Here is a 144,179-nt window from a genome sequence, read left to right as displayed (position 1 = left end):
TTTTTCTATACCATTCATTGTTTAGATCCCTCTACCAAGTTTCCTCTTTAAAATAACCTTTCTCTATCTTTTCAGGCTCTCTTCATATGGAAGCTTTTCCATACCCCTAATCATTTTTGTCACCTCTCTTTGAGCTCTTTCTATTTCTGCTATAGCTGTTTTGGGAATAAGATAAGCAGAACTGAATGCATATGACACTCCAGGTCAGGGTGTCCCATATATGTCAATGGTAGCATTGTAACATTTTCAGTATTATTTTCTATTACAGTTGCATCCTAACATTTTGTTTGTTGTTGGTTGCCACTGCACAATGATCAGAGGTTTTCACTGTTTTGTCAGCTGTGATGTCCATTTTTCCCTCAGTCATTACAGTTCCTTTAGAGCTCAAGTAAATTGTATGAATAGTTCAAATGATTCCTTCCAGTATTCATTACCTTACATTTGTCGACACTGAATTTTATCTACCATTGTGCTGCCCATTCATATTTTTTTGTTAGATCCCTCTGAAGTTCCTCAGAGTTTTTATTAGTCTTAACTAATCTAATCTCAATTCTGGAAGTCATGAGTGCTTGAATTCCTATGGCTAAAGGAAATCTGAGAAGGAAGTCGTGGAGGGTGTGTATTTTGCTTCAGTCGTCATTAAAATGGTTCATAGTAACCAGATAGTCAATACAATTAACATTAACAACAAGGGGGAAGGAACATAAGCCAAAACAGGGAAAGACCAGGGTAAAGAATATTTAGGCAAATTATATGTATTCAAGTCAGCAGGGCCTCAAGAAATTCATCTTAGGATATTTGAGGAACCAGCTGAAGCAACCTCGGAACGATTAGAAATTATCTTGGAGAATTCATGGAGGATGGCTGAGGTCCCAGAGCACCAGAGAAGGGTAAACAGAGTACCTGTATTTAAAAAGGGGAACAGAGAGGACCCAGAGAATTATAAACCTGTGAGCCTAACTTCAACACCTGGAAAGATACTGGAACAAAATTATTAAACAATCTGTAAGCACCTAGAGGATATCAGGGTTATAAGGAATAACTAGTGTGGATTTGTCAAGAACAAATCATGCCAACCCAATCTAATTTCCTTCTTTGACAGGGTTACTGGCCTAGTGGATGGGGGAAAGAGTAGACGTGCTATATATTGATTTTAGAAATGCTTGTGACACAATCCCACATGACAGTCTCATAAGCAAATGAGGGAAATGCCGTCTAGATTGAATGCCTATAAAATGGGTACCCAACTGCTTGGAAGACTGTACTTTAAGAGTAGTTATCAGTGGTTTACTGTTGAACTGAGGGGGGAATGTATCTAATGGGGTTCTGCAGGGGTCAGTCCTGGGTCTGGTACTGTTCAATATTTCATTAATGACTTAGATAATGGAATGGAGAGTGTGCTTAGAAAATTTGTGGATGACACCAAGTTGGGAGAGGTTGCATGCATGTTGGAGGACAGGATTAGAATTCAAAACAACCTTGACAAATTACAAGATTAGTCTGAAATTAACAAGATGAAATTCAATTTAGGAAGGAAAAATCAAATGCACAACAAAATAGGAAACAACTGGCTGAAACTGGGAATAATGGAGGTAAACTGCTGTAAAGGATCTGGGGTTTATAGTTGATCACAAATTGAATATGAGTCAATATATGATGAAGTAAAAAGAAAGGCTAATACCATTCTGGGGTGTATTAACAGGAGTGTCATAAGTAAGCACAGGAGGAAATTGTTTCACTCTGCTTGACACTGATGAAGCCTCAGCTGGAGTTCTGTGTCCAATTCTGAGCAGCATACTTAGGAAAGATGTAGACAAACTGGAGAGTCCAGAGGAGAGCAACAACAAAAAATACGATAAAAGGTTTCAAAAAGCTGACCTATGAGGAAAGAATAAGACTGAGCACTTTTAGTCTTGAGAAAAGAAGACTGAAGGGGGACCTGATAATAGTCTTTAAATATGTTAAGGGCTATTATAAAGAGGATGGTGATCAGTTGTTTCTCCATGTCCAATCTGCAGCAAGGGAGATTTAGGTTAGATATTAGGAAAAACTTTCTAACTATAGGGATAGTTAAGTTCTGGAATCCCCATCATTGGAGGTTTTTAAGAATAGGTTAGACAAAGACCTGCCAGGGATGGTCTAGTTTTACATGGTCCTGCCTCAGTGCAGGGGACTGGACTTGATTACTTTCTGAGGTCCCTTCCAGCCCTACATTTCTACAATTCAGTGATTCAGTAATTCAATGCTTCAGTAATTGCCAGGATTGCCTCTGGAGCCTTTTCAAAAAATCAGTGTTACATTAGCTATCCTCCAGTCATCTAGTACAGAGGCTGAATTAAGCAATAGGTTACATGCCGCAGTTAGTAGTTCCACAATTTCATATTTGAGTTCCTTCAGAACTCTTGGGTGAATACCATCTGGTTCTGGTGACTTATTACTTTTTAATTTATCAATTTGTTCCAAAATCTTCTCTATTGACAACTGAATCTGGGACTCTTCCTCAGTTTTGTCACCTAAAAAGAATAGCTTAGGTGTTGGAATTTCCCTCACATCCTCTGCAGTGAAGACGGATGCAAAGAATTCATTTAGCTTCTCTGCAACAATCTTATCTTCCTCAAATGCTCCTTTAACATCTCCGCCATCCAGTGGCCCCACTTATTTGTTGTCAGGCTTCCTGCTTCTGATGTACTTTTAAAAATTGCTATTAGTTTCTGTCTTTTGCTAATTACTGTTCAAATTCTTTTTTGGGCTGCCTAATTATACTTTTACACTTGACTTGCCAGACTTGTTTGGACTTGTTTTCCATTTTCCTCAGTAGGATTTGACTTCTAAATTTAAAAAGATGACTTTTTGTCTCTAACCACCACTTTTATTTGGTTGTTTAGCCATCATGGCACTTTTTAGTCCTTTTATAGTTTTTTTTTAAATTTGGAATATACATATAGTTTGAGCCTCTATTATGGTGTTTTCAAAAAGTTTCCATGCAGCTTGCAGGCATTTCACTTGCAGGCATTTGTGACTGTTCCTTTTAATTTTCATTTCCGTCCTTGTTTTCTTTCCTGAGACTCCCAACAAGCATTTTATTTTGTCAGTTGTGATGGTTTTAATGATACTTGCCTTTCAGGATCTCAGCTGAGATCACTGTGCATTTTAAAAAGAGTACCAAATAAATATTAAATGATGTGATGAACAGATCTGTCTGAACATATGTTATTTTCTACATATTTTTATCCATATGAAATTTGCTATATCACTTTAGGGATTAGCTACAACTTTTTGGTACATGACATCTTTCCAAGAAAGCTGGAAAGTTCTGACATGCTCCAGTAGATATGAAGGAACACAGTTAGACACAAACATAGGATAGGAGTTTTAGAAAGAATGAAGAGAAAGGCTTCACTATATAAGAGTAACTTCTTGGAATGAGAGATGATTGCACAGGTTATGGAGAGAACAAAGAGACTAGTTCTATTCTTGGCAGCTTGCCATGATCTGGAGGAGCCGAGAAAGGGAAGAAAAAGGAAAGGACTAGACATGGACTCTGATACATAACTTTAACCAATGTCTTGCTGTTGGAACATAAATAATTTCTCCAGGCCTCTTTAGTCCTTACCTATTCAAATGAAGTAAATGTGTTTATTATATTTCTTGCTTCTATGTTTCTTAACTAAACTGTATTTTGTTAAATGTAACTATAGCTTAATTTGGCTGTCAATACTGATACAATACAAAATAAAGTCCCACACTAAGTCCCAGGACATAAGACAAGCTGTGCTCTTGGGGGATCTAAATGGCTGTTTGCAGGTGCCTAGCATTATATATATACATATAAAACGAAGAAGACTTTTACTCAAAGAAGAGCCATATATGGTGGAAAAGGTTCTGCATTGATTTTAGAGGTACTTTTGGCATATGATCTACTATTGTGAATCTTCTTGCATAAAATACCCATTTGAAGGCTTTCTGTTTCAATCCTGCCCTTTCCATTCGTAAAATAGTATGCTGAATCTCCTATGATGCCAGGAGCTAGGCTGATGGACAGTTTTGGGGTTTTGCAGGGATTTTTCAATATGATGAAATTGGCAAATGGCTGTATGAGTTTTTCCCCTTCTCCTTGACATCCAAGAGTTCTAGTTTTGTGGGGTTTAAATTACAATTCATAGAATCACAGAATATCAGGGTTGGAAGGGACCTCAGGAGGTCATCTAGTCCAACCCCCTACTCAAAGGGGGACCAATCCCCAATTTTTGCCCCAGATCCCTAAATGGCCCCCTCAGGGATTGAACTCACAACCCTGGGGTTTAGCAGGCCAATGCTCAAACCACTGAGCTATCCCTCCCCCCAGTTATCACAATCTTGGCAGGTTCCAGTGCAGTTTGTAGGTTTGAAAGGTCCAGTTGAGGACTGTAAAATCCAGTGAGCTGCTTGGGTACTGGTCATGGGCAGTATATGGCATGGTGAATGCATGTGGCTTTGTGTCTGTCATAGCTAGTGGCTCTGCTCATCTGCCCTATTTCCAGTATGGAGGAGTGGAGTGAGCTGAGGGTGTGGTGGGGCATGTCCTTTGCACTCAACCTCAGGTGTAAAGTACATCTGGGGCCATTGGTGTCAGTCAAGAGCTGCTATGGAATAACCCTGCCAGGTAGTTTGGGGGTGGTTTATCCTGATTCAAGTATTAGTTGTTTATAAAGTTGTGTCCTCTATATTTAACTATATTATGGTGTCTGTGTCTCTTTGTTTTCTGTGTACACATCAAAGATGGGTTTTCTACTTTGAGATCACATCTGCTGAGGCCTGCAGTACGTTCATTCAGCTGTTAAGGAAAGGGCCATATCCTCTCTTAAAAAACCTTGAACTTCTGGAGAATAAACAAAAATAAGTATGATAGTCTGCTTTTTAATACTAAGATAGCAAAAAGATACTATCACCAGTTGTATAGTTCTGGCTACTAAAAGTGCTGTCTTTCTGCTGCATATAATGTCCATTGTGAAAGTTTTCTGGTCCTTCACTCTCACTCCACAAGATGAACCACTAGCAGGCTTAGGAAGTAGTTACATAGAACACTTCTTGCTTAATAGGAAATAAAAACAAATGTTTACAGCATGTACTAACATGTGGAAAGTGAACTCTACAATTAAAATCTGCAAGCAATTACATTTTTATCATTAACACAAAGTAAGCTAAGAGGGTTGCATACAAATCAAAACAAACCTAGAACAGAGATTTCTTATATTGCAACCATGTTTTAGTTAAAGGATAACCACATAATGTTTTTCACACAAAAAAAATGTTTTCAAACAGGAACATATTACTGTTATTCATGGCATTGTTCAGAAGCCAAATTAAATTATTAAAGCCCAACTGTGCCTTACTGCACACTGTACTGCTTTGTTTGTTAGCTAAGTCTTATATTCAGTTTGCAGTGACACAGTAAAGGCAATGCTTTATATGTATGGACATTCTATCATAAAGCATGAATGTTTCATATAGAAAACAATATGTTCATTGAGTGAGGTGTTCAGAGAAATTTCTAGAAGAAAAGGCTTTTAAAATAATTACATGTATTGTGTCTGTCTGTCTATCTGTCTGTCTTGTTTGCCTAGAGGACTCAATCAAGGTCCAATTGTTCTAGATGTAATAATATAATATCATTAATTATAATTAATTAATATTGCACCTAGCATAATATGGTCCTGATCCTTGATTAGGGCCTCTAGGCACCACTGTAATATAAATAAAAAAAATTATAAAATCATATTAATTGAGTTATCTTGTAAATGTGTATTTATACATGAGTTTATTGTATTTATTATCTCTTGTAAGATTTTCTTTTGTATTCCACAGTGGTTTTCCCTTAATTTAAAAAGAGTTTCTTCTCATCACATTGCTGAATCAGTAGGTTACAATTTGAACGTGTAAGTATTATTATTATAATAATTCTTTTATCATTTATTATTTGTATTACTTTAGCACCTAAGAGTCCTGGTCATAGACCAGAACCCCATTGTGCTAGGTTCTGTACATAAAGAGAATAAAAAGATGGTCAGAACAGGTCAGATTTCTTGTTTTCTATACTGCATGTCGTTAGACGCTAACAAAGTAATACACTTGTCTTTTGATTGCTAAGATCTATGTTATAGAGTCTTTGTTTAGGGATACCAGTGAGGGAATTCTTTGGAATGTATTCTTAGCATTGCATTACAGTAGTGAGGTAAGTAATAGGGTTAGGGATAGAGATCACTTCACTGAACACTGAAATGCATCTGCCTCCTGAAGTAGAATAAAGAAGCTCTTCAATAGTTGAAAGCCAAGGGTAGGAAGGGATGAAGAACACTGTGACCAGTTAAAACTGAAGGGGAACCTAGGTAAGTAAAGCATAATTAATGGAGTAGGAATTTTGCTGAGAATCCAAGATTAACACCCCTGTGCCTTCACAATGTATCCTAGGATATTTAATTACCACATTTGCTCAGGACCTTGGATTTATATCTCATCCAAAAGATGCAATATATAAAAATATAAATAGGATACCATAATTAGCAGGAGTTCAAGCACAGAGAAGGGCTTTTGATATGTCCTAACTTCTGAAATTTAAATTGTTACGTGTCCTATAAAGTTAAAAGGTTCAGTCGCATTGGCTTTAGAGGGACTAATTGTGTAAATAAGGATGCATCATGTAACTAAGACCATGTCTACACTACCACTTATGTCAGCAAAACTTATGTCACTCAGGGGTGTGAAAAAATACCACCCTGAACAGCATACATTTCACTGGCATAAGTGGTAGTGTGAACAGCTCTAGGTCACTGGGAGAGCTTCTCCAGGCAACACAGCTACCACCGCTCATTGGAGGTGGTTTAATTATGTTGATGGGAAGGCTCTCTCCTTTTGGCATAGAGTGGCTAGTGATCTTACCGTGGCATAGCTGCATCGGTACAGCTGTGCTGCTGTAAGGTCTCTAGTGTAGACAGAGCCTAAGATTTACAGGATTGGGTTCAAAGTTCCCAATAGCTTCCTTCTACACAATTCTTCATACTGTAGTATAGGAAGCTGTCAAAAGTAACACTTTATGATGGAAAGATTTATCATATAATATTCAAAATACAGTCTGAAATAACTAAATTTAGAAATTGTTTAAAGGAATATTTAGGTAATTTTTGTACTGGATACAATTATTATTGGGTGCACTCCTTATAATTGTACAGAACTGTTTAGCTGTGGTGTGTTTATATTTATTATGACTATTAGTATCATTATTTTTAATTTGCATCTTGCTGCTTGAAGACTCTATTTGATTGGTACAGTCTGACAGTTAATGGATAAAATAGCAATAAAACAGTCATCACCACTGCTGGGATTAGAAACCCCCCTCTTTGCTTTTTTTAGCTTTCCTCAGCTGGAAAGTTTTGACATCTGCTGGTTTGGGACATGGCTGAACAGCTGTCAGCAGTGGGGTAGCTGCTTTCAGCAGCAGTTGGCGGGATGGCAGGGTGCCAGCTTGTACCATCTGTGCGCCTGACATTTCATTCTAATTAACAGTAGGGTTAATTGTTCTGGCAGGCTCAAATGTAGTGTCTAACATTACCCAAGGGAAACATGTACAAGTGCAAGAATGGCAGGGAGCTGGGAACAGCATTGCTAACAAACCTATTGAGGGAGAATGGTTAACAACTACTGATGATTTTACTAGCTGGCCACATGCAATAAGGCTGAGGAATTTTTTTTTTATCCTGATGAATTATGCCAAGCCTGTAATGATGTAGAAGAAATCAAGCTTCGAAAGGCTCAGACTGCTGCCTTGGGGCAATTGTGAGCGAACAATTTGCATGTTATTACTGCATATTCATACCTAATTGTGTTAGGCTTTGCTAATAGAGCAGAATGACAGTATGAAAAATCAAGCAACTGCTTTATAGCCAACAAACCTAGTGTTTTTTCCCAACACCATGAGTGCTGAATGATCATTTAGACATTTAGTTGCTCAATATGACAAGTCTACCATTTGTTAGCTTGACATATAGTAATTTATAAAGAACTATTCTAATTTTAATTTTAGTTTATTCTCATTTTATACAATATTCATGATAGCAATTTGAATGGGGATATTTATAGCTATTGTGAGTAGTTGTGATTCAAATAAAACTAGTTTGTGTGAAACATTACTGTTGTTTTATGATGTATTAATTTTAATGCTTAAATAGCTTTTTCAAATGTTAATATAACATAAACTAGGAGTACATGAGAAATCCTTATTACGGTGATGCTGATACATACACCTTTAGTTAATGTCATCACATTTCCATTATGAACCCCCTATTTTTAGAATGTGGGAATTGTTGGTTAGACAAAGAAGTTGTTGGATAGTAGGCAGAAGTTTTTTAAGCCAAATCTATGTTTTTTCAGTGCCTAAATGCTGATATACCCAATTAAAGATGTGTTACTGCCTAACTTTATGTGGCCTGCTGCATAGTGTGATCCACAGCGCTGAGTTAGTAACCCAGTTACTCCAGATGGAGTTAAGTATTGCAGAATGGGATCCATGAAAGCCCAAGCTACACAATGGGTGCCTGAGTCTGGGTCAGAGAGAGACACATATCATATTCGTTGGCTATATAGTCATTCTCAGTCTTTCTTTGGCCCAATGACTATTTAATTATTTATATAAAGTAGAACAACTTCAGCAGGAGAGAATGAGGGAGACTCACATCAGAATATCCCGGAGCTCAGTGTTTAAGGCACACTTTTGAGATAGGGGAGGCGTGGGTTCAAATCCCTTCTCCAGGTCAGGTAGAGGAGTGATTTGATCCACAGTCTTCCATATCATGGGTGAGTGCTCTAACTACGGGGCTAAAAGTTATAAGGAGGTGGCTTCTGCCACCTCCTCCTCTGTTCTGTGCAGGATCCGATCTGTTGGGGGGCCTATGAGAACACCTGCCAAATTGATTCCTGCAGGCAAGATAGGTGAGGGAATGCCTAGTATGAAGTTCCTTCTGGGACTTGGGCACCTGGATGACAGGACTGAGGTAGATGTGCACATGCAGATTTTTAGGTGTCTAAGTGACTTTATCAGTGGAAAGTTAGGAGCTGAGTCGGGGACTTTGAGGACCTAAATTTTGGTCTAGGCACTCAAAGTGACAGGGCTAGATCCACAAATGGATTTAGGCGAATAAGGCCTGGATCCTCAAAGGGACTTGCATTGCAGTGCCTAACTTTTAGGGGCTTGGAAAATCACTGGAACAATGGCATCCATAAAGCCTGAGCTAGGCACCTAGGATTTCTAAATAATGAATGTGGTGAGAAAGGCTCCTAAGAATGTTATTCACAAAAGCCAGCTAATGGGAGATGAGGATGACAGAGCAGAGACCTGTCCTAAGCCCCACCCCTCTCACAGAGTTAGGCACTTAAGTCCAGTCTGCAGCGAGATCACATCTCTGCTGTGATCCATATCTGAGAACTTTCTCCTGGAGTCAGGCAGCTTAGGTGCCTAAGCTGTGTCTTGAGAGAAGAAATAATGTGCCTGTCTAATTGCACACAAAATATCTCCCACTGAAAGTCAGTGAGGCTTAGGCATTTTAGTGCCTAAGTCACTTTTGAAAATAGAATTTAGAAGCCTCAGTTTCTTATATGTTTGTGAAAATTTACCCCAAGGCTCTTTCTTGGATGCATTTTGCTGTGTCTGTATATTGGTGAATCTTCCAAACAGTGGATAAGGTTATCGTAGTTGGGCACAGCATAGGCACTTGTGGTACAGGTACTGAGTTTCAGTACTTCTTGTAGTTTGGTTTAAAAAAAAAAAGAAGACATTTTAGATATGATAACTGAGATATGAGAATCTTGGTGCCCCTTCATCTTACTTGTATGTTCCTTGATTGATATATAGATCAGTTTATCCAAACAGTGTGTTTCGTTTATGGGGATATATTGTAGTATAGCAAGTTTATAATTATTTCTATGTGGAGTCAATGGAAAAAGTTTTTTCCCTTCATTTACTTTGTTTATATGCAAATTATTTCCAAAATAAAAATATGGTTAGTTAAATAATATGTATTTTAAATAGCTTATTCTAACTAGTACTTAGATGCTATATCCATGATATTATTTAAATGCTACAATTTGTGCAACTTAATTATGTAGTAAAGTATTGGAAGATTATATTCAAAGTGCATCTGATATGGCTACACTGCTCAGTTAATTTATGAGTGTTCTAAAATTGTGGTTATTTGTTGGTAATTTTATGACTTCAGACATGTACTTCAGTGCCAAACACAAATTTCGTTCTTTTGTGGGTAGTCAGAAATGAGATGAAATAAGGAAGACTTGTGTTGGGCTTCTGAAGTCACAACTCGCAGCCAAGGATAATATGATTCACTGCATTCAGGATGACCTTAAAAAAGTCTTATGTGAAAGAGACATTTTAGTGGGTCATGTATATAATTTTTTCTTTTTAGTAATGAACCAGCTGAAATAGCAGTAGCCTTTTCTTTCAAAAGTACATAAATAAGCAAAACATAACCTAAGCCATTTACCTGAATACTACAAGGAATGTCACTGAACATATGAACATCTTTAATAAATCAACATTATAAAAGTGCCTAGAGCTAATGTAATTTATTATGCATGGAAGAAGATGCTAAGTATATTGGCCTTCAGCAGAAAATAATAAAATGGTTTGATTAGGTTTAATTTAATTATTGTTGTAAGTGAAATTCTCGATTCCCCCATCCTTCAATAGGATTTCTTACAGAAATCAGACTAGACCCATTTACCAGGCTGTAAAGAGGATGTCAGTTAAGGCCAGTATAAGCTCCTGTCCATTCACTTCCTTCTGTCTTTTTTTCTTCTTTTGAACTGGAAGCATAGACTCTATGCTGTAATTCTCTTTATCTAACTTGTCCCTTTGCTCTCCAGGCCTTCTGGAGGGGATGGAGAGCAAGAAGTGGGATTAGAAAGATTAAAACAAGAAATGTAGAGAGATGATTAAGGAATCCCTGGCTCTTGTGGTTGTCCCTGCCAAAGAGATGGGCTACCAGAGGACATTTTCTAGTGTGGCCTCTCTGGTTTCAGAGTCTAGATATATTTCAGATTCATTCCCATCCCTTGGCCCAGATAAAACCTTGGATTTATTCCCTTATGGCTTAAAGTAGTTTTTTTTCTCTCTTTCGTCTTCCATTGGCTTATTTTTGCTGCCTCAATTGAAAAATAAGTGAGCTCCCCTCTGAGTAGGCTCTTTCTTCTCCTAATGCCAAACCAGGGTTCATGATTTCTTATAATCCAAGGTATCTTTTGTCTGCATCTTTCCTCTAGAGGAGCTATATTTCCCTCCAGCAAGAACTATTCCTGCTTTTCTCTCAGCATCTTTCTTCATTTCTGCAGAAAACAGTGTGGTACAGTGGAAAAAAAAATTCTGCTAAGGAGTACTAGACATGTTCTCTCCATCTCCAAGCAGATGCTTGCCTGAGTATATTTCCTTCTGGGGGTTGCTCTCATGACTGAGCAACCTATTTACTTCAGAGAGGGTGCCTTTCACAACCAATCCACCATTTTATCAATTTCTTTTCTGACCACTCTCTTTAGTGTTCAAAAGAGATTTCAGCCCAGGATGTGAAGCAAGGCCTTAGTTCAGAGATGAGCCATATAAACCCTTTTAGAAAGACCAAATCCTTGTTTGTTTCTTTCCATGGCCACTGAAAAATGGTTTGAGGCCTCAATCCCTAAATTTTCCTGCTGGATGTATGTAGATGATTAGTCAAAGTCTGTCTGAATGGTAGAGAGAAATACAGTTGGTATCTTAGGTCAGGACATCTGAAAAGTTTGTATTTTTGCTACACAGTTTCACATTATCAGCTATTGGTTGAATCTTGAGTTCTCCTGGAAAACTGCCTTTCAGAAAGAGATTGCTTCAAGTTACTTTGTAAAGTATATCCCCCACTGTGTATAATTCTCCATGCTACATCTGCTTATGTAAGGGATTCTTTTGTATGATGAGCAAGCAGGGAAGGGAAATGTACATAGAGGAAACATTGCATACAAATAATATTTATTTGTCATAGTCCCTTTCTTTCCTCATTTTTCTTGCTCTCTTCCCACAGAGGAGGTTGATTAGTGTAAATATGTTGTTAGGTTTTCTTAAATTCCTATATCTGTGTTTTGTTTTATTCTGAAAGTTTCTGGACTGTGAGAGTAGTGGGCAAGCTGCTGCCTTAATACTTGCCATGATTGGCAAGTTTTGTTTTTTTCTCCCTTTTTGCTTCCTGGTAGCAGCAATCACACTGTAAAGAGATTCTGTTGTAGGTTGGTGGAGGAGGAGGAATACAACAAATACAATTACTGATAATTTTCCTATCTGAAAAATTTCGTCATGCAAAGAGGCAGATAAAACTTTTCACACTGCCACGTCAACAATGTCTAAGTAGAAGACTCCCCACCCCCCCCCCCCGCCCCCAACCCTCTACTTTGTGGGTGAGGCTGATATGGTTTTGACAGATGTGAATGCTTGGCATACTCATCTTTAATTATTATGTAGAATTCTTTCAAACTTTTTCTTAAAGCAAGAAACAGTAAAAAGAAGCCTCAAAACCAGTAAAAATTGGGTTTGGATGAAGTTTACTGAAAAAGAAAATTAAGTTGATTTTGGCCATTTCTGTTTCATTCATTTGGTCCATCTGAACATAATCTTTGTACTTAATATCAATAATTGTCCTCTATTATAGTTGGATGAAATCTTTAAAATTAACATTTCTTATCCCAGTAAATCTGTGGTTTTTTAGTACAAATTGAAAAAGTATCAACATGTATTTTTGTTAATATTCATGTTTAGTAGGTTCAGTATTAACATACTATGACTGATTTGATACTAAGCTGTGAATTTAAATCTGATTGCTAACTTTCAGTATTTTTTATTTTACTATCCATCTGTTAAATAATTTGGAGAAGATTTCTATCACTTCTGCCTTAAAAAAACCCAACTTCGTGGTACTCAGGAATCTGAATTCAAAAAGGTCAAATTGCTGGCAAAGTCATCTTCATAATGATACTTCATGCAAATATACAATTAGCAGACAGCGTACAAATAATTTGCAGTCTTAGGTATAGTGAATTCTGAAAAATCTCATTTTGACATTTGATGTATGAGAATTACATTGAGACAGTCGTGGTCAGCATGATAGGTACTGGTCTCAGCAAGGAAGAGTTTTAAGAAGGGATTTGAAGGAGGATAGTGAGATACCTTTGTGGACATTTATGGAGAGGTCCTCCCATGTGTGAGGGGTGGTATGGGAGAAAGTAAGAAGATGATTGTTTGTTTGAAAATTGAACAAGTGGGTGATGAAGGCTGCCAGAGCAGAGGTAAGAGTAGAGATCTTGACAGCATATGAGATATATATGGCAGGTAGGCAATGAAGAGCCATGAATGCGATTCCACAAGCCTTCCAAATCCCGTCACTCAGCTCTTACCAGTTTTGTGTAATTCCAGGTGTAACATTTTATGCAAATTATATAACAAACAATAATAATATTTACTAATAATAAATAAAGACACCTGGTCTAGTGCCAGGTGTTTGGGTCTCTCTCTCTCTCTCCTTTACAAAGAGGAGATAAAGTATGCTATCTGATTATCCACTCTGCTCCACTTATTCTCTACAAAAGAGACAATAGGAGCAACTGTAGAAGAGAAAGCCTTATAAATCTAAGGCAAAGCAAAGGTCTTCTGCTGCCTGCTGTTCTGATCCATCACCCTTAAGGTCCCAAATTTGATGTGGCGCCTGAAAACCTAGAACCTGTTTTAACCACATTTTATGTTTCCTTCTGTTTGGAGACTGTTTAGCATTTTTTCACACAACACAGACCAAAATCACCACATATTGTTAGAGTTTGAAAATTGTACAATTGGATTATGCAACCCAATTTCACTCCACTTCACCTCCCAACACCCTACAACCCCTCCTCCCAATCCTTTTCAGAGATTCTTCTCATTAAATGGAAGTGGACACCTCTTGATGCCTTCAAAAGATACCTTTCTGGAAGATATGCTTCAGTGAAACAAATTATTGGACTTAATACTAGGGCAACTTGGTGGAACTTAATGGTCTGTGATATACAGGGGTTTAGACTAGATGAGCTAATGGATCCTTCTCGCCTTAAAATCTATGAATAAATCCTTTTAAGTATGGATATGCTGTTCCTCCTGGAGTTGGGAGGGATAGAATATCTCCGCACAGAGTTTCAAGGAAAGGGCTTTAATATCTCCAACTCTGAAAGAAAGAAAGAAAGAAAGAAAGAAAGAAAGAAAGAAAGAAAGAAAGAAAGAAAGAGGGTTTTCATTTTTTTCTGGCTCTCAGGAAGTTAAACTCATTCATCTGAATATTCAAATTCTGTATGGTTTCCCTGGACTCCATTATCCCTTCAAGGTTTGGGGCATTTGATCTTGAGGATGCCTACTTTCTCCCTGAAAGCACTTGCCTTTTACTGTGGGACTAACAATACAAGTTCATCCCTTTCAGCCTCTCTACAGAGCCTCAAATCTTCACTAGATGCCTCACAGCTGTGGCAGTCCATCTGTTGGTACAGTGTTTTCACATCTACTCTTTTCTTAATGACTGGTTGATCAGGTAGCCATCCCAGGGGAACTCTAGGAGTGGCTATACAAAATATCTGCAATCTATTTCAGGAACTGGACCTCATCCTTAATTGGAAGAAGTCTCATACTACCCAACAAATTTTCTTCATTTTGGCAGTGCTGGATTTTGGTGCATGGGAAGGTCTTCCAGCCAGAGGACAGACATATCAAAGTTTACAAGGCCATTGAGATCTTGAAAGAGAACTCTTGTCAGCCAGTGATGTTCTTCTCCTGGCTGAGGGGCTTAATAGCAACTTATATGACTCCAGGAAAGGATAATGTCCTTGCAGATCAACTCAGCTGAAATCTGCAAGTCTAGTACAAGTGATCTCTGAAAGAGTCAATGAAAGAATAGATTCAATGGGGTTTTCCAGAAAAAGATTTGTCAGTCACGAGGGCACAAAAGCAAATATCAGAGGCTCTGTTTCAAGGCAAGCATGGACACTTAGTTTGTAAGGGGGACAGGTGGTCTACTTGCCTTCTTTTCTTTTGTAATATCAAGAGTGCTACCTATCTGGCAGGAAGGACAAGGCCAGGATCATTCTGATTTGCCTCTCCTTGGTCCAGACAGAAGTGGCATTCAGGTCTCCTGAAAATGTCACAAGCAATTTACCTGTTGGTAGTAGTCTCAGCAGTTCTTCTAGAGGGTGGATCCAGCATCTAGATCCAGGTTCATTCCAGCTGGTAGCATAGGCTGTGGGACTCCAACTATTCCAGAACTTTGCCATTCCACCAGAGTATAAGAAGTGCTTTGGGACTCCTGAAAGGTTCAGCTATTTCCTGCTGTGTCCAGGGGTGGAAAAGATTCTCTCTGTGGGTGGTCAGAAATGATGTAACTCAATCCACTGCTCCTATTCTTTCTATCCCTGAATCCTTGCTCCACATCAAGTTCCTGGGCCTGTCATTTTCTTCTATCAAAGTACATCTGGCATCCAAATTTACTTATCCTCTGAAAGTGGAAAATATGTGTATGTTCAGTTATTCTGTTACTGAAAGATCGAATAAATGTCTTCCATCTAAAGTTGCTGATCTTACCCAGAACTGAATGAGGCTAGTTTAATGCTCACAAGGCAAATGAAGCTTCTTATGGAACCCATGGGAGAATATTCACTGTTCTGTCTTTCCATGACAGTGCTTTTGTGATAACCAGAACATAAGCTAGGAGAATTAGAGAGCTGCAGACTCTGATAGCTAACCCTTCCTTGATTGTTTTCCATAAGGATAAAATGGTCCTTCACCCTCATCCAAAATTTCTTATCAAAATGGTAACTAATTTCCATCTCAATCAGACTTTGAATCTGCCCGTGTCTATTTGTTATATATATTTTTAAAATTTTATAACTGCCTGTGATAGGGCATCTGCCCCCACATTGGCATGTAAGGGGTTAATAGAACCCTAGGGAGGCTGCATAGGGAAGCAGCCAATAGGAGAGAGGCTGTGAAGAGCAGCCAATCTTGACCCAGCAGGCCCATATAAAAAGAGCTGCAGGGCAGAGCAGAGTCAGTGGCTGCTGGGTGCTTGAGGACAGAAGACTGTCTCCTTGTAGGCTACAACCTTGTAGCACCTTGGACAGAGTACTGCAGACAGGGACCTGGGGAATAAAGAAGCAGCTCCAGATGGGCTGCTGGGACTGAGTAGGGTGCTGTGGCTTCAGGGAAGTGGCCCAGGGAAATAGTTGAGGTAAAGGAATGCAGTAAGTGACTGTGGTTCAGAGGGTGCCTGGGTTGGAACCTGGAGTAGTGGGCTGGCCTGGGTCCCCCTCCCACCTCCCGCCACACACCACTGGGTAAGTAGCTGGACAGTTGGACTGCTGCATTAAATCCGGGGGTGGGGGAGCCCAGGTGGTGACACAGCTGGTGGTCTGTGTCATGAAGAGGATGTTGTGGTCCCTGGAGTGACGTGGGTCAGAAAGCAGACATGATGGTGGGTGAGGCACCATCAGGAGAGGTCATACCGACCTGTGGAGCTAATCTCCAAGATGGCCAGCAGGAGGCACCACCGTGGTGAGTGGAGCCCCATCATACTGCCATCATTTATTTTATGCAGTATTGTAGGTGTTGGTTCCAGGATATTAGAGAGACAAGGTGGGTGCGGTAATATAAAAGATATTACCTCACCCACCTTGTCTCTTCATTTCTTTGGTAATTCAGGTTGTTTTTATTTTTAAACAGTCCTGCTTTCTTTCTTGATTATGGGATTTTGGCTTTTTGGGTGTCTAGTAAAATGTCAGTAAACAGTTCTCAATTATTGTACATAGTTTTTGGTTTAAATTCTTTCTCTGAACAGATTGGGCTCATAGTTATTTTCAGTTTTGTGAAACTGGTCCTTTTAAAACACCAGAATTTAGGTCTGAAATTTGTTTCTTGTCCACTGTGCTGTGTGGAATTGGCCATGTTGGCAAAGAAACAGTCTCAACTCTGAAGGGAGAGAGGGAAAGAATCCTGTATGTAACGATAGCAGGTTCTGTTGGAGCTTAATGAAGCTCTTCAATGGAGAGGAGTTCACAGCATTCCAGAAGAAACATTTTATTGTCCTGGCCAGAGCCTGGTGCTGGAATGCTAGCTTGCTTATAGTACGCTGAAGTATTGGAAATCTGTACTATTTTAGTAAAATCCTCGTAGCACAGAAGATAATAAATCTGATTTCAGGATAAGATTTGATATTGTTGAATATTGTCCATTTTATTGTTGAACTAAAACATGAGGGTTCAGAGTTTGAGACTTGAGCTGAGTCCCTAACTGTAAGGTTAGCAGGGCTGGGAGTATTGCATAATTAGAATGTTAAGCCTCTATAAGGAAGGGACCCTGTACATTGCTGTATATTCACCTTTCTGGCCAGAAGAATCTGCATCTCTGTCTGTTTATTGTGGGCCAGAAGTTCAGATGAGAACAATGTAGAATCTTCGGTGAAGTGAATAAAGGGGAGGTTGTACCTTGGAGACTCTTGTAGGAAAACAGTCTCAAATATTGTTTAAATTTAAGTTGTAATGTTATTGACTTGGTGACTTCTAGATTGGGGGGGGGGGGGGGGGGAAGAAAAGAAAAAATCCTGACTTTTTCAAATTAATTTTTAAATTATTCTTGCCCTGTGCTGTAAACCATTAATTAATTCATTTCCAGGCACATTCATCAAAATGGATTATAACATGCTTCCCATTGTTTCAATATTAATTATGTAGTCTTTATCATTTTTAATAGTTATTTAGTTATAAATTTAAAAAGGGGCAAGTGAGATCCAGACAAATAAGTTAGCTTAATAAAGCCAAAAATGACTAATATTTCTTTTTTCCCATTAAACAATATATGAGTAGTTAACTAGCAGAATCAAAGAACTACAAGAAAAAATAAAACAGCTTCTGATAAACATGGGAGAAAAGGAGGAAGAACATAACAGGTTTTTGCAGAAAAAGAATGACCTGGAAGAAACTGCTAAAACTGCTACCTCTGGAGTAAAGAAATTGCATTATATTCATTTGTTTAATTATGACTACATTTGCTGCTTATATATGTTTCCAGTTTACCTGGCAGCATAAAGTTGTTCCAGTTTAAGAAATCTTTTTTAGATTGAGATAATCCTGAATTTTCAAGAACAGCATATTAGACATTGTGGGGAAACATTTAATAGCAGATTTACACATTGGTAGCAAATAGGAAAAGTAAAAGTTTAAAAAGTTAACAAAGATAAAAGTGAAGAATAAATTTTTGCATTGCACTTTATATAGCTCATTTGATATCAGAATTAAAAGTGTTTCAGGAATAGTATTTGGTAAAATAAGTAGCACCATATTATTTCTGTGTGTTATTAGTAAAAGGGTTGTTTTGTTGTTCCATTTCCAGGCAATGTGAATCATAAGAATTTTCATGAATGAAGTCTCTTGTAGTTATTTTTCATTGCAGTAGCATTGAGAGGGCCTATAATGCTAGGCACTGTAGAGACAGAGTAGAAGACAAGACCTGCCGTGATGGGGTTAAAATCTGAATAGTCAAGACAGACAGAGCGTAGGGAAAACGGATATAACACAAAAGAAGAGTGAAGAGAATGATGGTTACCAGCTGCATATTAGTTCCACAGTTTGTCCAACGTACTTGAGTTTACTTACACTGTTATGTATATTACTTCCATTTTCTTCTGTTTTTACCTTATCCTCGCATCTGTCATGTGCTGATTTTACCCAGGAGCTTTGTTTCTGGCTTGGTAGTGAGATATGCAACTTTTTCCAAAATTCCCATAAATAACAGTACACACTTGTCACCAAAAAATACTCTTAGGCTATGTCTACAATACATGCAACTGGCGGCAGTGTGTATTGTATATGTAGCCATACACCAGTGAAAAGCACACCATGTCCATACTGTGGTATTTAGCTACACATGTCAGTGAAAGGCCCTGGCCGATGGGAGGCAGCAGGGAAAGGCTTCAGCTGCTCCCCGCTGCTGGAGCCTTTCACTGTGGCAAGGAAAGGCCTGCTGCTTTCCCCCTATCAGAGCCCTTCCCCACTGCTGCATTGTTTCCCTTCTGTGGTGAAAGGCTCCAGCAATGGGAAGCTGGCAGAGGCAGCAGCAGGAAACTACACTGCTAAAAACAGCAGTGTAGATGGGAGGATTGGCTTGGGCAAATAGAGAGCTGTACTCGAGTACATACCCACACCCTTCAGGTGTGTCTTTACTCACATAAGCTATGCTCCACAATCTACACTGCTGTTTATACCTGGGGGGGTTACATGGATTATATACGCTACACACCACCGAAAGAAGCATGCAGTGTAGATGCATCCTTACTAATGCAAAATGTTTGGCCTATTTCTGATCACAAATGCCCACATCCTGGAATAAGTCTAATTTAACCTAAGAATTAAGAGCTGAATCTGGGTTTCCCACATAGCTTTGCAGCTTGCCGTAGCCACTGTTTTGACCATGGTCCATTGTCTACTTTTCATCTAGTAAGCATCTAGGAAAATCATCTGTTTGTATTGACACAAATACAGACTATTTTCCAACAGAAACTGAACAAAATTTTCAATTTCTCTTTGAACCAAGGAGACTTGGAGTTTGATAAGGCATAGTAATTTACAGGAACTTTAATAAGCTGCTTTACTCACATGTTGAGTATAGAATTGTAGCGGATATTTTTTGTTTCTCATGGACAGCGTACATATGCTCATGGATTCACTAACAGCAGTAGTCAGGACATTTGCACTGCTGATACCATTATGCAAATTAAAGCTGTTTAAAGAGACTTTGGCTAGGATAGGCTTAATATTAAAAGGATATAGATGTCATCTCTTTTTAATTTTTCTTAATTTCTTTATCTTTTTGTAATTGATTATTTGTTATAGTAAGGATGAATAATTTATCATTGATACACCTCCTGGCTTATTCAATGTTTGATTTCAGAGAAAGTAACGGAGTGCTAAGGAACTGCAAGTTGTCATTCAGAGTGACACATTACATTTAAATACTCCATTGATGCATAGAGTAGAGATGGTCAAAGTACATCAGCTGTGTTCCTTATATCTTATACTATACTTGTAAAGGAGCATAATGATAATGAAGATTAAAGAGTATTTTTTTAAGTAGAAGAGGCTTTTGATAGCATCTGATTTGGCATATTTGATGACTCTGCTGTGTTTTTTCCTTTTACACATCTTTTTTTGCTCACTGGTTTACATTACAGTAGGCCAAACAGAAAGAGGAGCAAATTGAATAAACAATATTTACTCTTAATAATAAACATAATTAAATATGTAAATAAATGATATCATTAACCTTAAAATGCAGATAAGCCTCTTAAAAGCCTTTGGAATTGGATTTAGTCTTGCAATCTGTTAAGATCAAAGGGACAGAATTTGTGTCTGTGTTGCTCTTTTGATGAGAATATGAAGTGGTTCTGCATCGCTGGAGAGTCTGTGGCATTAAAGAAACCGGTTCAATGCCTGGAAAAAGAGTTGATTTTTAGTGAGCTTGCTATCCTTTTCCAAATCCATTTTAGGTAAGTCAAGAGATGGTTTTCTGTTCCTTATGTAAAAATAACTATTATTATCAATACTTTTTAAAAAATGGTTATAATACTTTGGAGTTAATATGCTGACTCTGGTTGAGATACAGATATGAAGTTTTTCAAGAAGAGTGCACATATATGTTATTGGAATCAGTAATGGTAACAAATTGCTAGTATTTAAACTCTAGCTTATGTAAAGAGGAGGTATTTAACTTCGCCTTGTACTTGTTACAGGTATGATACTTATAGTGGGATAGTTAATGGAAGAACAAGTGCTTCTGTATATCTTGCTTCACAGTATTTTATTATAGTTTGTTGTCCTCTGAATTACCTGGATTATCTATTTTGAAATATCCAGGGTGAAAGTAAGTTAGAGGACTTAGCAGTATGCCGGAGTCCTGTGCAGGGGGGCGTGGCCTCAACCAGAAGAGGCATGGCCTTAACTGGAAGAGGCAGGGCCTTAAATCCCCAGGCCCTGATTTAAAGGGCCAAGGCTCCAGCTGCGGTAGTGGCGGCTAGGAGCCCGGGGCCCTTTAAATCACCCCCGAGCTACTAGCTACAGAGGTGGCTGGGAACCCCGGAGTTCGGGGGTGATTTAAAGGGTTTAAAGCTACCGCAGCAGAGCCCTGGGTCCTTTAAATCACTGCCACTGCCACCCCTGGGCTCTGGCAGAGCTTTAAAGGGCTTGGGGGCTCCGCTGTGATAGCGGCTGCCGGAGCCCTGAGCCCTTTAAATCCCTGCCTGAGCCCTGCTGCCCGAACCCTGGGGTAGCGGCGGCTGGCCTCAGTTGGGAATTTAAAGGGCCCCGGGGCTCCAGCCGTCGCTACCGCCCCGTCCCTTTAAATCCACTCCAGAGCCCCCCCGCTGCTACCCCAGGGCTCGGGCAGCAGGGCTCAGGCGGAGATTTAAAGGGCTTGGGGCTCCAGCAGCCGCTACTGCCTCGGCCCTTTAAATCCCCGCTGCAGCCCCGCCGCCGCTACCCCAGGGCTTTAAATTGCCGTCTGGGAAAGCCGGTCCCGTTACGGCGCACCGGTTCTTACATAGAGTTAGTGTATGACAGAACACAGACAGTTCAAAAAGAAATAAACATTGCTTATAACATGTACAGTCCCATGTCTCTCTTCTACTTAGAATGGATGACATTTTCTGTCAGAAGACAAAATGAGTTCCAAAGATAGTTTGTGTTGCTGCTTGTATTTACCACATTCACAAATATCCTGGACCCTGATTCACTGGGTACAGCTGCACTCTGTACATTCAAGAAAGGCACATGTATGTCCAGAAAAGTCTCTGGGAAATGCATATTCTACTCTGCTACAATATTGGTGGAAGACAAACAGTACTTTAGAGATCTGCTGTCTTCAAATTTCTCCTATTCTTGTTAGCACTGCAGGAATCCCTTTTTTAGAGCAAAGAAAATGGATTGAAAAGGCAAATACCTTGATGTTAGTTATGCTCTTGAACAGCAGGGTAGCTCTATAATCCTTTTCCTGAAGGATCAGCAAGTTCTGAGTCTATTACTAGAGCTGTCCAACTTCTTTTCCAAGAAACGTTAGGTGTACACAATGGTTAGAATAGCAGACAATTTGGTTCTCTGCAATTGTCTTCCATTGCTCTGGCTATGAAGGACACACACCATTTCTCAATACATTCTGGCAGACAAATGTTCTGATAGGCCTCAGCAGTATCTCCACAGTAAGAACTATGGGGTTGCTGGCTCATTGCCATATGATATAATATCAACAGGCTGAGAACTCCTCTGAAACCTTGACACTTTTGTGTACTAAATTATTCTCCAGTTGTAAAGCGTTTTATAGAACACATAATTGCACCAAACACACTTCTTGCTAATGCTGCAGTCCAAATGTTGCATTCTTTAACCCTTCCATTTACAAGAAGAAGGGGGTGTTTCATTGAGAGCTACTTACAGTATATAATAGGTCTTTCTCAAACTGAAGACTGTCAATTGACTGAAATCTCAGCTTTTGCAATTTCTGGGCCTAATGAGGCTCTGCAGACTATAACTCCTCTTAGGTTTCCTGGTGTGGGCTGGAGTCAAAGTCAAGAAATCTCTTCAGTTTTTTCAAGAAAAGGACAGAAAGTTACATAAAATAAAAAAGGAATTAGGTGAATTTCAAAAGTATATCCTTGGTAAATTTTATATCACCTACATAACTTGATACCTTAGCTAATGTTAAACAGTCTCAAGCTGAAAAATGCCAAGAACCAAGTGTGGGAGAGCCCCCTTCAGGGCCACATGTGGTACTGCAGGCATTAGTCTGCAAGGTTTGGCCTTGCGTGGGGCGGGGCAGGGCAGTCCATGCTATAAGATTGCTATAAGTCTCTAAAGGGTCAAGTAACACAATATCAGCTCAGGATTCAACTGACTGTTCCTTTAAACAAAGAGGAAAAAAAACGCTTCAAATGCAAGTGCCTGGTTACAGAGCTTAGGGCAAGGCCTTTGCTTGGGTTATGGGTTAGCCTTGAAGAGCTCCTCCTTTGTCCAAGTGTCATCCAGCTCTGTCCCTAAGCAAAAGCAGGCAAGCCTTCTTAACTGGACTGCTGGTTCTTGATTGGTCAATATTTCCTCCTGGCCATTCTAGGTTTCTGGAGGACTCTCTTGTTGGTCACCCAGTGTGAGTGGATTTTCCTTGGGAAGTGAGTGTGTCAGGGTGCTGATACAGCCAGCAGGGAGCAGAGAAGGCATGATAGACCCATCACACCAGTTTATAGCTACATTTAATTCAGAAAATATAGAGGAGGAGAAGATACCTCAAAAATAGCAAGAATTTGTAAATGCAAATTAGGGATTAAATCTCTGAGTTGAGAATGAAGGGGCACGTTCTGCATGTTTATTTTTAGCCCTTTCAAGTCACTTTAACCTTTAACTAAAGCATTTTGTTTCTTCCTCAAGAATCTTCACCACATTCTACTTATGTAGAGAGCCATTAGCAAGTATGGCACTTTAGCATTTTCACCAGGCTTTCTCAATTACATTTTATAAATTTATCCTTGAGATACTAGATAATATATAATATATTATTCTTCATACAGTATATCTCAGAGAAGTTTATGGAGAGAGCTGTGAAAAGCTAGAGAAAATGATGGCTTTAAGTAATCTTTCAAAAAGAAGAAATGGCTTTAAAAGTGTTTCATAAAGACTGAGCTGTTCATTGAAAGAGTACCCTACTTATGAGCTCACCCCATACCCCCACCAAAGGGGGAAAAAAAGCTGTGGAAGTAAGAGAAAGGTTTGGCAGCCAAGACTGGAAGAGAAGAATAAATAGGCAGGGTAGCAGAGGAAAATTATTCATAGATATATGGCTGAATAAGCCCAAAGAGTTTTGAGAGCCAGGTAGGTAGGTAGGTTTTGTATTAAATTTACAAATATCTAGGAAGAAAAAAGTTGCTGAAGATGGTGTGTGAATGCTGTAGTCCTATTTCTTAAAGTGTACAGAGAGTATTTTGGTCACAGCATTCTGCATCACAAGAAGTTCAGAGAGTAGGATTTCTAGATAGGATACTATTTAGACAACAACAGTATTTTTTTGAGAGCAAAGATATGTAACCGTCTATCTATTAATGTTACTGTAAGTATTGTGGAAGCAAGGTACCTTTAAAAAAAAACAAACATTCTTTACATAGTCTGTTCCAGACCTTTTCCTTCTGAGAAACCTATAACTTGAGATAACCTAGTCAGCATACCAAATAATTAGGATACTAAGGAGAAATTTTGAGGTGGTTTTAACAATCTATAAAAATAATGGATTTAACAGCTCTTAAACTAACGATGTCAATGTTATTTGCAAATAACACCCAGAATTTATATAGCAGTTTATTGTCTTTAAACTGCTTTGCAACTAGTAACTGCTTAAGGGAAGGAAACAGGCAAATGGCTAAAAATTGGTTGAGACACGCAAAGCACGTCTTTGCTTATGTTATCAACAAACAATGCTGGATGGGAACATCCAGACTGCCCTTTGATTTTCTGGGTTAACTAATCAACTTGTGGTAGACAGGCATCCTACTTTTTCCAGAATAATTGGTCAACCTTCTCGGATCCCATATGGACGGCAGGCTCCCTTGGAAATCCAGCTCTGACTATGTGACATTAGACAACATTTCAACAGATAGAAAAGTGAGGCATTTTCTTATACAAGTGGGTCCTAAATGTGTAATCTCCAGGACTTTTTGTTGTCTTTGCATTTCTATCCTGCCATGACAGAAATAAAAATTCTCCTCAGGAAACAAAATATAATCAGACCTTGGGAATTGAAGTCAGGAATTGCAAGCCAAAATGTTATACAGACTCTATGAAAATGTAGAGGGCCTATTCCACCAAGGTGTGGGATGGTGAAAAGGTTTAATATGGCACTTTACAGAAAAATAAAAAGAGATAGGTCAGAATCCTCAGCTGATGGACAATATACTCAATGGGAGTACTGCTTAAAGTTAAGCATGTGTAGAAATTAGGGCTGTCAAGCAATTTAAAAAAATCGCGATTAATCACATGATTTAAAAAAATAATTGTGATTAATCGCGTGATTAAAAAAATTAATCATGATTAATCACGTGATTAATCAAACTGTTAAACAATAATAGAATACCATTTATTTAAATATTTTTTTGATTAAGAAAAAGCAGAAAGCCGACAAGGAGTGGAAGATGGGAGGAATCAGCAAGGAAAGCTACCTTACTGAGGTCAGAACATGTAGGGATAAAGTGAGGAAAGCCAAAAGCCATGTAGAGTTGGACCTTGGAAAAGGAATTAAAAGCAATAGTAAAAGGTTCTATAGCCATATAAATAAGAAGAAAACAAAGAAAGAAGAAGTGGAACTGCTAAACACTGAGGATGGAGTGGAGGTTAAGGTTAATCTAAGCATGGCCCAATATCTAAACAAATATTTTGCCTCAGTCTTTAATGAGGCTCATGAGGAGCTTAGGGATAATGGCAGGATGACAAATGGGAATGAGGATATGGAGGTAGATATTACCACATCTGAGTAGAAGCCAAACTCGAACAGTGGACTAAATGGGACTAAATTGGGGGGCCCAGATAATCTTCATCCAAGAATATTAAAGGAACTGGCACATGAAATTGCAAGCCCTTTAGCAAGAATTTTTAATGAATCTGTAAACTCAGGGGTTGTACTGTATGACTGGAGAATTGCTAACATAGTTTCTATTTTTAAGAAACGAAAAAAAAGCGATCCGGGTAACTACAGGCCTGTTAGTTTGACATCTGTAGTATGCAAGGTCTTGGAAAAAATTTTGAAGGAGAAAGTAGTTAAGGACATTGAGGTCAATGGTAATTGGGACAAAATACAACATGGCTTTACAAAAGGTAGATCATGCCAAACCAACCTGATCTCCTTCTTTGAGAAGGTAACAGATTTTTTAGACAAAGGAAATGCAGTGGATCTAATTTACCTCGATTTCAGTAAGGCATTTGATACGGTTCCACATGGAGAATTATTAGTTAAATTGGAAAAGATGGGGATCAATATGAAAATTGAAAGGTGGATAAGGAACTAGTTAAAGGGGAGACTACAGTGGGTCACACTGAAAGGTGAACTGTCAGGCTGGAAGGAAGTTATTAGTAGAGTTCCTCAGGGATCAGTTTGGGGACCAATCTTATTTAATCTTTTTATTACTGACCTTGGCACAAAAAGCAGGAATGTGCTAATAAAGTTTGCAGATGACACAAAGCTGGGAGGTATTGCCAATACAGAGAAGGACCGGGATATCATACAGGAAGATCTGGATGACCTTGTAAACTGGAGTAATAGTAATAGGATGAAATCTAATAGTGAAAAGTGCAAGGTCATGCATTTAGGGATTAATAACAAGAATTTTTGTTATAAACTGGGGACTCATCAGCTGGAAGTAACAGAGGAAGAGAAGGACCTCGGAGTATTGGTTGATCACAGGATGACTATGAGCCGCCAATGTGATATGGCCGTGAATGCGGTCTTTGGATGCATCAGGCGAGGTATTTGCAGTAGAGATAAGGAGGTGTTAGTACGATTATACAAGGCACTGGTGGGACATCCTCTGGAATACTGTGTGCAGTTCTGGTCTCCCAGGTTTAAGAAGGATGAATTCAAACTGGAGCAGGTACAGAGAAGGGCTACTAGGATGATCCGAGGAATGGAAAACCTGTCTTAAGAAAGGAGACTCAAAGAGCTTGGCTTGTTTAGCCTATCCAAAAGAAGGCTGAGGGAAGATACGATTGCTCTCTATAAATATATCAGAGGGATAAATACCAGGGAGGGAGAGGAATTATTTAAGCTCAGTACCAATGTGGACACAAAAACAAATGGATATAAACTGGCCATCAGGAAGTTTAGACTTGAAATTAGACAAAGGTTTCTAACATTCAGAGGAGTGAAGTTCTGGAACAGCCTTCCAAGGGGAGCAGTGGGGCAAAAGACATATATGGCTTCAAGACTAAGCTTGATAAGTTCATGGAGGGGATGGTATGATGCGATAGCCTAATTTTGGCAATTAGTTGATCTTTGACTAAATATGCCCAATGGCCTATGATGGGATGTTAGATGGGGTGGGATCTGAGTTACTACAGAGAATTCTTTCCTGGGTGTCTGGCTGGTGAGTCTTGCCCACATGCTCAAGGTTTAGCTGATTGCCATATTTGGGGTTGGGAAGGAATTTTCCTCCAGAGCAGATTGTCAGAGGCCCTGGGTTTTTTTTGCCTTCTTCTGCAGCGTGGGGCCTGGGTTACTTGCTGGAGGATTCTCTGCACCTTGAAGTCTTTAAACCATCATTTGATGACTTCAATAGCTCAGACATCGGTTAGGTGTTTATTACTGGAGTAGGTGTGTGAGATTCTTTGGCCTGCGTTGTGCAGGAAGTCAGACTAGACAATCATAATGGTCCCTTCTTATCTTAAAGTCTGAGTCTTCTCCATTTTCAAATATATTGATTTCAATTACAACAGAATACAAAGTATATAGTACTCACTTTATATTTATTTTTGATTACAAATATTTGCACTGTAAAGAACAAAAGATATAGTATTTTTCAATTCACCTCATACAGATAATGTAGCGCAATCTCTTTATCATGAAAGCACAACTTACAAATGTAGATTTTTTGTTGTTGCATAACTGCACTCAAAAACAAAACAGTGTAAAATTTTAGAGCCTACAAGTCCACTGAGTCCTACTACTTCTTCAGCCAATCCCTGAGACAAACAATTTTGTTTACATTTATGAGAAATAATGCTGTCTGCTTCTTATTTACAATGTCACCAGAAAGTGAGAACAGACGTTCGCATGGCACTGTTTTAGCTGGTATTGTAAGATATTTACGTGCCAGATGCACTAAAGATTCATATGTCCCTTCATGCTTCAACCACCATTCCAGAGGAAATGTGTCCATGTTGATGATGGATTCTGCTTGATAACAATCCAAAGCAGTGCGGACCGATGCAGTTTTCACATTGGAGTGTTGCTCTTTTAAGACCTCTGAAAGCATGCTCCACACCCCATGCCTCTCAGATTTTGGGAGGCACTTCAGATTCTTAAATCTTGGGTCAAGTGCTGTAGCTAGCTTTAGAAATCTCACCTTGGTACCTTCTTTGTGTTTTGTCAAATCTGCAGTGAAAGCGTTCTTCGAACGAACAACATGTTCTGGGTCATCATCCGAGCCTGCTATAACGTGAAATATATGGCAAAATGCGGGTAAAACAAAGCAGGAGACATACAACTCTTTCCAAAGGAATTGAGTCACAAATTTAATTAAAGCATTTTTTTAAAATGAGCGTCATCAGCATGGATGGGCACTACTGCTCATTCCACAAGATCACAGGCTTCCTTGGCTGCTTTCGTAGTTCAAGTCCCTATTCAGGACATCTGCAGAGCAGCAACCTGGTCATTGGCACACTATTCCATCACCCAGCAGGCTAGAGATGATGCCAACTTCAGCTGTGCAGTCTTGCAGTCAGCCTGTCCTTGAACACTGAGCCCACCTACTGTACAACTGCTTGTGAGCCACTTACATTGATATGGACATGCACAAACATTCAAAGAAGAAAAATGGTTACTAACCTTTCTGTAACTGTTGTTCTTCAGGATGTGTTGCACTTGTCCATTCCAAAACCCACCTGCGTCCCCTCTTATAGGAGTCAGCTGGTAAGAAGAAACTAAGGGGGAATGGGGTGGCAGGGCCCTTTATACTGGCGCTATGAGCGCTTGGGACCAGAGGGCACTAGAGCTGACTGAATGAATACCACTAGGGAAAAAATTCCAGCAACTGTGCTCAGGGCGAGCACACACCTACATTGGACTGGACATGTGCAACACCTCTCAAAGAACAGCAGCTACAGAAAGGTTAGTAACTGTTTTATCTTTCGTATACTTGTGTCCTTGAAAGAGCAGTGGCTTGTGTTTACTATAAGTGGGTGCCCTGTAATTTCGCACTATCTGCAGTGCAGGAAATGGCAGCCATCTTCCTATTCATTTTAGTAAGAATATTTCATTAAGAATCAAAGCATGTGCACTAATCTGCCCGTTTCAAGTAGGTCACAATGTCCAAGCCTCTCAGTTTCTCAGATGAGATTAAAAATTCATGGAATCCCCAGTTGTCTTAGTATCTCATTCCATATTGTTCATATAACCAGTGCAATGTTTCCTGCAATGACTTACTGTAGGGTATCAAAGACTGCTCTCCTTGTATGCCACATAAAATGTCTAATTACCTTAGCTATAGCAATGTCAACATCCTAACGAAAAAGTGTTCAGCTTTCTGTACCATATTCTGGTCTCAGTTACACTGATAGAAATCTGGCACAACATCATTCAAATAAGTGGAGTTACTCTGGATTTACGTCAATATAACTGAGATCAGAAACTCTCACTGTCAACAGTAAAGAAATGTTTGTCTAAACTATATAAATTATGGTTAACAGCAGATCTCTGGCATAACTGCCCTTCCTCTTAAATAGACTATGTGATCTTTGCTATCTTTAAGAGACAGTGTGCTTATTCTGTCTAAGGACTATCATGGAAACAGAAGGCTTTGTGGGTGAACAAGTGCAGAGTGACCCCCCTGCAACTAATGGGAAGAGGAAGGATCTCAACCACTCCCTCTACAATACCTCCTTGTCACCATCTTGATAGTCCAGGCTGAATTATTCCAGTTAGTGCTGAAACTCATCCCTGTCATTCTAGGACTTCACCAACACTCCACAATGGAGCAGAAGAGGGACAAGCAGAATGCAAATGGCAGTCTATTAAAATATTTTCTGGCTAAATCAGAGGAGGAGACAACCCTTATCCTACATTCATCCTTTGAAAAGATTAACTGATCAGAGTGAGAGGGAGCTAGCCCAGGACAAAAGGTCTCAGCAAACTTGTATCAACATTTTCTCTCTTTCCAAAAGAAAATAGTACCTTGGTCAGTTCTTAAAAGTTGACACCTTGGTCACTTCTTAAAAGCTGTGGCATCCCTCATGAAGACTCCTGAAGGAGAAGTTTCTTCTACTGCTGCCCTTCACAAGGATAATGCTCACTTGGATTTAAAACTGCAAGTCAGTAAAGTCAGGTGTTGAATAAGATCTCCTTGTACCTGCTATGCTACTGAAGGTTCCATGGAGCCTAGATTTTCTACCAGATCAGTGGGCTCCAGCATCATACCATAAAGTTAATGTGTAGTGATGTCGGATAGGCGATATTGTTCCTGTCTCTGCATGTGGACATCTTTCTTTACAGTGATACCTTCACCAGAAGAAGGCATTGAGCATGTTGGGTAGAGAAAACAAAATGAAAAATTCAGGACTTTAACCTTTTGCCAGGACCCCATTCATACATATGACTACCATCCACTAGGTCAGTCATCCTGCCTTGAATGGGGTGTCAGGCTATCTTTACCATTTTTATATTGTTCCCAGTAGACCACCTCACAGCATATCTGTGCTTTGGGGATAATCAGGGACAGATGTATAAACACACCAAAAGGAGATTTTCTACCTTCTTCTAAGTCTTTCACCCTCTTTTTTGTTCTTCATCCTCCTCCCTGTATACTTTGTTTACTAATTAGAAGTTAAGAACCTGATGGAGTCTAACTGTCAAATCCATTTTATTTTTATGGCTGTATTTTTGTGGTTGGCTGTGGTGTAATTGCAATTTTGGAAACACCATGGTGTCTCATTTTATTTTTCCTTATGTGTAGGAAAATGGCAAAATCCTGGGAAAACTGAAACAAAAATTAAGTTCATAATAAATATTTGTTAATATCTGAAAACCCCCCTCAAAACTAGTTCAAGTATACAGTACTTTTTAAAAAGGAGCTATATGAAATCAGTGGTATAAATACCCCCTTGTAAATATTTTGAAAGATATATTCATAGATACGTGTGTGTATACACATGCATGCATACACATATACGTGCACACAAATACACACACACACACATCTGACTGTCGATCATTCAAACTCATACATATATTGATCTGAGAGAGTGAGAGATATGCAGATAACACAAAAAGAAAAAAAGTACTGCTGGCTGAATCTGAAGTGGATGTTTAAAACAAATATTTTATATTACAGACACATAAGAAAACTCACCTGTTATTTAGTATCAAGTCCTATAAAGGAAAACACAGTAAATCACAAATTCCTCTATTTGTCCTTTCTTACATAGAATCATAGAATCATAGAATATCAGGGTTGGAAGGGACCCCAGAAGGTCATCTAGTCCAACCCCCTGCTCGAAGCAGGACCAATTCCCAGTTAAATCATCCCAGCCAGGGCTTTGTCAAGCCTGACCTTAAAAACCTCTAAGGAAGGAGATTCTACCACCTCCCTAGGTAACGCATTCCAGTGTTTCACCACCCTCTTAGTGAAAAAGTTTTTCCTAATATCCAATCTAAACCTCCCCCATTGCAACTTGAGACCATTACTCCTCGTTCTGTCATCTGCTACCATTGAGAACAGTCTAGAGCCATCCTCTTTGGAACCCCCTTTCAGGTAGTTGAAAGCAGCTATCAAATCCCCCCTCATTCTTCTCTTCTGCAGACTAAACAATCCCAGCTCCCTCAGCCTCTCTTCATAAGTCATGTGCTCTAGACCCCTAATCATTTTTGTTGCCCTTCGCTGGACTCTCTCCAATTTATCCACATCCTTCTTGTAGTGTGGGGCCCAAAACTGGACACAGTACTCCAGATGAGGCCTCACCAGTGTCGAATAGATAAAAAGACATAAATAAAAAGACTGGTTTACTGAAGGGAGATTACAGATTGAACATCTAGGACTAATTCTCTGAAGCAAGAAGATTTATTCAACTCTTCTTCTTTCTTGCCACTTCCCTTTTGGGGTTATTGAATTTTATAGCCCTCTTCCAAAACTCATGCTTGTACACCTGGCTGTCAGGCAAATTGGTCTCTCTAAGGTCCATTGATATCTTGGTCATCTTCCATCCATGATCACTGTAAGGGCCCTCCTACCAGTATAAGTCTCAGGTCTTCACTGGACATGTCCAAACTAACATAGCCAAGCTTCCCTCATCTTGTCTTCAATTGGGTTACCCCAGATTAGGCCCCTCACAACCACATTTTGTTTCTATCACAGAATGTCCAGCTATTTGACCATCTCAGCAGCTTCATTTCCATGATGGAAAGCATACTGATTTCTTTTCTTATGACTGGCCAAGTCTCTATCCCATACTTTAAGATGGACCAAATTACAGTGTTATATACTCAAAAAGAAAAGGAGTACTTGTGGCACCTTAGAGACTAACAAATTTATTTGAGCATAAGCTTTCGTGAGCTACAGCTCACTTCATCGGATGCATTCAGTGATGATTCATCTGTTGATTCAACCGATGAAGTGAGCTGTAGCTCACGAAAGCTTATGCTCAAATAAATTTGTTAGTTTCTAAGGTGCCACAAGTACTCCTTTTCTTTTTGCGAATACAGACTAACATGGCTGCTACTCTGAAAAGAGTTATATACTCTAACTTTTAACTTTATTGGCATCTTTTTATCACAGAGAACTGGTGTCAGCTCCCACCATTTGCACCAAACAGCTTTGGTATGATGTCAGGCATCATTCATGAAGGTACCATTGTCAGCAACCACTGATCCTAGGTATTTAAATTCTCTCACTCTTTTAAGCTGTCTGCCTGTAACAGCTTTTAGGGTGGGCCCTCCTCCCTCAGTTATCATAGCCTTAGTCTTACCAATGTGCACTCTAAGCCCCTCCTGTTCAGAACTGTGTTGCCACTATTAAAAGTTGGTTTGTGGAGTTTGTCTTACACACGTCACGAGCAAACAACATATTCCAAGGCAGTTCTCTTCATATAGTCTCACTTATCACACCCACTACTACTGCAAACAAAATAGAGCTCCATGCTGCCCCTTGGTCCAGGCCAGTGTTTACTGGCAATTCACTGCTGTAGCACCATTTTTGGTTCTGACTACAGTAGTCACTCCATCATACATATCCTGCATAAGACGGGCATATCCTTCTGTCACACCTTCCTTTTGCAAACTCCATCAAACTAATTCTCTTGTACGTGATTATATGCCTTCTCCAAGTCCATGAAGACCATGCCCAGCTGTGGTCTCTTTTCTCCGAACTTCTTCATGAGGATTCATAGAGCAAATATGGCATCAAGTGTACTCCTTCCTGCCATAAATCCATACTAAACCTTCCAAATTTCAGCTGTTTCATACAGATGCTTTTCAATAATCTTCTCCCATAGTTTCATAGCATAGACTTATTCAACTCTATAGCATTTTTATTATTGAATTCAAATACTAAAATGAGGTAACAGCAAAAACAATTGATTCATCTCCCATTTTCCCCCAAATACACTTTCTGATTATTTTCTGCAAAATCTTACCTTTAGATATTAATATAATAAAGTAAGAATGTCAATTCCTGCTTTGGGCCTAAACTGGCCTTTTAAAATTTGCTTGACTCTCAGAATTTCTCAGTAGGATCAAAAGTTAGCTATTAATTTTAAAAAACAATGTTACATATTTATTTGCTCCAGGTAGCCAGATCATTTTGATTGTTACTGATGAAGTGGACTTGAAAAAGAACAATATTTGATATTTTTGAGGAGGCACCTGTGGAAAAAAATCTGTATTCTCCCATAAACTTGTCTCTGAACGTCTTAAGACTATTACATACAGTTCCATCCATGCTCATACATTACAGAGGTGGTTTAATCACCCATAAGAAATTACTAGCTTTTCTGTTCGTGAAGCATGACATTTCAATTGCACAGCCAATAAAAGAATTACATGAAGAGGGCTGAAATGATTTACTGTATGGAAAGCCACAAGACCAAGGTTACCATGGTGAACTACCTTTCTGTGCATACAAGGTCAAGTGAGAGTGACCTGTCAGTGGACAATCTTCAGTTCGAACATTAGTAATATATTGCTCCAACAGCGGCTTGTTGGTTTCCTTCTTAAATAATACTAAACATTTTATCATTGTATGTTATCATTTGTGCTGGATTTTTAAAGTGTGGATGATAGTGAATACAAAATCTTCATTTTATGCATCCGTAATCATTTTAACAGCATTAGATGAACATCTGTGTTTAGAAGATTCATATGAATTATAATTGTGTACTTCACTGTTTCCTAGGGTATGTTCATAGGTTAAAAAAACACCAGGAAAGGTTTACAGATATTTAATCTAGTGTGTAGGAGATTCTAGTTGTTGCTTCTCATATCTTCTGACTCTCCTTTACTGTAAATTGCCTAATTCCTCTTTTAGTTCCAGTGGGGGAAGAGGTGGGGACATAGGGAGCACTGAAAATGGTTTATATACAAATATTGTCAAAGAAAACATACAATTAAAACCTTTTGATAAAACAGTCTGAAAAACTGGGGAGTTCCAGCTAATGCTTTTCTGAAAAATATGTTGTTGATGCATAAAATGAGGACTATACTAATAAATGTCTCTTGAATTACATATGCTGTAAGAAAATGAAACCCTTTGGGTTATGAATCTTGGATTTAAAGAGGCAGTCATCAAATATTTAAGATGAAAATGCAGTAACACATGCTAGCTGTCATGTGTGAGTTTGGTGAATGTTATGACAAGGTTTTTAAAACATTCATAGTCAGAGTATTTTTATGAAAATATTCATTAATTCAAACAGACATTCATATCTGGCAACCTGCATTACAATTAAGATTTCTGGATGCATGAGAAATCATTGTAAAGCCACAAAAATATGGGTGAAATATATAGCAATCATATTTAAATTATACATTACAAGGCATACCTATCGGTATGTTGTCATATTATGCATTAAATTTAGTGCATAAATCAGGCTGTTATAATTCTAATGTTGCCAAAAGGCACAAAATATGACAAACAGGACTAGGCATGTAGATATTATCATACTCAATAATTCAATGAGCATTTGTTATATGTAAATTAACTTCTGTTAATAAAAATTACACTCATTTATTACATCACTTCCATATGATAATTAAAAAAGTCCTTTTTCTAGAAAATCATTACAAAATGTGAATAATGCATTTGTTTAATAACTTTATAAATAAGATTTTACCATCAGATTAGTTCTGGAAACGAAAGCATTATTGATTTCTGTAATAATTTGGTAATATTGCTACATTGCAGTGCTGAAACTGCTAATCTCATTTTTGTGGAGAACTCTATGCATTTAAAGCAGTGCTTGAATGCTCACATATGGCACATAAACAATTTTAATTTGATACAAACTGTTAATGTTGAATCTGCAGGAAATGTACCTTTCAAAATATAGGGAATAAAAAGAAGAGGTACTTTTAAACAGTAGCTTTTAACATAATGAATACAACTAGCTATTAAAATAACATTGGAGTATATTATATTCTCTTTTGATGCATTAAAGCTAACTGGGTCAGAATGAACCCCAAACTGGGTGAGACTGGACCGCAACAGTTTGATTTTAAACTTGCAAAATAAAAAAGTTCTGAGACAAATTAGTGTTTTATTCTCACCACTCCCTCCTTTTGTCTAGCACAACAAGCACAATATAACATGTAAGCCATGTGTCTGTTCTCCCAATTTATGTATGGATTGGAGGCTTACTATTACTACTGGAGGCAACAGAAAGAGTTCGCGCCTCCTCATAACTTAGTTGGAGTGTGCTTCCTATGACATCAGTCCACCATCAGTCTGGGAGTTGCCATTGGAAAAACAGAGAGGAAGATGGACAGTTGTAACCCCTCCTAGTCTCTAAAATGGCTGAGCAGTCTTGGAAGAGGTAATGCACTCCCAGCTTTATCCCCAGTAGCTTTCCTCAGAAAACACCACTGGTCATCTTCCCAAACTACAGATAGCATTGAAGGGAGAAGTGATGAATACTCTTTAGAGTTTGGGGTATAGTCAGATGAAGAAGCTGACTCCACAGGCTCAGAGCATTTCCAGTTAAATGATTGAAAAAATGAGGAGGAGAATTTCTGGGAAATCCAGAGGTTCCTCATAAACCTCTGTGTGACACAGATCATACTAGGATGAAACAGGGCTTGCCTGTTCAATCCAGATAATATCCAGAACCCACAAACCACTGACTGCATTCCTAACATAGAGGGAGACATGATTACCAGAATCCAGAGATAAATGATTAGGAGAAAAGAAAGGGCAGAATACCCATGGCCTAGCACTTGGCTGTAACATTGCTTTCCTCCTAGAATTTGACCCATATATACATTCATATAAGGGGGAGTTGTGGGAAAAAACAGTAGGTAGGGATCTGGTTGGACAAAAAGTTCATGCCAAGACCAATGGATCCTACAACCAATTCAAGAATTCTACTAAGAATTTATTGGTGCCTGTCAATGCAACCACCACTACCCAGCCAGGCTTCCAAATCAGAAAATCTTATCATAAAAGGAGAGAGAACCTCTGGAGGGAAAAAAACTTCCAGAAAGTACAAGTCCTCTTATTAAGACAGGTGTTCCTGAGCAATGTATTTATGGTCCACAAGGAGGATGGAGGTTATCATCTGGTGATAACCTACATACAGCCTCAATTTACATATAAGCATTTCATGATGGAGGGAATTAATCTCTTGAGGGACAGAGATTTTTTTGGTTAGCAAGAGTGGTGCCCATCTACTCAGAACACCAGAAATCCCTATAGTTTCTAAGGGAGGACAGTCTGTGGTAGTTCACAAGCTTACCTAATGGCCTACTCTCTGACTGTTGATGAAACTAGTGATAGCATCTTTCAGCATAGTAATGGAGGCATAGTAATGAGGCCAGAGGACATAACTCTAAAGCCACAGAACAAATGCTTATTAATGCATGAGGTGGGGAAGGCTTGGGTTATAGCACAGAGTTGACACCTGCAGTTCATCCAAGAATGAGAGTTTTTGAATTTGTAATATCTTTTTTGGAGAGAATGTTAAAACTTCCCCCAAAGAAAATAAACACAATTAAACTGGTGATAAAGTGAACCCTCAAAAAAGGAACCCTTTCCTTCTGGAACATAGCCAACATACTGAGATTATTTTACATCTCAGTTTAGGCTCCTTTGATTATTGGAGACTCCAGAGCATGAAAGCCGAGGAACAAAGATGGAGACTAGGTTACCACCCGACAGCACTGGAGCAAGAAACAACAGAGAAGCTCTCCTCACCTTGAAGTCTGGAATGAGAAAACAGTATTTGGATCCTACCTGGGTATGATTCAGATGTCCGCCTGTGAGACTGGGAAGCCAAGTGTGGGGAAATATGTCCCTGTGTCAGACAGTTTCATAGTAGAAGAACAACTGCAAGGGCCTTTATGACGAGACTCTGAATCAATGTACAGTGTACTTAAAGCCACTAGAGGAGACAGTGAGATCATATTGACTATATTGGTGCATGGAGACTATTCAGTGCTTTTTTTTTTTATCTTTCTCATTGAAACCTCATTCTACAATCCAATTCCTTACCTAACCAAGTTAAATATCTGGATGAAACAGAACGGGCAGTACATAAGATGGAAGTGATTTTTTTGGCATAAGGGAAGTATTTAGAGGAATATGTGGAGATGAAGTCTGCCTCTTCTTTTAACAGTGTATGATCACATTACACCAAAAATGATTGGCAGCCTGTTTCCCATGAGGACTGCACAGAAATTCAGCACTCCCTTTTTGCATCTGGATGCAACTCAAGATATTGGTGATATTCTTTAAACCTTGAATCACTCTTAATCTGCTTTTCTGAGAGTATAGTACACTCCAGGACTACAATCAAGGATTTATCAGAATAGGGCCCAGTTTTTGGAACTTGCTCTCTTTGGCAGTCCACCAGTGCTTGGGTTTGGTGGCTTTCAGAGGATTATGAAAGGCATACTTCTCTGATTTAGCTTTTATAATTTTTTTGTTTATTTCACAGCTTGACTGCCAATATGTTCCTTGTGGCAGCTGTTATCATTTTAGCTAACAAAATATCCTTTGGGGATTGTTTATCCAATTAATATTTTGAAATTGTAAATAACACCTGCTTTCTATGGCTATATGCATAGACATTACTAAATAAATTTGATGGGATTTTGCTCAGTAGGACTCTTCTTGACAATGTAATTTCATTTACTGCTGAAATGCATGTAACTGGTGGGATGATGGAACAGAAGCAAAACACAGCAACAAGCAGTAACATCTGTTCAGCAGGAGACAGTATAAACACAAATTAAAGCAAGGTAACATAAGAAGGAATTGTAATGAACAAACAATTGTCCACATTAAGGTTCACCCAGCCCACAGAGCCTAGATAGAGAGCCCGGCCTTTCTACTGGAATTCTCCTACTTCTATTCCTCTAGCAGCCTTACTCATGAACATCTATGTGAATAGAAAGGAAAGGGAAGCTGGAGTTAATATCTTGTTTATTGGAAACCAGGGATGCAACTTGTGTCTAAAAGCATGATACACATCTGCTATCCCTTGAGAAAAAAAAATCAACATTCAAGTGAAAGAATAGGGCTGCAAAATCAGGTACCAGTTGGTTGATCCTGGCTTTTGTACATTATGCAGCCTGCAGCCATATGACAGTGATATGACCAGGGTAGAGAGGGGTAATAGCAGAGGGGACTCTTATTACGTGTTTCACAGCTGTTTGGTGCACAGGACCAAAGATGGATTCGTTGGTAAGCAGAGAGGTTTCCTCACTTTCAGAACCAGTTTACTCTGTAGAAGTATTGTGTATCTGTGTTATCCCTATTTTTATGCATCTTTTTATTTTACAAATCCTGGAATGAGATAAGATTAGGCCCTTAATAGATGTTAAGTGTTTGCTTGTTTGGGGAGGTAGAGAATGCATAATTGGTATATAATAATCTCCCACTAACATTGAACATGCTGTCTTCCCATCTCCAACTTCAAGAAACTACTAAGTAAACCTCACTGTCTGCAATGTTTAAGCTCTAATGGCTACTCCCTCCTTTGTTCCCTGACTTGTTTTGTTCTCTTCTTTCCCCCTTGTGATGTTTTCTAAAACTTTTCATGAAAGAACCTTTTTGCCACTGAACTACAAATATACAGTGCCATGTACGCTGATATTGGTGGAGAAATGATTAATCAATTCAACTTCTAAAAGTTTAACCAAGACTTATTGCTGAATAAGTGTAAGGTATCATTAACTCAAATATACACAGATGGACACATCTTAACACATGCATATATTAGCATTCATAGACTCATAGACTTTAAGGTCAGAAGAGACCATCATGATTGTCTTGTCTGACCTCCTGCACACTGCAGGCCACAGAACCTTACCCACCCATTGCTGTTATAGACCCTAACTTCAGGCTGAGTTACTGAAGTCCTCAAATCATGATTTAAAGACTTAAAGTTACAGAGAATCCACTTTTACACTAGTTTAATTCTGCAAGTTACCCAGGCCCCATGCTGCAGAGGAAGGTGAAAAGCCCCTAGGGTCTCTGCCAATCTGACCCGGGAGAAAATTCCTTCCCAACTCAAATATGGTGAACAGTTAGACCCAGAGCATGTGGGCAAGACTCACCATGTGGGAAAGAATTCTCTGTACTATTTCAGAGCCCTCTGCATCTAGTGTCCCATCACTGGCCCTTGGAGATATTTGCTACTAGCAATCACAGACCGGCTACATGCCATTGTATGCTGTTTCATCATACCATCCCCTTTATAAACTTATCATGCTCAGTCTTGAAACCAGTTAGGTTTATTGCCTCACTGATCCCCTTGGAAGGTTGTTCCAGAACTTCACTCCACTGTTGGTTAGAAACCTTCATCTAATTTTAAGCCTAAACTTGTTGATGGACAGTTTATATCCATTTGTTCTTGTGTCCACATTGACGCTCAACTTAAGTAACTCATCTCCCTCCTTGGTATTTATTCCTCTGCTGCATTTATAGAGAGCAATCATATCTCCCCTCAGCCTTCATTTGGTTACGCTAAACAAGCCAAGCTCTTTGAGCCTTTTCTGATAAGGCAGGTTTTCCATTCTTTGGATCATTCTAGTAGCTCTTCTCTTTGCCTGTTCCCATTTCAATTAATCTTTCTTAAACATGGGAGACTAGAATTGCACACACAATTCCAGATGAGGTCTCACCAGTGCCTGTCTAATGGTACTAATGTGTTACTGTCTTTACTGTAAATACCTCGCCTGATACATCCTAGGGCTTCATTGACCTTTTTTCACATTGTATCACATTGGCAGCTCATAGTCATCCTAGGATCAAACAGTAGACTCATGTCTATCTCCTCCTTCTCTAACACTTCCAACTGATAAAGGCCCCATCTTAATAGGAAAAATTGTTGTTAGTCCCTCAGTGCATTTTGTCCCTCAGTGCACTTTGCACTACTAAATTTCATCCCATTTTTATTACTCCAGTTTGGCAATAGTAGGCAAGTGTTGAGTTCGCTTAATTGTGAATGTTTATTTTGGTTAGTTTGAGTCAAGCCTGTAACATACAATAACTTTTTGTATTTTAAGAATGATCCAAATGGAGTTTCTCATTCTGAATACAATCTATTTCCTTATAAGCCCTATTCCCTTAGAAGGCTGAAGGTGCATGTCCATCAGTAAGCACTGCTTCACTGGGTGTTAACCAGCAATGGCTGTTGTACGGCAGCCATGTCACGCCCCTCCCTGAAGTCCAAGCATATAATCTGTGTGACACTGGTGCTGAAACCAACCAAGTTTTTGAAATAATTGTGTTTTAGAATATGAAAAGACATCTACACTGAACATTTAATGCTGCAAAAAGTAATTTGATAAATATCAGATGTGTTTTGAAGTACCTAAGGCTATTAAACAATGAGAAAACAGCACTGATTTGATATTTTTTGCCTTTATAAAAAGATTAATAATATTTCAGAATTAATAATAAGATAAATATGTGCTGATGACTTGTAGGTGACGTTTTATCATGATGCAATTTTAAATGACAGAGACTAAACCTCTAAAATCAGTTTTTATAATGGAAACCTTCATAGATTCTTCACCATGACTAAAATAAAACTAATCTATACCCTTCCTTGTTTTGAATCCAGAAATCAGTTATCTTCAGTAAAAAATTGCTTACTCAGCTTAAAAAGACAAAATTATAGTGAAGTGTTTAAATAATAATGTCAACTCAAAGTACATATAAACAGCCTTTGCATTTTCAAAGATGACTATAATATATAAGAAATAGAATAGTACAAGCTATAATATTTAAGAAGTAAAATAAAAATATATATCCTTAGTACTAACTTCATTGTGAGAATGCTCTAGCTATTTAGTATGTCTGCTTCTCTCACTGCCTGGAAGGGGTATCCTGACTAGTCACAAACAAGCTTCATTTAGGGGATAAATAGGTTTGGAAGGAATAGATCTTTATCAATAAATGTAGGTAATCCTCAGTTTCACTGTACATACACAAATCAATGAAAAAATATTTCCATCAATAATAATAAAAACTTACAGATAGAGCAAGAAAAATGTTGCTTGAGAGTTTATTAGTGTTCGATTTAAAGATATTTACTTTGTATATTTTTGACATGTGATGTTGACAATTTGTGTTTTAACGGTTATAAAGCTTTAACTTTCTGAATTGCAACGTCTACTGTAATTAAATAATTATTGTCTGACTGCCCGATTGTCTGAAATTTAAAATAGATAAAAAAAGCAAAAAGCTTAAACTCCATAACTTTGCACAATTATGAAAATTTAAATGATAAAAATAAAAAAGTCTTCAAAATAGGCATCGATATTATCTGTTGAAATTATATGTATATTAGGGCTGTCGATTAATCTCAGTTAACTCACTTGATTAACTCAAAAATTAATTGTGATTAATTGCAGTTTTAATCACACTGTTAAAAAATAGAATACCAATAGAAATTTATTGAAAATTTTGGATGTTTTTCTACATTTTCATATATATTGTATTCTGGGTTGTAATTGAAATCAAAGTGTATATTATTTTTTATTACAAATATTTGCACTGTAAAAATGATAAAGAAAAGAAATTGTATTTTTCAATTCACCTCATACAAGTACTGTAGTGCAATCTCTTTGTGGTGAAAGTGCAACTTACAAATGTAGATTTTTTTGTTACATAACTGCACTCAAAAACAAAACAATGTAAAACTTCAGAGCCTACAAGTCCTTTCAGTCCTACTTCTTGTTCAGCCAATCTCTAGACAAACAAGTTTGTTTACATTTACAGGAGATAATGCTCCCCGCTTCTTATTACAATGTCACCAGAAAGTGAGAACAGGCATTGCAAGGTATTTACATGCCAGATATGCTAAACATTCATATGCCTCTTCATGCTTTGGCCACCATTCCAGAGGATATGCTTCCCTGCTGATGACAATCATTAAAAAAATAATGTGTTAATTAAATTTGTGACTGAACTCCTTGGGGGAGAATTGTATATCCCCTGCTCTGTTTTATCTGCATTCTGCCATATATTTCATGTTATAGCAGTCTCAGATGATGACCCAGCACATGCTGTTCATTTTAAGAACACTTTCACTGCAGATTTGACAAAACACAAAGATGGTATCAATGTGAGATTTCTAAGGATAGCTACAACACTTGACCTAAGGTTTAAGAATCTGAAGTGCCTTCCAAAATCTGAGAGGGACAAGGTGTAGATCATGCTTTCAGAAGTCTTAAAAGAGCAACACTCCAATGCGGAAACTACAGAACCTGAACCACCAAAAAAGAAAATCAACCTTCTGCTGGTGGCATCTGACTCAGATAACGGAAATGAACATGCGTCTGTTTGCACTGTTTTGGATCATTATCGAGCAGAACCTGTCATCAGCATGGATGCATGTCCCCTGGAATGGTGGTTGAAGGGACATATGAATCTTTAGCACATCTGGGAAGTAAATATCATGGGATGCCGGCTACAACAGTGCCATAAGAATACCTGTTCTCACTTTCAGGTGACATTGTAAACAAGAAGGAGGCAGCATTATCTCCTGCAAATGTAAACAAACTTGTTTGTCTGAGCGATTGGCTGAACAAGAAGTAGGACTGAGTGGACTTGCAGGCTCTAAAATTTCACATTATTTCCAATACAGTTTTTTTGTACATAATTCTGCATTTGTAAGTTCAACTTTCATGATAAAGAGATTGCACTACAGTACTTGTATTAGGTGAACTGAAAAAATACTATTTCTTTTGTTTTTTACAGTGCAAATACTGAATATTCTGTGTTGTAATTGAAATCAATGTTTGAAAATGTAATAAACATCCAAAAAGTGTTAAATAAATGGTATTCTATTATTAACAGTGCGATTAATTGTGATTCATTTTTTTATCATGCAATTAATCACGATCATTTTTTAAACTATAATATAATAAAATGAAATTCCCCCAAATCTAGTGATACTCTTTAGTCTAGAGAAAAAGGAGCTTCCCAGGCAGCCTTCTCTGAAAAGTGCAAGTTCTGCACTGCAGAGTTGCTTCCTTCCTCTCTCAGAGATTCTAGTATCTCTTCTGATCAGCTCTACCCACACACCTGAGAGTGCCCCCTCACACTGTTACTTCCACCTACTGCTCTTCATCTGGCTTCACTGTGCTTCCCCTTCTCTGTACTACTTTTTCATACTCCCCCCCCAAATGCCAGACCCCTTCCTACTCCTTTACAGTTATATCTTTCACCTGCTTACCCCCTCCTAAATTTCTGGCTACTGTCTGCTTACCCCAGTTCTTTCTTTTTGTCCACGAGTGACCAGTTCCCTTCTCACTCCCATAAGTGTTGCCTTCCCTCCAGCTCCCATTCCATGAATGCCCGTCACCTCTTTGATGTCACCTGAATGAGGGAGGCAACCTAGTGACAGAGGATGTGGAAAAAGCTAATGTGCTCAATGCTTTTTTTGCCTCTGTCTTCACTAACAAGGACAGCTCCCAGACTGCTGCGCTGGGCATCGCAACATGGGGAGTAGATGGCCAGCCCTCTGTGGAGAAAGAGGTGGTTAGGGACTATTTAGAAAAGCTGGACGTGCACAAGTCCATGGGGCCAGACGAGTTGCATCCGAGAGTGCTAAAGGAATTGGCGGATGTGATTGCAGAGCCATTGGCCATTATCTTTGAAAACTCGTGGCGAACGGGGGAAGTCCCAGATGACTGGAAAAAGGCTAATGTAGTGCCAATCTTTAAAAAAGGGAAGAAGGAGGATCCTGGGAACTACAGGCCAGTCAGCCTCACCTCAGTCCCCGGAAAAATCATGGAGCAGGTCCTCAAGGAATCAATCCTGAAGCACTTACACGAGAGGAAAGTGATCAGGAACAGTCAGCATGGATTCACCAAGGGAAGGTCATGCCTGACTAATCTAATCGCCTTCTATGATGAGATTACTGATTCTGTGGATGAAGGGAAAGCAGTGGATGTATTGTTTCTTGACTTTAGCAAAGCTTTTGACACGGTCTCCCACAGTATTCTTGTCAGCAAGTTAAAGAAGTATGGGCTGGATGAATGCACTATAAGGTGGGTAGAAAGTTGGCTAGATTGTCGGGCTCAACGGGTAGTGATCAATGGCTCCATGTCTAGTTGGCAGTCGGTGTCAAGTGGAGTGCCCCAGGGGTCGGTCCTGGGGCCGGTTTTGTTGAATATCTTCATAAATGATCTGGAGGATGGTGTGGATTGCACTCTCAGCAAATTTGCGGATGATACTAAACTGGGAGGAGTGGTAGATACGCTGGAGGGCAGAGATAGGATACAGAGGGACCTAGACAAATTGGAGGATTGGGCCAAAAGAAACCTGATGAGGTTCAATAAGGATAAGTGCAGGGTCCTGCATTTAGGACGGAAGAACCCAATGCACAGCTACAGACTAGGGACCGAATGGCTAGGCAGCAGTTCTGCGGAAAAGAACCTAGGGGTTACAGTGGACGAGAAGCTGGATATGAGTCAGCAGCGTGCCCTTGTTGCCAAGAAGGCCAATGGCATTTTGGGATGTATAAGTAGGGGCATAGCGAGCAGATCGAGGGACGTGATTGTCCCCCTCTATTCGACATTGGTGAGGCCTCATCTGGAGTACTGTGTCCAGTTTTGGGCCCCACACTACAAGAAGGATGTGGATAAATTGGAGAGAGGCCAGCGAAGGGCAACAAAAGTGATTAGGGGTCTGGAACACATGACTTATGAGGAGAGGCTGAGGGAACTGGGATTGTTTAGTCTGCGGAAGAGAAGAATGAGGGGGGATTTGATAGCTGCTTTCAACTACCTGAGAGGTGGTTCCAGAGAGGATGGTTCTAGACTATTCTCAGTGGTAGAAGAGGACAGGACAAGGAGTAATGGTCTCAAGTTGCAGTGGGGGAGGTTTAGGTTGGATATTAGGAAAAACTTTTTCACTAGGAGGGTGGTGAAACACTGGAATGCGTTACGTAGGGAGGTGGTAGAATCTCCTTCCTTGGAAGTTTTTAAGGTCAGGCTTGACAAAGCCTTGGCTGGGATGATTTGATTGGGGATTGGTCCTGCTTTGAGCAGGGGGTTGGACTAGATGACCTCCTGAGGTCCCTTCCAACCCTGATATTCTATGATTCTATGATTCTTTCTCTCTCTTGCATGTCCCCCCCGCCCATTCTGCCTTTTCCTTCCACCTGCTTCTTTTCACACTAAATGTCTGCTTTCCTTTCCCACCCACTCCCCATCTTGGGTGCCCAGCTTCTTCCCACTTGCACTCACTTGTGGAAACAGGAAGAAACCAGTCAGTGAAAAGTTGACTAGAAGCCATGATCAGGAGCCCAGCAGGTATGAGAATTGTACTGTTTATGTTGTTTGTTTTAGTGTTTACCGTGTTCATTTTGGAGTTTTAAGTCTATGAAGCTAAGGTTGCTAAAGCCTTTACTGGTTGGTGTTATTTTCTTTGCACTGGAAAAATCACATCTAAATAAACCTGAATTTTGAAAGAGTGTTATCTTTGCTTAACTTGGCCCTCCTTATGTGTTTCTGTTGAGGATTGTGGTCTCTGGCCCTGCCTTCTGCAGAAAAATCTCATTTGTCGTGTGTTTTTACTCACATTTAGGGAATGTTTTGCCCACAAGCTTCTTCCATTTTATCAGCCTTATGCATCTATCTTTTGATCTCACATCTCTAGATTTTATACTTTGTTCATCACTTCTATCTTTTCCCCAGCTTATTATTTATTATTTGTATTGTGGTAGTGGCTGGAAGGCCAATGGACCAAGATCCCATTGTTCTAGGTGCTGTGTAAATAGAGAACCAAAAAACCATAAAGCAACTTCTAGTTCAGCCTCCCATTGCATAAATAAGTCCAGTCTGGTTTTCTGTGCCTCACCGCTATAGGTGATTGTCAATTCAGTGCTTTGTGTGTTTTCAGACAGGTATTACTCCATGTTTTCATTGATCCCTGGAAGTCTCATATACTTGTGCTTGTCTCCTTTTGCCATCAAGAGTCAGATTAGTTTGTTTTATGTTTATTTGATATTTAACTCAATTAAAATGCTATTCTTTAACTTGCACTATCTGAAAATATAGTTTTATGAGCTTCAGCACAATTAACTGTTTCTTTTAAATCTAGAAGACCCAAGTTCCTCTCATGTAAAACTTTTCTTTGAGTCAGGTGTTCTGCATAAAGTACTGAATGCCATAAACAGTTCAAATATGATCAGCTTGACTGATTTGTGTACTAGATTCCCTGGAAGGCATGCCTTTCTGCCCATCTCAGATTTGTAAATGTGGTTCCTTTTGATTTGCCTATCATCTATCTGCTTTATGTTCTACAAAAGCCAACATGACCAGCCTTTCCTTCTGGTCCAGTTTTCAACATTTCTTTCTTCAAGTTTATTGGAGGAATACTTCTTAAATTGCCAGCAGTTGCCATTTCAGTTTACTTCTGACATGACACCATGTCTCCAGATAATGTTATAAAATGAATTGCAGTCAGGCAGAGGCTTCTCAAACACAACTGTTTTATTTAACTGCAGCATACAACTACTCAGCCCCCAGTCCCTTGAGTTCTCTTTTTGCTACCAGTTCCAGTGTCAGACTTAAAGTGGCAAGGTTTTTTTTTTTTTTGAAAATGCAGTTTGCTGAGCTTATTAACTTGTATTGTGAAAAATACAATACTACAGTTTGTTCTGTTTTTAAGAGGGAAGTATAGAATGCTGGGGAAATATCAGAAGTGATCCTGCCTCTTCTTTTTTCCTCAAGCCTTGAGGTGGGAATAGAAAACTAATGCAGGGGTTTATTGAGTGTGAGTCTGAACCTTGTGATTGTTCTCCTGTATACCAAGTGGCGCAGGAGTCCCCTTCGTCATCTGTTTGTTTTTGGGAAGACCTTCAACAAGTAGAAGTCAGAACAGTTTCAAGCCTAATGTAGCAGGCTTCAAGCAACTCCTCAACATTTATACATCATAATAGGGGAGAGGAGATTCTGTACTGACACAGACTTCTCTACCATTTCACCATTCTAGAAGATGACAAAGTGTGAGTCCCTAAGACACAACACCAAACTAAATTTTCAAAGAGGGAAGTGTGGGAAACCAGATGACTACAATTTAGCTGTACAGAAATCTATCACATCCATATATATCTAGGAACTTGTATGGCGCCCATCACTGTTGTATCCGAGTGCTTTCCAAGTATTTATGGATTTATCCTTACAACACTCCTGTGAGCTAGAGAAATATTATCATCCCCCATTTTACAGATAGGAAAGAGAGGCACAAATAAATTTACTGACTTGCTCAAACTAACAAAGAAGTCTTGACAGAACTGGGAACAGAATCCAGATCTCCTGGGCTCCTTAACGAGAAAGCCATCCTTCCTTTCCAAGAACTGGACATTGAACTAAAAAAGGAACCTCAGCAAAGTCAAAAGACCAGAAATAAGTACTGACCTCCTTGGACCTAAAAAGACTAATAACAGTACCTTCCATAAAATAGAAAACTAGACTAAAAAACATGACTGCACTTCAAATGGCCAAAAAGAAGAAAGATGTTTCTTGGGTGTAATTGTCAACATTCTCTTACTGAAAATTTTGTTTGTAATGATCCCATTGGATTAACTAATAATGAGCTACATGTAGGTGACATCACTGAGTCCTATTATTAACTTGTAGTATATGCTGAGAAGACTCAGGAAGCATTGGAGCAGAGAATATTGACTGTAGTAGTTTGTTACACCAGTGAAAGAGCAAAGACTTGTTCTCTCAGAGTATTTTTGCTATAGATGGTGGCAGGTATCAGGCAAAGAAGAGAAGACAGATCAAGTAAATTATATAAACTGGAGCAAGAAAACAGCTTTCTTGAAAGATGGAAAGTGTGCTGACAATCCTTAAATACATTGTGGTCCACCTTTGCTCAATTTTTTTAATATCACTTGACATCAGTTTCCTTGCTCACCACTTTCTGGTTTCCACACAGTATTTCCCTTCCCTAGCAAAGGCTGTTGAGAAGGCCAGCAGCACATGATTTCCTCAAATATTGCAGACCCTTGTAGTCAGGCTTTAGAGCTGGCTACATCATGGAAATAGTGATGAATGCACTTATGGATGATTTCCTTCTGGTTATCTATATCTTAATGTGAGAAATATCAGTGTTCATGAATTTAGTTCTGCTAGTTTACATGTAGGACCTGGCAGGTGTAGAAGTTAGTCTTGCTGAGTTTATCAACTATTTTTTTTCTCTGAGAATTCCCATAAAATGATGATGGAAAGTTTGCCAACATCCCTTGTGTGGAATCTTTTAGGGCTCTCTTCACCAATTATGTGAGGCTGCTGGGGACATTATAAAATGTATGGATTACAAAGCCATCAGTATGACAATGGCATGCAAGTCTATGCCATCTCCTTGTTGATTGTTGACAGCGTAGTATGCCTGTTGCCTAAGTGTCTGCTGGAATAGGGACCTGGATGAAGCACAGAAAACTCATGCTCACTACTGGCAAAACAGAAATGTAGGGATTAGCAAGAGAAACATGTTGAAGAACTAGCAGAGACTATGTCCTTGTCCTGATTTGTGGGCCTTGGCCTTCAGATAGTTAAAGTGGTCTGACGTCTTCCAATGTTGCTGGACTCTTCTCTGCTTTTGGACTCAGAGACAGCAGCAGTGACCAAAAATGCCTTTTTCAATCTGCAGCTGCTAAATGCTTTGCAGATGGATGAAAAGCTCACCACAGTGATCCAAGTTTCTCACCTATTTAAACCTGACAGTTTTAATATACTGTACACAGAACATAGTTGAGCAAAATGAGGAAAGAGTCAGACGTAATTGTTTGGTCTCTTAGAATACAGCACAGGTATACTTGAACACAGGGGTTTTAGAGGTATTTGGACATTTGAGAAGTGGGTTGAGCTATCCATGGGAAAAGTCACTTCTGTTGAAAAGCCAGGGATAATAAGAAAAGCTCCACAGTCAGGCAAGAATTCTACCATCTGTGTTAGGATATCAAGACATTTACTGAATGCATATAGGCCCAATTGTTATGGCTCTGCAGGATGGGGCAAACACACAAAAAGAATCCCTCAGTCACCACTCTTGGAGATTGTGTAAAGGGTCAAACTTCTCAAGTGTAACACATTGTGGGGTATACTCACCAGTACAGCAGATTCTCCATTCCTGACAAAATGTACCGCAAACTAAGGCGGTGTTCAGGGGACCAGGAGGAGGCTAACTTTACTGCATGAGTGGGTGGCTTAAATTAAATGTATTTAGGGTTGGGAGCTGACTTAATTGACTGAATAGCAGTAGGGATGGGTGTGGGTTTAGATGGGGGAGGCCCTAACTTACTTATTGATACTAAAGGGTGGAGGCACCCAAATTCATTGTATAAGGGAGGAGAGAGTTGTACTGTATGGGGAGTGACAGCTTTAATTATATTGGAGGAAGCTTGGACAGGGGCCACCCTTCCCTCCCCAAAACTCAAATCCTGTTGGCCCCTTGTGCCCTAAGAGAAGCCAGGGAAGGGACCCTCTCCATAAACTACTCCAGTTTCAAGCAACCTGGGTAGGGACCCCTCTCTCCCCCTGTCCCCCATCAGCATCTGTAGCACATTACAAAACTTTATTCACAGAGTGTGAAGGGATTCTTAAACAGGAGAATTAATTAAAAAGCTATTATAATCAGTCAGATAGTTAATATAGATATTTCATATTTTGGCTATTTGTTCCACATTTAAGTGTCTTGTGTGACACAGAATAATAGAAATGTAGGGCCGGAAGGGACCTCAAGAGGTCATTAAGTTCAATCCCCTGCTCTGAGACAGGACCAAGTAAACCTAGACTGTCAAGTTTCCTTCCCCTCTCTGAACTCTAGGGTACAGATGTGGGGACCTGCTTGAAAACCCCCTAAGCTTATTTTTACCAGTTTAGGTTAAAACTTCCCCAAGGTACAAACTATTTTACCTTTTGCCCTTGGACTTTATTGCTGCCACCACCAAGCGTCTAACAAATATATAACAGGAAAAGAGCCCGCTTGGAAACATCTTTCCCCCCAAAATCCTCCCCAAACCCTACACCCCTTTCCTGGGGAAGGCTTGATAAAAATCCTCACCAATTTGCATATGTGAACACAGACCCAAGCCCTTGGATCTTAAGAACAATGAAAAAGCAATGAGGTTCTTAAAAGAAGAATTTTAATTGAAGAAAAAAAGTAAAAGAATCACCTCTGTAAAATCAGGATGGTAAATACCTTACAGGGTAATCAGATTCAAAACATAGAGAATCCCTTTAGGCAAAACCTTAAGTTACAAAAACACACAAAAACAGGAATATATGTTCCATTCAGCACAGTTTATTTTATCAGCCATTTAAACAAACCAGAATCTAACGCATATCTAACTAGATTACTTACTAAGTTCTAAGACTCCATTCCTTTTCTGTTCCTGGCAAAAGCATCACCCAGACAGAGAGAGCCTTTGTGTCGTGCCCTCCTCATTGGTCATTTTGGTCAGGTGCCAGCGAGGTTATCCTAGCTTCTTAACCCTTTACAGGTGAAAGGGTTTTTCCTCTGGCCAGGAGGGATTTTAAAGGTGTTTACCCTTCCCTTTATTTTTATGACATAGATCATCTCTGACAGATATGTGTCCAGCCTGTTCTTAAAAACCTCCAGTAATGGAGATTCTGCAACCTCCCTTAGAAGCCTATTTCAGAGCTTAATTATCCTTCTAGTTAGTACATTTTTCCTAATATCTAATCTAAATCTTCCTTGTTGCAGATTAAGCCCATTACGTATTCTCCCACCTTCAGTGGACATGGAGAACAATTGATCACTGTCCTCGCTATAACAATACTTAACGTCTTACCCGTTATCTGGTCTCCTCTCAGTCTTCTTTTCTCAAGGCTAAACATACCCAGTTTCTTTAACCTTTCCTCATAGGTCAAGTTTTCTAAACCTTTTATCATTTTTGTTGCTCTCCTCTGAACTCTGCAGTTTGTCTACAACTTTCTGAAAAATTGGTGCCCAGAATTGGACACTGAGGCCTCACCAATGCTGAGTAGAGCAGAACAATTACCTCCCATGTCTTATATACAATACCCCAGAATGATATTAGCCCTTTTTGCAACTGAATCACATTAACTCATATTCAATTTGTGATACATTATAACCCCCAGATCCTTTTCAGCAGTGCTACCACCTAGCTAGTTATTCTCCATTTTGTAGTTGTGCATTTGATTTTTCCTTCCTAAGTATAGTACCTTGCATTTGTCTTTATTGAATTTCATCTTGTTGATTTCAGACCAATTCTCCAATTTGCCAAGGTAATTTTCAATTCTAATCCAGTCCTCCACAGTGCTTGCAACTCCTCCCAGCTTGGTGTCATCCACCAATTTTATAAACATCATCTCCACTCTACTATCCAAGTCATTAATGGAAATATTGAATAGTTGCAGGCCCCTACTAGATATGCCCTCCGAGTGTGACAGTGGCCCACAGATAACTGCTTATTGAGTACGGACTTTCAAACAGTTGTGCACCCATTTTTATAGTAATTTCATCTAGACCACATTTCCCTAGATTGCTTATGAGAATGGCATGTAGGACTGTTTCAAAAACCCTGCTAAAATCAAGATACATCACATCTCCTGCTTCCCTCTTATCCACTAGGCCAATAACCTAGTCAAAGAAGGAAATTAGGCTGGATTGCTGGCTATTCCTCATAACCCTGTTATCCTCTAGGTGCTTACAAATAGATTGTTTAACAGTTTGTTCCACTATCTTTCCAGGTATCAAAGTTAGGCTGACTGCTCTGTAATTCTCATAGTCCTCCTTATTCCTCTTTTTAAAGATAGGTACTATGTTAGCCCTTCTCTAGTCCTCTGGGACCTCATCCATCCTCCCTGAGTTCTCCAAGATCACTGTTCTGACATTAACAAATTTATCTGAGCATAAGCTTTCGTGGGCTAAAACCCACTTCATTGGATGCATGCAGTGGAAAATACAGTAGGAAGATATATATACACAGAGAACATGAAAAAATGGGTGTTGCCATACCAACTATAACAAGATTAATCAATTAACCCACATTAATTGATTAGTCTCATTATAGTTGGTATGGCAACATCAATTTTTCATGTTCTCTGTGTATATATATCTTCCTACTGTATTTTCCAAGGCATGCATCCGATGAAGTGGGGTTTAGCCCATGAAAGCTTATGCCCAAATAAATTTGTTAGTCTCTAAGGTGCCACAAGTAGTACTCATTCTTTTTGCTGATACAGACTAACACGGCTACCACTCTGAAACCTGTTCTGAGATTGCTTCCGTACTCTAGGATGAATTGCATCAGGCCCTGCCATCTTGAATAAATCTAATTTATTTAAATATTGTGACAGACCCAGACCAGTGGGATACAGGAGTCTGGTAGAAGGCTGCCCATCAGGAGGCTACCCATGTTCAGGCAGCCGCCCAACAGGAGGCAGTGCAGCTGCAGCAGGAGACCAATCGCTTGTTAATGGACCAGGCCGCTCAAGACCGTGCTATGTTGTGGGAACTGGTAAACCAGGTGAAAGCTCTTACAGAGCTGAACCACAGCCATGATGGGATGCGGGTCACATGGGCCAGCAGTTGGCTGCAGAAAATGACGCAGGAGGATGACATAGAGGCATATATCCTGGCCTTTGAGAGGACAGCCATACGGGAGTCTTGGCCCTGAGAACAGTGGTCTGGCATCCTCACCGCATTCCTCCATGGGGAGGCCCAGAAGGCCTATTATGATATGTCTGAAGAGGCTGCGGCAGACTACCCCAAGCTGAAAGCAGAGATCCTGGCCAGATCTGGGGTAACGACTGCAGTGCGGGCCCAACAGTATCATGAGTGGAGGTACTAGGACAATAGAACCCCGGGGTCCCAATTATATGACCTCATCCATCTCGCACGAAAGTGGTTACGCACCGAGTCTCGGAGTCCAAAAGAGATACTAGAGATTCTGGTCACTGACCGGTACGTGCGAGGGCTACCGCCAGACCTTTGCACCTGGATAAGCCAGAATGACCCCCTCCACCTATGACGAGGTTGTTGCACTGGTAGAGAGGCAAAGGATGGCAAGGGAACTGACCCGAACAGTTAAGGAAGAGGTTCCCTGGGTTAAACTAGTGGCACCGACCCCCAGATCTCAGGCAACTGAGCTCCCAGGAAGGCCCAAGTGGAAAAAGAGAGGGACTGAAGGCCCATCAGAGGCCACCAAAAGTCAAAGCACTGAGGGTGAAGAGGATCGTGACGTTAGACTGCCCAAACCAAGAAACTGGGGAATGCCTAGGGCCCCATATAGATGTTACGCTTGCAGGGAGTGGGGACACATAGCTGCACAGTGCCCCAATGCTGAGGAGTCTATGCAATGTAACCTAGGCAACCAGGAAAACCCATGCTCCCTAATTCACATTGTGGGGGTTGCACTAACCCCACACAAATATATCAGGCCATTGAGGTTAAATGGAGTAGAGACCACAGCACTGATAGTTTCGGGGAGCGCCATCAAGCTTGTGAAACGTAGTCAGTTACGACAGACAAAATGCACAGGGGTGACGTGCATCCATGGGACAGTTAGTTACTACCCCACCATCCCGGTAAAAATTGAAATCCAAGGGAATACTACAGAGGTAGCAGCAGGTGTAGTGCCTAAACTCCCGTACACAGTGCTCATAGGGAGGGACTTCCCAGGATTTGATGACTTACTCCCAGTAGGGGGATTGGAGAAAGGGGGGACCCTGAAGCTAGTGAGGCATCCACAATAGACTGTCAACTCCCAATTTTCTCCAAAATTTCCCCAGACATTTTCTCCACTCCCAGGCGGGGCAGAAAGACAAAAAAAGAAAGAAGGGCAACTAAAGCCTTGGGAACCCGAATACTGACCCAAAGCCAGAGGGTCGCTCTCGTAGGTAGGCGGACCCGGGCAGCTGAAAAGGAAGCCATCCAGGAGGGAGAAGCACCTGAGCCAGACCCCAACCCTAATGCCTCCGAACTGGCAGAAGCAATAGAGACCCATCCCCTAGAACTCGGGCAAACCAGCCCCCGGAGGGAACATTTCGGACTGGACCAAGCTGATGATCCAAGGTACGACAACATTAGGAAGGAGGTAACAGAGATCGATAGGGTCCCTGTGGAAGGGAAAACCCAGGGACCCAGCCCCTACTTCATTATAAAAAAGGATCTCCTATACCGGGTTGCACCAGTACAAGGACAGGAGATAGAGCAGCTCCTAGTGCCTCACAAACACCAGAAGGCTGTATTAAGCCTAGCACATAGCCATCTTTTGTGGGGGCATTTAGGGGTAGAGAAGACCCTGGCAAGGGTCCTACGAAGATTTTTCTGGCCCGGAGTACACGAAGAAGTGCGGAGATACTGCACCTCCTGCCCAGAGTGTCAGCTGCACAGTCCACGTCCCCTCTTGAGGGCACTTTTGGTACCCCTATCCATCATAGAGGTCCCGTTTGAGCAAATAGCCATGGACCTAGTGGGACCCCTAGAAAAGACTACCCAGGGCCACCAATATATACTTGTCATTCTGGACTATGCTACATGGTATCCAGAAGCTGTCCCCTTGCGGAACACAGCCTCTAAAACAATAGCCAAAGAGCTAGTGGGGATCTTTGCCCGAGTGGGGCTACCAAAGGAAATACTGATGGACCAAGGAACCCCATTTATGTCAAAACTAATGAGGGACCTATGTGACCTACTCCACATACATACCTTGAGGACTTCGGTCTATCATGCACAGACCAATGGGCTGGTAGAAATGTTCAACCGAACCCTGAAGGCTATGATAAGGAAGGTGGTAAGTCGAGACGGGAAGGATTGGGACACCCTACTACCATACCTTATGTTTGCCATCCGGGAGGTACCTCAGGCCTCAACTGGGTTTTCTCCCTTTGAGCTATTATATGGGCGCCACCCTCGCGGCATCTTGGACATAGCCAAGGAAATTTGGGAGGCGGAGCCCAATGAGGGGAAGAACGTAATTGAGCATGTGTTACAAATGAGGGACCGGATAGTGCGGGTCACTCCCATTGTGTGGGAACACCTAGAGAAGGCGCAAGAGGCCCAACGACCTCAGTACAATCGCCAAGCCAAAGTTCGGCAGTTCCAGCCCGAAGACCGAGTAATGGTGTTGGTACTCACAATAGAGAGTAAACTTTTGGCCCAGTGGCAAGGACCCTATGAAATAGTTGAATCCGTAGGGGAAGTAAATTACAAGGTGCGACAACCGGGACGTCGGAAACAATGGCAAATATATCATGTCAACCTTCTGAAACCCTGGCATACACAAGAGGCATGCACAGCTGTCTGAAAAGACCTACCCCAGGAAAAGAAACCCTCCGAACAGGTGAGGGTGATTCCCAATTTAACGCCAGACCAGAAGAATGAGGTGTCTGAGATGATCTTCCAGAACCAAGATGTGTTCTCAACAAAACTGGGTCGAACAACCGAGACATATCATCACATCATCATGAACCCTGGGGCCAGAGTAACAATGAGGCCCTACTGGGTGCCAGCAGCCAAAAGGGAGGAAATAAAAGCAGAAGTAAAAAAAATGCTGGAGTTAGGGATTATTGAAGAATCCCACAGTCAGTGGTCCAGCCCAATCGTGTTAGTGCCCAAACCCGATGGCACCACAAAGTTTTGTAATGACTTCCGGAGACTAAACAAGGTATCCCAGTTCGACGCGTACCCCATACCTCGTATAGATGAACTAGTGGACCGTCTGGGCAATGCCCGATACTTGACTACCCTAGACTTGACAAAGTCTAGTCTGGCAGATTCCCCTTGCTGAAGATGCAAAGGAAAAGACTGCGTTCTCTACACCAGAGGGTCTTTTCCAATACACTGTCCTCCCTTTTGGACTACATGGGGCCCCAGCTACCTTCCAGTGCCTCATGGACAAGCTATTACGCCCCCATAATCATTATGCTGCTGCCTACCTAGACGATGTAGTCATTCATACCCCAGACTGGGAAACCCACTTAGAGAAGGTGGAGGCAGTCCTCGATACCTTCAGGCAAGCTGGCCTTAAAGCAAATCCTGCCAAGTGCACAATAGGATTTACAGAGGCCAAATATCTTGGCTACATTGTGGGGAAAGGTCTGGTAAAACCCCAACTGAATAAGTTAGAGGCCATCCAAAATTGGCCTCGTCCAAGTCGCAAGAAACAAGTCCGGGCATTCCTAGGTGTGGTGGGGTATTACTGATGATTTATCCCCCATTTTGCCACAACAACAAGCCCTCTGACAGACCTAGTGAAGGCCCATGGACCTGATCTGGTGAGATGGTCTGATGCAGCAGAGAGAGCATTCACAGACCTTCGGACTGCCCTCTGCAGTAACCCCATACTGATAGCCCCAGATTTCACCAAGGAATTTATTCTGCAGATGGATGCATCGGAAGTAGGGTTGCGGGCCGTCCTATCACAGATGGTCGGGGAGGAGGAACACCCAATTCTCTACCTCAGTAGGAAACTCCTTCCGAGGGAATAAAAATATGCAGTGGTGGAGAGAGAGTGCCTCGCTGTAAAATGGGCCATGGAAACATTGCGCTACTACCTGCTTGGGCGCAGATTTGTCCTCGTGACCGACCATGCCCCTCTTCAATGGATGCAGTGGAACAAAGAGAAGAATGCAAGGGTGACCAGGTGGTTCTTATCCCTCCAATCTTTCCAGTTCTGGGTGCAACACAGAGCAGGGAGCTGTCATGGCAATGCCGATGGCTTGTCACGTGTGCACTGTCTGGCGTCCCAAGCTGCCCAACTCCTTCATGTTGAGCGGGGGGAGGGATATATGACAGACCCAGACCAGTGGAATACAGGAGTTTGGTAGAATGCAAATATATTGGCCACTGGATGAACAGTTTTCTGTTCCCTGAGTGACCAGAGCAGGGGCTGCCCTAGAGCAATCAGGAACCTGCCAGAACCAATTAAGACAAGCAAGCTAATCAAGACACCTGGAGCCAATTAAGAACTTTCTAGATTCAATTATGGCAGGCAGGCTAATCAGGACACCTGGTTTAAAAAGGACCTCTCATCAGTTAGTAGGGGGGTGCGCCAGGAGCAGGGAGTGAGAAGGTGTGCTGCTGGAGGGGTGAAGAGTTCAAGCGTGATCAGGCTTCAGGAGGAAGATCCTGCAGTGAGGATAAAGAAGGTGCTGGGGGGAAGGCAATGGGGAACTAGCCCAGGGAGTTGTAGCTGTCACGCAGCTGATACAGGGAACATTGTGGACAGCTGCTATCCACAGGGCTAGAACCCAGTGTAGAGGGTGGGCCCGGGTTCCTCCCCGTCCCCCCAACTCCTGATCGGTCGGACACAGAAGGAGTTGAACCTGGTCTGTGAGAAACACCAGAAGGGAAGTCTAAATTGGAAAGGGATCTGCCCTGTCCCCGACCCACTAGGTGGGACACAGAGACTGAGGGGATTGTCCTCCGTTTCCCCCATGCTGGCCAGTGAAGTTAGCTGAGTGGATGGCAGGTTTGAGCCACTAGCAAGAGTGGCTAAACTGAGGGCTGCCGTGAATCTCTGAGGCGAGCAAATCCGCCAATAAGTGCAGGACCCACCGAGGCAGAGGAGGAACTTTGTCACAATATTCTTTAACCTGTTCTTTCCCTATCTGGGTTATGTTCCTTCTCCCTTGTTGTTAATATTAGTTGTTTTGAGTATGTGGTCACCATTAACTTTTTAGTGACGACTGAAGCAAAGTAAGCATTAAACACATCAGCCTTCTTGATACCATCAGTTATTAGCTCTCCTATTCTGCTAAGTAGAGGATGCATGCTTTACTTCATTTTCCTCTTGCTTCTAATGTATTTGAAAAATATCTTCTTATTGCCTTGTATGTCTCTTGCTAGGTATAACTAATTTTGTGCCTTAGCCTTTCTGTTTTTATACCTATATGCTTGTGCTATTCTTTTGTACTCCTCCTTAGTAATTTGTCCATGTTTTTTTACCTTTTGTAGGATTCCCTCTTGCTTTTTCAGGTCTTTAAAGTGCTCCCGATGCAGTCATATTGACCTCTTCCTATTCTTCCTATTTTCCCTTTGCATCAGGATAGTTTGCTGTTGTGCCTTTAATATTGTGTCCTTGACAAAGTACTAGCTCTCATGAACTCCTTTATCCCTTTGATTTTCTTCCAATGGGACCTTTACTATCAGTTCTCTAAGTTTATTGAAGTCTTCTTTTTTGAAGTCCATTATCTTTATTCTGCTGCTCTCACTTCTTCCTTTCCTTAGAATCATGATATATATCATTTCATAATCACTTTCTCCCAAATTGCTTTCCACTATCAGATTTGCTACCAATTGCTCCCTGATTCTCAGAATCAACTCTAAAATTACTGTTGCTCTGGTTACTTCCTCCACTTTCTGAAATAAAAAGTTTTCCCCAATACATTCGAAGAACTTACTGGATATTTTGTATTTGGTGTAATACTTTTTCAACAGATGTCTGCGTAGTTAAAGTCCCCCCACAAGTCTTGTGTTCTGGATATTTTTATTACTTAGAAAATGCTTTATCCGCCTCTTCTTCCTGATTTGGTGGTCTATAGCAGAGTCCAATCATGCGGTCACCCTATTTTTTACCTGTTTTATCTTTAACCAGAGACTTTCAGCTGGTCTGACTATCATCTGCTTCTGGATCTCAGAACACGTGTTTATATTCCTGATGCATAATGCAACATCTTCTCCCTTTTAATCCTGCGTGTCCTTCATGAACAAGCTACCCTTCTATACCAATATTGCAGTCATGAGACTTATCCCATCATGTCTCTGTGATGCCAATTAAGTCATAAATTAGCTTCTGTACAAATACCTCCAGTTCTTCCTGTTTATTCCCTGTGCTATATTGAGCAGATTGCCACACTGATTTCCCTTTTTGTTGCTCCTATGACACTAGTGTAATTTTCCATGTCCCTCCCCCCCTCAATATCTTATCCTCTGTTAAAGTCACCTTTTTATGCTTAAGTATGGCCTTTTGTTACCTGCCCACTTTGAACCTAGTTTAAAGTCCTCCTCACTAGGTTGGTGACTTGGTACACAAAGGTTTAAGAAGTATGCAGAGGCCTTCCCACAATAGCACTCTCTGCACTCTTCTGACCACTCTTTTTTTTTTCTTTCTTGCTCCCTGTGATAAGATCTGCTTGTTCATATAAGGCCCATATAGAGACTTCCATACTGCCGTCTGCACTCTTTGTTACAAGCAAGCCCATTCATGTGTTTCATTCTTTTGTGGTCATCAGGTTTACTAATTATTCTTTCTTCTCTTTTGGTGAAGCAAAATGGTTGATAAAGTATGTTTAGGACATGTTGACCTGTGTTGAACATAATTGTGGTTCTAGATCTGATGAAGCACATCTTGCACTGCATGCAATGAAAGGAGTGAACTGTAGCATTGTCTTTTATCCATTTATTTCTGGAGATTCAAAATGAGTTTCATTCATGACACCATATCATCTAGTAATGATAAAAAATCAGAGAAAGAGTCGCTTTTCTGTAAAACTAAACTGAGAACATTATTTGAATAAGGAAAACAGTATTATCCTTACAGCTACTTGGCCTCTCTCTGTGCTTTTGTGTAGAGCTTCTTCCTGAACCTTTCTGGGACCCTCCATCAGACTTCCTGATACAATTCTAAAGAAACATTACACATATCTTCACAAGTACAGTACCCATTGTTACATACTGGCTTCAGCTTTTTTATATATAATAGGAACATTCAAATAATAATTAGAAAGATATTGTGGGAGGGGTGGAGGGAGGAGATGTGCGTGTTTCCACACATGTGCATATATATATCCACCTAATGGGCGTAAGCCAAGCTGAAAAACTATATCACACACACACACACACACACACACACACACACAGTACTGTAACTTAGAGGGATTCACTTCCCCGGTAAAGAAGGGAATGTTTGGATCATTTGCATTCTCCAGAAGGCTTTTTTGGGCAAGGGCATTTTTAAAGTGTGGCCCATGGCTCCACTGAAGTTCCACTGGAGAAGTCCACCTAGGTTCACACTGAATTAGTAGTTTCCTGATGTGCCCTGGCCATTCCTTCTTCCTGAACAGCATATTCAACTTTACTAATTACGCTGGGATTTTGAAGGTAGAACAGGGCTGCAAGAGTTGTGCACTAGTGAGTGGATTGTATACCACTAGTGGTCCTGCAGCTTGGGTTGTGGTGGTAGAATATAACCTGGATCTGATTATGGCCTATTGCATACCTTGTACTTATACATAAGATAATATAGGAATTTGATAACCAATTAATTATTTTTCTTTTTTCTAATGAAAGTATAGGAAGAGTTACATATAGACAAGAAAAGCTTTATTGTAATAATATTTTAACAGTAGCAGGAAGCATGTTTAGTTCTCTCCATTTCTTAGGATTTACTTCCCAGTATAATATTTGAACAAATTAAAAACTGTTAATAGCAAAACATTGTAATTGATTAGCCTCTGTATGTTTACAGCTCACTTTAATTGCTTAAAAATGCCATTTGTCTGCTTCATGTTCTATTGACAATGTTATCGATTTATCCGATTTGGGCTTTGTCTTATCTCTCGTACATAAAACTCACATATGCAGTTCAAATGGGAAATGACTCTATTGATTTCCTTAACTTGAGCCCAAATGCTAAAGATTTTTGGATAAGCTTTCTCATTACTTAAGCCAAAATCAATAAGAGAGAGCATCTTTTAATGAAAGAGCAGTTTGAGCAACGTACTTCAGAAATGGGGTCCTGTTCATCCTTTACTTTACATATCGATCTCCTAGGTTCCTTAAGTGAGGTCCAATTGGTTGACATTGTGGTTTGTCTTTGTGTGTAAACTTGCAGCTTCAGAAAAGAGAAGATGAGTTACAGAGACAGCAGAAGGAAATGTTTTCTCTGCAACTGAAAAAAAGGTCTCCTTATGCAGGTACCTAGTTTGTAACGGTATCTTACAAAATCTTTACTATTTTGTGGCCACATTTCAGTATTCTAATTGGAGACTAATGTCCTTTTCTGTCCTATTTATGTGTCACTTGTTATATCGCTCTGTGTTGTACTACATTGTTTAAATACTGATATAGTAGTTAATTTGGGAAACTGTGATAATAAGCTATCAGCTTGTTTTATGTTTTTTTTAATACTGCATTCAATAATATAATATAAATGGAAAGCTGAGTTCATATTGTTTTGATAACCTGTTAATTTAATTGTGCTTTCTTTCAGCTTCAAGCTCAAGAACATCTGATTTATCAGCTTCAGACCGAACAGTGTAAATGAAATCTAAGATAGAAAAATTAAGAGCTAAAGTTGAACAGCTGCAGAATGAACTGGGCACATACAGCAAGTTATATGGGCAGGCCAAACGTCAGGTACTGTTCTAAGATATCATTAACTGCCCAGAACTACATAAATTAAGCTGATTATGCCTTTGCTTAATTAACTGAGAATGACCTATTGATGTATAAGCAGAGTAAGATAGAGACTACATGCAGCACTGTACTAAATTTATAGGTTTTCAATTAGTTCTGCTATTGACTGTGACTATTTTAAAAAAGAGTTTATTTTTATGTTTTGTAGCATGCTTTTTAATTTAGCAGTCTGTTTGTGCTATATTGTATATTTTCTTTTCACTTATCTGAAGATTGATCTAGTAAGGATTGTTTATGCCAAAGTTAAATCTGTTCATTTTTGCCTCATTTGCTGATGAACCTGTATGAAGTAATTGTCTTTCAAGACATATTAAGTTGTTGTCATAACCTTTGATTAGACATATTCAATAATATAGTCAAAGTAATTTTGGAAATATTATTTAAGCAAATATATTTGTAAAAAAGGATAACTTTTTGTGGAACTCAAGACAAATCCCTGCAAAAAATGTTTTGATAAGTTAATTTTTTACGTGGGTTGAATTAGATATTTTTCTCCCAAAAGATTCTTATATTATCTGTGATTCTAGTTTTAGTTAGATTTGAAAAAGGAAGGCTTTGCCCTCTTTGTTCCTCTGTATATTGAGGAACAAGGAACTCCTTTAGTTCATATGAATTCTTGTCAAATATTTATAGATTTTTTAATCAAAGGGTAACACAGATGTTTATGCTAACATTCTAACTTTCTATACTTTGGAATCTTTATTTCATGGGATGTGGCAGCTAGTCAATTAGCATGCCATAATAAAGATTCTCCTGTAATAGAAGTGCTTAGCAAAACAATCACTTAGTTGGAAAAGTGGAGATTAGGAACCTTATATCTGTATTAAATTATCTGTATAATACTATTGTAAATTTAAAGCCAAGTAATTCACTTAACATTCTTTGTTTATTAAAAGTAGGAATATTACACCATGAAGCTGTAGCTTCGGCCGTATTTCTTAGTGAGGCTTATATCTTTACTAAAGCAGAGATTTGTTTATTTCAAACATGAATTATGGGAAGTTTGCTTAAAGGTAACATCATCTATAAAGATAAGCGTGATTGTACATTAGTTGTACTTTCTGAATTCCAACATTATAGTATGATCTAAAATGGTGTTTAGATACTATGGCTACTGCTGCATTGTAAATGCATATGCGGCAGGTAGATAAATAGAATTACCATGGTTGCCATCAAAGTGGCAGCATTTATCAGCAGTTACCACACTGTGACATTTGAGAGGGCTTGACTTCACTACTGGGGTAAGTCAATATAGCTTAGTTCTACTTACCCCGGTGTCTTCACTGCGCTGCATTAATGGGAGACACACTCCAGTTGACTTATCTTACTCTTCTCAGAGAGGTGGAGTATCGGGGTTGACCAGAGAACCTTCTGCCTTCGATTTAGTGGATCTTCACTAGACCCGCTAAATCAACATCCGTTGCATCGATTTCAGCAGCGTCTATCTCCTCGGTAGTGAAGACAAGCCCAGAAAGTGCACTTATTTCTAATTGTCAATTTAGAGAAAAACAATTTGTGGCATGTTTGTGGATAGGAGTGTGGTAAAACATCCTAGAGAGCAGATGTTCAGCTCACAATCAAAGATTGTTTATTGGGGTACCAAGGAAAGTAAAATAATACATACACAAAACACAACAATCCCAGAATACTCAGCTTTGAGTCCCTAACCAAAGTTTCTTTCAGCAGGATCTCAGGCATAGATTTCCTTGTTGTTGGATTCCTACCTATATAGACTCCATGTATCCTAGATACATTTACAAGATATCCATTTATGTGACAAATAGTATAGTAAGATCTGAACTTTTTAAAACTGGTACTCTACACATTCTTAACTGTAGCACATAAAAAGCCTTATAACACTCTGGGGACCAGATTGCAGTATCTCTTTAGATCTTGCTTATGTGCCGTGTACGAGAGGCCACTCTTGCAAAATTTGGTGCACCCAAATGACAGTAGTCTCTTGTGTCTGTTTCTTTCTTAGTCTTAGACATTAGGAGCTTCCTATCTCTTTCAGCCTATAATTTCTTTGGTTTGATCTTACGTTTTCTCAATACTTATATCAGATATCTGGTTTGTTTATGTCATAGCTTATCTCTGGTGATTTATAGTTAAACCTGCACTTTGTAATTCAGTGATCGCCTTATCAAAATATTACCTGTGGCTTTCCTAGTCTAGACAGAAGATGACTACATTGTCTACATATGCAGCACTCTATGCTTCTTTGGGATTTTGGTCCTTAAACCTTTGATGGATCAACCTGAAAGAATTGATGGTAAATTGATGTATGCCCATGACAACATCACCACAGTTAGAGCAAGTCTACATTACAAAATTAAGTTGATCTAAGTTAGGTCAATGTAAAGTCACCATAGTAATTACTGCAGTGGTTCATGACCACACTACACCCCCTCTGTCAGTGGTACATGTCCTCACCAGAAGTGCTTTCACAGGCTTAACTGTATGGGGCATTGTGGGGCCCTGACAGCTGGATCCCCCCACCACCATGAGGCTGAAAGCTTGAGCTGTCAGCCACTCACTCATTAATGTACCACTCATTACTCTTGTATGATTATCTGCACAACTACTTTACTGCCTTGTTTACTGATTGAGTTATTGTATTATTGATCATTAGTTTATCGGTTCTACAGCTAGCCCAACTCTCATTTTGCTTCTGGCATTTTAGCTAGCTATTGATACTGTCCAGCCATTAGTTTTGCACCATGATTACCATCCCCTTTCTCTGTCCCATTGTCTCCTGTCTCATCCTTCCTATTTCCTTTCCCATTGTGTTCATATCATTGTCCTTTTTTACCTTCTATTCTACTTCTCTCCCTAGCTCTACTTCCTCCTCTTATCATTCAGTTCCAATTCCCTCACTCTTTTATTCCCATGGATTCTTATTTCACATCCTCATCCTCCTCTTTACCTCTGCAAATATTTATCCTGGCTATCATTCCAACTTTATCTTTTTCCACCACCACTGCTTCTCTGGCCCCCCTCCCTCAACCCTCATCCCCATCATTTCCACCTGTTTCCCACCCAACACTTTTGAAATCTTCAGTCTGTCAGCACCATGACATTTTTGCCACTCTAATCCTTATCTCTGCATTATCTTCTTTAGTTAATTAGTTAATTCACTCAACTCCATTCTCTTCACTGTCCTTGTTTCCTTTTTCAGCCATTGCAAAATCCAGCCTTCTACCAACCTTCAACCTGAACTCACTTCCAACATTTGCTCCTCCATAACTTTTCCCATGCTGATGAGCTCCTCCTCAAAATTTCTGTGACTATGTGAACTATCAGTTTGTTCTCTCCCCCCACCCCCTTAGTTCTTCCATCTTTGTGGACAAACATCTCAAAATAAAGTACTGAGATCATAATCCTGACCTATCATTCTGACCATGTAACTCATCTTTAATGCTTCCCCTACTACCCATTCACTACCACATCAAATTCAAGCTTCTTGCCCTCGCCTTGAAGAACCTTACAAAATTCTCCCCTTCCTAGTTATCCTCTTTTGTCTATTACCACTTCACACACTGCAGCCACCTTCCTTCTGCTGGTGATACCAGATTGGAATCAAGCTTATTTATCTGCTTCTTTCACACTTCTCCTTACATGTTATGTCCTCACTGAATTAATCTGTTAAGGCCAACACTCTCTTCTCCTTAAAATTTTGCCTCCCAAAGCATCTTGCCATGACACCTTTAGGAAACTGGCTACTCTATGATAGTAAATATTGCAGCAGTTAGGAAAAGCTGATTTTATGTTTTTATTTAAAAAACACCTTTGCAATGTCTTGGAACCATCAAGCTGTGCAACTTGTATAACTGTGTGACTATATTTTAGTTACAATTATTCTTCTTCATCTGTTCTTCCTATTTGTCACTCTTAAATGTTGTATCTTATTTCAAATCAGATTGGAAACTATTCAGGTCAGGTATCATGCATGCTTGTGTATTTGGCACAGTGCTAGGCACAAAGGGGTCTTGCTCCTGACTTGGGCTTTTGGGAACAACCATAATGTAAATGTTGTCGAAGAACTGTGGCAAAGAAAATGTTAGGGTGAGATATCATCAAGGGGAATTTTCAATATCCTTTTGATAAATCAAGAGTGGGTGTGAATTTAGTCCTTCCTATTAACAAGTTCCTTTTGTGTGGCATAAGATATATTGTGTATTTTCAAAAGTAGATGATATGTTGGCGAAATTAATTCTATCCAATTAGTTGTATATTTTGATGACTATCATAAATGGAAGGCTACTACTTGTACTAGTTCATTTTGTTGGCATATGACCAAGCTGGTACACAGTTCAGGATCCTGTAGTCATACTCCTCTGCAGCTATTTTTACACCACAGGCAGAAATGACTGAGGCATCCATACCAGATGACAATCTGGCCATCCCTTCACAATGTAATAAGGCACTGCCAGTTGGCTCTGTCTGCATCCCAGACAGAGCTTCTTAGCTGTAAACTCCTATAAAGGCTCACTATGATAAGCCCAGCTCCTCAGGATACTGCTCATTACATCCATTGACTGTTCTTGACTATTTCTATGGGTTGGGCAGGAGAATAGGGAAATATGACAAAGAAATATTCACTAGGAAATGTGACAAAGAAAACTATTCATTCCTTTCATCCTCTCTTTTACCAACCTATACCCCACACTCCTCCTCACTGAGAGATGTGTTGTTATGTATTCCCTCCATTTTACCACATTATTCCTCTCTTTAAGAAAGCCGCTCTCTTTGGCTTTTGGGTATTGCTTTTCAGCCAAAAGTCTGCCTCAGCAACAAAGTATTGTCGACATATTCAAAGTTTTGTGATCATCTTCCTGTGCTCCCTTTGTAACAGTTGCTTGATCTCCAAGACTCAATGCCCAAGGTATCAGTTTATGCACTTCTGCACATGAAACTCATTGTTGTTTATTGCTGTTTTCTCTAGGTTTTGTTCTCTCCCTTGTTATTTAGTATGGAGCATTTCCCAAGCATTTTTTAAATGCTTCAGGTGCAGTTGGGCTCTGTCCCTAGTGTATATGTAGAACTTATATGTGATATACCTCAAAAAAGATCATTATTTGGCTCTGAGATTTGCTCACACGCTTATTGAAAAGGCTTTTCTCTAAAAAATTCCTGAAAATCCAGCATGAAGCCGTTCTGGAAGAAATAGAAGACTTCAGTTTCGAAGAAAACAGAACCAAGACCCTATATTGCCATTGAAACTCCGTATTTGCACTTCATTGAATGAGTCCCTGCTTGTGCTGAACCACTAAATTCTGTCTGGGTAAAAGGCCTTTTATTCCAGGTATTTTCTGCTATGCAGACATTTAAGAAGATGAAGGGTTATTCTGTATTTCAGAGATATCATTTTACCAAGTCAAGGGAAAAAAACCCCAAAAAACAGTGTTTCTAGGAATAATCAAATACGCAGGATGACAATGCAAATGTTTCTGTCTCTGGATGATCTTCTACTCAGACAGTGCCCTGGATGTGATTCACAGATCACTTTGTGAAATCATCAAAGTACTGTTCAAGATACTCAAAACTCCACATTGGTCTGCAGAGAAAATTGGAGTACGTAGGAACCCTGCTAGATGTGGCTTCCCACCTTCCTCCCACACAGAAGGTCGAGGACATTTTGAATCTTGTGCAAAAGATTTGCCACAATCATCAGGTATCAGTATGCTCCATGCTATGAATGTTGTACTTGCTCAGCAGAATTCATAGTAACCATGATATACCCCTACATTACACAGGGTTAAAGATGTTAAGTACTCACAGGCCACAGCGACACTTGTATCTGATTATCTCTTTGATTCTCCCTGGGTTGCTGGTAGTCCAGGGGTAACCTGCAATAAACTATGGACTTCCAAACTCAAACTACAATAACCTTGGATGTGTTTTGCATAAGTTAGATAGCTCATTCAGGAGGAATACATATCCATGCCACCTGGTATTGACTGAATCAACAGCTATGCATATTTCTTTTAGAGATGAGGTTGGTGCAAGTGCTCCCTATATCTTCAGAGACCAAGTATCCTTAAATATGCCTGTTTGAATCAGGGTCACATAAACAATTAAGAAGGAACCGGCTAATGGTTCTTGTGTAAGGAATTGGACAGTATCTCACAAGACATTTCTACATGCATACAACCTCACTGGCTGGAAAGCAAAGCATTATTTCAGACAGGCTAAGCCAATTAATAATGGATACATGTGAGTGGTCACTGGATCACAGGATACTGAATTGGAGCCATTTCCAGATAGATATGTTTTAAACTTATACAAACAGCAAGCTATTAGTGTTCATTTATAAACAGTTTCTTATTGGTGGTGTACTGTGAGGTTTCTGTGATTCATAGACTCATAGAAGATTAGAGTTGGAAGAGACTTCAGGAGGTCATATAGTCCAACTCCCTACTCAAAGCAGGACCAACCCCAACAAAATCATACCAGCCAGGGCTTTGTCAAGCTGGGCCTTAAAAACCTCTAAGGATGGAGATTCCATCACCTCCCTAGGTAACCCATTCCAGTGCTTCACCACCCTCCTAGTGAAATAGTTTTTCCAAATATCCAATCTAGACCTCGCCCACTGCAACTTGAGACCATTGCTCCTTGTTCTGTCATCTGCCACCACTTTGAACAGCCTAGCTCCATCCTCTCTGGAACCCCTCTTCAGGTAGTTGAAGGCTTCTATCAAATCCCCCTTCACTCTTCTTCTTCTACGGACCCTGGACTTCAGGAAAGCAGACTTCGACTCCCTCAGGGAGCGGATGGGTAGGATCCCCTGGGAGACTAACATGAAGGGGAAAGGAGTCCAGGAGAGCTGGCTGTATTTCAAGGAATCCCTGTTGAGGTTACAGGGACAAACCATCCCGATGAGTCGAAAGAATAGTAAATATGGCAGGCGACCAGCTTGGCTTAATGGTGAAATCCTAGCGGATCTTAAACATAAAAAAGAAGCTTACAAGAAGTGAAAGGTTGGACATATGACCAGGGAAGAGTATAAAAATATTGCTCGGGCATGTAGGAATGAAATCAGGAGGGCCAAATCGCACCTGGAGCTGCAGCTAGCAAGAAATGTCAAGAGTAACAAGAAGGGTTTCTTCAGGTATGTGGGCAACAAGAAGAAAGCCAAGGAAAGTGTGGGCCCCTTACTGAATGAGGGAGGCAACCTAGTGACAGAGGATGTGGAAAAAGCTAATGTGCTCAATGCATTTTTTGCCTCTGTCTTCACTACAAGGACAGCTCCCAGACTGCTGCGCTGGGCATCACAACATGGGGAGTAGATGGCCAGCCCTCTGTGGAGAAAGAGGTGGTTAGGGACTATTTAGAAAAGCTGGACGTGCACAAGTCCATGGGGCCGGACGAGTTGCATCTGAGAGTGCTAAAGGAATTGGCGGATGTGATTGCAGAGCCATTGGCCATTATCTTTGAAAACTCGTGGCGAACGGGGGAAGTCCCAGATGACTGGAAAAAGGCTAATGTAGTGCCAATCTTTAAAAAAGGGAAGAAGGAGGATCCTGGGAACTACAGGCCAGTCAGCCTCACCTCAGTCCCCGGAAAAATCATGGAGCAGGTCCTCAAGGAATCAATCCTGAAGCACTTACACGAGAGGAAAGTGATCAGGAACAGTCAGCATGGATTCACCAAGGGAAGGTCATGCCTGACTAATCTAATCGCCTTCTATGATGAGATTACTGATTCTGTGGATGAAGGGAAAGCAGTGGATGTATTGTTTCTTGACTTTAGCAAAGCTTTTGACATGGTCTCCCACAGTATTCTTGTCAGCAAGTTAAAGAAGTATGGGCTGGATGAATGCACTATAAGGTGGGTAGAAAGTTGGCTAGATTGTCGGGCTCAACGGGTAGTGATCAATGGCTCCATGTCTAGTTGGCAGCTGGTGTCAAGTGGAGTGCCCCAGGGGTCGGTCCTGGGGCCGGTTTTGTTCAATATCTTCATAAATGATTTGGAGGATTGTGTGGATTGCACTCTCAGCAAATTTGCGGATGATACTAAACTGGGAGGAGTGGTAGATACGCTGGAGGGCAGAGATAGGATACAGAGGGACCTAGACAAATTGGAGGATTGGGCCAAAAGAAACCTGATGAGGTTCAATAAGGATAAGTGCAGGGTCCTGCACTTAGGACGGAAGAACCCAATGCACAGCTACAGACTAGGGACCGAATGGCTCGGCAGCAGTTCTGCGGAAAAGGACCTAGAGGTTACAGTGGACGAGAAGCTGGATATGAGTCAGCAGTGTGCCCTTGTTGCCAAGAAGGCCAATGGCATTTTGGGATGTATAAGTAGGGGCATAGCGAGCAGATCGAGGGACGTGATTGTCCCCCTCTATTCGACATTGGTGAGGCCTCATCTGGAGTACTGTGTCCAGTTTTGGGCCCCACACTACAAGAAGGATGTGGATAAATTGGAGAGAGTCCAGCGAAGGGCAACAAAAATGATTAGGGGTCTGGAACACATGACTTATGAGGAGAGGCTGAGGGAACTGGGATTGTTTAGTCTGCGGAAGAGAAGAATGAGGGGGGATTTGATAGCTGCTTTCAACTACCTGAGAGGTGGTTCCAGAGAGGATGGTTCTAGACTATTCTCAGTGGTAGAAGAGGACAGGACAAGGAGTAATGGTCTTAAGTTGCAGTGGGGGAGGTTTTAGGTTGGATATTAGGAAAAACTTTTTCACTAGGAGGGTGGTGAAACACTGGAATGCGTTACCTAGGGAGGTGGTAGAATCTCCTTCCTTGGAAGTTTTTAAGGTCAGGCTTGACAAAGCCTTGGCTGGGATGATTTGATTGGGGATTGGTCCTGCTTTGAGCAGGGGGTTGGACTAGATGACCTCCTGAGGTCCCTTCCAACCCTGATATTCTATGATTCTATGATTCTGCAGATTAAATAACCCCAGTTTCCTCAGCCTCTCCTCATAAGTCCTGTTCCCCAGCCCCCTAATCATTTTCATTGCCCTCCACTGGACTCTCTCCAATTTGTCCACATCCTTTCTGTAGTGGGGGGGCCCAAAACTGGACACAAATACTCCAGATGTAGCTTCACCAGTGCCGAATGGATGTAGCTTCACCAGTGCCGAATAATCACTTCCCTCGATCTGCTGGCAATGCTCCTACTAATGCAGCCCAAAATGCTGTTTGCCTTCCTGGCAACAAGGGCACACTGCTGACTCATATCCAGCTTCTCATCCACTGTAATCCCCAGGTCCTTTTCTGCAGAACTGCTGCTTAGCCAGGTGGTCCCAAGCCTGTAGCAGTGCATGGGATTCTTCCGTCCTAAGTGCAGGACTCTGCACTTGTCCTTGTTGTACCCTGCGAGGGGGAGTCCAGAAGTAGCCTGGGGCAGCTGACCCTAGTCTGGCTGCAGCACTGCCAGAACCAATATCAGTGTGTTGTGGCCAGGATCCCCACAGCAGCGGGTCTTCTGCCGCTGCTCGGGCCCCGGGCTGGGACGCAGTGGAGTGGGTGGGCCTGCGTCCCCCATGTCACCCAATTTGCGGGTGGCAGTCTCCCCCTCTCCCCGGTTGCTCAGAGCCAGGAGCCTGGAGTTTGCTGTTCAACTGCTTGCTCAACTCCTGCCTGAGGGCCTGAGCCACTGACTATTTGTTTGCTGCCCCGCCCTGACCCAGGGCCCAGGCTTGTATTGAACTATTTGCTCAGTCCCTGTCTGAGGGCCTGAGCCTGTGACTATTTGTTGCTGCCCGCCCTGACCCAGGGCCTGGGCTTATATTGTACTGCTTGCGGGGGCCTGCCTGAAGGTCTGGGCCACAGACTGAGTATTCCCCAACCCCACAGAGAGGGTGTAGTGAGGCAGGGTGGTGCCCCACCACTCTGCAGAGGGCCGAGTCCCCGTACAGGAACCTAAATTCTTCTGTTCACTCATAAAACATACACTAGTTTTTCAGAGTGATGGTGTTTGAGGGAGTAGCATGGCAATTATATTTTTTGCAATCTTTACTAAATATATATACTGTAGAACTACCAAAGATTCTCAAAATTTGTGTAAAAATAGATCTTATAGGAATGGTGTAATTACTGGACCATATACGATGCTAGTGATGTTACAGTTATGAAGTAACATTCACAAAGTATTTTCAAATGAAAATTTTACAATATTTTATATGATCATAAGGAACAAAACTATGATTCCTGGTCAATTGACCATGAATATCTTCACTTCTAATTTCTTTTGGTTTTGTTTTCTTTATGTTTCCATAGCAATAAACAGAGAAAGATGCAAGAGAGAAGAAACTATATATTTTAATAAACAATGGTTTTTCTTGTAATATATTTAATTTTCAACATTTTAATATGCAAAATGGGAAGGTTTATTGGCAGGTTGTAGATATGTCAAATTTTACTCTTGTTATTACAGTGATGTCATCAAAATCCTTCGATGAATATGTGCCGGAGAGCATGCTTATTGCCCTGTCGCTCAGTGTTTGCATACTACTGTCCATTTGTCTCTTTTTTTATAAATGTTCAAAGGTATCTGATAAAAGCCATATATTTGAATATGCCATGCCACGTCATGTCCTGCAGTGATAAAATATCATCTTGCACGCCATGCTACAATTATAACTCTGATTAGATAAGGTTCAGCTACTGTACTGCAGAAAAATATCCCCTAAAATATCCTAACTGGGTATGTGTAAATGCATTATACCTGATGGGCAGGATCCCCTGGAAGAATAACATGAGGGGGAAAGGAGTCCAGGAGAGCTGACTGTATTTTAAAGAATCCTTATTGAGGTTACAGGAACAAACTATCCCCATGTGTAGAAAGAATAGTAAATATGGCAGGCAACCAACTTGGCTTAACAGTGAAATCCTTGCTGATCTTAAACACAAAAAAGAAGCTGACAAGAAGTGGAAGATTGGACAAATGACCAGGGAGGAGTATACAAATATTGCTCAGGCATGCAGGAGTGAAATCAGGAAGGCCAAATAACACTTGGAGTTGCAGCTAGCAAGAGATGTTAAGAGTAACAACAAGGGTTTCTTCAGGTATGTTAGCAACAAGAAGAAAGTCAAGGAAAGTGTGGGCCCCTTACTGAATGAGGGAGGCAACCTAGTGACAGAGGATGTGGAAAAAGCTAATGTACTCCTGTCATAAATATAAAGGGAAGGGTAAACCACTTTAAAATCCCTCCTGGCCAGAGGAAAACTCCTCTCACCTGTAAAGGGTTAAGAAGCTAAAGGTAACCTCGCTGGCACCTGACCAAAATGACCAATGAGGAGACAAGATACTTTCAAAAGCTGGGAGGAGGGAGAGAAACAAAGGGTCTCTGTCTGTCTATATGCTGCTTTTGTCGGGGATAGACCAGGAATGGAGTCTTAGAACTTTTAGTAGGTAATCTAGCTAGGTATGTGTTAGATTATGATTTCTTTAAATGGCTGAGAAAAGAATTGTGCTGAATAGAATGACTATTTCTGTCTGTGTGTCTTTTTTGTAACTTAAGGTTTTGCCTAGAGGGATTCTCTATGTTTTGAATCTAATTACCCTGTAAGGTATCTACCATCCTGATTTTACAGAGGGGATTTCTTTACTTCTATTTACTCCTATTTCTATTAAAAGTCTTCTTGTAAGAAAACTGAATGCTTTTTCATTGTTCTCAGATCCAAGGGTTTGGGTCTGTGGTCACCTATGCAAATTGATGAGGTTTTTTATCCAACATTTCCCAGGAAAGGGGGGTGCAAGTATTGGGAGGATTGTTCATTGTTCTTAAGATCCAAGGGTCTGGGCCTGTAGTCACCTAGGCAAATTGGTGAGGCTTTTTACCAAACCTTGTCCAGGAAGTGGGGTGCAAGGTTTTGGGAAGTATTTGGGGGGAAAGACGTTTCCAAACAGCTCTTCCCCAGTAACCAGTATTTGTTTGGTGGTGGTAGCGGCCAATCCAAGGAAAAAGGGTGGAATATTTTGTACCTTGGGGAAGTTTTGACCTAAGCTGGTAAAGATAAGCTTAGGAGGTTTTCATGAAGGTCCCCACATCTGTACCCTAGCGTTCAGAGTGGGGGAGGAACCTTGACAACTCCATGCTTTTTTGCCTCTGTCTTCACGAACAAGGTCAGCTCCCAGACTACTGCATTGGGCAGCACAGCATGGGGAGGAGGTGACCAGCCCTCTGTGGAGAAAGAAGTGGTTCGGGACTATTTAGAAAAGCTGGACGAGCACAAGTCCATGGGGCCGGATGCGCTGCACCCAAGAGTGCTAAAGGAGTTGGCGGATGTGATTGCAGAGCCATTGGCCATTATCTTTGAAAACTCATGGCGATCGGGGGAGGTCCCGGACAACTGGAAAAAGGCTAATGTAGTGCCCATCTTTAAAAAGGGGAAGAAGGGGGTCCGGGGAATTACAGGCCAGTCAGCCTCACCTCAGTCCCTGGAAAAATCATGGAGCAGGTCCTCAAGGAATCAATTCTGAAGCACTTAGAGGAGAGGAAAGTGATCAGGAACAGTCAGCATGTTCTGCAGAAAAGGACCTAGAGGTTACAGTGGACAAGAAGCTGGATATGAGTCAACAGTGTGCCCTTGTTGCCAAGAAGGCTACTGGCATTTGGGGCTGTATAAGTAGAGGCACTGCCAGCAGATCGAGGGACGTGATCGTTCCTCTCTATTCGACATTGGTGAGACCTCATGTGGAGTACTGTGTCCAGTTTTGGGCCCCACACTACAAGAAGGATGTGGAAAAATTGGAAAGCGTCCAGCGGAGGGCAACAAAAATGATTAGGGGACTGGAACACATGACTTATGAGGAGAGGCTGCAGGAACTGGGATTGTTTAGTCTGCAGAAGAGGAGAATGAAGAGGGATTTGATAGCTGCTTTCAACTACCTGAAAGGGGGTTCCAAAGAGGATGGATCTAGACTGTTCTCAGTGGTACCAGATGACAGAACGAGGAGTAATGGTCTCAAGTTGCAGTGGGGGAGGTTTAGGTTGGCTATTAGGAAAAACTTTTTCACTAGGAGGGTGGTAAAGCACTGGAATGGGTTACGTAGGGAGATGGTGGAATCTCCTTCCTTTGAGATCTTTGAGGTCAGGCTTGACAAAGCCGTAGCTGGGATGATTTAGTTGGGGATTAGTCATGCTTTGAGTAGGGGGTTGGACCAGATGATCTCCTGAGGTCCCTTCCAACCCTGATATTCTATGATTCTATTATTCTGGCTCACAGATACTGGATTTTCACTGGTATAACTCCATTGATTTCAACTGAATTACTCTTGATTTACAGCAGTGTGAGATCAGACTAGGGCTTATCCTTTACTGTTATCAGTACATACTTTTATTTATTGTAAATGAAGATCAGTCAGCTCCCCAGTAAGGACTGCAAGAAACCTGAAGTAAAGTTTTAAATACTTTAAAAATGCCCTAAAAAAGCAAACTTTATAAAAGGTCACAGGGATTTTCTTATACTACTTGGTTTGGGAGATTACCTAGAGTATACCTTCTTGTGTTCTTGATTGAGGCTCCTGATCCAAAATTTCGTTGTAAAATAGACCATGTCAGAAGGCCAAAGTAAACAAGGGTCAACTAGTGGGAGCTGCGGAGCACATTGACATCATAGAAATATAATGAGCGTGTAAACGTGTACGTGGGTGTGGCTCTCCCTTCCTGTCATCTCTGAGGGCGGCCATGCCCCTTTGCTTCACACGCTCCTGAAACAACAGGCTAAGTAAATGGGGAAATTCGCAGTCTCCGGCCCCAACCCATAGGCAGGGAAGGGCTGCAAATAGTTAAGAGGCCCAAGCCCTCAGCCAGGGCGGGGCACCACATAGTCAAAGGCTTTCACTCTTAGGCAGGGTAGTCGTGAGTGGTTCAGGGGGCTCAGGCCCTCAGTTAGGGCGGGGGGGCCCAACAAGCAGTCTAGGGCGCTGGCAGGGGGTTTGAGCACCCAGCAAGCAGCCTATGGGGCTCAGGCATGGGGTGAGCATCAACCACAGACTATGGGGCTCAGGAAAGGGTTGTCCAAGGATTGCAGGTCTCCTGGCCTAAGGAGTCAGAAGTGGAAGGGGAGATGCGGGCCCTCCCAACTCCACTGTGTCCCAGGCCAGGTTCCTAACAGTGGCAGAGTTGTCTGCCAGTGCGTCAGCGGGGAATCCACCCGCAACACGCTGACTGTGTCTCCGGCAGCACAACAGCGAGATGGTAGTCTGGTTCCCCATGGCTGCTTCCTATACTCCCCCTTGGGTGTATCTGCATCCAAGGGTTGTTCTCAGTCTCCCCAGGGTACACTGCAAGTGGCAGTCCCAGAAACTCCTCAGCATCGGACATCTCAGGTTCTCCTGGTACCTGGGCAGTCTTCTTGGGACAGCTGAAGTCTTTCTCTAGTTCTGGCTCCAGCAGTGGGCTAGAAGTGTCTGTCTTCCTTGGTGGATCTTCTTCAACAGAGCTGCAAGGTCCGCCTCTTCTATTCCTGGTTCCTGTCCCGCCCTTCTGCTTCCAGTGTGGCGGCCTAGGCCTTCCAGATTTCACCCACCGGGGGCGTCTGGCTCTCGCTCGCTGTCAGTCTCTGGTGGAGGCCATGCCCCTTTGCCACACAGCAAAAGGAATTGAACTTCTTAAAAACAAAGATCTAAGGATTTATCATTGATTAATACTATTCAACAACTGAGAGATGTCTAGTATGTTCAGAAAGTCAGGAAGATTTCTGCAGAATCAGAATTCTGGGCCTAGGAGTTGGGAAGGGAACATTAGAGAATCATTAATACTTAAAATTCTAGCCACTGACATTTAGCAAAACTCCTTAAATGTGCCCACTCTAGAGAATTTCCGGATCTCAAGATATCATTGGTTCTAGCAGTATTTCCCATTATAATTATAGAGACTATCACTGCACTGGTAACATCTTCAAAGCAGAATGACGTATTTGTGTGTTCATTGTGCATGATGAATGTCTGTACTGCTGCCCCCTCCGAGGAAAATGGAAAAGGGAAAACTGGAGTTTGTGACATTATCCCTACTCACGAACAGTGACTGAATACTGCATGCAGCTACACAGAAATCTGAAATAAATAAATAAATAAAATATTTTCCACCAGATTTAGGGTGGATTATTCAGGACAAATAATGAGTAATTATGCTTTAAGCAAAATAAAAGTAAAAGCTTCTTTAGAAAAGTGTCCGTGTCAGTCCTCTCAACCATAAAACTGAGGTAGACTATCGTATTGTGATAAATCATACAGTATGTGTTTTGGGAAGTGGATGTAGCAAATAAAAAGCAAAACTGGAAACTGGATCTGGAAAGCCTTTAAAGCAATTTTCAGCCTGGAATTCTGCTGTTCTGCTTTACAGACATAGTAATGTGTTACCAGGAACATGAGGAAAAGATTCCAGTTTTTCTTCTCAGACTATACCCAGTCAGTGAAATCTTGGCCCCATTAAAATCAATGAGAATTTTGCCATTAATTTCAAGGGGGCCAGGATTTCACCCAGAATTTCCTCCTTCACCTTAAAACTCTCACCTGATGGACTTTTAGGGGAGATTGTGAGACAAAAGATGGATTTAAATTCCTGCAATTCATGGATGACCTTCAGCTCTAAATCTCCTTTACATCTAACATGGACGGCTGTGTTTCCTAGCACTCTCAATGCCTGGAAGACATCAGCACCCAGATGAAAAACAGCTGACTGAAGCTAAATCTGGACAAGATGAAGGTGATACTGTTTGGGAGAGGAAAGCCCTAAAAAGATCTTTGCATTGCCCTAATTTCACCCTCAGTGAGGGAATCCACCCTAAAATAATCAAGATGACCACAGTTTAGGGATCCTTCTGCATTCCTTGTCTCCATTACTGGATACTGTTGTGACAAACACTCTTTTCCACCTTTGCCTGGCCAGAAGACTGATCCTCGTTCTATTGGATTCTGACTTAGACCCAGTGATACAAGCCCCTCCAGCATTCCAGGCTTGATTTGTGAAATATACTGAATTTAGAAATTAAATATCTAATTTAGTAAAAAAACCCATCAAACTCCAGTTGGTTCAAAATTCAGCAGCCACTTTTTCATCCTCACAAGCTAGAGCACATGGTGAATATGGGAATATGTTTCTGTCATGCTCTGGATGGGTTTCCCATTGAATACAGAATCATGTTTTAGGGTTTTGACTCTTATGTTTAAAGTCTTCTATTGGATTAGGCCAAATTACCAGAAGGACATTGCATCACTCCAAGTTTCTGAGTTCCATAACAACTAAGTTCCACGAGAACAATGGAACTATCAACCTTGAGTGTAACTCATGGATCCAGGAGACAGAACTGTCTCGGCAAGTGGCCCACCACAGTAAAGCTCACTCAGAAGATATTAGGACCACATGCATGTCTCTGCTTTCTAACTGAAGTGTGAAACTCATTGCAGACATACTTAATCCAGCCTCAATGCATGGCAATGGAGTAGACGGCCTCTTGAAGTCACCTCCAGCCCTCCATTTCTATGGTTTCTTTGACCTAGCCTTCCCCTACTAACAACACAAACACCTGCACTGAATGAAGCGTGTTGAGAAAAATATAGAGAACTTGTACTGTGTTCACTTTAGAATTTATAAGGTGCCTAGAAACCACAATAATGAACAATATGTAAGTGTCTTGATAGCAACATAAATCACATTGTGTGAAATCCTGCCCCACCAAAGTGAAAGGAAGTTTTGCAGTTGAGTAGGGCCAGGATTTCACCCATTGTATTTGTCTAAAAGTATTGGTGATGCTGTTCATTCCTTATACAATATTTGAAAGACAATAATCATGCCCTTGTTTCCTCCTTACTCTCCAAAATCAACAATGGATGGATGATACTTACTATTATTTTAGCATGAAATACCATAGGTATAATTGTATATTTTTTCTTGTTAAAAGATGCTTATGAAATTAGCCATTGTATTTGCTCCTGTGCAGAATTTAACCTCATAATGATGCTTTTGTTATTAGATTTGCTATGGTCATGCTTGTAGTGATGGCTAAAGATAAGGGTGCAACAAACTTTCCATTATAACGACCCTCCCCCAATTTCCATGTGCTCATCCTTCCTGTACTTTGAGGAAGCAAAATGAAGGTTCCACACTCAATCTTAACTTCTTTTGTTAATTTGAATGCTTAACAGTGCTTTCTTAAATTCTTATTCACATTTTGTTGCATTAACTAAAAATAAATTATAAAGTGTACTTTTACTTATGGTGCAAAGAAATAGATGCTGAAAAATATCTTAGCACAAATCAATGAGTCGAATGAGTTAAGAATGGAGTGCCCATCCCGAGGTTCAGCATTAGCTTTAAATGACCTCCATTTTAAAGTTTTTAGTAAGATTATTGCTATTACTCTAACTTTTGTGTGGTGAATTTTATATTTGTATTTGTTTCTCTTGTAGTTGTCTTGAGTTGTTTTTTGAGTATGTCAAAATGACCTATCATCTTTCAAGTGGTTTCCTAAGTACATCACTGTACCTATTATAGACCAGTGGTTTTCAAAGTTTTTTTCTGGGGACCCAGTTGAAGAAAATTGTTGATGCCTGCAACCCAATGGAGCTGGGGATTAAGGTTTTTGGGGTGTGGGAGGGGCTCAGGGCTGGGGCAGAGGGTAGGGGTGCAGGGGTGAGGGCTGTGGGGTGGGCCCGGGAATGAGGGGTTCAGAGTGTGGGAGGGGGCTGTGGGCTGGGGCAGAGGGTTGGGATGCGGGAGGGGGTCAGGGATCTGGGCTGGGAGTCCAGGCTCAGGGGTGGGGCAGGGATGAGGGGTTTGTGGTGCAGGAAGGGGTTCCAGGTTTGTGGGGGGCTCAGGGCTGGGGCATGGGATTGGGGCATGGACTTACCTCCGGCGGCTCCCGGTCAGCGGCACAGTGACAGGCTTCCTGCCTGTCCTGGCACCACAGACCGCGCTGCACCCTGGAAGCAGCCAGTAACAGGTCTGGCTCCTAGGCAAAGACATTCAAGCACCGCCCCCCACAGCTCCCATTGGCCGGTTTCTGGCAAATGGGAGTGCAGAGCCGGTGCTCAGGGCGGGGGCAGTGCACGGAGCTCTGTGGCCCCCCTGCCTAGAATTCAGACCCCCTGCTGCCTGCTTCCGGGGTGCAGTGCGGTGTTGGAAAAGGTAGGCACTAGCCTGCCTTAGCTGAGCAGCACCACCGATGGGACTTTTAATTTTTAATGGTTTTGTCCCATGGATGTCTCTTGTATGTGAAATCGATGCATGTCTGTGACAACGCCTACCCTAGTACAAGATTTTAAACATTTTAAATCCTGTAGGACAGATTTTTGCTGCTGTTCCTGGACACAGCAGGTTGGGGGCTGTTTGGGATTCTACTGCTCCCTGATTATGAAGCCAGTTTTGTGTCTGCCCCACTGGAATTTAAGGCAGCCAGTATCCTGATGGTTTGTGGTGTTCATTATATATTACTGCAGCTTGTTTATTTTTTTAAGCATCTCAGCAGGTCACCTTTAAGTAGGTGAACCTCTTTCCCTTTACATATTACTAAAAGGTTTATATTGTGCCACTGCAAGAGGAATGAGATGTTCAGACCATAAAGTGTTAGGCTGCTGTGTCCATTCCTTTTTAGAGAATGGGGGACATTTATGTCTAGTGTGTATTTTTAACCAGTTCATGTCTAATTACATTAAAATTCCTAGTGTATGCTTTAAAATTGGTTTCTAGCACATAAAGTAGCACGATAACTCTCTAAACTTAGTTATATACTTTTCATCATAATTTACTGTATCTGCTAGCAATTTACACACAAAGCTCAGGGTGTTTCTGTACAATTATTGTTCTTCATTCAATTTTCAAAGAGCTAGCAAGTGTTGAAAATTATGCTTACTGTAAAACTGTATCCTTATCAGTGTGTACCTGGCACAAAACCTCTACCTTTTGGTTACAGTGACAAGATGAACAGTTGCAATAACGGGGGAAACCTACAAGCAATTTATGAAGTCATGTTTTAGTCAGTATTTTAGCTGCTTTTAATTATACAATTTTCATGTTGGAATTTAAGGTGGTGTGTTTTGCCTAAATGGCCTGGGCTCTTCCTGTTTGAGAAGACTACCTCTTTCCCCAGGTTGTACTGCCACAACTGAAATAAGCAGAACTCTCCTCAGTTGATGGGAATGCTGGCAATAGGGTGTTTTCCATGAAGAGCCATTAGCTTTGAAATCTACTCCTTTGTAGCTGTTCCAGGCCCTGTGGTTGATGAAGGGTACCATTTATTTTTTGGTATGTGGTTGTTGTGAATTAGCTGCTGATTTTAATTAGATTTTTATTTCTAATTTTTCATCAAAAGTGCCTAGAGAAATAGATGACTTTTAAAATGTTTGATATTTCTTTTGTTCTCGGTAGAACAGGGAGCTGTGCTTATAATAATAAGCGTTAGGCAACCTTATCTATCAGAGTCTGATATCAGTTGTTTATAAATACCAGACGTCAACTGTTTGGGCTGAAATTTTCCATGCTTGGTATTTGTATCAAATTGACTGTTCCCCGCCCCCCAGCTAAAAAGGTCAGCTATTTCCCAGAACATGATTAGGGAAAAATATGTAATTTTTGTCATTTAAAAAACATTTGATTAAGGAAGTCTAGAGTCTCCATGTTTTGGACCAGGCACTAGAAATTTAGCAGGGGGATTCCTCTAGTGTGAAGGATGTGTCCTTCTGCTGTCCAGGTGAAAATATGCCCCAGTTTTGGCCAAGGCTTAGGCCCCTGAAAGTCTCCGATATCTGTTTACATATGCTCAGTTTGAGGCTTGTTTGAGTGTGGCAGTTACATTGTCTGAAGATTACATCTGCACTGAGCATGCTTCATCCCTTCACAGCTTCTACGTGCCAGCCAGACTGAATATGTGTCACCTCCACAGCAGAACTGGGAATGCCACATCATGGGGCTGAGCAAGACTTTCCCTGCAATTGTGCAGCTGGGGGCTGTGGTACCAGGCATCAGTGCTGAGAGAAGGGAGACAGCCTCTTCTCTGTTCTTAATGTCTGTCATCTGGAGCCCAAGAAACATAGAGAAGGAGGGAGAAACCTGACTTGAATGAGTAGGTGAGGAGCAGAGGGAAAGGTGAGAGAGGACTGTAGGTGGACAGGATTTGGTGGAGGAGAGGAGCAGGAGCTGGGGGAAAGGAGGAAGAGATAGGAGCATAAAAGGAGGACAGGACAGGCACTCTGAGAGGAGGGATAGGAATAAAAGAAATGACACTGTCAGGAGCCAGTGGGATAGGGATGACAGGAACAGGTGGGGTCAGAGAGAAACTGTGTGGGGACAGGGGCAGAGAAGAGTTTATAACTTGGGCTACATTTTAGTCATGGGTATTTGTAGTAAAAGTCATGGACAGGTCACGGGCAGTAAAAAAAAAAACATGGCCCATGACCTGTCCATGACTTTTACTAAAAACCCCTGACTAAAATTTGGGGGTGGGGGTGACTCGGGAGAGTGGCCCTGGGGGCACCCTGGGTGCTGGGGTGGAAAATGGCCCTAGGGGTGCTGCAAGTGCTGTGGAGAAGGATGCGGCCCTGGGGGGTGGTGTGGGTATTGGGGGGTGGGGGAGTTACAGCCCGAGGGGCGCTGCGGGGGTTTGGGGGCTGGGGGCTGGGGCATGCTCCTTACCCGGCTCTGGGAAGCAGTGACCCCAGCTCCTAGCTCCACCTGCTGCCTCAGCTCCACCCCAAACCCTGGTTCTGTAGCTCCCATTGGCTGGGAACTGTGGCTAATGGGAGCTGCGGGGATGGTGCCTGCGGCAGAGGCAGCATGTGGAACTAGGATCTGAGCGAGTGGAGTTCCTGTCCCCATTCTGGGGAGCCCCTCCCAGGTAAGCACCGCCCCCACCCCAACCACCAGCCCTGGGCCCCCCCACACCCAAACTCCTGCTGCTGGAGGGTGGGGGGCCTGAGACTGCCCCAGTAGCTGTTGCTGCGCCTGGCCAGGGGCTGCCGGAGCTGCTCAGGTGGATCCCATGGCCAGTCTCATGGGTCGCTGCAGAAGTCATAGAGGTCACGGAAAGTCATGGAATCTGTGACCTCTGTGACCAACACGGAGCCTTATTTATAACCACTGGAGATATTCCCATGCAGAACCTGGAACTGAACCCAGAAATCCTGGGTCTCAGTATTCCTCTTCTGTCAGCAAACAGTGGTGCATATCTTTCCCCTCTAGGGTGACCAGATGTCCCGATTTTATAGGGACTGTCCCGATATTTGGGGCTTTGTCTTATTACCCCCCACCTCCTGTCCCAATTTTTCACACTTGCTGTCTGGTCACCCTATTCCCCTCCAATGGCTGGTCCACATAAAGGATAGAGCCTACTATTGCTACAAGTTATTCAGTAAGATCTCTGCTGTGGATCTAAAGATCCCAACCCTGCCAATGATCCATATTTGTATCAATATGGTTACACATGATACAATTTATCTTTTTCAGTTTTCTTTTTTTTTTTTAAAAAAAAGTTAAGAAGTTATATACCCCCCTCTCCCGCGCTGAAAGAATATTAATCTTGAAAAGTGAAGCATCACCTCAACTTATAGTGGTGTTATGAAAATAAATTCATTAAATTTTATGAAGCACACGCATATATTGCAGTCAGAGCACCACAGAAAAGCCTGAGAGAAAATTAATAATATCGTATTCAGTGTAACGTTTGGATGATGTGCAGTAAATAAGGCCTGGGGCCACATAGTGAATGATGAAGATGAAAAGATATATTGAATAGCTTCCGATTCAAAGAGTGCTGCCCAACTTGTGCACTGAAAGAGGCTAGAGTCCTATGGAAAAAACAGTATGGGTTATGTAGTTAAAGACTGTCTCATAATGCATGTGCACAAGCGGGGCGAATTAAGGTTGCATTCTAGCATCTCTAGACTTCTGAGTGGTTGACTTTATAACTTTAATGTTGTTTAAACATTAGTTTTTTGGATGTAATAAATATAAATAAATTCATAACATAAATATGGTAGGGGACATCTTAAATTTTGAAAAGCCACCCTTTTGGTACAATGACTAGCCACCACTGATTTCCTGTCTTCTGTTCTGCTTCTTTTTTCATTTGAACTTTAAGAAATCCACAGTAGTAGGCTAATGATATCTTAAATTTGCAAAAGACTGCTTATGTACAGACTGTTAAAATGTGAAACAAAGAGCACAAATTTTTATAACTTGCTTGATACATACAGTTTTTTCATTATTATGTTCAGTTCTTCTGTCCTGACACTAAACTTTCTTCTTTGCAGGGAAAATCCGCAGATCCATTAGCGTGGGTCTTACTCTATCTTGAAGCTTCTTTGGGGCAGTAACCAGAACTGTCAATCAAGCAGGCTGAGTATGGCCATATCCCTGAAGACTCAGTCATCTAGCCAGTTTGAACTGCCTTCAGCAGCTGTGGGAAGCCTTACCAGACTTGCTGCTCAGAGCAGCAAGAAAACAAAACAAAACAACCAAAAAGAATTCTAGGTGTTACTGGGCTGTTATTTAGCCTCCAGGGGCCTCTGCAGCAGAATTGCTGGAAACACCCTTCTGATAGTGCCTGGGAAGACCTCCTCTCAGGCACTCAGGGGAATAGAGAAGTTGGCAGAAAGGGACACACAAATGCCTGGGCTAACTGAGCCTGCTTGTGCTGCAATTAGCCATGTCACAGCTGCCAGGCTAATGGTACCCTGCTCACTGCAGGTCAACCATGCCCCACACAGCCAGACTTGGAGGTCTGAGAAGTAGAGCAGCCCAGGCATGGTGGGAAAGGGCCTCTTGGACCACCACTTTTTTTGACTAATTAACTCTGCCTGCTTTAACAAGGTGTGAGTCAGCCCTAATGGAAGCTTGCCTTGGGATTCAGTGACACAAAATGGCTTGTGCCATGCAGCTCCTATGTAGAACTGCTGGCTCACTGAAGGCTTCAGTGAGACCAAAGGCCTCACCAAGTGGCTATTATGTAGCACTGCCTGACTCACTAAGAGAATCAAAATGTGGTACCCATGCACTTGTGTAACACTGCCCAGTTCACTACAGGATCCTTCCTGTGAGACAAAATGTTTGCCATGTGACCGACCCAGTTTTTTTGAGGAGTAATATAAACCATTCTCATGAATATTATGGAGACTGTATATTCCTCCAGATAAGCTCCTGAAAAAGAAAATGTCAGAGGAGGTACTGCAGGAAAACTGACTACATTTTTCAAGTAAGCATGACTCAAGGCTGATCCTGTATGAAGTCATTTCCCAAATAGAAGGCAAGTGGCAGAAAATCTGAAGTGCTGAATCAGTATTGCATCAGAAAAATGAATCTTTGGCAGAGATAACTAGTCTGGCTTAAACCTTAGAATTAAAAGCAACTTCAAACCAAGTTTAACATCCCCCTCTGTGAAGATTGCAATATATTGTCTGCTTTAAAATGGGGTAAATGAGTTTCCAGTGAACCAGAAGGCTTACACTTCTACTTCATCTTCTTCCTAGCACCCATGTTCCAAAGACAAAGGAAGGCCCAACTGGAAGTTCTTGAATGGATATTCTCCAAAAGCCACATTTCAGATGGAGACACTATGTTGCACCATAGCATCAATTTCCATCATTAATTGGTCTGAAGAAAACTTATCTACCCATTAGTATGAGACCCACCCAGAAGAAATATCAGCATCACATACAATAGATGTTACCAATATATCCCTGTACTCTTTGGCCAACTTCTAAGGGTTTTTTCTTCAAGAAGAAAATGGTTCCAGTGTATACATGCTAAAATGACCTGCTAATCAGAACACTGTTCCTGGAAAAAGTCTACAAACCTTCCCCCCGCCCCCCACACACAGTCCAGATTATTTTCTGGAACATCATGTTTTGTTAATATCACCAGTCCAAATATTACCAAAATCCAAATTCTTGGAATACTCATAGATACCAACCTCCATAGGAGTTTGTTTCTATCAGAGGAAAGGATTCAGAAGCCATTGGTCAGAAGGCACAATGTTGTTCATTCTCCTGTCACATCTGTCAAGGGTCTGATGCCTTGGATAAAATTGAAGTTCTCTAGGAACAACTTACTGTTGTGAGTGAGAGACTACATATTTTTTCCTCTCATAATTTTCTTAATTTCTTGAGCTTGTAGGACACATCATTCCTGTCCTCCCCTGTCCCATTGGTAGGGGGTACTTGGAAGGCCACAGTATGTTGCAATCAGAGACTATCGGTAGAGATAACTTACATCAGCTTCAAGAGCAGGGAACTTCATTCAGGGACCAATTTCATCCAAGGATAATGGAAGAACAGACCTCCAACGTGGTGTCAGAGTAATTAGGCTGTAAGAGCTATAACTCCAGTCCTGATCAGCCAAGATGCATCAGTGATGTCTTACAACACTCCAGCAAAGGCTTTCATCAACAAGAAGGAGATACCAGATCTTCAATCTGGATGTGAGTTTCTAATCTTCTCTGTTCATGGGCATGTATTTTAAAAAAATGTTCTGTGTATTCAAGCATTAGACATAAAGAGAAAATAAATATCATAGCAGCTGGTTAAGAGAGCAAAGGAAAAAAAATCCAGGAGAGTGGAGTCCACAGTCTATAGTCTTCGAGTGGAGTGTTGGCTGTGAGTCGCTCGCCTATCTGCATCCAGAACCCAGCAAAGAAACTGAATTCTGCTTCCAAATGAAGAAATTAATAGGCCATATCTACAATTGTGTACTTTCTTCCATGGCCAAAAGCATGACTGACTTTTTTCTAGTTACAGCTTTCTCCAGGATGATGACAACACCACCAACAAAAAAGAAGAAGTGAGCTGGGGTGGTTCAGTGTTATCGAGAGAAGTCCTGGGTTTCCTATCCAATTCTGATGAGAGGGACCACTTGGTTATGCCTCCTCTACAAGAAGGATTAGCTCCCAAGGGCAAAATTCTGCACCCAACTCCAGAAAATTAAATCTAATTACACACTATGTGAGAGGTATCATTAACATGGGATATGTTTGCCAGAAGTTGGGAATGGGCGACAGGGGATGGATCACTTCATGATTACCTTTTCTGTTAATTCCCTCTGGAGCACTTGGCATTGGCCACTGTCGGAAGACAGGATATTGGGCTAGATGGATTTTTGGTCTGATCCAGTACGGCATTCTTATGTTCTTATTAAGATATGTTTATCTTTTGCAATCACCAGCCCCATTCTGCTTCCTGGCCTCAGCCACCAAGCTGGTGGGCAGTTCTAAAAAAAAGTCAGAAGACACCATTAAAAATAAGATATTCTGTATATTTTGTGGACACTGGTGTGTTGAATTTGTATGGATGGATAAAGTTGTTTCAGAGTTTCTAGTTGTTCTCTGTGTGACATATAAAGGGCAGAGATAGGGTGTTTGAGTGACCTTAGCTGAGTATCTGCATACTTTCCGAGCTTTAAGCATTTGGGAATATGTTTAAAGTGAAAAATGAATTATGAATTTCTAAAATTTGTGGAAAACAAATGTTGCCTTACAGGAGTTTTGGTTTAACCTTAAATATAGCTGAACTAAATGTTTTGCCTGGGAATTTCTACAGGTTTTTTAAAAAATCCGTCAAATAACCTGACACTGTCCCTCCTCTCTTTTCTGCTGTAAGGCACAAGAGCTCAGCAGATGAGTGACTTCTTCCCTCCTCCTCTTCCAGAGTTCCTGAGCTATGTAAGACCAGATGACTGGGAACCTCTATTCCTGAAGTGCATCTAGACTCTGTATTGATGAAACTTCCTCTGAGACCTTCCTGAACAGTCTTCCCTCTCTGCCTCATTCCCTCAGCTGAGCTCCTAAACCTTGCAGGAGGAACCTGGGGAGCCATTGATAGCAGAACTTCTAAATGTGCGAGGCGTGGACTTCTCTCTGAGTCTTTCTTCTAGAGTTCAAGTGTTCTACAGGAGCTCAGCTTCTAACTTTTCCTTTCCTGGCCTTGGGTTTGTCTACATGCAGAGTTGCATTGGCTAACTTTAAAGTGAGATTTTAAATCAAGTTAGTTAAAGCAGTGGAAAAAGTTGTGTGGATACTTTTAAAAATTAGTCTAAGAATGGTTTATTTTGATTTAGCTGAGGTCAATTAGGAATGGGTTTAAACTGAAATAAACCACTCTTAAACAAATTAGAGTGTCCATCTAGCCCTTTGCACTTGTTTAATTAAACTGATGAAAGTTTGTGTGTAGACAAGGACTTCGAAGCCCAGTTTCTGTTTGATGTGTGCGCTCTATATCAATGTTATACATGTATTTTAAATGCTAATAGACTGTACAGGAAAAAAGCAGCAGATATCTAAATAATGCAACACCCAATCCCTCCAAAATTAGTTGAAAGCACTGCTAATCACTAAAAGAGCAAAACAAAATGGAGATTCTAAGTTAAGCTATTGTGATGATATGATGAGTCAAAAAGCATTAGGAAAAGTTTGAAAAACTAATGACTGGTAAATTTTGTAACCCCCATTATCTTCAAAACACCACAACCAGTTTGCCCCAAGCTTTCAACAGTAGCAACAACAGAATAAAAACAGAGCTAATATGTGGCATATGAAATTTCAGGTTTATTAATGTGATTTTCATTTGCTTTAAGAAAGTTAATGTCCTGCTTGTAACAAGTAACTGGAACTAGTTTGAACATTAACTATGAAGACTCGTGGCTCTCCAGCCTTAACTACAAGTAAATGGAGATTTTTGCCTGAGAATTCCATCTGAGGTGAAATACTTTGGAATCCTGCAGCCTTAGGATGCTGGATGTATGACATAATTATAAAATATGCAGACATGTATTACCCATAGGGTTAAACTTCCCGTGGAAGGGTTAGATTTATTAATTTAGTGCAAAATTTGAGACCTTGGGAAACATGCAGCCAAAGCTTTGTGTGTCCAAAGGTGAAAAACTTTCCATACTCTCTTCCTATATTAAACCACAATGCCTTGATTACTGGCATCCCAAATTGAGTGTGATATATACAGATGAATTACTCACTTATATGTATGCTTTTTCCCCATGTAGGGCATCATGCTTTGTTGTTTTATGTGAAAACCACTTTTAATACCTAACTAATTGCAATGCCTGAAACCTCAAAAATAGGGAAAGGCACTTCTATTTATAATCCCAGCAAAATAAATCAAGTTTGAAATATTTGGGTGATACTAGTTGGTTGTTTATGACAAGCCAAAAAGTAATGAGAAAATATGTCATAAGTGAACAGATCATTTTTTTTAATGTCTTCTAAAATAACATTTAGTTTTTCTAAAACTTTCCAAAACAATTCTCTCTTGTAATAAGATGACCCATATTAATTTCTTAATTTTCCCTTCAAAGGCTCAGGTTGTTTTATGTGAAAATTGGTTTTGTAAAATAAAGTTTACTTCCACCTTAACTATGGAGAAATGTGTTCCTCAATTTACAGAAATAATTCTGGAAGTATTATCAATGTACGTTCTTTCATATGGGAAAGTGAGTTAAAATTAGAGCCATGATTAATTGTTTTATGTAGATAGAAAGTATCAAAAATATACCAAGGACCTGATATCTTAACTAAATAAATAATTAAAAAATGTTGCTCCTTGACCCAAGTGGTTAGTCAGTATTTGGTGCCTTAGTGAGTTGCCTCCATTAGGAGGAGAAATTAATGATGAGGGTCAAGTATTTCTTTGATTGTCCTGTTTCTTTGCATAAAATGTACAAATAAACACAGTAGCAACAAATAATAGCAATTTCAAAACCTGCCTTTCCGGTCTGTCTTGTGCTCCAAGGAACTCTGTCTGTGCTTCTTCCCAGAGCCATGCTCACAACTGCTTCTCTGGCTTTCTTCTCACTTTCTTTCTGGTTGCTTTCTTATGAATATATCATCTGCAACCATTAATGCCCCAATTCCTGTGTTGTCAATCAATACCCATGGAAGCCCCTTGCCCCACATGTCTTAGCTGCTAAATGGCTTTTCATGTGGCCTAGTACCATGGGTGGTAGTTTCCATTGCCTCCAGCTTAATTGCCCCTCCTAATAGGCTGATTGAAGGGTGGCTAGCATGGGCATCAAGTTTAACAAGGTCTGTGATTGCCTACAGATCAAAGACATACTTGAGAGTAACCACTAACACCTTCCAGCATAGCAATAAATTACATTTAAAAATTAGTGAGTTGTGATCATTCACTTTGTTCCTATTTATAGAATGAAATAAACTAAAATTTGTATTAACAGACCTGCCAGTAGTCCTGCCCATATGTCCCCCATTTTAGGAGACAGGAAATGTTTTAATTTTTATTTTATGAAGTCCTGCAACTGTGGCCATACTAGTTGCCTTTCTTCCATCCCTTACTGCCTCTATGAGTGTGGTACCCAGACAGCTATAATATAGGACACAGGGAGGAGATGGGTCAGCCAGCCCAATGACCCAGAGTAGGAAACACAGGACTTCTCTTATTGCTGCAGTGCGAGGTGTGAGGTGGTATGTAATAGGGGGCAGCTGGATGAAGTGAGAGGTGACTTAGGAGGAGTCTCAAGTACAGAAGTTAAAGGGGGAGAGAGGAAGGGAGAAAAGATTAGAAGTACTTGTGGCACCTTAGAGACTAACTAATTTATTTGAGCATAAGCTTTCGTGAGCTACAGCTCACTTCATCGGATGAAGTGAGCTGTAGCTCACGAAAGCTTATGCTCAAATATATTGGTTAGTCTCTAAGGTGCCACAAGTACTCCTTTTCTTTTTGCGAATACAGACTAACACGGCTGTTACTCTGAAACCGGAGAAAAGATTGTTGTTCAGGGGATGGTTGTGGACTGTCAAGATGATGGGGAGAGATTTTAGGACAGAGATGACTGAGGGAGGATGTAAGAAGAAAGAGAATAACAGAGAGGTTCTAGGAAAAAGAGATGCATCTGGGAGTGGATAAAGAGTCTAGGGTCCTTGTAGCATGGTTGTATGGATGCACAGGAAAAGTTGGATCTTGGAGATGTGCAGGAAGAAACAGCAAGATTTAAACATGTCCTGGATGTGTGGGTCTAGAGAGAGGGCTATGTCAAAGGCAAGCTCTTAGGTTATGAGCCTGAATGACAGAGAAAATGATGGCGTTGTCCAGGGGGAGTGAGGATGGAGTGGGAATGCTTGGAGAAAAAGATTAAGAGCTCCATTTTGGCTATCTGAGCTTAAGTTGGTGACCAGATATATATGAGGAGATGTCAGAAAGACAGATCACGCTTATCTGGACAGAAGGAGAATCCACTGTAGACAGTGTGTTCAATGAGTTTTGAGGTGAAGGGGAGAAGGGTAGTTCTAGAGGCAAGTGGAATCAAGTGGGGGAGTTTAAGATATATTGTATTGTGAGGGGAAAGAACCTGACAAGAGTGAGAGGTTGTGGAGAAGGGGAAGGGAGGATGTGAGAGTGGGGTCATGGGAGATCATAGAATATCAGGGTTAGAAGGGACCTCAGGAAGTCATCTAGTTCAACCCCCTGCTCAAAGCACAGGACCAATCCCCAACTAAATCATCCCAGCCAGGGCTTTGTCAAGCCGGGCCTTAAAGACCTCAAAGGAAGGAGATTTCACCACCTCCCTAGTAACGCATTCCAGTGCTTCACTACCCTCCTAGTGAAAAAGTTTTTCCTAATAGCCAACCTAAACCTCCCCCACTGCAACTTGAGACCATTACTCCTTGTTCTGTCATCTGGTACCACTGAGAACAGTCTAGATCCATCCTCTTTGGAACCCCCTTTCAGGTAGTTGAAAGCAAATCAAATCCCCCCTCATTCTTCTCTTCTGCAGACTAAACAATCCCAGTTCCCTCAGCCTCTCCTCATAACTCATGTGCTCCAGCCCCCGAATAATTTTTGTTGTCCTCCGCTAGACTCTTTCCAATTTTTCCATATCCTCCTTGTAGTGTGGGGCCCAAAACTGGACACAGTACTCCAGATGAGGCCTCACCAATGTTGAATAGAGGGAAACGATCACGTCCCTCGATCTGCTGGCAATGCCCCTACTTATACAGCCCCAAATGCCATTAGCCTTCTTGGCAACAAGGGCACACTGTTGACTCATATCCAGCGTCTCATCCACTGTAACTCCTAGGTCCTTTTCTGCAGAACCGCTGCCTAGCCATTCGGTCCCTAATCTGTAGCAGTGCATGGGATTCTTCCGTCCTAAGTGCAGGACTCTGCACTTGTTCTTGTGGATCGGTAAACTAGGATGGCAGGGAGTTGTTTGGACAGGTGGAAGGGTTAGAGAAGGGCAGCAAATAAGGAACCTCAGTTCTTTGAGCGATTACACGTCTCCATTCCGCTGTAGGTATTTGTTCATTCCAGTGTACAGTTTATTGGAAAAATTTTCCCTTAGTGGTTCCCATGGGGGCCGCATGAGCACCCTCTCCTGTCTCACACAGGCATACAGGGCTGAGGTGCCCCTTCCCCCGCCCCCCCCCCAGTTCCTTCCTACTGCCCATGACAGTTGTTGGAGCTCCCTTTCCTTCCTTATGCAAGTCTTTGGTCAGGTGAGTAAATAGTATCCACTGTAGTTCTGTTTAGTTAGCATAGTTTAGTAGTTAGCTAGTTTTAAAAAAATAAGTTTTTGTTATTTGTGTAGATCTGGCACCCAATTTGAGCAACTGATTTAAACAAATCAATCCACTTACAAACATTTCCTTTTTTATGCCCTTCCAAAAAGGAAAAACTGTCCTAGTGGGAAAATGGAAGAAGTACCATTGAGTTTTTATCTAGCTTGAGGCAATGTCCATATAAATGATAAAACTATATTTTTTAATCCTCAGAATTTGAGAATGTTACAAGGCACATTTTGAAACGTCTTTATTAATGACTGATAACCACCTTTAAATGTTTTGTTAAATTTCATTTTTTTCTTTCAGTGTTTGTTTTGTAAACAAGTGCTGAAATGTTGAGACATCAGTGCATAAACATAAGCCCCATAAACCATATTTAGCCACCCTAGGGGCTTGATCCTGAAAAGGGCTGAGGACTCTGGCCTTATTTAGATAAGCACTTGAGCCTCTGCTTCACTTTAAACATACAAATAGTTCCCAGGAAGGCAATAGGACTACTCACATACTTATAGTCAAGCACACACTTAACTCCTGTGCAGTATTGGGCCAGCGTGCTCAGCACCTTACATTACTGAACCTCCTAACCTGTCATACAATTGCTGTAACCCAGTTTGTCAGGAACTACTGTTGTCTTCTGCCCCAGATATCTTCACAGAGCTTCCTCCCTGATGCTGCTCTCAATCAGAAAGTGAGAACAGGATTAAAAATCAGAAATTCATTGTGAAAATTAACGTTTAAAAAACACACTAGACAAGGAAATAATTATAAATTGCTTAAAAGATCTGTGAAGTTTAGGGTAGGACAGGGTAGGATTAGTGGATACGACTGCAACAATTATACTCTAAAATATCTTGCCTTTGTCACTTGGTATGTTTAACCATAACATTATTTTAACATATGTTTTTATGTAAGATATCTGTGAGTTGGGGTTTTTTTTTGTTAGTGTCTGAGATTATAGTTTACTACCAAATTCAGATTACACTTTTCTTGCTCTTTCCATTATTTGTCACTTGTAATATCTTTGGTGATTTTTGAAATATTTGGTGCTGGATCATTCTGCTGCAAATATGACCTGTCATTCCAACAAATGGACTGATTGAATCTGTCACGCTGGTGGGATTTATAGTAAATTCACTGCAGCACAAGTGAAACCATCAGAAGTTTTATTGGCTAGAATGGCTGTACGTAAGAGTCATCTGATTTCATCAAAATACCGGCTTCCCATTGTCCATTTCAGTGACTGTACCAAAATTAAAAATATTTTTTGTTTTTAATAGCCATTTGTCAATAATCTGCATAGTATAGTAATTTAGAATCAATGAACTTCCCTATTTATCCATGTTTAATATCATTCAGATAAAGGAAAAATGTTTTCTTTTTACAAAATTTGTACATTTTGGTTTTAGTTACACAGTTAAAATATTTGAATACAAATGCTTTTAAAACATATTTGTCAAATATTTACTGGACAAAGTAAAAATTAAATGATGTTCCAAATGATCTCAAATTACTTTTTGATTGTATTTGTTTCATCTTAAATCTCTATGATTTGGAAAATAAGATATCTAATATTGAATCAGGGAAACTATCAATGAAAGCTATTAGACATGAGTGGAGCATACTGGTAAATTATGCAAAGATTTAGTAATTTGTCAAATAACCCATTTGTGGCAGTCTCTGAGTTAAGATATTTTGAAGACCTGTTCCTTTAAAGATACTGCCCAAAGAATTTTTCCAGTGTGGATTCATAGGTGGTGCTTATCTTAAATATATTTAAAATGACTGATTGTTTTGTATAGATTTCTTGTTTTTATATCTTTTACTTTCTACAGGTATGTTGATTCTGGATTTTTTCTCTGTGAAGGTATTCATGTCTCATCACTTATTGTGCTTTGTTAAGCTTAACAGTTAACTTTGTTACTATACCTATCTGAATACTAAAACTGTAATAAAAATCATTTTAATAGTCCTGTAAAGCAGACCACATAAACCAAGAACATTTATTTTCATTGAAGACATGTGCTAATTTTTTACTGAGAGATATATTAAACATTGATACATCCAACCTCTGATTGAACCTTCAGAGTTGTCACATATAGGGGCAGTTGAAGATTTATTACGCAATATAAAATTAGGTGTATACAGTAAACCTGATAGTGAATGACCTTTGCAGACTGGAGATTGCCACAGAAAATAATTCCTTTTGTTGCACAATAGAAAGGGATTTGAAGAACATATTTAATGACATTCAACAATGAGTGATGGAAATTGGAAATTAAAAATGAAAAAATACTTTTCAACAAAGTCTGAAATTATATTCTGCAAAGAAAACAGATATCCTATCACTACTGTTCTTCACAGTGTAGAAAATCTCAAACTATACTGTTTAGACAAATGTCTTTTGGCAACATTTTATTTGTATAATGTAGAGTGAAATATTGCTAACCTACAAGATAATGATTCCGACCAATGCAACTATTTCTGACATACTACAATAAGTTATGAAAGGTGCTTGTAAAGGCTGGCTATGAAAAGCTTTCTTTAGTAAATAACAGTTATAAATTAATAGAGGAATAATAGACTATGGTAAAAGTAAATATGTATTCAATAATAAGGAACTCTATAGAGTGACAGAGAGGTTACCTTCATTGTACTGTACTGAAGTGGTTGCTTATTGTCATATCCATCTTTTCTGTTGATTTAAATACACAGCTGGACTACCTAAAGAGGATTGTTCAGCAGCATGGGCAGTCGTCAATGGACAATCAAAATGTGCCTACTGCAGAAGAAGCCCACTGGCATGATGCCTTTGTGACTCTTAACTCTGATTTCACAGAACTTGAAAACGAATACCTTGAAGCTTTAATGTGGCTCAACCACAAAGTGGAAGTGACAAAAGATTGTAGCACAGGACTATCAAAAGCAACATCCAAGGCATTTTAAAAATGACACTGTACATTTAACCTAAATAAAACCTGGTTTTATTTATGTTTAACTGTAAGAAAATCCCTTTAAGTAAAAAAAGGAGATTTATAAAAGTTGGAAAACCATTATTTAAAAAAAAATTCATGGTCAGGCAACCACAAACAATAAAATGAAAAAGCCTTATACCTTAACACCATGCATTAATTTTAATGAAAATATGGCACTCTGTGGCTTTCATTTATATACTGCATAAAACTGTACTTTCCTAGACATTTAAAAAGATCTTGCCTGTTTTGTGAAGGCAAGAAGAAAAATTAAAAACTATTGCAACATGTTGAAAGAATACCTGATACACATTCTTTTTTCTCTAAAATGAAACAAGTTTTTTCTTTTTTCAGAATAGGTATATAAGTTAATGTTGTTTATAATCATCTGTGTCTTATGTAGTACGTTTGACCTAACCCATAACTTAAGCATTATTTAGACACAGCACAATTAATAAATAATCATTAGTCATTAAAAATATTAAGTTGCTGCTGTCTTACAGAACATACTTTGTCCAATTTCATAATGAGCCAGGATGAGTGAAGAGCTCAGGGTGAGGATTGGAATAGAAGTGTTTGTCACCTAGCCTGTCAGTTTTTAATTTAGCCCATTTGTGTGGTGACCAGAACATTTTGCTATTGAATGGCTCTTTAGCCCGTATGAAATTAGTTGGTGGTTTCGGAGCTGTAGCTAAGGAACAAGTGTTCGTGTAACAAAATCACCCCCACAAGGGACACTCTCAGCACCTTTGTTGACAATCTCACCAAAAAGAAATGGATTGAATGGGAATGGTGACTGTACTACTCACACCATAGTGAGCTTGTGGCAGATTGATTAGAAAGTATGTGGTAAATCTCGCACTATCCATGCTGAACCTATTCTGTGCACAGAATGCTTCTCACTCCAGGGCTGTTATTCTGGCATGCTTCATGAATGTGAAAGTCACTTACATACCTACTGCACCTCTGTTTCAAGATGGAATATGTGTCACGGAATTTCTTAAAAATACAGAATTAAATTAGAAAATTTAGAGATTTAATTCAGAAAATATGTGTGCCAATTAAGGTTATTAAATTTCTGAGCCTTTGTCTTCCATGCGTTTAACATATACTGCACTACCCACTAACTTCTCCCTTGCTGCCAGCTCCCTGGTAACTTTTTTGTTCAGCAGAGTACTAGTGTTTATGGCAGAGAGGCAGGCAGAGAGGCTCCAGGGTTCCCTACCAATTTCTAGGCAGACATAATGAGATGTTAGAAAAACAATAGAGATTAATTAAGTTATACACACAATACTCTCAAATTCTCAGCTGTTGTAAATTGGTATAACTTCTTTGAAGTCAATGTATACTAGCTGATGACTGGAGTCAGTGAATCTACCCTCTTTTATGGGGACATGTATATTTCAGTTATTTTTTAAATTATTGAAACACTTATGATCCCATGTTCCATGACCCCAAAGTCACCGGGTGCCCTCTTGGATTCTAAAGAGGTTCTGGATACAGATGTTTACATTAATCCAATGTCTGGACTAAACCCTGGTGTAAATTAAGTTACATTGTAAGCAACAGCATTTGTTATTATGGACTGTGTGTGTTTCAAACTGGAATTAATTTATACTAATCATACTAAATTTTACTTTTGGGTTGGTCTAAGGGGTGGTGAATGGAGACATCTTTGGGAAATGTCTTTTTGAAATATATGCACAATCCCCATGTTTTTAGAGTAGTTCATCACATCTGTTCGTATTTGGTTCACCCAAAAAATGTAAAGAGCCCATGTAGCTTTGCAGTCACAAAGGTATGTGACTATGTGACAGGTAATACTGTCACATAGACCAGGGTTATAAGAAAAACTGGAAGTAGGAGAACAAAAGGTTTCTTAGCTGCCTTTTCAGTAAGCGCTTACAATCCTGCTTGTCTTCATCCCCCTCTGCCCGACCCTTGTCCCAGATTCTGTTTTGTTCCTTCCATTGCTTACTTTTGAGTGGTCTTTTAATAACTAGCTGCAAATGGTGACAACATTGGAAAAAAGTCCCTTTGAAATGTGTGATGCACTGTCCCTCAAACATAGTGATCTTTTAGTCATGGTATGAATTGTATATTGTATGTCAAATACTACATGTCTGACGATTTTGGACCCAATGGTAAGTAATTCATAAATAATATTTTTCTCCTATGTGTTGGTTAAAGGGGTGGCACATGGTTTTTTTGGTTTGACTTCTTGGGGTATACTGTCACTGAAGGGGCCTTTGTTCTTTCCCATAGACGAACTACTATATGCACAATCCCATACCACTAAAGAAATCAACACTTCAGCAAGAGTAATATAGTCTGCCAACTAAACTTTTACTGTGTGTAGGTGACCATTCAGAATGTTCTCTGTTTTATGTTTATACGCACAGAGAACTATGCACAAACTCATGTAGTTTGGTTCTAATATCTTTGTGCTGCTCATTGTCCGTGTATGTAAACTTCCGCTTGCCCATGCTAATTATTGGTTTAATATGGTTGTTGGTGATGATAATCTGTTTATTTCCATTTCTCTCCAAATTAATCCTCTTGTTTGAGTATTTATAATAGTCATTGCACATGTAATCCATGAATGCCGAAAGAACCTAGAAGACAGCATTCACGTAGTTTTTCTCAAAAGCCAGCTGTCTAGCTTTTGGGCCATGACACATGCTTTGTTGGCTGGCTGGGAGAGTCTTATTCAACTCTTCCTTTAGGCAGTCAGAGTTATATTAAAATATTGCTTTTTTGGTTCACGGTCCAATGTTTCCAGTCTGCTAAAGTTCACTTTGCTCTCCTGTTTGGTGATTCCATAATCTCTTTTTACATTTGAAATCTCCACAGGGGGATCAGCAATTGAACCAAATTATCTTATGGTGTCATCAGTCACATACTTGAGTTACTGCTGGAATACCTGAGTGGCGCAGGCTGTGGCTGTTTTTGAGACTTTCTTTTGTAAGTGTGATTGTGATTGTTATATGTGCTCATATACCATGATGTTGGTTGGCAACTAAAGCCTTTTCTGTAATAAGGTGTGAAACACTCTCTGTCACTTGTAAAACTGGTCACATTCAACGTTCCCCCACTTTTAGAAGACCTCTCAAATCCATAAGTAAATCTTCTCCTGCCCTACTCAAGAGAAGTAATTACAGGACACCATTGTGTAGTTATTCTTACTAGCAGTGAAGAAGCAAAATATTAGTGAGTCATGTATAAGTTCCAGTATGCAAACTTTCTTTAAAGTTTTTTGCTTCCTCATCAACAAGCAAAGTGCAGCTCAAGCCTCATTTCTCAACTTTCACATTGTTTTTTTCCTAACTTCATTTTTTTCTTCCAGCTCATGGAGGGAAGAAAGAATTCCAGTTACAAGAGAATAAGAACAGGTGAAGGAAAATGTGGGAGCAAAAGAGTAATAAGAAAAATCCCATGCTGCAGAGAGTTCACAACTTATCGCTAACGGGGTCTCCAGATGGACAAGAGAGAATCCTAAAGGGAGCCAGCAGGAAAATTCTATCCTCCCTTCCGAAACTTCTTCTGAATGGCTCTTTTAGGGACAGAGTGCTGTTTCTGGGATTTAGCTCCATCTTTCTGCTACTTTGTATGGCCTCTTTAACTGCACCACCTGCTTGTCCACCATCATGACAGCTTCTTGTGCAGTCTGTAGGCTCCTCTGAAGTCTGTGGATTTAAATAACAAGAGTCTAACAGTTGATGCCACAGACACCAATGTAAAGCCTGCTGTACTGGTCTCTTAATATATTTTCACATGTTCTGTGCTTCCCCCACTTGGGCATCTATGTATTAGGTACAATGTTTGCCCTTTCCTTGCCAATTCTGAGTTTCTCTGCTATCTGGAAGAGAATTGCTTTGTCTCTTATGGTGGAGTGTGGCTCCAGTTGGACTTCCCTCTATTTGTTAAATTGCTACTATTTGACTGTGAAAGGAACTTGAAACTGATTGTATCTCTCCACCAATATTCTGGGGCCTTTTTTCTGTTTCCCAGCGCAACACTTTCCAGCTATGTGGGCAACATAATCTCTCTGGCTCTACCTCTGACCTGATTCTCCAGCTGCTGGTTTGTCTCACACATTCTGATACTGCTCCTTAAGTGCTATGAGTTTGTCTGCTAGAACTATGGCTGGGGGGTGTTCTTTCTCCAACTCTAGATCTACCATACTCTTTCTCTGTTCCTGGGATCTGGCTCATTAGAATATGCATATAGGAGAACAGCAAGCATCAGCTCCTGCTGTCATAGGTAGATCCTAATTTCTGCTGTTCAGAGCTCCTGCAGTTTAAGAAGCCTCTGTGCACAGATGCCTTTGTTTCTGTTGCTCATTTCAGCTTGCAATTACCTCTATTCTCTGGAGCTGCCCTTCAGGAAGCTGCAGCTTCATTTAGTATCCCTTTCTCCCCGGGCTCTGCATGCTGATTAAATCCCTACCCTTAGTCTTCCTGTTCTCCTTGACATACAGACAACCCATTTATCCATCTCTCTCTCCCTGACCCCTCAATATCAAAAAGATCCAAGGATTTTTCTTCCCCCTCACCCACAAAAACCCAGTATCTTTATTCACCAGCATAAGTTTGTCATGAATTATGAAGTCATCCCTAATATTTGAAATTGATCTAACATCATACTTCCACTACCATATATTGCTTGTATTTATATGACCAGGTTTATAACAGGACCTCATCTGCAGCTTGTTCAATAGAGTGGCTAGCGTGATGGCACAATGCACTCTGCTGTGTGTACACGTACATATAACCATTGATTTAAAGTGGGCAGTCCCACCTAATCTTACCCCATCAGCTCAAGTCTAACATTTTGGACTTAATCTTCTGCAGAGCAAATTCTCACTGCTGATTTCTGAAGGTTTAAAAGGTTTATTTTTGGAGTAAATACATATTTAATCGTATCTATGTTCAAAATATGCCCGTGAAAATGAAATTCTTCAAAAACAATTATGGGTTATCCAAGCCAGCAGCCAAAATTTTCTATGTTATACAGATCTCTGTTGTTTTTTGCTGCAGGTCCATCATATTTCTAAAGTGATGGCAGTGTACGCATTAGATATTTGCAGTCTGGTGTGAACAGGCTGCTCACGAACCCAGTGGGTTCCAATAGGACATACATGCAAAGAAGTAAGCAAGTTAATTTCATAAGTCATTGATGACAGCATAACTGCTGAGTAGTTCAACAAAATAGGCAACAAGTCAATTGTATGTTGTCATCGCTAACATATGAAAATACCTTTTTAAATTCTCCCTCCCTCCTCTCAGCACTGTGTTGTTATTTACAGCACAGAGGATTTGCTCTATAACTCAGTGTGTCACTTCAGGGAATTTGTAGGAAGAAAGGGCATTGCTCTGAAGAAAAAAACACAGGCAGCAGGTTGGCATTCTCCTGAATGTTGCTCCCAGTTTAACAGTGTGACATGGACCTTTTCCCACTTTGCAGGGAATACTCTACGTTATCTCTGTTTTCAAATTAGCAAATTGCATTTTAAATAGTTTTCAGGGCATTTTACATGTGATCTGTAAAAAATGAGAGTTTTGACTTTAGTTTCAGTTTGTGGCATCAAGCAATAGGAAAGTAGTTACATGCATACATATAATTAAGTTTGTGATGAGCAGCATATAATTATATTAAACAGCTGTGGTATGGTGATTACATAGCTAGGATTGGTAATGGAATACAAGGTCTTTTACCTGACCAGTTTGTTTCTGGAACAGGTCGGTTGTGACTGAATGTTGTTACCATCTGACAGCTCTCAGGGGCCTACGTAAAACATGCTGTTGGTCTTAGTCCAGCTTCTACTGGTTAGGTGGTGATCCCTGCAGGCCAAGGTTGAATCATATTGGCAGGGAAATATGGGAAAAATTGCACTGCAACTGTCTGTTCTGTTTTGTTTTGTGAATAAGCAAAGGCTTTTATTCTCCAATGCCAGCTATGTGCACTTTCATAAGCATCAGTTAACTTTCTAATGTGAATATGTATATGTACATATATGTATGTTATAGTGAATCTATATCTAGGTTTCATTAATCTATTATAAATATTTATACACAGCAGGTATATTGTGTTCAGCTATTTTTTTATCACCCTATTTGTTTTATATATTTTAAAATTTGTTACATTAATTTATTAGATAGTTAATTTACTGTTATACCTGTGTATATGTATATATAGATATATATGTAACATGTAAAATAGTATGATCCATCTAGAAGTGTGAAGATAGCTACATGGGTAGGTTCAAACGTGCTTACTGGTTTATTTTTACCTACTTTTTTACTATAGTAAACTCAGTTTTTGTTCAGAACAGAAAAGTAACGCAAATTTTTAATAAATATAAAAGAGAGTAGAAACAAGTTTGCACACCAGACTTATCTGGTTTAAGAAAAAATGTATCATCTATGGTACAATGACCATATAATATTTTAAAATTTTAACTATTGTAGGAAGTGTTGAAGTATTTTTGTGAATTTTAACCATTTTATGTAAACCATTCTTTATCATCAAAGGGTTATCTTTTGACATTGCACTGGGATAAAACTATACAGTAAATAATGAATTGTGGGATGCAGCCAGGCTTGCAGAAAATAACTATTTGAGGGATGGTGCATGAACAGAAAGCTGTAATTTTGACAGGTGGCAAGGTGTCGTGTCACCAAGCCCTTCTAAAGCCTCATATCTCATACCTATTGATTAATGGCTCTAATTAAGGAATGAAATCAAGCATGTGAAGACAGGGGATCGCTTTAGGTCCTTGTTTGGTAGTTTTCTCTTCCTGGCACACAACTCATCCATCTAAATATCACTGCTCTTTCATTTATTACAGTTGGATGATACCAAAAAGGAACTGGAGGGGGTGCATGCTGGTCTTGTCCTGGTCATGCAGGAACTTGATTTGGCAAGAGCTAAGGTAAGAGAATGCACTGGTACATCATCTGAATGACTGCTGCATTGTCAGATTGTTATTTGCCTCTTTTTTCTGCAGCAATTAGTAAATACTTCATGTAATTGATTTTTAATGTAGGGTAAGGCAGCTTTATAGCTTAATGGCCATATTTCAATCTGTTACACTGGTGTAAATCTGGACTAATTTTGAACTGAGTGGAGTTACTTTGTATTTTTATATTTTTACACCAGTGTAACTGAGATCAGAAAGTGGCCCTAGATATGTTTAAACTTCTTATTAATATATATAGTTGAGAAGTATTCAAATCTGTCTGTTTAAAGTCAAAGCTTTTCACTTTCAAATCTAAAAAAGAAAACAAATCCTTAAGTGTAGTGGGTGAAATCTGTAGATTAGGGGAAAGAGAATGATAAAATGAGATGAAATGGGAGAGTTTTGTTGGTAAGCCTAGCAAATCAGGTTATATTAATGAATCTTGTATAATATCTCCTGTGCTCCAAGAATACTCATACACACTCTGCTTACTAACAAGACCAAAAGTCTGACATTATGCTACACAGCTAAACAAGTCCCTGGGGGGAAAAGCTTGCTACTTTTGCCCTGCATTATAATGTTTAAGCTTTGAATCTTTGGCAGACACTTATTAGTTTGGCTAGTTGGAGAGAGCCACCACCTGGAATGTGCAATATACATGGCAAAATATTATTCCCTTTTCCCTAAAATCTGTGACCAAAACAAGAAATCAAAATAAAACAAAAATTCAAAAAATTATGCACTTCTGGTGTATAGAATGTTTAAGAGGCAAAATAATTGTTAAGTGAAAATCAAAGTTTACTGTTTTTGCTACAATTATTTACAGAAATTTGTAAGCAAAAAAAAAAAATTAAACACTTCATTTATAATAAAAAAGTCCATTGATGTGGCCTACAAAATGTATCCTTAACTTAATCCATTGTGTCTTTACAGCACACAATGCACGACATATAAATCATCCAGTCTTTGGAGACTTTTGCCATATACAGGCACCAGGAAATAAGATAGAGACAGAGCTGTTTCAGTTTATTCAATGAATTCAGATTTAGGGCTGATTCTGCAACCCACTAAAGTGAAAGGGAACAGCTTATATCTTGAGGGCTGCAGGACTGGCTGCTTAAACAATTTTTAAAACGCAGTAGTAACTATAAATGTTAATAAAATACCAAAAAGCTTTAATTTGTATTATGGGCTTACATAAAAAGTTTAATTTGCACAGGACGTACTTTGAATTATAACTTTTGCTGACCTGCAATTTAGAAACAGGTCTGTTTTATACATATATAATATGAGTTTATGTGTGTATGCGCATCTCTGTATTTTTTTACACACCACACACTATATGTATTAAAAGCTGAATTATAGTGTAAATCCTAGAAACCAAGATTTCTAATGAAAATGCTCATGCTGCCTTAACTTTACCACTGCTGATGAATTATACCACCAAATTTTATTCATTTAAAGTTGTTTTTAATTGTCTTTTGGACTCTAATGGTGTGACATCTCTGTATAATATTCATTAGAGTTTCAAAAATAGGAAACATCTGGGAATACAGGCACTTTTTGATCCCTCTTATAGGATATTGATTATAATGGTGATGTGATACAGGGATTGTATGATTCAGGATTCACCATAATGGTGTTTGTTACAGTATATTTTGTTATCTAGAGAAAATATGTTATGCCAAGAACTTAAAAAAATAGTTCCTGTCCCTTCATTTGTTCTGTTAGCTTTTCTATAATGCATTTTATAAATTAATTTTATGATTACCTCATCTTTTTTATTTATATTATAAGAGCCCTTCTTTTAAGATTAGAAATAGTAATAAAATCATTGCTTACTGAAGTAGACTTTGAATCTAGCTATGCACATTAGAAAGATGTTACACACTGCATACTTTTAATAATGATCATTTAGAAGATAATTTTAGCATCCACACAAGGGAAAAATGGATTTTTGATGAGTTCTTATATGACCATATGTGGTATTAGTCAGTGTGAGATATTGCTAGCGAGCTCATTGCTTTCAAAAATCAAAGTTAAATGGTTCATCTATCATCAGAATTTGTGTCTGGGCGACTTGTCTGAACATCAGTATGATTTATGGTTTGAATTGGAGGAGTCAACCATGCATGTTTCTTAGTTTATCGTTTTATGCTGTCTTCAATTAAATGTCTATAAACACAGTGATGGCTTTATGACATTGTCCATCAATAAAGACTATCAGATTTTGCATGAGAATATGTAATTTTCAGAAAAATAATGACCTTTTGACTTCTATGTGCCCTGTTGTACACATGATATATATGGCATGTATAGACTTCAATTTATATCCCAGCTCCCTTTGATTTCTATCCTATAGACTAATTAAGACAGTGAACATATTTTGTTTAATGTAATTCAGATATAACACTGCAAAATTTTTTCCTATGAAATTATCAAATAAATAATGGTATGTGGTAGTGATAAGATATAATAGGAACGCATCCTTAAAGACATGTATACAATATCTTGTTTGAATGGTAATGTAAACAAAGAGAAAGGGATTTCAGAACATTTTATTGCATATTGATTCAGTATTTGATTATTTTACCATATCAAGTTTTTGCTAAAGGAAAATAACGTACACATTAAAATTTAAATTAAATTATACTTCAGAATGGATGAATACTAACAAATATAGGCTTTCATTTTCTTCAGGGACATTGAATAATGATACTTTCACTCTTCATATTTATGAATTATTGCATAGTATTCACTGTGGCAGCATATGGAGGTTGAATCATTTTTTGTACAGCTGTGTCCTGATATTGCTGTCAACAGCTATGCATTGTTAAAAAAATTAATAAAATTAGTATAGCAGCTCTTAAAGCAACATTGAATTTTTTTTCAATATGCTTTTATAAGAAAAGTATGCATTTTGTGAAATTTTTTCATATAGCACATAAGGTGCAGGTGGTCAAAGTACCTAGAAGCTGAAATACTGTTAAGGTAGCTTTTAAGTTAAATTTGTAATGAAGTAGGAAATATTTGGTATTTATAACAACTTTGTATTGCATGTACGACTAAATTAGACATATTCATGCTCCCATTCTCCTCCTGTTACATTCGGACAAAAACACGTGTGACATGAGTGTATATTTTAAGTGTATATTCGTTCCAGCTTGCCTGATGTTCTTTTGGTGAGGCACCTGTTGTAAATTTTTCTGTCCCATAAGGCCGTGAACTGAATTTATTTTTCAATTGGTGCATTTTCACAAGGTACAGACTGGCAGTCACCAGATGGTGCTAGGGAGAGTCCTGTCAAGAACTTGCACATATGCACAAAGTCTAATCAAACTGAAGGTAATAGTGACTGTGAGATTATACTAGTGAGCAGTTGTACGTCAGTTGTTTTAATTATTGTAGGTGTTTCCCTTTATTGTACATAACTAGCCTTTGAAATATATCTACTTTGTTGCTTTTTTATATCCTTTCAAGCACCCATTAATAATTTCATTTTCAATTTTGCATTATTCTTGTGTGGAGAAGCAGCAGCGGAGCTAACAATATCCAAATTACCTGAAAACTTTCCAGGAGGTAACACTACCTTCCTCTCACAGTTCTGTGTTTGAAGTTGTATATAAGGCTCTCAGTGATGTTGTTGGGTATGCTACATAGTTCGCTCCATTGAAATCTTATGTGTTTCTTAGCTCTGCAGAGCACATGTACATCCACATTCACCATCATGCAAATAAAGGTACAGAAAAATGTAATAATTGTGCTTTAAAGCAGATTCATGAATTATAAAATGGTCTTTCAGAGGCTTACCTCCTTTACTATGAAGACTATGATAATGAAAAAGGATACTTTACTTGCCTGTCCAAAAAAAAAAAAAATACTGAGGTTGGGTGAGTGGGTGAGTACCATTTTGCAAGGCTTCTTTAAAGGTGTCCTATTCACAGGAGTCTCACTCTTGAGTTTTGAGCATCTTGCGTAAGAAAAGTGGGAGGTTTTCAGCTCTCTAGACTCATGTAGATAGTGCTTTACATATCTACATTACAATATGCAGGGGGTTGGGCTACTGCAGCCTCCTTTAACGGCATTCCAGTTCGGTTACTATCAGACAACAGTCAACAATGCATTACCGCAAAGTGACTGATTCGAGTGGACCTGGCTTTACCTAAGATTCTACGCTAGAAGGGCCTGGTTGCCAGGATTGCTTCCTGCCAAGGCTGTAATGGATATTGATGAGTTGGCTGGATCAAGCTGCTTCTTTCAGTAGGATTGCCATGCATTTGCACCATATTTTGACTGTGCTTTTGAAAGCATGGAGAACACTTCAGTCTGCTATCCCACGGCCCAGGGTGCTCAGGAAAACTATGTTTTATTATAGGATACTACCAGGTATGTTTCCACCCACCTCCACATGAGGGCTTTGTGATTGAGGCAAGTGTGGTCATGACTGAAATTGATTGAGCTTACGTGGTGGTGTCCCTGAATTCAGATATGATGGTGCCCATGACAGAAGTGTTTACCATATAGCAGCCTTAGACTCACTTGCCTTTAGTCATGAGAGACTGGTAAGTTTGTAAGATGGAGGGGAGGAAGAAGGCTATCACCTTTATAGATTTTCATTTCTCCAGGAGAAACATGCTGAATTTAAGAAGATCCTCTGAGAATGTTGGGACAGGCAGGTATTGGGTTTTCGTGGCTTTTGATGTAGGTAATACTATTATGAGAATGGCTTTTTCTAATGGGGGCCTTCATTTGGAAAGTTAGAAGAAACGTGGAGATATGGTATACAAAGAAGAGAATCTTTTTAAGGAGACATTGGAGGCAAGCCTTCAGAAGATGAAGGAAACTTTAATGTGTCTCAGAGTAGCAGCTGTGTTAGTCTGTATCCGCAAAAAGAAAAGGAGTATTTGTGGCACCTTAGAGACTAACAAATTTATTTGAGCATAAGCTTTCGTGAGCTACAGCTCACTTCATTGGATGCATTCAGTGGAAAATACAGTGGGGGGATTTTATATACACAGAGAACATGAAACAATGGGTGTTACCATACACACTGTAATGAGAGTGATCAGGTAAGGTGAGCTATTACCAGCAGGAGAGAAAAAAAACAAAACCCAACAACCAAAAACACCTTTTGTAGTGACAATCAAGGTGGGCCATCTCCAACAGTTGACAAGAACGTGTGAGGAACAGCGGGGGAGGGGGGGAACAGACATGGGGAAACAGTCCTACCTTTACTTACACAAAGTAAAACTGCTTCCGCACATTCATTTCCCCCCCAACCCCCCCACTGTTCCCCACACGCTCCCGCCAACTGCTCGAAATGGCCCACCCCGACCACCACCAAAAAAGGTCTCTTTTTTTCCGGTGGTGGCGGGAGCATGTGGTGAACAGTGGGGGGGGGGGGGGAAATGAAGGTGGGAAAGTAGTTTTACTTTGTGTAAGTAAAGGTACGACTGTTTCCCCATGTTTGTTCCCCCCCCCCGCCGCTGTTCCTCACACGTTCTTGTCAATTGCTGGAGATGGCCCACCTTGATTGTCACTACAAAAGATTTTTTTTTTCTCCTGCTGGTAATAGCTCACCTTACCTGATCACTCTCGTTACAATGTGTATGGTAACACCCATTGTTTCATGATCTCTGTGTATATAAAATCTCCCCACTGTATTTTCCACTGCATGCATCCGATGAAGTGAGCTGTAGCTCAAGAAAGCTTATGCTCAAATAAATTTGTTAGTCTCCAAGGTGCCACAAGTACTCCTTTTCTTTTTAATGTGTCTGTTTCCTAATTTATTTTCTCACTCTATCAGGGTCCAATAGGATGCCGGGTATTGTGTGATTGGCATAAAGAGCAAGCAGATATCATCAAGGTCCATACTATGAATGGTGGGTCTGATGGTCACAACAATATCTGTAGTACCCATCAAATGTCTCCAGTGGGCCTAGAGAACCCTGGTGACAGAAGTTATATAGGGACACTCAGACCACATCCTGATAATGACATTACCTCAAAATCTTTTTTACTTGGTGGCAGTCCATGAACCATCTCTAATTAGATCTAGATATTCAAATTTAACCACTAGTGCAAATGAACATAACATTCTCAACATGTGGAGTGTGTGTAAAGGTTCTGGAGGTTCTCCACCTCAATCTGTTTTTCCTTCCTCTCCCAATGAGGTGATAGAGTCAGGTGTGTCATTGCATCTTTGGGATGATTTCAGGGCATATCAGGACCTGTTGAATAGGTCTCCTCTCTTGACATACAAGTGGAGACAGTTGAGGAGAGCTTACATTTGTTTGGTGGACATTTGGGGTTCAACAGTGTAGCTTTCCCCATAAATGAGTGCATTCTGGAGTCTGTAAGGGTTCTGCAACAAATGACATCTTCTCTATCACCAATACCAAAAGGACTGAATGGAGCTACCATGTCCCCTCACGGGAATATGAACATTTTTACAAACACGCTCAGACCTGGGTCCTTGGTGGTCACAGCGATGAACGAGAAGTAGCATTGGGGCAGTCTGTTTCTACCCCAAAGTCAAGACAGGCAAAAAACCCCGATCTTTTCACTAGAAAATTCTACAGCAGGGCTACAATTTCATATCTTTAACCAGCAGGCCTTGTTGGGCAGATGCAGTTGCCTCAAATTTGTGGACAAGTTACCGGGGTATGCTAGGCAAGAGTTTCAGGCAGTAGTGGATGAGGGAAAGCTGGCAGATAGTAGCTCTCATCAGATGGCTTTGGATGTGGCATACTCTGGAGCAGTGGAATCTGCTATCACAAAACACAGATGTTCATCGATCCAATCATCAGATCTTCCTCAGGAGGTCCAGCACACTATCCAGGATCTCTCCATTGAGGATCCAAATATATTTTCCCAGTAGACTGCTGAAAAGCTGCACAGCCTGAAGTCTTTACAGATTTGTACTCTGGTTCCTAGAAAGAAGTAATTCTGCCCTCAGTCACTGCATCATTGCCTGCCTTTGACACATAGGCAACCTGACCAGTCTAGGAGAAAAGGAAAGATCATAGGAGGGAGACCATCACCTTCCTCATTTTTCATCTGCTATGAGCTCATCCAGGCAGCCTGGGAATGCCAAGCAGTCTGTTGGACTGCCTTGTCAAGGACAGCTTACCAGTTTGCCTTTTGCCAGCTATGCCTATCCCTGTTTTTTCCAAGAGCTTATCCCATTTCCTAAGTGGTTGGACCCATATTATAACAGACTGGTGGGTCCTAAGCATGGTGGAATTGGGATACAGGCCTCCATTTATTTCTATTCCTCCCTGCCCATCTTCAGGGACCTTTCTCATGAGTAGGTCTTCCTTTGGGAGGTGCGGTCTCTCCTCAGGTTGGGAGCCATAGAGGAGGTTTCTCCTCTCCTCAGAAGGAAAGGGTTTTAGTCATGCTATTTCCTAATTCCAAAGGCAAAAGGGGGTCTCAGATCCATATTAGGCCTGCAAGAGCTAAATACTTATATAAAGAAAATAAAATTCCACGTGTTCACCCTAGCATCCATTATCCTCTCACTAGTTCCTGGCAGCTGGTATGCTGACTCGCCTTGAGGAATGAAGTACTTGTGCCACCTTAGAGACTAACCAATTTATTTGAGCATGAGCTTTCGTGAGCTACAGCTCACTTCATCGGATGCATACTGTGGAAACTGCAGAAGACATTATATACACAGATTTCAGAGTAACAGCCGTGTTAGTCTGTATTCGCAAAAAGAAAAGGAGGACTTGTGGCACCTTAGAGACTAACCAATTTATTTGAGCATGAGCTTTCGTGAGCTACAGCTCACTTCATCGGATGAAGTGAGCTGTAGCTCACGAAAGCTCATGCTCAAATAAATTGGTTAGTCTCTAAGGTGCCACAAGTCCTCCTTTTCTTTTTTGTATATACACAGAGTCCACGAAACAATACCTCCTCCCACCCCACTCTCCTGCTGGTAATAGCTTATCTAAAGTGATCATCGAGTTGGGCCATTTCCAGCACAAATCCAGGTTTTCTCACCCTCCACCCCCCCCCCCCACAAACTCACTCTCCTGCTGGTAATAGCCCATCCAAAGTGACCACTCTCTTTACAATGTGTATGATAATCAAGGTGGGCCATTTCCAGCACAAATCCAGGTTTTCTCACCCCCCACCCCCACCCCCTCCAAAAACCACACACACAAACTCACTCTCCTGCTGGTAATAGCTTATCCAAAGTGACCACTCTCCTTACAATGTGCATGATAATCAAGGTGGGCCATTTCCAGCACAAATCCAGGTTTTCTCACCCCCCCACCCCCATACACACACAAACTCACTCTTCTGCTGGTAATAGCTCATCCAAAGTGACCACTCTCCCTACAATGTGCATGATAATCAAGGTGGGCCATTTCCAGCACAAATCCAGGTTTTCTCACCCCCCCTCACCCCCACCCCCACACACAAACTCACTCTCCTGCTGGCAATAGCTCATCCAAACTGACCACTCTCCTTACAATGTGTATGATAATCAAGGTGGGCCATTTCCAGCATAAATCCAAGTTTAACCAGAACGTCTGCGGGGGTGGGGGGGTAGGAAAAAACAAGGGGAAATAGGCTACCTTGCATAATGACTTAGCCACTCCCAGTCTCTATTTAAGCCTAAATTAATAGTATCCAATTTGCAAATGAATTCACTTTTAATTAACACTATTTATTAATTTAGGCTTAAATAGAGACTGGGAGTGGCTAAGTCATTATGCAAGGTAGCCTATTTCCCCTTGTTTCCCCCCCCCCCCCGAGACGTTCTGGTTAAACTTGGATTTATGCTGGAAATGGCCCACCTTGATTATCATACACATTGTAAGGAGAGTGGTCAGTTTGGATGAGCTATTGCCAGCAGGAGAGTGAGTTTGTGTGTGTGTGTGTGGGGGGGGGTGAGAAAACCTGGATTTGTGCTGGAAATGGCCCATCTTGATTGTCATACACATTGTAAAGAGAGTGGTCACTTTGGATGGGCTATTACCAGCAGGAGAGTGAGTTTGTGTGTGGGGGTGCGGAGGGTGAGAAAACCTGGATTTGTGCTGGAAATGGCCCAACTCGATGATCACTTTAGATAAGCTATTACCAGCAGGAGAGTGGGGTGGGAGGAGGTATTGTTTCATGGTCTCTGTGTATATAATGTCTTCTGCAGTTTCCACAGTATGCATCTGATGAAGTGAGCTGTAGCTCATGAAAGCTCATGCTCAAATAAATTGGTCCTGATCAACAACTTGAGGAATGAATAGTTCCATGTCGAAATCCATCAGAGCCACAGGAAATTCCTCAGATTTATGGTCAAACAATCCCATTATCAGTTTATGGTCCCGCCTTTTGGCCTGTCTGTGACCCCATGAGTATTTACAAAATGCCTGGCGGTAGTAGCTACATTCCTAAGAAAAACAGGAGTACAAATGTTTCCATACCTGGCTGACCGGTTGGTGGGAGGTTGGTCCAAGAATTCAGTGTGGCCAAAATCCAGTCCATATTCAGAGTGCTAGGACTGCTGATCAACAATGAAATGTCAGTCTTCTCACCAGCTCAGAGATAAACTTTATAGGAGAGGTACTGGATTCTACAGTAGTCATAGCTTTCCTACTGCAAACCACGTTCCAGATGTGTTAGCCATTTCATTAGTCCTGAAGGCCCATCCAGCCACCACTGTAAGGAACTGCCTTAGACTTCTGGGGCACATGGGGCTTATGTGGTTCGGCATGCCAGGCTTCATCTGAGGAAGTTGCTGGTTGAGGTCAGTGTACTCCTGGATTTGGCACCCACTGGACACATTGGGCCTGTCATAAATATAAAGGGAAGGGTAACCACCTGTCTGTATACAGTGCTATAAAATCCCTCCTGGCCAGAGGCAAAATCCTTTCACCTGTAAAGGGTTAAGAAGCTAAGGTAACCCCGCTGGCACCTGACCCAAAATGGCCAATGAGGGGAAAAGTTTCTTTCAAATCTGGAGGGGGCGGAACAAAGGGTTTGGTCTGTCTGTGTGATGCTTTTGCCAAGAACAGATCAGGAATGGAGCCTTACAACTCCTGTAAAGTTAGTAAGTAATCTATAAGTAATCTAGCTAGAAAATGCGTTAGATTTTCTTTTGTTTAATGGCTGGTAAAATAAGCTGTGCTGGATGGAATGTATATTCCTGTTTTTGTGTCTTTTGTAACTTAAGGTTTTGCCTAGAGGGATTCTCTTTGTCTTGAATCTGATTAATCCTGATTTTACAGAGGTGATTCTTTTACCTTTTCTTTAATTAAAATTCTTCTTTTAAGAACCTGATTGCTTTTTTATTGTTCTTAAGATCCAAGAGTTTGGGTCTGTGTTCACCTGTACAAATTGGTGAGGATTCTTATCAAGCCTTCCCCAGGAAAGGGGGTGTAGGGCTTGGGGGGATATTTTGGGGGAAAACGTCTCCAAGTGGGCTCTTTCCCTGTTCTTAGTTTAAAATGCTTAGTGGTGGCAGCATACGGTTCAAGGACAAGGCAAAGTTTGTACCTTGGGGAAGTTTTTAACCTAAGCTGGTAAGAATAAGCTTAGGGGGTCTTTCATGCAGGTCCCCCACGTCTGTACCCTACAGTTCAGAGTGGGAAAGGAACCTTGACAGGGCCAAATGCCCATAGGAGTCTTCGCTTCTTTGGAATGGTGGATGAACCCAACCAACATATGTATGGGAGTTCCGTTCATTCCCCCACAACTCACATTGACTCTGGTTACAGATGCTTCTACCCTACTTGGGGAGCCCACTTGGGGAATCTACAGACTCAAGACCTCTGGGTTGGCCAAGGTTTAGCTCTCCACATAAATGTAAGAAAGATGAGAGCCATTTGTGTAGTTTGTCTTGCTTTCCTCCCTCATATTAAGGAAGGGAATTTACTAGTTCTTACAGACAACACAGCAGTGATGTTCTACGTGAACAGACAGTGTGGGGCCAGATTGGATCATCTGAGTGCCAAGAGGCAATACTGCTTTTGGAGTTTTGCATCACCAACACAATTCACTTCAAAGCCTCCAGGTGTCAAGAACAGTCTGGCAGACTGCTTGAGCAGATCTTTCACAAATCATCACAAGAGGTCTCTCCAGTCAGATATAGCCTGTGAGATTCTTTACATAGTCTAGACTCAGAGCCAGAGTATTTGTAATTTGTAATTGATAGGAAGGCAATACTCCATAGGATGAGGGTGAAAGAGGAACAGTTTGGTGGGGGGCAGGGAAGGGAAGCAAGTGTGCAGAATGAGGAGCTGGAGGAGAAAAGCTGCAGTGAATGGACCTTTTGGCCATCTGTAACTTGTTTTAACTCATTTAAGGTCCTAATAGTTCACAGCTCCTTACAAATATAGGAAAAAACACCTAACAAACAGTAGACACCTCAAAAGAGCAAAGAAAATATGTTTTACTAGGATCTGTTTTTCATAGTGGAAAGATGCATTGCCCAAGGATATCTTGTGCTTTACACAATTGGTCTGTATCTCAGATGGGGCTCCTATGTGCTACCGAAATACAAATTATAAATAATAATAATATAAAAATAATAAATCTCCATAAAGCTGCATTTTAAAAAAATGAAATGTAAAATTAATGAGCCATAGCTTAATAACAATAAGCCAATTCGGAGTGTTTATTAGTCGCTACTGGTACACTTCTCAGGTGGTTGAAGACATGATGCTTAAAATACATCTGAGGTGCATGCCATCTGCCTACTAAGGCATACTATATTGTCACTTATTGCTCTATTCTTCTACTGTTTGCACCCCAAGACAATTTCTTTAATTTAATATTATGATACACCTACAGACCAATTCATAGTAGGTGACACTTATCCTAATGTTTCAGCACTGATGAAAGGATGAATAACATTGATTTACTGAATTATAACAAGGACCAGAGACTTAGCATATTTTTTTCAGAAGGATTAGAACCATAAAATCATAGAACCATGAGGCTAGAAGGGACCACCAGGGTCAACTAGTCTAACCCTGTGCCAAGATGCAGGATTTGTTGTGTCTAAACCATCCAAGACCGATGGTTATCCAGCCTCCTTTTGAAAGCCTCCAGTGAAGGAGCTTCCATGACCTCCTGAGTCAGTCTGTTCCTTTGTCCTACTATTATTACAGTTAGGAAGTTTTTCCTGAGATTTAATCTAAATCTGCTGTGCTGTATTTTGAACCTCTTGCCTCTTGTCCTGCCCTCTGTGGCAAGAGAGAACAACTTTTCTCCATCATTTTTATGGCAGCCTTTCAAGTATTTGAAGACTGCTCTCATGTCCTCCCTTAATCTCCTCTTTTCTAAACTAAACATAGCCAGTTCCTTCAGCCTTTGCTCATACGGCTTGCATTCTATTCCTTTGATCATTTTTGCCACTCCCTTCTGGATCCTTTCCAGTTTCTTCACATCTCTTGACACAGTACTCCAGCTGAGGCCTAACCAGTGCCAAATAGAGAGGTACTATCACCTCCCCTGACTTGCATGCTATGCCTCTGTTAATGCAACCTAAAATTGCATTTGCTTTTTTTGTAACAGCATCACACTGTTGACTCATGTTGCGGTTGTGATCCACCACAACTCTGATATCCTTCTCAACAGTGCTGCTGCCAAGCCAGTTATCCCCCATCTTATATTTGTGCATTTGGTTTTTCTTCCCTAAGTGTAGCACCTTATATTTGTCTTTGTTGAATTTCATTTTGTTGTCTATAGTTCCATTCTCCAATTTATCAAGATCCCTTTGAAGTTTAGCTCTATCCTCCAAAGTGTTTGGAACCCCCCAGCTTTGTCTCATCTGCAAATTTGATCAGTATGCTCTCTGTTCCTACATCCAAGGAATTAATAAAGACATTAAATAACACTGGATCCATAACAAATCCCTGGAGAACTCCAGGTTCCCCACTCAAGACCTCCTTCCAATCTGACGTCATTCCATTAATAGTTACTCATTGTTTGCAGTTGTTTAACCAATTATGTGTTCACTTAATGGTACTTCCACCATGCCTGCATTTCTCCAGTTTATTTATCAGAATGTCATGTAGGACTGTGTCAAAACTCTTGCTAAAGTCCAGATATATTATCTCCACCGCATTCCTCCTGTCTACCAAACTAGTTACCCTGTCAAATAAGGAAATCAAACTGGTTTGAGAAGATTGTGTGAGATTGTATGATCGCAAACTGTTACATAGTGATAATCATATAAGTCCTGATCACTAGAGACATGTATAACTTGTGGGCAGGATGTGTAAATTTATGGTTCCTGTAAGAAATGGTTTCCTCTAAACCACATTTGGAAGATGAAGGAATGGATGAATGTGGATAAAAACTGATTTTTTTAAAATGGAAACAATCTGATATTTAATTTAAATTGCATATAGGTTTATTTAAAAAAATCCTATTTAAAATTAACATTGAAATTGACAACCTATATTAAGTCCTAAACTACTTATAATCTATTACAATCATTTAAATGGAAAACAAACAAAAATATTAAGCAATATATGTCTGCTGCCAAATTTTAAAAGAAGTCATACCACTGAACTGGTAGGTTTCAGCGTAGCAGCCATGTTAGTCTGTATTCGCAAAAAGAAAAGAAGTACTAGTGGCACCTTAGAGACTAACCAATTTATTTGAACTGGTAGACGTCATTGACTAAGCACTTGGAACTAGAATTTGCTGATGTGCTAAACCAGCTTTTGACAACAGTGGCCTTTGCTGCAAATGGAGAGAGGATATTTCTTTCATTTCAGTTTATACAACTAGTTCAGTTCAACGACTAGTTCAGTCAAAGTTAATAAACCAATTGGGAGTTGAAAAAGCAGGAAAGCTTGTTTTCCTCATCCAATGTGTAAACAAAAAGTAGGCATGAGATCTACTAGTTCTAAAATCTTGATGGGCATGGGGACCAAAAACAATAAATTCAGTTAATTGACTACAGATAATTCCTTTGTTTAATAGATCAGCGAGTTTAAATGAAAAACATGTTCTGAAAACCAAATCAACATGTTTTAATGGTTACCAGCTAATGAGAATCAATCTTATGCTCAAATAAATTGGTTAGTCTCTAAGGTGCCACAAGCACTCCTAATCTTTGCTTAGAAAATAAGCACTAGAAAGTACAAATGCAAAACATGATTAAAATCTATTTAAATCAGGGTTTCTTGCTTGCTGATTTAAATCATGATTAAAGTTGGTAATTTAAATCAATCCACCCTGAAATGGATGAATGAAAGATTCACAAACCTACCTCTGGAGAGCTATCAGCAAATTAAAAACAGAATGATTCTGATTGTTTAGAAGATAAAGCAATGAGGATTAATGCAAACTCATCATTTTGTCCAGTTATATGGTATTGTCACAAGTTTTCCTTTCTACTCTACTATAATAGATTCCTCACATTAATGGGTTCACATCCCCAGTGTGCGGCTCCCTGCCTCGTGCATGCTGCAGCTGCACATACTCCAGCCCAGGCTGAGGATGCTTAGGTTTGCAAACTGGCTGGGGAATGGGAGCCACATAGACTCTGCCTCCATCCCCCTTCCTGCCCACTGCCTCCTCTAGCTGCTGCTAAGGACAGAGTGGAAGGTGTCCGGGAAACACTCCGAGAGCATCTGTGCTCAGTCCATCGTCTCTAGCACTGAGGCCTCCTGCTCCATATTGACCGCAGTGTAAGTTGTTTTATTATGGCTCAGAGTCTTCAAATCTTCCAAATATCCCACTTTGTTATGTTCAAATGGCTAATTTTAAAATGTAATACAGTGCATTCTCTGATTTAAAGAAATTAGCTATTAGTATTATTTAACCAGTAATTTTGTTTCCAGAAGTGTGCATTTGTTTATCGTTGTTATTAGTAGTATTAGTTTATTGATTGGTTGATTGATTTGGCTTAGGGTTTTTTCCTATTGATTTTCTGTGAATATATGTGGCACTAGTGAGCTACCATAGATAAAGTTTAAAACCTATCTGACTGTATATATTTTTATTCTCCTTTTTGAGGATAATGTAGATAAAAGGGTCTGTGGAGGCTTGACTATAGGTCAGAGTCCCAGCCTGTGGGAACCTTGGCAACTTTTCCGTAGGAGGCTGCATCATCCAACTACTCTCCCACTCTGTCTGCCTCGACTCATCCTCCACTGTGAGCATGCCCAGCAGGGGCGGCAGGGTGTGGCCTCCTGTGTCCAGAGCAACTCCTTAACCCTAACTTCTCCAGAGTGGGTTTGTGCACCCCTTCACAATGACCTGGAAGAAAACATAAAATTATCATGGATAAAGTTGCAGATGACACAAAACTTGTGGGAGTGATGAGTAATGAAGAGGAGAGGTCACTGATTCAGAGTGATCTAGATCACTTGGTAAACTAGATGCAAATGAACAATGTGTTAATGTGTCTAAGTGTAAATGTATACATCTAGGAACAAAGAATGTAGGACATGCTTCCAGGATGAGGCACTCTATTCTGGAAAGTAATGACTCTTAAAAAGATTTGAGGCGTTGTCATAAATATAAAGGGAAGGGTAACCACCTTTCTGTATACAGTGCTATAAAATCCCTCCTGGCCAGAGGCAAAACCCTTTCACCTGTAAAGGGTTAAGAAGCTAAGGTAACCTTGCTGGCACCTGACCCAAAATGACCAATGAGGAGACAAGATACTTTCAAATCTGGATGGGGGGGACAAAGGGTTTTGTTTGTCTGTGTGATACCTTTACCAGGAACAGATCAAGGGTGCAAGCCTTCCAACTCCTGTAAAGTTAGTAAGTAATCTGGCTAGAAAATGTGTTAAATTTTCTTTTGTTTAATGGCTTGTAAAATTCGCTGTGCTGGAGGGAATGTGTATTCCTGTTTTTGTGTCTTTTTGTAACTTATGGTTCTGCCTAGAGGGATTCTCTATGTTTTGAATCTGATTACCCTGTAAAGTATTTACCATCCTGATTTTACAGAGGTGATTCTTTTACCTTTTCTTTAAATGAAATTCTTCTTTTAAGAACCTGATTGCTTTTTCATTGTTCTTAAGATCCAAGGGTTTGGGTCTGTGTTCACCTGTACCAATTGGTGAGGATATTATTATCAAGCCTTCCCCAGGAAAGGGGGTGTAGGGCTTGGGGGGATATTTTGGGGGAAAACATCTCCAAGTGGGCTCTTTCCTTGTTCTTTGTTTAAATCGCTTGGTGGTGGCAGCATATCAGGTTTTTAACCTAAGCTGGTTCCCAAGGCAAGAAAGAAATCTGTGCCTTGGGGAAGTTTTAGCCTAAGCTGGTAATAATAAGCTTACGGGGCCTTTCATGCAGGTCCCCACATCTGTACCCTAGAGTTCAGAGTGGGGAAGGAACCTTGACGGGGTCATGATGGATAATCAGATGTACATGAGTTCACAGTGCGATGCTGTCGTCAAAAGAGCAAGTGTGATCCTTGGATGCATAAACAGGGGAATCTTGAGTATGAGTAGAGAGGTTAAAATGCTTAAAATGAACAAGAGGTATTTTCAAATTACATGAATATTTTTTCAAGTTTAAGACATATTTTGAGGTATGATTTGTTACTTTAAAACTTTTTGTGAAGTTTTTGTACTGCTTTCACAGAAAGATGCTTTTATATGGTGTTTTGCTTTGGCAGATATCTTGCAAAGAGGACATAATCTAGACCCTGAAAATGCAACAAATCTATAATGAGGACAAACTAAGCAATGCAGATAAAAAGGTAAAGTAAGTTTTTCATTTAAATAATGTTTAGGATATTTTTTATTGTTTTAGTGTTTTTCATGTGAGTTAAATTTGGACATCATGTAATTATTAGAAAATGTTATTTCTTCATAATTAATTTGGAAAAATATTAATTTTGAAAAAGACAATTTAGTATTATATGAAATCAGTACAGCTTTAATTAGACAATTTCATTTATGTTTATATTTAATCAATAGGTATATTCTAAAAAGGTAACAGTATGCATAAACCACCTTTTGCAGTATATATTAGGAACAATGTGGGAATAGTGATTGAGATGATTCTTGAAACATCTTACAGATTCAGCATCAAGAAAAATTATTTGAACAATTACATGAAAAACACTTTAATGTAATAGTATCAAAAAGAAAGAAGAGAAAATTGATTCACTGGGCAGCAATTGGAAAAAGCAAGCACTGCAAAGAAAGAACATATTAGAGTTAGAGTTTCTTAGTTCTTCAACAACCTGACTCATTTATTAAGCACCCTGTAGGAAATTTGGGAGTGCTAGGTCAGAAATTATTTGTAAGAGAGAAACAGGACTGGGTGTTGAAACAGGGTATCGAAGCATGAACCATCAGTGACTCCGTATTCCTACCTACATGCCTCTAGCTTTCATCCAGACCACACCACATGATCCATTGTCTACAGCCAAGCTCTACGATACAACCACATTTGCTCCAACCCTTCAGACAGAGACAAACACCTACAAGATCTCTATCAAGCGTTCTTACAACTACAATACCCACCTCCCGAAGTGAAGAAACAGACTGACAGAGCCAGAAGAGTACCCAGAAGTTACCTACTACAGGACAGGCCCAACAAAGAAAATAACAGACCACTAGCCATCACCTTCAGCCCCCAACTAAAACCTCTCCAACGCATCATCAAGGATCTACAGCCTATCCTGAAGGATGACCCATCACTCTCACAGATCTTGGGAGACAGGCCACTCCTTGCTTACAGACAGCCCCCAAACCTGAAGCAAATACTCACCAGCAACCACACACCACACAACAGAACCACTAGCCCAGGAACCTTGCAACAAAGCCCATTGCCAACTGTGTCCACATATCTATTCAGGGCACACCATCACAGGGCCTAATAACATCAGCCACACTATCAGAGGCTCGTTGACCTGCACATCTACCAATGTGATATATGCCATCATGTGCCAGCAATGCCCCTCCGCCATATACATTGGCCAAACTGGACAGTCTCTACGTAAAAGAATAAACGGACACAAATCAGACGTCAAGAATTATAACATTCAAAAACCAGTTGGAGAACACTTCAATCTCTTTGGTCACTCGACTACAGACCTAAAAGTGGCAATTCTTCAACAAAAAAACTTCAGAAACAGACTTCAACGAGAGACTGTTGAATTGGAATTAATTTGCAAACTGGATACAATTAACTTAGGCTTGCATAAAGACTGGGAGTGGATGAGTCATTACACAAAGTAAAGTTATTTCCCCATATTTATTCCTCTCCCCCACCCGGCTGTTCCACAGATGTTCTTGTCAACTGCTGGAAATGCCCCACCTTGATTATCACTACAAAAGGTTTTTTCCACCCTGCTCTCCTGCTGGTAATAGCTCACCTTACCTGATCACTCTCATTACAGTGTGTATGGTAACACCCATTGTTTCATGTTCTCTGTGTATATAAATCTCCCCACTGTATTTTCCACTGAATGCATCCGATGAAGTGAACTGTAGCGCATGAAAGCTTATGCCCAAATAAATTTGTTCATCTCTAAGGTGCCACAAGTCCTCCTTTTCTTTTTGTGGATACAGACTAACATGGCTGCTACTCTGAAACCTGGCTACATAGTCAAACAGCTTCTTAGCAAAGTGGGGGGAGAGAGGATGATCATGTTCCTCCCTATCCGTTGATGTAAAAGACTGAGGTTGTGTTGTCTGTCATTATCTAGACTGCTAGTCTATGTAGTAGGGGAGGAAATACTGTACCTGCTAGATGAATACCTCTGAGTTCCAGCACGTTGATGTGAAGGTAAGTCTCTTTTATGGAAGCTTTGCATCTGTAAGTGGTCTAGTTGAGCTCCCTACCCAAGTGTGGAGGCATCCTTCACCAACATCTTGGTAGGTAGAGGTGGACAAAATAGTACTTCTTTGCGTACTTAGAGGGGGTCTTCTCATCAATTTGACAATGAGAGGACTTCTCAGGAAATGTGCACCCTCATGTTCATTTGATATCTGTTGGTTAGATTAACTGATTTCAATCCATGTTGTCATGGATTGTAGGTAAAGTCTGGCATTCTGTGTGACCATAGGTGCATGGAGTCTGAGGCATACTCTTACATGTAGTCTTGTAGTAGCCATGTTGGACTCAGGATATTAGGGAGACAAGGTGGGTGAGATATTACCTCACCCATCTTGTCTGTCTCACACTTATAGACATTTGTGGATGAGGCTGCATCTGGTTGATGAGGTCAGTTACGGTCTTGACTCTCTCTGAGGCAGAAAAGTCCTTGCCAGTGTGGATTCTACAACTGCCTCTATGAACCCTGAGTTGGCAACAGTAGTGACTTTTCTTTGCTGATCCTGAGTCCCAGCATGGTGAAAAGATGTAGGATTAAATGCATGGAATCATTCACCTTCATCTTCCACAGATGAAGAAATCACTGACGAACCAGTATACTTGGATTCCTTATTTCCTTAGATGAGCAGTCATGACTGCCAAACACTTGCTGAATACTCTTGGTGCTGCAGAAAGATCAAAGAGCAGGACTCTGTACTGGTAGTGAGAAGCTACCATCTGGAATCTAAGGTATTTCCTGTGTGCTGGCTAAATTGATATTTGAAACTGTGCATCCTGTAAACTGAGAACCACAAGCCACTCTTGTGGATCTAATGATGGGATTATAGGGTATGTCTACACTGCAGTTAGAACCCGAGCTGAAACCCCAGCTCTGGAACCTTCCCCTGCTGCAGGGACCAGGAGTCCAAGCTCCAGCCTAAGCCTGAGCATCTACATTGCAATTAAACAGCCCCTTAGCCCAAGCCCAGCGACCCCAAGTCAGCTGGCATGGGCCAGCCACAGGTGTCTAATTGTAGTATAGACATATCCATAGAGGCCAGGGTTACCAACCTGAATTTGACAGTTGATCCTACTTCACTCATTATGCCCCTGGGTGGGAGCTGGAACATAAAGGTATCTGGGGTTCTGGCACAGCTGCAATAGATACTACACATTAAAAGAATAAGATACTATGCACATGAGGTGAATGCACACCAGTGGAAGTGGAAGACATGTGGACAATCATCCAAAGAAGCAGCAACATTTTATACCACAATAGATCATTGTCAAGCATGAACCTTATGTACTTTCTGTATCTTTTTCTTACTGAGATATTAAAATAAGATCTTTAAGACTGCAAACTAGTCATGAGACAAAAATGGATTATTTTCAAATATCCCAACATTTTCATTTTTTCATGCATTTGTCCAGCTTTTTGAGATTAAATACTGAAAGAAGTCCTCCACTGCATTTAAGAAAAATAAAATATCAGGAATAGAAGCGACTACTTTGAAAAAATCTCCTCTAACACTACTCTCTCCTGAGAGAGATGCATGAAATATGATTATAAATCCACTGAAAATGAAGGACATAGCCCTTCCCTACAATTTCCAGTACTCACTGTTGGTGTTAATCGGAATCTTGCATGCATGGTGGAACTTGTAGATGAACGTTCATCTGCAAAGCACAAGCTGTTGCCTCATTTCAAAGATGTATGTGCAGGATAAATAGAAAGCCAGGACAAGGTTTGGGCACATACACAGATCTTGGCTGTGCACATAATATCAGGTTTTTTGAAAAGAGGCTTCTGTACATTGTCCAGTTGTACTGCCTACTTTTTCCTCCTCCTCCAGGGCAGCTGAAGTTCATAGGAGTCAAGGAAGGTCAGATACTATTTGCACCTTGAGCATGGTATACTGAACTGGGGTCCTACCAAGTCACTTGCAAACTAGAAGAAGAAACTATGCCAGTATTCAAATAATTTTGAATCACATATTGGCTGAATGTTGCATGTTATGGAATGTGAAGTTTAAAGCACAGCCAAATAATTAGAATGGGAAATCTTTTTCTCCTTACAAACAATTTTCCCCCCTGAATTCTTACATTTTTCTTTGGATAAGTCACTTGTTTTACAGTTAGACAAAGTTTGACATGGCCACAGCACTGGGGAGTTAATCAAGTATGGTAAATATGGTTTTGATAATTTTAGCAACATTTGATGAGGATGTTGGGGACTGGGGAACAGAAAAGGGCATGGCCTTACAATAAACTGTCCTCCATTTGAGGCAAACAATGCGACTAATGCTTGTCTCTACGTAAAAGAATAAAGGGACACAAATCAGACGTCAAGAATTATAACATTCAAAAACCAGTCGGAGAACACTTCAATCTCTTTGGTCACTCGATTACAGACCTAAAAGTGGCAATTCTTCAACAAAAAAACTTCAAAAACAGACTCCAACAAGGGACTGCGGAATTGGAATTAATTTGCAAACTGGATACAATTAACTTAGGCTTGAATAAAGACTGGGAGTGGATGGGTCATTATGCAAAGTAAAACTATTTCCCCATGTTTATTTCCTCCTCCCCACTGTTCCTCAGATGTTCTTGTCAACTGCTGGAAATGGCCCACCTTGATTATCACTACAAAAGGTTTCTTCTCCCCCCACCTCCACCCCACTCTCCTGCTGGTAATAGCTCACCTTAAGTGATCACTCTCCTTACCGTGTGTATGGTAACACCCATTGTTTCCATGTTCTCTCAATCTCCCCACTGTATTTTCCACTGAATGCATCCGAAGAAGTGAGCTGTAGCTCACGAAAGCTTATGCTCAAACAAATTTGTTAGTCTCTAAGGTGCCCCAAGTCCTCCTTTTCTTTATGTAGCCAGTGCATTTGTCACCAAATATTGCCAGTAGCTCTGCATCTACTGGGGTTGAAGAATGTCATAGCAGACTAACTCAGCAGGCAATTCACAGACAGCCATGAATGGACTGTTAAGGACTCAGTCCTGCAGAGCATTTTCTGCAGGTGTGGATACACGCTAGTAGACCTATTTGCTTAAATGCAGAACAAGAAATGCCAAATATTTGCTCAGGGGGAGGAAGGGGGGTCTGAGCTCAGCCTCCTTGTTGGGTGCTTTTATCATCTCATGGACTCCAGGACTAATTTATGTCTATCCACAGATATTGTTAATACTGAGGGTCCTAAGGAAACTCATTCAAGGTTCAGCCTTGATGAACATGCTAACTCCAGTTTGGCCCAGGCAGTTTTGGTATTAAATGTAAACTTATCAACTCAGCCCCAGGAACATTACATGTCTTATTCAATGTGCTTTCCCAGAATGAGATCAGATCCTACATCCGGATCTAGTATCATTGCTTCTGAAGAGTGGTTGCTGGTAAATTACCACTGAAAAAAACTGTTAATCTGAATGCCTGAAGATATGGGTGCATAGCAGGGAGTGCTCTACTACACTGACCTATGCAGCTAAATGGAAGGAGTTCTTTTTTAGGGCATCACAATACCTACAGTCCCCCTTAGAAGCCACAATTCATACTATTCTGAACTATCTTCTATCCCTAAAGAATTCAGGGCTATCAATCAGCTGTATAAGGGCATATGGTAGTCTAGATAATACTTAGTCCTGCCATGAGTGCAAAGGACTGGACTAGATGACTTCTTGTGGTCCTTCTACTCTTACAATTCTAGGATTCTATGATTTAGCAGCAATATTTGCTCATCATCCTCCCATTTAGGGTCACAGCATATTTTCACATCCTGCAGTTTCTAGATTTCTCAAGGGTCTTATTCATATATTTCCCCCAGTTTGAGAGCCCGGTTATAATAATTGGGCCTACAAAATTACCCTATTTGTAAAATCAAGTGTGGGAAAGAAAGTGAACGTTTATAAAATGTCACAATATCTTATAACAATAAATTTTGATGGGAAAAGATGCAAAAGGGAGACAGACTGAATTAATAAAAACTAAGAGGCCTAAAAATATAACTCAAGGACTGTGTTAAGATCATGCCTGGTAAACAAAAGAAGGGCAGGGCTGTGTAACATGGTGGCTTGCCGCTGGAGGGCTGGGGCTAGCCAACCCTGATCACAGAATGAGTCACACCAGGAGAAATCAGGGTGACTGCCCTATAAAAAGCAGTAGGAGTATGCAAAGAAGGAGAGGATGTTCAGAGTTTAGAGACAGGAGTGGGCAGGTTTGAGAGCAGAGTGTCCTGAGAGTTAAGACTGAGACTCCTTTGCGCAGGGCTTGGGAGTGGCCTGTTGAGGCAGGAAAAGCTTTCCAGGCAGTGTGACCTTGAAGAAACCTTGTCTAAGCCAGGAGAGGGACTACAAAGGCCCCAGGCAGGAAGGCCTGGGAGGAGGAAGAGGAACCTTCTGTTGTATGGATTTAGGAATGGACTTTGGTTTTGGATTTAAAGTTTTATTTGCATTTTATTTTAGATTAATTATTCCAGTCCCCAAGCAGGGGTATTTTTATAAAGAAAAAGCCTGAAGTGAAGTTTTATTTGAACAGTGCAAGAAGGAAAACTTAGGCAGGCTGCATGTAACATGACCTTCATTCATGAGGGTGTACACAGGAAGTGCTGGCCCAGTTACAGCCTGGAATTTAAGGAACCAAAATTGGTGTGTGGAAAAGTAGGCCTAATTGGTGAACAAAATAATGAGGTGATGGGCTATTCCACACACAACTCCTCTGTGGGGTCCTCAGAAAGAGACTTTGGGGGATAAACTAACAATCACAATGCTGTGTGACTGAAAGATGGGAGAACAGGAAGGAGTGAGCTTCACCATCATGGCTGCCACTCCCACCATAAAAACACTGGGACTTTCCTGTTCCAGTCCTGAGAAAATGTCCTGACCAGCCTATTCCAGAAAGAGAGGGACATGGATGACATGACCATCTCCACCAGCTCCAGCTATATCCCAATCACTACCTGTAAGGAAAGACTTTGTCTCACACTGCCACTCTTCCCCCCCTCCACCCTATTGTTTTGTTTTTTTCCTTCCCCACCTTATTTCTTCTTTTTCCTATACCTCTCCTTTTGCTTTTTGTCTAATAAGAGTCTGGCTTAGCTGACCAAGACTGTATATTTTTGCAACACTGCTCTAAGCCCCTGGCCAAAGAGGCAGTTAACAGTAATACGCTAAAAAGTCCAATGCTGGTACAAATTTGCCAGGTCTTGGAGTGGCTAATAAGACCATAGCCATGCCTGTGTTTCTCCAGCAGTGAGGTTGCAAGTGAGAGTCAACGCCAGAGACAGAAGCTGCATTTTCTATCTTTTCTGTTCTTTTCTCTCCCCTGTTGTGGGTTTGTCTTGTTAAAGTTTGACCCTGTTTCCTAGAACACAAAACAGGATTGAATTTTAACAGTAACAGCTCCAGCCCATCTCAATTAATTTCTTCTCTTTTTTTCCTAGAAAGGACAGTTATTACTATCTTTAGTACCATCGAAGAGACTGTCGGACGGGTATTTTTCTTCTAAAAGCTCTCTACAGCTAAAGGGAAAGGAAACAAGGGATGTGGTTAAAATGAAAGTCGGACTTTACATTTCAAATGCTTTAACTATTTTTCTTCTTTTCTATATCTTAAAATAATTGTTAACGGTGTATTTGCCATAGTATTAAGCCCACTGAGGCCTCTGTATTCCAAACCTCAAACCTCATTTTAAACTTCTAATGTTGTACAGCAACAGGGTCACATTAATAGATTTGAATCTTTTGGCCCATTTCTTCCATCAAAATTAATACGAGAGCCCCTTCCCTTCTGGGACCTTAACTTAGTTCTAGCCAGGTTAATGGGACGGTCCTTTGAGCCAACAGCAATTGCTCTTTGTGCCATCTGTTTATGCACTACTAGTAGTTATATGATCCCCTTGAGGGGTAAGGGAGATTCAGGACCACGTGGCTGGCCCTCCTTATACAAAATCTTACAAAATGTCCCTTATGCCTCACCCTAAGTTTTTACAAAGGTTGTCTCAGATTTTCATCTAGTTCAGACAATTCAAATGCCATTTTTGTTTCCCAAGCTCCATTCCAACCAAGGGGAAAACAAAGTGTGCACCATTGATATGGTTAGGGCTCTTTCATGTTACCTGGCCAGAACAAGACCCTTCACAAACTCCCCCAGGCTGTCTGCAGTATTACCAGATAGAGTAAAGTTTCAGGCAGATCCCCGTAAAGGTTATCTAAATGGGCATATAATTGTATCAGCTCATGCTATGAGATAACTGGCTTAGGCCCATACATGCAGATTATAGACCACTGCTCCCTGGTTCAGGCAATTTTTGCAGCTTCTCTAAAAACCATACTAATTTCAGAAATTTACCAGACAACTACTGCACTTTCATCCAGAACTATTCCTTAGTTGAGGACAAGGTCTGATATCCGCTTTGGTAAAGCTGTTGTGCAATCATTATTTAAATAGGACTCTTTTCAGCTATCCCCTAATTATTAGGTCACTGCTTGCTAATCACCAAAGTGAATTTCGTGTGGACAATCACTCAAAAAAGAAAGAATGGTTACTTACCTTAGAGTAACTGTGGTTCTTAGAGATGTGTTCTCCACATGGATTCTACAACCCACCCTCCTTCACTGCTACTATGGAGTCCTATGCCACCTGGATTCTGGATTGGTGAAATAACAGAGGGACAGTTAGATCCGCTCTATCCTTTGTGCCCTCAGGAGGGCATCTTAGTGCAGAAATACACTCAGATTCTGACCTTTATGAGAGCTATGGTTGGGATTCTGCTATAAGACTGCTGAGTCTTCCTTTCAAAAGATTCTCGGTAGTCCCACAAATATTACAGTTGTCCTGGAATCAGGCAGAGAGTACCAACTGATTCTTCCTCAGATTCCTAGGCCTAATGGCATTCTACATATGAGATTTTGTTTTCCAAGATGCATGTGAAACCTCTACAATCTTGGCAAATTCTGTTCATAATCTATCATTACGCTGCCACAGTAGAATATTGTCTCCTACATGGAAGGTGATAGACTTAGTTCTGTAGTGGTCTCCCCACCAGAATGTCTTCAGAGTGGGATGCTATTTGGTCAGGATGCACCACCAATAATAACTGGAATACATGTTAATTTGTGTGGGGGCCACGTGTGACAACTTTTGGTTCATAGTTTTTGACAATTAAGAGGAATAAGGTTAAGTTTAAATAATTTGGAGCTGAGACTGATAACACTACTGGCAAAGTTTTTTTCCTTCTATGAAGAGGTAAACCATCCAGATTATTTGAGGTAATGTGATATCTATGTGTTAGTGAAAGTGTGTGTGAAGAGGATTCTTCATCCCATCTCTTCTGGGAGGTGATTTGTCTGTGGGAATGGTGTTTCAAAAATTATATATATATATATATATATACTCTACATGATCAAATAAACTGTTTCTATGTGTGTGTGTACATATATCTCATATCTGATGTATTATTGTTGATGCACCAAATAAATATATACAAAAGTACATGTAAAAATGATACATCTGATATGGGTTATATATGCACACACACATAGATAGTCTATTTGATCATATGAAGGAGTTAATTGCCGTTATTTTTATATAGTGTATAGTTTATATAGTAAATAATTTTAAATTAAACTAAGAGCGTCTCTTTTTTATACACTGCTTCCGTTTTGAGTACAATCTCAAGTATCATTTATTGTCTTTTTATCTTTTCTTCTTTTTCAGGGGTGAGTTTTTCTCATTAGTTTGTTTCTTATACCTTCATATATTTTTTAAAAAAATCTTTTATTTATGCCTGTGTGTACGTGTGTATATACCATGGCAGCACAAAGAAGCAGAAGCAATTAATAAATATATGTACATATACAGGAGCATGTGTGTGTGTTTTAATTATGTGCTTCTTTGTAATGCCATGTACAGATATCCATTAAACTGTGCATTCTCCAACAGTGAAGGTCAGTGGAAAATTATATTGAAATAAGACATTTAATACTAACTTCTTAATATTTTCCATTGCAGTATTCTTTTTAAATCCATAGTAACCCCATATGCCACTGCCTATAGTTGAGCTTTTTCAGGGTTGTTTAGTTGGATCAATAAAAACTGATAATACAAGGTTATGGAACTTTATATACCCATTCCTGCCCAATGTGTTGTCCTGGACAGCTCTCAGGAGAAATGGTTCAAAAGTTTGAACTCTCTAGAATACCCATGAGTCTTGTGTATAATTTTTGTGTATAACCCAAGAGTGGAGCTCTATGGAGCTGGAATAATGAGCACATTTATTTTCTGTCTTCACACAGCTGGTTTACTAAGCTTCTTATTTGTAGGGATTTTAGCTTTTGCTTAACTTCTAGTACTATGGTTACACCAAATTTCATGGTATTCCTTCAGTTGCTGAATGTATTCCAGCACCCTAGACAGACTCGCTCTCTCTTTTGGTATTGCTATTGCTTTTAAGGCTTATTCAAGTCATATCTTTCTGTTTTAGAGGATTGGTGACTGCCTGCTTTTGGTCACTCTTACTACTGATATAAAACTTCTTCAAACTCAACACATCAAAAGTTAGATTCCCAAAAGATGCTGATGCCCATTATTCTTCAAATTGTTTGCCTCTGAGGATTTATCCTGATAGCGATTCAAGATAAACCTACAAAAAATCTTGTGATACATGTATCTGTAATACAACCTGTTTCATACATATATCCCACAACATTTTACAAAGTAGTATACAGATGGGGAAGCTGAGGCATAGAGAGGTGAAATAATTTGCTCAAGATCACCCAGCAGGCAACTGTCTAAGCTGGGAATGTAACGCAGGTCTCCTGAGTCCCAGTCCAGTGCCCTATCCACAGTGCCATACATTTTGAGGACTGTCAATTTGTTTTTCTTTTTCTATTTTGAGACAGTAAATATGGATATTACAGTAAGATAAATAGGCTTCATGAATCATAGAATCATAGAATATCAGGGTTGGAAGGGACCTCAGGAGGTCATCTAGTCCAACCCCCTGCTCAAAGCAGGACCAATCCCCAATTAAATCATCCCAGCTAGGGCTTTGTCAAGCCTGACCTTAAAAACTTCTAAGGAAGGAGATTCTACCACCTCCCTAGGTAATGAAAGTTCTCTGGCCAGAGGGGGCTCTGCCTGATCGAATGGTCAGCTGCCACCTCTTGGAAAATAAGTACAATATTTTGTATTTAGAGCAACAGTAACTTAACATACTCAAAACTCCCCTCTCTCCCATCTTCCAAATATAATCTACAACTGTGTACAGATATGACAATGATCATGTAATCAAACATTTATATATCTTGGCTTTTGATGGTACTGGAAGCAGAGCTACCCAGTAAGTAGAAAGAAAGAAAGAAAGAAAGAAAGAAAGAAAGAAACAAACAAACAAACAAACAAACAAACAAACAAACAAACAAACAAAAAGGCTTTTATGTACTTTTTGCAACCCAAATAGAAATTACATATGAGAATGGTTCTTGTGAAAGCTTCCTGGACACAAAGCAGTTGGAATGCATTTCAGACAGGCATTCAAACTGAACCTCCAAATCATTAGTTTTTGTGATACTTACATATTGCTGGAGTCACTTATGTCACAGACTTGATACTCTAGCATGAGGCAGTTATGACATTGTGTTGTGAATTTCTTTCAGAATTGCTTCCATTGTTGTAGGTAGTGTTGTTGTAGCCATGTCGGTTTTAGGATATGTCTGTCTGCTGTGACCATTTGTTTGACTGGAGCTAGCTGCAAGGACTGTTTGACCATGTGGTTGTCTGTTTCAAAAGTGTGACTGTTTGACTGTGTGGTTGTTTGATTGAAAAGTGTGAATTGGGAATGCTTTGTTCCAGGTGGGCCTTGAGTGGTTGATTGGAAGGAAGGCTTTGAGCCGGGCCAACTGCTTTGAGCCAGCAGCTTTATAAAAAAACAGCCAGTTATGAACTGAGTGAGCAGCAAACAGAGGACAGGCAAAGAGAGGGAGTTTGCGTGGGAGTTTGCTTGGGGGAAGTTCCCACAGAGGTTTTTTTTGCCTTTCAGGCTTCTGTGAGCAGTAAATACAACATCTAAAGAGGCTCTTAGAAGGAAGACAATATGGATAGTGAGTGATCAGCTGTTGTGACCTGCACAGGATGTGCCATGTTTGTCTTTCTCCCAGAGGATAGAAGCGACTTCATCTGCATGAAGTGCAAGCTGGTCTCCATATTGGAAGAGAAGGTTAAAGGACTAGAGGCCCAAGTATCAACCCTGTGTTGCATCAGAGAAAATGAAGACTTTCTGGATAGAAGTCAGCGTTTGGTACTGCAGGCACAGCATGCTGAAGAATCTGAGAGGGCAGTGCAGAACCGGGAAGAAAATTGGCAGCATGTGACCTCCAGAAGAAGAAAGAGGAGAGCCTATGTACCCCCAATGCAGATAGAGGTAAGAAACCGTTTTCAGGCTCTCTGCACAGGTACTACAGCGGAGAGTGGTTTGGAAGAGTCATGTGAGGGAAGGGATCAGAAGGAGACCCCATCAACTGGAAGGCATGGGATGCATTGTCCTAGGGATGGAGATTCCATGACCACCACTCCCAAGAGGAGGAGACAGGTGGTTACGATTAGGGACTCCCTTCTAAGGGGGATGGAGTCATCCATCTGCTGTCCAGACTGGGAAACTCGAGAAGTGTGCTGCTTGCCTGGAGCTAGAATTCAGGATGTGATAGAATGTCTGCCGAGACTGATCAAGCCCTCGGACCACTACCCCTTCCGGCCAATGATACTGCCAAGAATGACCTTGAGTGGGTCACTGCAGACTACATGGCTCTGGGAAGAAGGATAAAGGAGATTGAGGCACAATTTCTGTTCTTGTCCATCCTCCCTGTTGAAGAAAAAGGCCCAGGTAGAGACCATCGAATTGTGGAGGTAAATGCGTGGTTACACAGGTGGTGTTGGAGAGAGGGCTTTGGATTCTTCAACCATGGGATGCTGTTCTAGGAAGAAGGATTGCTAGGAAGAGATGGGATCCACCGAATGAAGCGAGGAAAGAGTATCTAACCTAGTGCTAACCTAGTGACGAGGGCTTTAAACTAGGTTCGCTGGGGGATGGTGACCTAAGCCAGGTGGTAAGTGGGGAAGTGGGATACCGGGAGGAAACACAAGGAGGAGGATACCACAGGGAAGGCCTCCTGATTCATACTGAGAAAGCAGGGAAATCACTAGTTATCCTGGGTGCCTGTACAAAAACGCAAGAAGCCTGGGAAACCAGCAGGAAGAACTGGAAGTCCTGGCACGGTCAAGGAACTATGCTGTAATTAGAATAACAGAGACTTGGTGGGGTAACTCACATGAGTGGAGCACTGTCATGGATGGGTATAAACTGTTCAGGAAGGACAGATGGGGGAGAAAAGGTGGAGGAGTTGCACTGTATGTAAGGGAGCAGTATGATTTCTCAGAGCTCCAGTATGAAACTGGAGAATAGCCTGCTGAGAATCTTTGGGTTAAGTTTAGAGGCAAGAGCAACAAGGGTGATGTCATGGTGGGCATCTGCTATAGACCACCAGACCAGGAATATTAGGTAGATGAGGCTTTCTTTGGACAGCTAACGGAAGTTTCCAGATCACAGGCCCTGTTTCTCATGGGGGATGTCAATCACCCTGACATCTGCTGGGAGAGCAATACAGCAGTGCACAGACAATCCAGGAAGTTTTTGGAGAGTGTTGTGGACAACTTCCTGGTGCAAGTGCTGGAGGAACCAACTGGGGTGCATGCTTCTCTTGACCTGCTGCTCACAAACAGGGAAGAATTGGTAGGGGAAGTAGAAGTGGTGGCAACCTGGGGAGCAGTGACTATGAGAAGGTCGAGTTCAGGATCCTGACAAAAGGAAGAAAAGAGAGCAGCAGAATACATACCTTGGACTTCAGAAAAACAGACTTTGACTCTTTCAGGGAACTGACAGGCAGGATCCCCTGGGAGGCTAATATGAGGGGGAAAGGAGTCTGGAAGAGCTGGCTGTATTTTAAAGAAAACTTATTGAGGGTGCAGGAACAAACCATCCCGATGTGCAGAAAGAATAGCAAATATGACTGGTGACCAGCTTGGCTTAACAGAGAAATATTCAGTGAGCATAAACACAAAAAGGAAGCCTACAAGAAGTGGAAATTTGGACAGATGACTAGGGAGGAATATAAAAATATTGCTCGAGCATACCGGGGTGTAATCAGGAAGACCAAAGCACAATTGGAATCACAGCTAGCAAGGGATGTGAAGGAAACAAAAAGGGTTTCTACAGGTATGTTAGCAACAAGAATGTCAGGGAAAGTGTAGGACCCTTACTGAATGAGGGAGGCAATCTAGTGACAGATGATGTGGAAAAAGCTGAAGTACTCAATGCTCAATAGTCCAGGTAATGGACTATTTAGAAAAGCTGGACATGCACAAGTCCATGGGTCTGGATCTAATGCATTCGAAGGTGCTGAGGGAGTTGGCTGATGTGATTGCAGAGCCATTGGCCATTATCTTTGAAAACTCGTGGTGATCGAGGGAGGTCCCAGATTAGAAAAAGGCAAATATAGTGCACATCTTTAAAAAAGAGAAGAAGGAGAATCCAGGAAACTATGGACTGCTCAGCCTCACCTCTGTCCCTGGAAAAATCATGGAGCATGTCCTCAAGGAATCCATTTTGAAGCACTTGGAGGAGAGGAAGGTGATCAGGAACAGTGCACATGGATTCACCAAGGGCAAGTCATGCCTGACCAACCTGATTGCCTTCTGTGATGAGATAACTGGCTCTGTGGATATGGGGAAAGCAGTGGATGTGATATATCTTGACTTTAGCAAAGCTTTGGATACAGTTTCCCACGGTATTCTTCCCAGCAAGTTAAAAAAAATATGGATTGGATGAATGAACTATACAGTGGATAGAAAGCTGGCTAGACTGTTGGGCTCAACAGATAGTGATCAATGGCTCAATGTCTAGTTGGCAACCGGTATGAAGCGGAGTGCTCCAGGGGTCTGTCCTGAGGCCGTTTTTGTTCAACATCTTCATTAATGATCTGGATAATGGGATGGATTGCACCCTCAGCAAGTTTGCGGATAACACTAAGCTGCGGGGAGAGGTAGATATGCTGGAGGGTAGGGATAGGGTCCAGAGTGACCTAGACAAATTGGAGAATTGGGCCAAAAGAAATCTGATGAGGTTCAACAAGGACAAGTGCAGAGTTCTGCACTTAGGACAGAAGAATCTCATGCACTGCTACAGGCTGGGGGCCAACTGACTAAGTGGCAGTTCTGCAGAAAAGGACCTGGGGATTACAGTGGATGAGAAGCTGGATATGAGTCAACAGTGTACCCTGTTGCCAAGAAGGCTAAAGGCATTTTGGTCTGCATTAGTAGGAGCATTACCAGCAGATCGAGGGAAGTGATTATTCCTCTCTATTCAGCACTGGTGAGGCCACATCTGGAGTATTGTGTCCAGTTTTGGGCCCCCCACTACAGAAAGGATGTGGACAAATTGGAGAGAGTCCAGTGGAGGACAATGAAAATGATCAGGGGGCTGGGGCAATGACTTATGAGGAGAGGCTGAGTGAACTGCGCTTATTTAGTCTGCAGAAGAGAAGAGTGAGGGGGGACTTGATATTAGCCTTCAACTACCTGAAGGGGGGTCCCAAAGTGGATGGAGCTAGGCTGTTCAAAGTGGTGGCAGATGACGACAGAACAAGGAACAATGGTCTCATGTTGCAGTGGGGTAGATCTAGGTTAGATATTAGGAAAAACGATTTCACTAGGAAGGTGGTGAAGTACTGGAATGGGTTACCTAGGGAGGTGGTGGAATCTCCATCCTTAGAGGTTTTTAAGGCCCGGCTTGACAAAGCCGTGGCTGGGATGATTTAGTTGGGGTGGGTGACCTCCTGAGGTCTCTTCCAACCCTAATCTTCTATGATTCTATATTAGAGAGACAAGGTGGGTGAGGTAATATCTTTTATTGGACCAACTTCAGCTGGTGAGAGAGACAAGCTTTCGAGCTTACGCAGAGCTCTTCTTCAGCTCTTTGAAAGTTTTTCTTTCTCACCAACTGAAGTTGGTCCAATAAAAGATATTTCCTCACCCACCTTGTCTCTTTCTGAATAGTCTCATTTTGGGGAATCTAAATCAATCTCCCTCATCTTAAAAAACCATAAGGACCAAGATTTTCAGAACTAGGATATAAATTAGGCTCCTAAATCCTTATTAAGGCAGCTAAATAAATGGCCTGAATTTCAAAAGTGCTGAGCATCCAGAAACTCCAGTGCAACTGCTCCTCCAGGATCCAGGTATTGCAGACCATGTAAACTGCAATTTTGGAGACTTCTCTCTAAACGTGTCCCCGATAGTTTGGACTCTATATCCATATCAAAATTTGCCACTCAACTGCAACAAGAATTTTCTCCACCAGTGCTATTCTCCTTACAGGTGTCATTTTATCTATAATAATACTTTCCCACCTACCTTACTGGGCTATTGTGAGAGTTTTTGATATAGTGATGCAATTTATGAGTTTTTTAGCTGTAAAAAAAATCTAGGAAATTGCGCGCATACACGCACACACACACACACACACACAAAATTAAAAGATTTCCAAGGTTGCAAAGTCAAGCACCTAAAAGTTAGGAAATGCCAGAATTACGGTTGCCTGTACAACCTTAATTCAGCCTCTTTGTGCACATGTATTATTATAGAGACTTTAATTATATAATTGCTGCCATGATATTACAGCATGTGCTATGCCTCCAATCCTTCCGCAGTCATTCTGGGAGAATATCCTTCTTACTGATGGGCACTGCATCTTCATTTTTCTCAAGGAAGAGCCCCACTATTCCAAGACTGGCTCTTTGGCTTCTGTATCTCTGTTTCTCAACATGGCTCCTTCAGCAGGTTAAAATGAATTGGTTCCCTCTTGAAAACTGGGAGCTAAGAAACCAGCAAATGCTTGCAATGATATAGGACAGCCTTTTCAAAACAAGATATGTATTAGTCAGCAGGAAGTTCTATGCCCTGTGTTATACAGGAGGTCACACTAGATTATCACAATGGTCTCTCTGGCCTTGGAATCTATGAATCGATTGCTTGGCCAGGAGGGTACCTCTTAACTTAACCTGGAAGACAGACTCCAGCTTGCAGGCAGCCTCCCTGGCCATACCCAACAGGTCCAGATTGGAATTCCCTTCCCCAGTGAAATCAAGTTTCTTATTCCAGACCCTTAACATTTGTGTCCTCTGTTTCAAGTCCCAGTCATGCTGTTTTCAAGAGTATTGCTTTGCCCTTCCCCATTGAATTCAGGTAGGGTAGAGATTGTGGTCAGACAGGTAATTTCCCATCCATATTTAAGAAGCCCCTTCACTGTTAAAAGTTCATGGTCTGGGCATTTGTCTCTATCCTATCTTCAAGATAGGTCCATTCACTTGTTGACCATTCATGTTAGTCCATTTATAGTAACCCAGACATATCTATGTGATCCACACCCAGTCCATTCATTGCTTATTCCCCTGTCTCTGAAAAAAAGTTATCTCCTTCAGACCAAGTAGGCAGTGATACAAAAATGTGTGGACAAACTGAGTCACACAAAATTTTCATTAAAATAATAGAAAAAGACCCCACATTCTCCACAATCACATACTATTTTTTCCCACAAGAGTCCTGCCTCATACAGTGTGCAGGATATGGACCATGGTCTTAGGCTGAGTCAAAACTGTGAGACTGTTGCTTGTTTGACTTCTGCTTCATTTGTTGCTAAAGTTGGAAGGTGTTTAGTAAATGAGGCAAGGGGACTACAGGAAGACAGAGGATCCTCTCATGGGTAAGGCAGCTGAATGTTGCCCTGTATAATAGGAATTCTGTGGCCCAGGCAGGGATATAATCCAGCAGGATGCTGGGCAAGTCACTTAAACCAGATTTTTCGCAGGTGGTCACTAACTATATATGTTCCTCATTTTCTGGGTGCCCAACCTGAGGCGGTCTAACTCACAGAAGTGGTGAGCTCACAGCAGCAACTGAAGTCAATGAAAGCTGTGGTTTTTGACATACAAAGTGCTGTATAATGCTAAATTCTCTGAAAAATCAGGTATCTCAAATTAGGCACCCAAAATTAGTGGACACTTTTTATGTTAATTTTTCTCTGCCTCAGTTTCTCATCTGTAAAATGAAGGGTGTTATTACCCCCTCATCTCTCAGGAATGTTATAAAAATAAATCAATTAATGTTTTTGAAGAGCTTCAGTACTGTAGTGCTGAGCACTATAAAAAGACCATGAGGAAATTAATAATTGCGTCTACCCTGGCTTAGGTAACCTTTATTCTGGTACTTCCTAATTTTTGAGTGCTTGACTCTGGCTACCTAACTTTTTTAATATTATTTTTGTGTGTAATTTATTAATTATTATCTTCATCAATGATTTAGAAAATGGTATAGAGATACACTGTTAAAATTTGTGGATGATACCGAGCTTGGAGGGGTTGCAAGTGCTTTGGAGGATAGGATTAATATTCAAAATGATCTTGACAAACTGGAGAAATGGTCTGAAGTAAATAGGATGAAATTCAATAAGGACAAATGCAAAATATTCCACTTAGAAAGGAACAATCAGTTGCACACATACAAAATGGGAAATACTGCCTAGGAAGGAGTACTGCAGAAAGGGATCTGGGGGTCATAGTGGATCTCAAGATAAATGAGTCAACAGTGTAACACTTTGCAAAAAAAGCAAACATCATTCTGGGATGTATTAGCAGGAGTGTTGTAAGCAAGACATGAGAAGTAATTCTTCTGCTCTACTCCTCACTGATTAGGCCTCAACTGGAGTATTGTGTCCAGTTCTGGGCATCACATTTCAGGAAAGATTGACAAATTGGAGAAAGTCCAGAGAAGAGCGACAAAAAAGATTAAAGGTCTTGAAAACATGACCTATGAGGGAAGATTGAAAAGATTGGGTTTGTTTAGTCTGGAGAACAGAACACTGGGGGTGGGGGAGATATGATAACAGTTTTCAAGTACATAAAAGGTTATAAAAAGAAGGGAGAAAACCTTCCTCTGAGGATAGGAGAAGAAGCAATGGGCTTAAATTGCTGAAAGAACAGTTTAGTTTGGACATTAGGGAAAACTTCCTGTCAGGATAGTTAAGCAGTAAAATAAACTGCCTAGGGAGATTATGGAATCTCCATCATTGGAGATTTTTTAGAGCAGGTTAGACAGTCACCTGTCAGGGATGGTCCAGATAATACTTAGTCCTGCCTTGAGTGCAGGGGATTGGAGTAGAAGACCTCTTGAGGTCCCTTCCAGTCCTATAATTCTATGAAAATACCTTATGACCCCTGCTGACTTTGACTGTATTTTTCTTTTCCCCAGAGTAGACAGGAAGTTCTCCCTTATTACAGCCCAGCATTTCCCTCAAATATTGCTACCCATAGGCTGCTCTCTACAGCATCTAGAGGCAGATCAAAGCTGCAGCGTGGCTTGTGCCAACCATGCCTCTTTGTCCCACTTGCCACCAGATCTTCTGCCTCCGTGGAAGTGGACAAAGGCTCTTTGCTTAGCTCCTATCCCTTTTCATTTAATATTTTTTTACGTATTTTGGGGCAGTTTGAGCATTTTGTTTTGTTTTGCTTCAAATCCCCTCACCACCTCATGGTCCAGGATTTTCACAGTGTGGTGGTCAGAGACACCCAGAGCATTTGTTGCAGCCCTCCCTGATGGGATCCTCTGCCCCCAATAAGGCATGGCAGAGCAGCCATGTAAGCACTGGGCAAAATCAAAACAGTATTCTATATGTGAGGCAGCTTTCCCAGGCTTGCCAGACAGTGAATTGTGCACAGCCTGCTCCCAGCCAGCCAAACCAAATTTTGCTGGAGGATGGGACTCTAACTGGTCGGACAGACATGCTGGGTGTCCCCTGCCCACCCACAGACCCACAATTCCACCAAATAGAAATCTGACCAGGAGACACAGTGCAGAACAGATGGAAGCTCTAAGGACAAGGAGAACTTCATCCAACCTGCCCAGAGGGTAAGTCCTGGGGTAAAACAGGAACACAAAAATAAGAACCCTACCAAAATAGAGTCCCCCACAAACCTTTAATTGGTTCCTAGATTCCCTGGGGAGAGATACTGAGCTCATAAATAGCCCTACACCTTCCCAATCCAGATCTGGGAACTCTGCTAATGAGACCCATCCCTCATGGGGAAGATTCCAAGAGAGAACTCTCTAGAAGACTTTGGGCTCTGTGTAAAGCAAGCTGTGAGAGACTGAGTTCTAGCCATGCTTTGGCAGTCACACCAGTGAAGCATGTTAGACAGTCAAAAAATTCCAGCAAGAACAAAAAGGGGAACAAAAAGGGAAACAAAAAGTACAAAAATCCAGAAGGCACTCAGCCTCAGCTTCCTTCTCCTCCTCCTCCTCCACCACAGAGTAAGGAGAGCTCCCAGGCTCTGGATCTGAGCAAGATTCAGGTGAAATGTAGCAAAATTCTCTGCTCCCAAGAAGTTTGAGGCCACGTGCAACAATGTTGTGGACAAGCTTCAAAGCAAATACCTTTCTCAAGACTGTGATTCCTCTGCACTCCTCCTTTGATGATGTGATTGGAGAGGAGTGGAAAAGTCCTGACAGGTTAAGCACAGTAACAGACATGACCCCAGATTTTACAAGCTGCAAGAGCCAAAAAATTCTATTACTGAGCCTCCAAAGGTGGATGCCACAGTAGCATCCTTAGCCAGAAATATGATTATTCTGGCTGAAGGATAATTCTTCCTAAGGATGTCAGAGATAGGAAAGTGAAGAAGGGACTTAGAGGCATCCTGAGCCATTCTCAGAGCAACTCTCACAGCTAATGGTTTGCAAGAGCTTCACTGTCCTGGTTGGAAGACCTTACGATCCTAACAGACAGGGATCTGTTCAGCTCCATTCTCAACAAAGTTTCCCTCACAACAGCATTTGAGGCTGACACTTCATTGGACGCAATGAGGTTTTTCAGCCAGGGCCATGGAATCCAGCTCAGTAGCCAGACTTCATGTAAAGCTCTGTCCCTGGAAGATGAACAATCACTCCAAACAAGTTCCTCCAATTTCACAGAATCTCATTTTTTGAGAAAAAGTAGGCAAGACTGTGGCAGAAAATGCTGTTAAATCTAATCAGTCCCTCTCTTCTCTGCTAAGTGCTTTCAGGAGGGAGTACAAACACCTTCAGGCAGAAGCACTCCTTTCAGAACTGCCTTCCTTGCACAAATAGCATAGGAGGGAATGCCCTGGAGTCAGAGACAAAGCGGAAAACCCAGAAGGGGTCCTGCAGCCCTCAAGAGCTCATCCTGACAATGAGTGGATATTCTTCCACCCAGAACTGAATCTAGGAGACGGTATTTCTCACTTCTCAGAAAAATGGTTTATATTAACCACAGACAAGTGGATAAGAGAGAGAGAGCAAGCCAGGAATGCTAGGGGTTCACCCCACCCGTTCGTTCAGTCTCCCATCTCCACTGACCCCACCAAGCGTGAACTGATCTCCCCTCTCTGGACATAGTAGTGGTAGAAGGAGTTCCCTGAGAAGAAAAGGTCTCAGGACTAGAATCCAATTTCTTTTTCATTTGGAAGAAAACAGGGGAGTCAGAGCCATTTTAGATCTCAAAAGGCTCAATGTGTGGAAGAAAAAACAAAATTTCAGATGGAAACCCTATTTTCTATGGTATCATACCTTTGTCAAGGGGACCTCCTAACCTCTGTGGGCCTGGCAGGTGCATATTTCCATATCCCCATCTGCCCATGCCACCCCAAACTTCTGATATTTTCTTATTGCACAGAGTGTATCCTCCCATTCAGTCTGTTGTCAGCCCCAGTGGTCTTCATGAAGATGCTGCTGGTGGTAATAGCCATGTTCAGGTTGCAGGGGACTCACCTATATGCCTTTCTGCAAGACATTCTAGTTGAGTTCTGTTCCAGGTTGTGGCACACAATGCTACAATGCAAACTTTGGATCTTCTGCAAGACCTTGATTTTGTGATAAACTTCCCATCAACAAGGATAACCCACCTGGGAGTGGACATAGACACTGGGGTGGTGAAAATCCACTCATCACTCTACAGGTTCCAAAAGATGCAGGAACTCATATCTGTCCTGTACAAGGGCATCAAACTACCCTAGCTCAGTGCCTTCAGCTACTGGGAATTCTGGAGTCATGCATAGGGGTCATCCTGTGGACTAAGGTCCCACATCAGGCATCTCCAGGCTTTCCAAAGTATGGGGCTACTCCTCAGTATGCATGAAAGATCAGGTGATGATCCCAAGCCAAGTACTCAGCTCTCTAGCATGGGGGACAGTTCCTAGAAACATGTGCAAGGGTCTTTGCAGCTGACGTCCAGACCTTCTGGTTCTCACAACTGACTCCAGCTTACTAGGTTGGGGAGCACACCTAGGACACATAACGGTGCAGGGTACCTGGAGCCCTGAGGAGAGGAAATGCTGTATCATTTTCTTGGAATTGAGAGCTGTCAAGCTGGCTCTCAGGAGATTCCCGAGCTACCTACAGGCCAATCATGTCCTGGTCCAGTCAGACAATACAATCACAGTTGCAAACATAAACAACAAACAAAGGAGGAGCAAGGAGCATAGCTCTATGTGAAGAAGTGATGAAGATAATTGAATGGGTAGAAAGATTCTCCCTTCCCTAAAGGCAATACACATAAAAGGGGAGCTGCATGAGAATGCATACTGGCTCAGCAGACAGACAGTCAACAACTTAGAATGGTGCCTGAACCAAGAAGTCTTCAATCTGATCTGAAAGACATTTGGTTTCTCCTCAATCCATATGTTTTCAAGTTGTAAAAACGCCCACTGTCACCAAGGAAGTGGAACCCAAGTGCATGGGAACAGATGCCCTGTTGCACAGGGGGGCCAAAAGGCCTCTTAAATTCATTCCTACCTTCTCATCGGGAAAGTAATTCTAAAGATAAAGCGGGAACAAATAAACATGATCGTGATAACTCCAAACTTGCAAAGGAGGTTCATTGCTCTGATAGAGCTGAAACTATAATGGAATCACCATTATAGCTGCCACCCTGATGGGTCATTCTCCTCCAAGGTCCTTTTCTCCACCTAGACCCAGCCTGTCTTCAGTTGACAGCCTGATTATTGAAAGGGAAGCATTAACATCACTAAGCCTGTCTTTCAAAGTGATCAGGACTTTGCTCGTATCCAGGAGAGTTTCCATGATAAAAGGCTATTCCTCCGTGTGAACCAGGTTCAGCCTTTGGTTCCAGGAGAGCAATGCTAATCCAAGATACCCTGGAATTCCAGCTATCCTGGATTTTCTCATAGAAAAGTGTGGATAAAGGTCTTCAGCTCAGCACCATAGCATGCTATTTGCAGGATCCTCGGTCTCTTTGGCACAGAATACCCACATAGTGAGATTGGCTAGACCTGCAGTAAGATCAATCTTCCCTAAATGGGTCCTACCACTGGTGTTGAAGTCCCTAACCACTCACCCTTTCAAGCCTCTGGATTCTGTATCCGCATTTTATATTTCCTTCCAAACCTGTTTTCTCATCTCCAGCACATCTGGTAGGCAAGTTTCAGTGCAGGCTACCTTTTCTATGCAGGAACCCTACTGGATGTTCCATGAGGACAAGATGGTACTGAGAACTCCAGAGTTGTTTCTCCCCCAAGGTAAACTCTCCTTTCCTTACTTCACAGGAGATTCTTTCCTTCTGCCTGAAGCCACAGCATGCATCCAAGAAACAGTGGCACACATGAGATGTCAGAAGACCACTGAAAATTTACTTCATGTGCACAGTATCCAGAAGGAGCTCAGCTGCCTTGTTTGTCTCCTTTCATCTAAAATGTCAGGGTGGCCAAGTCTCAAGGCTATCTCTTGGTAGATGGATCAGACTGCACAATGTTGAGGCTTATAAAGCATCAGACTCTCCTGTTCCAGAAGGAATCAGGGCACACTGCACAAGATCCATGCCAAATCCCTGGGCTGAATGAGCACTTACCTCCACTGCAGAACAGCCACATGGTCATTGGTTAACACCTTCATCAAAGATTGCAAAGTGGATTTTCTGTCCCCAGCAGAAGCCTCCTTCAGCAGGATTGCAGTCCGGCAATGGCCTTGCCTTTTGGTCAGCTCTGTTTACCTTTTCGTGTCCTCCCTACCTCTGTTTACTGCTAGCTGGGTCCCATGCGTAGTGGGATTGTGGGAGAAGTTGGGCTACAGAACAGAAAATTTCTCACCTGATAATTTCCTGTCTCCTAGAAGCATCTCCCACTCTGGATGGCTTTTTGCCAACGGTCAGCATTTTATTTGGCCTGTTTACCATGAAGGGAGTTGGCCTGATATACATAGTTAATGAGTTGGACATTGATGATACATTTCTCTGAGTTTCTCACACATAACTTTTGAGTTTATGAGTTTCTCATAACTTTCTCTATGAGTTTTTCACACATCTTTGGAACGACTCATCTGCAGCAAGCCAGAGAAGGGGGTGTGACCAACATGAGCCACAGTGCAGTTTTGAATCACCTCCAGGAGCTGCAAAGAGGAGGAGAGCAGTCCATTCATAGCAGAATTGTGGGAGATGCTGTTAGCAGAAAGGAAGTTATCGTGTAAGAAATTTTCCATTCCTCCTGTTCCACCCTACCCACTGATTCTGGTTCTGAGTTTCTCCTGATGCCATAGATAAGAGATTGATATAGTCTATGATGTTACTCAGGTTGCTTTCAGCATCATGTCTCAGGTTGCCTTTGAATCTGAAAAAATTTCACACATTTTTTAAATCTCCTGTCAGATCATAAAGCCTTGGACACCTGTCTGATTCCACTAACATAGGTAACTGAATGGTGCAGCCTTCAACAGTACCAGAATAACCACCAAATCCTTGGTTTACTTACAGTTAGTTGCTGGCACATATGACTGAAGAACTAGAATGATTTAATCTTGCTTTCCTTTCCTTCAAGGGATTGAAACTCTGAGGAAATTTGGATGGAACAGCTATAGAGCATTCTAATTCGTGAAAGGACTTACTGCTGAAGTGTCCCTGTGTGGGTTAGGATCTTCCATGAGCTGTTGCTACTCTTCTTTCCATGGCTCTCAGATGTGGG

At 40.7% G+C, this 144,179-nt stretch overlaps 1 long non-coding RNA gene across 1 annotated transcript; it reads left to right on the top strand.

The window, feature by feature from the left end:
- Window positions 1-61,862: 61,862 nt before the first annotated feature.
- On the top strand, window positions 61,863-118,994 carry LOC141981363 (uncharacterized). The gene is made up of 3 exons (XR_012637747.1): window positions 61,863-61,874; window positions 102,233-102,316; window positions 118,940-118,994. It is a non-coding gene; the product is annotated as an uncharacterized LOC141981363 (long non-coding RNA).
- Window positions 118,995-144,179: the final 25,185 nt, after the last annotated feature.

This window comes from Natator depressus, chromosome 2 (assembly GCF_965152275.1).
Source record: "Natator depressus isolate rNatDep1 chromosome 2, rNatDep2.hap1, whole genome shotgun sequence".
In the NCBI taxonomy this organism is placed as follows: Eukaryota; Metazoa; Chordata; order Testudines; family Cheloniidae; genus Natator; species Natator depressus.
Note: the sequence above shows the minus strand (reverse complement) of the source record. Positions and strands in the feature narration are given on the sequence as shown.